This window comes from Bubalus kerabau, chromosome 5, assembly GCF_029407905.1.
Source record: "Bubalus kerabau isolate K-KA32 ecotype Philippines breed swamp buffalo chromosome 5, PCC_UOA_SB_1v2, whole genome shotgun sequence".
Taxonomy (NCBI): Eukaryota; Metazoa; Chordata; class Mammalia; order Artiodactyla; family Bovidae; genus Bubalus; species Bubalus kerabau.
The window spans coordinates 10,720,976-10,861,048 of NC_073628.1; the positions used below are offsets into that span (position 1 = coordinate 10,720,976).

General features: G+C 52.4%; 3 protein-coding genes, 1 long non-coding RNA gene and 1 pseudogene across 14 annotated transcripts; 3 read left to right on the top strand and 2 right to left on the bottom strand.

Moving 5' to 3' along the window:
* Window positions 1-3,278: 3,278 nt before the first annotated feature.
* Window positions 3,279-28,325, top strand: RAB3IL1 (RAB3A interacting protein like 1). Of its 8 annotated transcripts, none has more exons than XM_055581086.1 (12): window positions 3,279-3,451; window positions 18,109-18,361; window positions 18,678-18,773; window positions 18,859-18,936; window positions 19,844-20,062; window positions 20,635-20,781; window positions 21,476-21,604; window positions 21,700-21,812; window positions 22,100-22,123; window positions 23,467-23,566; window positions 26,359-26,425; window positions 27,222-28,320. In XM_055581086.1, exons 1-12 carry the CDS (start codon window positions 3,360-3,362, stop codon window positions 27,302-27,304), a joined length of 1,401 nt encoding a protein of 466 aa, XP_055437061.1. In that variant the 5' UTR covers window positions 3,279-3,359; the 3' UTR covers window positions 27,305-28,320. The 8 variants fall into 8 exon arrangements, with proteins under 8 accessions (XP_055437061.1, XP_055437063.1, XP_055437055.1 ...); XM_055581080.1 differs by lacking the exon at window positions 3,279-3,451 and adding an exon at window positions 9,450-9,859 and having other exon boundaries at window positions 27,222-28,324; XM_055581087.1 differs by lacking the exon at window positions 3,279-3,451 and adding an exon at window positions 9,959-10,097 and having other exon boundaries at window positions 27,222-28,248.
* Window positions 28,326-37,929: 9,604 nt separating this feature from the next.
* On the top strand, window positions 37,930-53,746 carry FADS3 (fatty acid desaturase 3). Of its 4 annotated transcripts, none has more exons than XM_055581089.1 (13): window positions 37,930-38,305; window positions 47,267-47,377; window positions 47,801-47,998; window positions 48,606-48,707; window positions 48,822-48,944; window positions 49,206-49,266; window positions 49,798-49,874; window positions 50,355-50,452; window positions 50,770-50,866; window positions 51,005-51,084; window positions 51,175-51,387; window positions 52,420-52,452; window positions 52,689-53,746. In XM_055581089.1, exons 1-13 carry the CDS (start codon window positions 38,099-38,101, stop codon window positions 52,738-52,740), a joined length of 1,452 nt encoding a protein of 483 aa, XP_055437064.1. In that variant the 5' UTR covers window positions 37,930-38,098; the 3' UTR covers window positions 52,741-53,746. The 4 variants fall into 4 exon arrangements, with proteins under 4 accessions (XP_055437064.1, XP_055437066.1, XP_055437065.1 ...); XM_055581091.1 differs by having other exon boundaries at window positions 51,262-51,387; window positions 52,689-53,007; XM_055581090.1 differs by lacking the exon at window positions 52,420-52,452.
* A 4,579-nt stretch (window positions 53,747-58,325) lies between these two features.
* Window positions 58,326-95,463, bottom strand: FADS2 (fatty acid desaturase 2). Its single transcript, XM_055581093.1, has 12 exons — window positions 95,105-95,463; window positions 83,206-83,316; window positions 81,587-81,784; window positions 81,367-81,468; window positions 75,659-75,784; window positions 67,601-67,661; window positions 67,092-67,168; window positions 61,617-61,714; window positions 61,250-61,346; window positions 60,877-60,956; window positions 60,303-60,428; window positions 58,326-59,972 (listed from the first exon to the last, which is right to left on the bottom strand). The coding sequence occupies exons 1-12, from the start codon at window positions 95,309-95,311 to the stop codon at window positions 59,921-59,923; spliced, it is 1,335 nt and encodes a 444-aa protein (XP_055437068.1). The 5' UTR covers window positions 95,312-95,463; the 3' UTR covers window positions 58,326-59,920.
* Window positions 89,742-93,662, top strand: LOC129652448 (uncharacterized). Its single transcript, XR_008714546.1, has 3 exons — window positions 89,742-89,868; window positions 92,111-92,165; window positions 93,536-93,662. It is a non-coding gene; the product is annotated as an uncharacterized LOC129652448 (long non-coding RNA).
* Window positions 95,464-131,892: 36,429 nt separating the features above from the next.
* LOC129652446 (transmembrane protein 183-like) lies at window positions 131,893-132,994 on the bottom strand (annotated as a pseudogene).
* Between the last annotated feature and the right edge of the window lie 7,079 nt (window positions 132,995-140,073).

Consider the following 140,073-nt stretch of genomic DNA (forward strand, 5'->3'; position numbering starts at 1 on the left):
CCTAGCCTCCTTACTTTAATTTTCTTTTGGGGTCAGTTCAGTTCAGTTCAGTCGGTCAGTTGTGTCCGACTCTTTGCGACCCCATGAATTGCAGCACGCCAGGCCTCCCTGTCAATCACCAACTCCCAGAGTTCACTCAAACTCACGTCCATCGAGTCAGTGATGCCATCCAGCCATCTCATTCTCTGTCATCCCCTTTTCCTCCTGCCCCCAATCCCAGGGAATGGATTTTGGAGATCTTGAAAGACAACAGGGCCTCAAGGAATGATGGCCTCTCTTTGCGGAATATTCTTCTTCTGTAGCAAGAAAGTTTCTCACTGCTCTAAGTCCACCATATGAAAAGAAGCAGAAATCCTCCAATCCATTCCACACACATCCATAGGAGCCATCTTTTGGACTTGTAGATCTGATCACATCACACTCTTGCTTAAACCCTTCGATGACTCCCTTTTTTCCTGAAGTATAAAGCTTGAACTCCTTAGGAATTCCTTGCTGGTCTAGTGATTAGGACTTGGTGCTTTCACTGCCAGGGCCTGGGTTCAACCCTTGGTCAGGGAATTAAAATCCCACAAGCTCCTTGGTGAGGTCAATTAAAAAAAAACAACAACACAAAGTTGAACTCCTTGCCCAGCTTACAAGGCCCTATGTGATCTGGCCTCTGATTCCCTCACCAGATTCATCTCTTTTAATAGCCCTCACTCCCATTTGCAAACTCTTTCCCAAGCCCCAAGTCTAGGACTTCTCCAATGTACTTCCCGTCCTTGTACCTGTCACATAGTGTCTAAAAAACTTAGATATGTGGATCAGTCTACACACCATCCCCAAACTGTATACTCTGCATGAGTGAGAAACTTTATACATCCACTAATATCTCCCCAGTATCCAGCACAAGTGCTTATTAAATATTTGTTGAAGTGAATGAACACATTTACTGGGTTCCCAGTGTTTTTCTTTACTTTTTTTTTTTTTGATGTAGACAGTTTTTAAACTTTTAAAAAATTATTTATTTATTTATTTTTGGCTGCACTGGGTCTTCGTTGCTTTGTGCGAGCTTTCTCAGCTGAAGCAAGTGGGGGCTACTCTTGGCTGCCATGCTGGGGCTTCTCGTTGCGGTGGCTTCTCTTGTTACAGAGCACAGCCTCTAGAGTGCGTGGGTTTCAGGAGTTGTGTCAGACTCAGCAGTTGTGACACATGGGCTTAGTTGCTGTACAGTGTGGACAGTTTTTAAAGTCTTTATGGAATTTGCTACAATGTTGCTTCTGTTTTATGTTTTGTTTTGGTTTGGTTTTTTGGTTGCAAGGCGTATGGGATCTTAGATCCCCGACAATCGAGCCTGTGCCTAATACGTGGGGAGCTCAGAGTCTTAACCATTGGACCACCAGGGAAGTCTCAGATCATGAGCTTTTGGAATCAAATTTGGATGAAAACCCTAGCTCCTTCCCTTGTTCACTTATGGCCAAACCCTTTAACCTTTCTAGATCTCGGTTCCCCATCTTTAAAATGTGAAAGTTGCTCAGTCACATGCAACTCTTTGCAACCCCATAGACTGTAGCCCACCAGGCTCCTCTGTCCATGGGATCTCCAGGCAAGAATACTGGAGTGGGTTGCCATTTCTTTCTCTAGGATCATCTTCTTCCCCACCCAGGGATCAAACCTGGCTCTCCTGCATTGCAGGAAGATTCTTTACTGTCTGAGCCACCAGGGAGTGCTCTTTAAAATGCAGAGAGAATGCAATGAAAGGACCGCATGGGTGGCTGCCAGGATGAGCTAAGTCTGATATCATGAAGTCAAAGATCCGAGCATAGTCCCCATCTTATTTGCAGCCATTTCAGAAGGGAGTCACCAGCTGCCCTGGGGTCATACTCTCTCCCAGTCATACTTGTCCATCAAGTTTGGTGGTAGTGGTGGTGATTTAGTCACTAAGTCGTGTCTGACCCTTGTAACACCCTGGACTGTAGCCCACCAGGCTCCTCTGTCCAAGGGATTTCCCAGGCAAGAATACCGGAATGGGTTGTCATTCCCTTCTCCAGAGGATCTTCCCGACCCAAGGATCAAACCAGCATCACCTGCATGGATTGCATGTGGATTCTTTACCGCTGAGTCAGCAGGGAAGCCCTCAAGGTTTGGCTGGTTTTAATTCCATTAGGTAGCCTGAGCTTTCCTGCTCTGGAGCATGGAGTGGGCAAACAGGTTCCACATAAGTAATCCAGCTCAGGCCTCCAGGCACTTTGGTGGGACTCGTAAATTTCAGTGGTTTTATCCCTGGGAAATGTTTAAGTCTCCAAAGAGACCCCCCCAGTGCACTCTGCCCCTCACCATCAGCACCTGGGATGATGCTGGGTCAAGCAGAGCAAGGGCAATCCTCCCAATTTTAATGTGGGTAAACTGAGGCTCAGACTATCTTCCAGACAGTTGGGCCTAGAACTTGTGTGTCTTCTCAAGGGGCTCTGGGAGGCCTGGGCAGCTGCAGTGGGCGACCTGGGGGGAGCTCTAGCCCCAGAGCAGGAGGTGGCACAGGAACCCTGGCTCTCAAGGCTTCCACCCCTTGTTCACAATGGGTTAGTGCCACTCTCGGCTGGTGGGGAGCTCAGTGTCTGTGTATTCTTCGTGAACCCACAGGACTGTGCTCAAGTCGGTTATTTTGCCTGTGTCGTTTGGGGAGAGCAAGGATGACAATTCACTGGCTGGGGTGTGTGCGTGTGCTGGGGGTTGGCGGTAAGGATGGGGATAATCTGGACAGTGAGAAGAGTGAGCTTAGGGTCAGGAGCCCTGGGTTCCAGCCCAGTTCTATACCCAGCATGCTGAGTCCCTTGGGACGAGCGCCTTCCTCTCTGGCCCCCAACTGCTCTGTTAAGTGGGAGTGGTGGTAGACGGATGGATCGTGGTCATGGGATCAAAACGCTGTCCTGGCCCTGCCACTCCCTGAGCCCAGACTGTCCCCTGGGCCTGACTTCACCCGACTGGCCCCAGCAAACCTCTGACACCATTCTGCTGCCTCCACCCTCTGTCCTGTCCTTCCCCCAGGGGCCTGACTCCAGCTCCCCACCACACAGGGGGCTGGGCTGGTGGCAGTATTGGTCAGGCCTGGGTGGGGGGCCTCCAAGCCCACAAATGACCTCTTGAGCCTCTTTCTGGAGCCAGCATCCTTTCTTTCCCCTCCTCTTGAAATCTGAGCTCAGAGATCCGGGGAAGACTCTCCCTGCCAAATATTCCATCCAGTTGTCCAAACACTCTGCACAGCTGGCGGAGGGAGGGGCCAGAGCCCAGCTCTCAGGGAGCCCTCGGGCTGTTGTTTTCATGGAAATGGCTGCATTCTCACTTGCAGGGCCAGCCCATGGGTTGTTTTAAGGGGGTTCACCATGGCCAAGAGGATCAAGAGCCCCCAACACACCCTCCTGCTACAGTGGAAGGAAGAAGTCAGGCAATGGTCTTCCCCTGGTGGGGAGTACAGGTGCGTGTGGCCGCCTCACCCCGGGAGGTGGCAGCGGGCGCTGGCAGCCTTGTGAGTGCCCCCTCATGACTGGGCTAGGCGCGGTGGCCGGGGGAAGGGCAGGCGGTAACGACACCGAGAGAGCAGCCTGAACGCTGACTTAGGACAACAGCTTTTCCGGTCAAGCAGCCCCAGACCTGGCTGCCTTGTGGGTCTGACCCACCAGTGACCTGGGACGAGTCTCCGAGCCTCAGTTTCCTCACTTGCAACAGGTGAGGCTTTTGGGCTTCTTCTGCCTCTGATTTTCCTAAGTCACGGCCAAGGACAAAGTCCTCATAGCTGCCCCCTGCAGTGCCAGCTGTGCCTAGAAGTCCAGAAAGTGGCAAGACTTTTCTCGACAATCCCCAGAACAGCTCTGACTCAGTTTCCCCTCAGAGAGGATGGCTAGGACTTGGCAGAGCAGGACCATCGCCTGTACACTCCGTCACCAGCCAAGCTCAGCCCCTTCGTCCCCTGCCATGTCAGGGTGATGGAGAGGCAACCCCCTCCCCTTCCTTCACACATCCTGTTTTTCATTAATTGTTTCCAGGTGGGCCCAGAGGTTGCCCTGCAGAGGAAGGTGGAGGCACAGGAGAATTTAGCAGGGGGATCAGTGAGGAGCAAAAACAGGAAGGGGTTGGGAGCAGGCCATGGAAAATTCATTGCCAGGAAAGAAAGGCCAGCATCTGGTTTGCATTAAGCTGAGAGAGCTTCGAAGCCCAGAGCCTGAGTGGGAGATATTGTTATCCATCCACAGGGCAGGCGGGGTGTGACTGCTAGTCAGGAACTGGCAGCTTCTCCCCGCAGGAACTCAGGGGCTAACAGGAAAGAAGAGGGAAAGCAAGGAAGAAGGCAACAGGAAACTCAGTCTCCGCTGTGGCTGACATCTCATGAATGTTATCTTCTTTTTTTTCGGCTGGACTGTACAGCATGCAGTATCTTAGTTCCCCCACCAGGGATTGAACTCACACCCCCTGTAGTGGAAGCTTGATGTCTTAGCCACTGGACCACCAGAGAAGTTATCTGAATGTTATCTTATTTGATATTCACAACTTCACAGGGGAGAATTGTCCCCATTTTATAGCTATGAGAACTGAGTCCCAGAGAGGTTAAGTGACTTGCCCAAGGTCACACAGCCACGGAATGGCAGAACTCCAGATTAGAATTCAGGCCAAATGAGATAAGATGGAACATTCACACCATCACACGGGTGGATTGAGGCTGACTGTGCGCCAGGCAAGAGGCCACTGAGGATTTAGTGATAAGTACAGCCCAGCCTCTGCCCATGGGGTCACTCAGTTTATGTAGGGGCGTCTGATGGTGCTATGGGACACTCATCATGACACAGGGTGGACCATGTGACTGAGGGTTCCAGTCCAGTGCCTGCAGAGGAAAAAGCAATCCAGAGGGGAAGGCTTCCTGGAGGAGGGGATATGAGCAAAAGAAAGAAGTTTATCAGAGAGGGGTGTGATGGAGTGGAGGCTGCAGAGAAGGGGATACTGTGAGGATAGTGGGAAGGGGGGGCATACGGGCCATGTCTAGGCAATAGCAGCTGGCCTGGTGTGCCTTAGAGGGTGATGGTTCATTTCATAGTTGGCAAAACAGAGGCATGGTGAGCCTAAAGTGCCCAAACGTCTGGAAGTGGTTGAATCCAGCCTGTCTGACTCTAGGTCTGTCTTCCTCGTAACTGCTACACTGACTGGTCCCTTTTGTTGGTAGTTAAATCTGCCCACAATGCAGATGATACCACCTTTATGGCAGAAAGTGAAGCAGAACTAAAGAGCCTCTTGACAAAAGTGAAAGATGAGAGTGAAAAAGTTGGCTTAAAACTCAACATTCAAAAAACAAAGAACATGGCATCTGGTCCCATCACTTCATGGCAAATAGATGGGGAAACAATGAAAACAGTGACAGACTTTATTTTGGGGGGCTCCAAAATCACTGCAGATGGTGACTGCAGCCATGAAATGAAGACTCTTGCTCCTTGGATGAAAAGCTATGACCAACCAAGACAGCATATTAAAAAGCAGAGACATTACTTTGCTGACAAAGGTAGTCTAGTCAAAGCTATGGTTTTTCCAAAAAGTCATGTATGGCTGTGAGAGCTGGACTATAAAGAAAGCTGAGTGCCGAAGAATTGATGCTTTTGAACAGTGGTGTTGGAGAAGACTCTTGAGAGTGCCTTGGACTGCAAGGAGATCGAACCAGTCAATCCTAAAGGAAATCATTGGAAGGACCGATGCTGAAGCTGAAACTCCAATACTTGGCCACCTGATGCGAAGAACTGACTCATTGGAAAAGACCCTGATGTGGGGAAAGATTGAAGGCTGGAGGAGAAGGGGATGACAGAGGATGAGATGGTTGGATGGCATCACCGACTTGATGGACATGAGTTTGAGCAAGCTCTGGGAGATAGCGAAGGACAGGGAGGCCTGGCATGCTGCAGTCCATGGGGTGGCAAAGAGTTGGGCACGACTGAACGACTGAACTGAACTTAACTGAATGCAGTAAACCTGGGTTTGATCTCTGGGTTGGGAAGATCCCCTGGAGAGGGGAATGGCAACCCACTCCAGTATTCTCGCCTGGAGTATCCCATGGACTGAGGAGCCTGGCGGGCAACAGTCCATGGGGTCACAACTGAGTGACTAACACACAAAAGTTTTAAGGGGATATTGAGGGCAGGGACCACAGGGAGGCCGGGGTGGTGGTGGTGTTACATGAGGCCACAGAGTCAGCCAGTGACAGGGCCAGGGCTGGACAAGCTCTTTCCAACTTGCCAAGCTGGGCAGGGAGGGGACAGACTGCCCTAACCATGGGCCTTAGAAAAGCCTGGGGCCTTGGGCACGCTAGAGCGAGGCTCCCGCCTCCCTTTGAGGTATCTCACCTTCCCTGGGAGGAGAGCCCGGCGTCGTCTGCTGCCTGCTGAGCCATGGGAGTTAATAATTACTGGGTTTAAGGAGATAGAGGCCTGTCAGAGAGGCGCCTCCCTCACAGGCCGCTGCTCCTCAGAGATAGCAAAGGTTAGTGTGAGCCTCAGCCTGGGGGTGGGGAGAAGGCTCCTGCCACCTCCCTGCCTGGCTGACTCCAGAGGGACCCTGGGTCTGGCCCTCCAGCCATGGACCCCGCAGAGAAGCCTGCTGAGTGCCCGGCCCGAGGAAAATGTCCTGTGTTCCTGGCAGTGAGCTCAGGGGCTGTCCGCTATGCTCCATCAGGTCTGGGCCCTGCACTCGAGGGGAACTTAGGAGAGCAGCCCTGGGACACGGACAGGTGAGCTAGAGACCTGGGGAACGGGGAGTCTCACCACTCAGCAGGGGCCTTGGGGGAGGGGGAGAGCCGGGCTCCAGACCAGGGCTGCTGCCGCTAAGTCGCTTCAGTCGTGTCTGACTCTTTGCGACACTATAGACTGTAGCCCGCCAGGCTCCTCTGTCCATGGGATTCTCCAGGCAAGAATGCCGGAGTGGGTTGCCACGCCCTCCTCCAGGGGATCTTCCCGACCCAGGAACTGAACCCCCGTCTCTTACATTGACAGGTGGGATCTTTTCCACTAGTGCCACGTGGGAAGCGTAGAACTAGGAGGAATTTCAGGAGCCTTCTACAAGGTCAGCCACCAGGGAGGGCCCTGATTTGCCTCCTCTGACTTGGTGGTTGTACAGATGTAGCATCTGAGGCTCAGAGAGAGAGGGCAAGACACTCATCTTCGGTTACACAGTGAACTGAAGTCTAGATCCAGGGCCTAGGTCATCCAGGCTGGCAAGTCTCTCCCGGATGGGGTCTGTGGCCAGGGCTGCCAGGCTGGGGATGGCAGGGGTGAGAGGGGGCATTTGGGGAAGGCGGTGACTTGGGGGGCAGAGGACACACCTTTTATTTTCCTTCTCCACTAGATGCCAGGCATCTAATGGGCTCCCCTCATTGCCCGACAGCATGGAGCTGCTGCTTCCAAGAGAGTCCTCTGGTTTCTGGGCTGTCTTTTCAGAAAATTGGAGTAAGGGGCCACAGCCCTTCCTTCCCTGGCTATGTGACATCCAGAAGGTTCCTTAACTTCTCCGAGCCCATGGTTTTCAACCAAGGAGCATTTGTGGGAGGAGCTAGTGAGGCCTTGGGAGTCATAAGCAGCTGTGTAGATCAGGGGATATTTTTGGCTAGTAATTAGGGAGGTGACAGTGACTCCTCACTTGTCCTTCAAAACCTCGCTCAAGGGTCTCCCCGGCTGAAGACTCTTCCCCTGGGGCTGTACCCCTGGGCTGACACCCCTTCCACCCATTATCTTCCACCAGTCTGAGTTACCACGACTTGGACCAGGTCTTATCTTCTGGTGGGGCTAGTGAAGACTCGGAGGGTAAGCTCCCTGTCCTGAGCTCCTTTTGTGTCATTCTTCCCGCTCCCCCAAAGAGTGAGCAGAGCAAGGTCCAGGAAGACAGCAGTTGCTCAAGACTTATTTGGTGAAGGATTTGTCAACAAACATCATGACAACTGCTTTGGGCGAGACCCTGGGCTGGACTGCGGTGGGTGGAGAAACCCAGACCCAAGGAGGTCGCTGCCCTTGGGAAACCACAGTTGTGGAAACAAATGCCCTACAGAGTGAAGGAGAGCGATCTGGGCAGAATGAAAAGAAAGTCACAGAGGACTGCACAAGTCAGGCTCACTGCACAAGGTGCCAGGGGGCATGAGAGCAAGGCATCAAGTCTGGCTTGCCCTCCACTCACCAAGTCCTGTTCCTGTTCCTTCCTAGTCCTGCCCACCTAGGAAAGGAAGACTGCTCTCTCTCTCTTTTTTTTTTTTTTCATTTTGGCCCAGACAGACAACATGCAGGATCCTAGTTCCCTGACCAGGGATGGAACCCATGACCCCTGCAGTGGAAGTGCAGAGTCTTAACCACTGGATCCATTGTTCCAGCGGTCCATTGTTCTCTATTTTGAATTAAGACACTATCCACTTTGCAAGGTGTGCCCTGGGAGTGGAGGTCCCCACTATCTATCTTGCCACAATACTGGAGCCCCAGGAGGACAGAGCCTGTGTCTATGCAGTTTCCTTTTGGATCCCCCGCCCATGGTTTGTGTTCAGAAGGGGTGGCTGAATGCATTGTTGTTGTTCAGTTGCAAAGTAGTGTCCAACTCTTTGCAACTCTGTGAACTGTAGCACACCAGGCTTCCCTGTCCCTCACTGTCTCCCGGAGTTTACTCAAACTCATGTCCACTGAGTCAGTGATGCCATCCAACCATCTCATCCTCTGTTGCCCCCTCCTCCTCTTGCCCTCAATCTATCCCAGCATCAGGGTCTTTTCCACTGAATCCAATGAGTTGAATGCATGCATGAACAACATGTGTCCCCAGATGAAGACCCAACAAAACTCAAGCCTGGGGCCCCGGCCCCAGCTCCTGGTCTAAGGGTAGTGCCCCAAGTTCTAGCAGTATGAAAGAGAAATAGCTCCTCCCAGTCTCCCAGGCCTCCTCTAGACAAGGAGGGTGGGAGCCACGGTCCCTGGTAGGAGAAGTGGGGTTATGCTCTCACTGAATCAGCCCCAGGCTGGAGTCGAGGCCGATGATCAGGGCTCCAGATAGTGACAGAGGCACAGAGGGGTTGAGGGACAGGACAGACCAGTGTTTAGGGAATTTGCAGATGTGGGTCCTGACAGGTGTGTGTGTTGGGGGAGGGGTGGGTGGGTGCGAGTTCCCCAGAAAGTAGGTGGTGGGCAAAGGCAGGGGTGGGTAGAATCTGTTCAGAACAAGAAGGCAGGGCCCCTAGTTTGTGGTGGGGGGTGGAATGGGGGGGGAAGGTGGTTGGGGACTTGGGCCAAAGGTGAGACCTCCCTCAGAAGAAGCACTCAGGAGGGAGAAAACTGGTTTTGGGGTGAGCCCCCCTTCTCACCAGGAAGGATGTTGCTGCAGAGCAGGAGCCCAGGGAAGGAGTGATGGATGGCCAAAGGGCCGGGTGAGAGGGAGGGGGTGGCAGGGCGTCCTCTAAGAATCCGGGAGCTGAAAGCTTGGAGCCATGGTAGATGCTTGAACAAGGGTGGTCTTGCAAGGGTGCTGCGGGGCGCTGGGCGGAGCGGAGTCAGTTGGGAGCATCAGAGAGCCGCGCCGGCTGCGGGGTGCTGTCAGTCCCGGCGGGCGGCCTGAGCGGGGCTGGGCCGGGAGCGCGCGCGAGTTCTCCGCATCGGCCGCCGGAGGGGCGGGGCCGGGCACGTGTCCTCGGGCCACCCCCTCGGCCACGTGACCGCCGAGGGCAGGGTCCCGGCGGGACCCGGGGCCCGGGCCGCGCAGACCCACAGGCAGCGGGCCGGACTGACAGGCGGCGGGGCAGCCCGGCGGGCCCGGAGCTAGCGGGGAGATCGCCGCGGCGGCGCAGGGAACCGACGCCCGGCGGGCCCCCAGGCGCCGGGATGTGGAGCGGGTAGGTCCCCGCTGGGTTGGGCCGCGGCTGCCTCCGGGGGTGGGACAGTGAGGGGGGGGGGCGTCCCTCCCGTGTGGGCGACCCTGACCGGGAGCTGCTCTGCCCGCGACTGGGGATGGAAGGACACCCGGCCCGGAGAGATCAGGGGGTTTCTCTGCGGGGCAGGGAGTGTGAAGGGTGGGCTGCAGACCGTCCCGAAGTGACAGCACCAACTCCTCAGAGCTTATCGGGAGCGCAAGTGAGATTGGGGGAAGGGAGTGGGCGGCGGAATGCAAGCCGGACTAAGCCTGGGAAAAGACCTAGGAAGGACGGCCCCCCAGGCTGGGTGAACCCTTGAAACAGTGCATTTGGGAAGCGGGGGACTGGGTCTGTGTTAAGTTGGCTTGCAAGCTGGTGAACCTCCGTCTGGGGCTCCTGGAGCGTGCTGGGCTCAGAGGTGTGGGGTGGGACCTGCCTGCAGGCTGGCAGCCGGCAGCACGGACTCTGGGCCCTGGGCAGTGGCTCTGGTACCCATATCTGTTCACTGATGCTCAAGGGTCCCTGGGTGACCTGATGTGGGATCCCTTCCCTGTATGTGCAGAAAGGCTGCGGTCTTCTCACCAAGTGGGGTAAACACGTCTTCTTCCTCATGAGCCTGGAGAGACCAGGTCCTGGCCAAAATGTGGCCAGAGGGGGTTTGGGGGGTGGTGGGTGGTATTCCTGCGTGGAACCAGCCAGATGGGTGGTCCCAGGACTGGGCTCCTCCCAGCTGCAGCTAGGGAGTGAGGAAAGCCCCAGAGGAGAGGCTGGCGGGCTGGGAGTTTGATGCAGGCTGGATCCGCTTTACTCCATGGCACCTAGCAAAGCTGGAGCTGAGATGCTAGGGGAGGAATGGGGGGAGGGGGAGAGTCATTTCCAGCAAGGGGCTCCGAGAGGATGGGCTCCCAGTAGGGATGAGGTGTGGAGAGGCGTGAGAACTCTTAAAGGGAGAGAGTTAGGCAGAGCATGGATTCTTTTGGAATTGTGCCCTGGGGGAAGGAGACTGAGCTTAGGGAGAAGGAGGTTGAGGTGGGCTGGTGACAGCTAGAGAGGTTACAGTGATCCTGCTGGGGTTTAACCATGTTTGAAGAGCTTGGGTGGAGGGAGCTCGTGACCCCTTGGTTTGGTAAACCCAGGCACACACGCAGCCACCGAGTTGTTGTGTGATCCTGAGCATATGGCCTCACTTCTCTGAGCCTCTAGGTTGTGTGGTGGGACTGATCCAGGCCCAGAGTGTGTCCTTTCCCGCAGGCATCCAGGCTGGGCCTGCCGAACAAGTCTGGGACCTCTCAGTAGATGGATGCTCATTTTAAAGACAGAATCAGAGTCCCAGGACCCTCTGGATGGACCAGGCTTTTCCAGCTGATCCTCACTTGATGCTCAGTGTGGCTCACTTGGATTCCCCAGGGCTTAGCTGGGTGCAGAGCACATACTAGGTGCTTCATAGATGCAGACAGAAAGCATAAGACAGAATGAAGCATTTGGAGATCGAGAGGCAGAGTTTGGGGGTCACCGTGAGCACTGTCTTCTCATGGACCCTTCACTCGGGCATTGGAGGCAAGGACTGAAGGATCAGGAGCCAAGCTACCAGCACCCACTGGGGGCCTGCTGTCCTGGGAGATCACAGACCCCAGCAGCAGTGGGGAGGGGTACTGCTCGGGCCATGCTTGCCCAGGTAACTGATTGAGCCGCTGTGAAAATTCTGGGCAAGTACCTACCTGGGATCCTTCCTCCTAGAGTGGTGGGTGGGTGGGGGGGTGGTGCTGAGGAGTCGATGACCCTGGCTAAGCCACTGATGTCTCTGGGGCTTGGTTTCCCCAATCTTGAAGACAACTGAGATGCATGTCTTGGGTGACTGCTCTGTTAATGGCCAGGTCATGGTGCCGGTTCACCTTCTTGGCCCTGGACCCAGGACCGCTCCCCTAGGGTGGGTGGCAGTGACAGGGCTCTACAGGAGCTCGAGTGGACCCTCTTCCTTAGGACTCCTTGAGTGTGGGTCCTGAACTCAGACCTCAGAACTCAGAGGCGGCTCCCCTGAAACAGGTGCTGTCCCCCCTCCCCCAAGAGTCCCATGCCCATAGTCTTGGATGCCTAGCCAGCTCCGAGGTGATGGGGTGAGGATGGTGACTGGGGTACTTCTGCTGCTGACACAGTGCTGGGCACTTGAGACTTGGTCATCAGAGGCCAGAGTTAGGGTTCTGGGCTAGTTTCCTGCCACTAAGTGGCCACGTGGGTGTAGCCCCTCAGTTTCCCCATCTGCCAGATGGGAGTAATCATACCCATCCCTGGGGGAGGACAGGCTCTGATGCACTGCCCAGGAATGAGAGAGACCACCCCAGCCTCCCAGGGTTGGGGGACTGTGTCTTTGCTGCAGGCCTATAGATGGGCTGTGTGATCTTGAGAAAGTCACCTAACTGCTCTGGGGCTTGGCTACCCTAAGGGGATTGGATCTGTGAGGTCCTGCTTTAAGGTGTCACAGGGAGCTCTGGGCTCTGAAATGGCATCAGGAGATCCAGGAGTAAGCCTGGATGGCCTAGGGGATCCAGGGTCGAGAGCAGGTGGAAAGGGTACAACTGTCTCTGTCACCTCCTCCTGGAAGCCCTCCATGATTTACCTACCTCCCCCCTCAACAGGTGGAGATAGCTTTCCTGCCGTTAATCAGCCCACACCAGTCTGTGGGGCTCAGATGCTCAAGAGAGTCCTGCTTGTCTTAGACTGTCCTCACATCTGCACGGGATTTGTGCCCAACAGGTTGGGGGAAGGGAAGCAAAATGAATTCAGCTGTGGTGAGAAGGGGGTGTGGTGATGTTGCTGCCAGAATCTGTGCCGATTGCGTGAGGGTGGGCTGGTGGTGTGCCTGGCGCACAATAGGTGCTCATATATATGCGTCGTGTCTTTGAGGTCTTGGGGTATCTCCGTTTCCTCTAGGACCAGACAGGCAAGTGTTGCAGCACGTGCTGTGTGCCTTGCGCTGCCCCAGTCATCGAGGGAGCCCTCCATCCTCTCAGGCCTTTGCCGGCTCCCAGTGGAGACATCCAGGCTGGGCTGGGCGGGCAGTCCTAGAGCTGTGGCCGGGAGAGGCTTGGCCTGGCCCACCTGCCTCCGGTGTTCAGAGCTCCCTGCTGACCATCCCGAAGCTGCCCCTGCCCTCCTCTTCCTCCCTCCTGCTCCCTACCAAGTACACACCTGCTTCCCCCTTCCCAGAGTGCTCCGGGCCCACCCTCTCCTACCCAAGGGGTCCCGCTTGCCTCAGTTCTCCGCATTCCTCTGTTCCCATCTATGACACTGTGTTCTAGTTTCTTCTGCAGCCCTCCGGTCCTGGCCCTCAGCTCCTCTGCCACTCATCCCCTCATCCAGGCTCAGGGCTGCAGCTGCTTCCTCTGGGCTGGTGCCTCCCCTCAGCCACCACTTCCCAAATGCCTCAGCAACCCCCTTTCCTTCCCTGAAAGACCCCCTCCCAGTTCCTCATTCCTGTCCTGGGCACTACTGTTGCCATTCACCTCGTCCTTGGTGTTTAATTATATTAATTACTGTTAACTTTTGTGGTCCCCCTCTCCAGCCCCTGGGCCGCCACTGATTTCCTCCCCACCCCCCAGAAGTCTTTCGTCTCTCTGTGTCCCCCTCTGCATGTCCCCTCCTAGCCTGCAGCCTGCCTAGCTAGAACAGCAGCCTTGGGTGGAACCCCCCACCACTACCACCATCCCCAGCACCACTCGGGCACTGGCTCCAACTTCCTCAAAACCCCGTCTGCATCCCGCCTCACTTCTCTGAAACCACCATTCATCCCCTTTCCTCCTGTCCTGACTCTTCTGGGTGACAGTTCACATGACGCACTGGTGCCTGGGCTCTGGGTTCAGTTCCCCCGTTGCCACTTCCTTGCTGTGTGTGTTCAGCCAGCTTGCCGTTCCTCTCTGAACCTCAGGTACCTCGTCGTTCACCCGAACTGGGGAGAGCCTCTCGCCGTGGCAGCATCGTAAGTTCACACGTGGAGACATGGAGTAGTGGGCTGGCGTGGACGTGAGCAGGAGCTTGGGAATCTGATCTGGGTCTGGAGCTGAAGACTTGGCCAAAACATGAGACCTTTCCTGGGACCCCCTGGGCCCCTGGGCGGGAGTCACTTGACTGTCAGCCCTAGTGTCCTCAGAGCGTGCTTCCTAACCAGGCCGCTGTTCCCTGGATCGGGATTCCTGCAGACTAGAGATGCTGCAGCCACCCTGGATCCTGGGCTTGGTGGTCCCAGGCAGAAGGCAAGGGTCCCAATTCTCTCCCTCCCCTGGTTTTCAGCGCTTCCCTCGCTGGCTCCTCCCCTGCTTGTTTAAATGAACTCATTGTGCCCTGTTAGTCTTTAACTCACAGAGGTGACCTGGGCACTGGTGGGCAGAGAGGGGGAGGGCAGAAGGACCGCATGGCAGGCTGGCCCGGTGGGGCTTGCTGGGTGACTGGGGACCATAGCCTCTAGGGTTCTCCTCATTTGGCCATTTTTTTTCTGGTTGGGGATGAAAGCCCTGCTGGCCCGCCTAGGGGTGGCCTGGGGGCTGAGGATTGCAGTTACTGGTCCCCACCTTCCCGCCCCCACTGCCTGTATGCTTCCTGGGGAAGTGACCCAGCGGGGCCTTTCCTGTATGAACTCCCCTGGCTCTAGGCTGCGAAGCTGGCTTGAGGATGGGGGATGTTGGCCGCCCCCACCTACCCCTGACTTTGACTCATTATCTCCCTCTCCCCAGAGCAGACCCCTTCCCAGTGGCCCTTGCGGCGTGTCCTGGACACTGAACTCTGTTTCTGCAGGAATGGGGGCTGAGAAGGTTTGAGGAGAAGGCCATGGACCTGGACTGGGGGCAGAGAGGCAGGGCAGAAGGACTTAAATGGTAACCCGTGCTGTCCAAGGAGTGAGCTCCCCACCCCACAGGGGCTCGCACCCGAGTTTTTGGCCTTCCCATGCTGAAGTGTATGAATGATAGCGGATTCTGGCTTGGGTAGACCCAAGAGACTTGGGGTCCCTCCTTCATCTGAACTTTGAATCACAGGACCTGGCCTCCGGTCCCAAGTGTGAGGGGGAGGGTCTGCAGACTCCAGGGCAGGGTGGACCCCCTTCTCCTCCTGCTCCTGCACCCCTGGCCCAGGCACAGGGAAGTTGGTGACCATGGCGTGGTCCTGCTATCCCCATGCTTTCTGCCATGAGGATTTACTCGTGGGCTTTTCCACTGGGGAGAGTGGGGTGGGTATCACAGATGCTCTGTCTCAGGCCTCCCTGAGACACTCTTTCCTCTGGCTGCAAAATAGGGGCCCATCCCCCAGCAGCAGGCCAAGTGAGCCCTTTAGGAAAATGCTGGGGGAGGGGAGCTTCTGGATACACCCCTAGCCCGTGGCCAGAGACCCAGACCACACTGGTGGATGAAGTTCAGGCCTCGTGGGAGAGGCTGGCGGCCTGTGTCCCCTCCATCTCCATTGTCCATTCTCAGTTGTTTCCGACTCTGCGACCCCGTGGGTTATAGCCCACCAAGCTCCTCTGTCCATGGGATTTCCCAGGCAAGAATACTGGAGTGGGTTGCCATTTCCTTCTCTTTGTCCCCTAGGCTGGGGGTATGGCCGTGGCAGGGTGATCCTTGCTGTGGGGTTAGGTGTCTTGAGACCTGAGATCATGCCCTGTGCCCTGTGCTGTCCCTACAAGTCACCCCCTGCCCTTGGCCTATCATTCTTGCTCATTCTATTGTAGTGGGCAGCCCTGAGGTGGGGTCCCCACCAAGCCTGAGTGATTATGGCCATCCTCTCAACCGAGGAAGTGGGGCTGGGCCCCAGGTCTCCAGGCTCCCCCCATGGGTGCATCCTCAAGGTTTGGGGTTTCAGGTGCAGGACACAGCCTGGGCAGGGATGGTGAGGACGGTGGGGTGCACGACTAACGTGGGTGCAGACAGCCCCACTATTTCCCTGGGGACATGGCCAGTGACTTCTTCACTAGATTCTCGGTGAGCCCCCTGCAGGTTTTAGCCCCATCCCACAGGCAAGGAAGCAGGTTGAAAGAATTTCAGTGACTTTCCCAGGGGCTCGTGTGGACCCCCGGTCGGAGCCTGGCGTGGACCCGGCCGTGCCCAACTAGCCTGTGCATTCAGCCACAGCTCCCCCAGTCCTGGACTCCCTTCTGGGAGGCAGTTTGGGTGAAAAATGGGTCAGCTCTCTTTGTCACAGCCAAGGTGGAGTCTCCTGGCTGCCTGGGGGCCCAGTGGCCCTTGATCCCCAAGCAGATGTGTGTTTCTGCCGCCCACTCCCCACCCTCCTGTCCGCTGTGGCTGGACAGCTTTGGGCCTGGGCTGAAGACCTAGCTGTCTGTCCCACCAGTGCCCCCGACTAGCTGTGTGACCCTGGGCAAGTCCCATCACCTCTCTGAGCATCCGTCCCACAACTGTAGAATGGGGACAATATAATGAACGCTATCGAGAGTTTTAAATGAGATAACATGGGCGGAGCACCCCCTGATAAGTCCCCTGGGTGCAGCTCCCGGCCTGGGGCCTCCATAGCACTGCCACAGCCCTTTTAAGCTTCCTGGACCCCCTTGCCAATGAGGACCCCCCCACACACACACACAAGGGTACTAGGAGAGACCCCATCTGGCATAAACACTGTTGATGGAGTGGCGGGTGTGCATTCCCACTTTATTCATCAAAGCCCCCTGTCCCTAAAAGGCAGGACCCAGAGCCAGGAACCTCAGGGCCAGTTCCAGCATATGGCAGGCCAGGCTGGGCAGCTGGAGGAGGCCATGTGGAGGGATGGGAACAGGCTCATTGCTAGGATCCCTGGGTGCCTGGTGTTCCTAAGGGGAAACTGAAGCTCGGGGGCTGCCTAGTGACTGTCCCAGGGTCCAGGGGACAGACCCCAGCCTTGCCTTACTTCTCTGCAGTCCTGAATTTTATGACCCCTGGGCCTTCCTCTCTCCTGTGTGGGCCCCCTCTTGGCCTCCTTCCCCTGCACTTCCCCACTGCTATCAGCAGCCCAGCCCCCCACCCTCAGCCCTGTCAGGGCCACTCAGAAGCTGCTGGCTCAGGCGCTGCCGGCTTGTGCTGAGTGAGCAAGTCCAGAGGTGCTGTCTTGGCACAAACCGCCACTGTCGGGGCCTCTCCTTCCCTCCGTCCTCAGGGTCTGCTGCGAAGGGGCAGCGTGGAAGGGAGGGGAGGGGGGCTGCCGGGGTCAGAGGCCGGTGGCCCCCACCTCCCACTGCCTCTAGTGTCTTCAGCTTCAGGGAGAGGAGGGTCCTGAGGGCGGGGGTGGGGGCGAGCAGAGGGAGGGGGCTGTTTGCCTGAGTTCATGAGGCAGACAAGCGGAGAGCTGGGAGTGCCCTCTACACCGTCCAGAAGGCAGGAAGCAGGGCTGCCGTTCTCAGGCCGTTTGCACAATCTTCCTGTCTTGGCCCTGCCTGCCCTGGCTGGATCCTTCCTCTATGGTCCACCCTAAATGGGACTGAATCTGCATAAAATTTGTATGAGCGCTAGCAACGAAGGCAGTTCCCACTTAAAGGTCTTGTGTGCTGAGGCGGATCCATTCAGAGTGTCCCTTGGAGACTCAAGGAGATCCAGCCAGTCCATCCTGAAGGAAATCAGTCCTGAATATTCATTGGAAGGACTGATGCTGAAACTGAAACTCCAATACTTTGGCCACCTGATGCGAAGAACTGACTCACTGGAAAAGACCCTGATGCTGGGAAAGATTGAAGGCAGGAGGAGAAGGGGACGACAGAGGATGAGGTGGTTGGATGGCATCACCGACTTAATGGCCATGAGTTTGAGCAAGCTCTGAGAGTTGGTGATGGACAGGGAAGCCTGGCGTGCTGTCGTCCATGGGGTCGCAAAGAGTCAGACACGACTGAGCGACTGAACTGAACTGATGTATTCAGTGCACTTGAGGTGGGGCCGTTGGGATTGGCCCAGTTTTGTAGGAGAAACTCAGGCTGTCAGCATGGAGGCATTTATAGTGTCTGCTGGGCAAACAAGTACTTGCTGTGTGCTGAGCATTTATGTGGTCCTGGGCTGGAGGGGTAGTTGATAAAGGTGAATGAGTCCTGTCCTTGTCCCCAGGAGACCCTATGCTTGGTCATTCTGCCCTTGTGACAACCCCAATGATGGCCCATTTTACAGATGGGGAGACTGAGGCCCAGGGTTGCGAGTGCATTGCCCACGGCTGGTCCCTGGGCTCAGTTCTCCAGGCCTCAGGACCCAATCCTGTATCTGCTCTTTGCCTTGCAGCCAGCCTCACTCGGACGAGGGCCACCCGCCACCCCTTGAAGCTGTCCCAGTACCCTGGAAGAGCGTGGGCCCCTGCAAAAGCCACAGGGAGTCCCTGGGAGGCCTACCGGAGACCCCTGCAGGGGAGGAGGCCCAAGGCGAGGAGGGCCCTGCAGCCACCCAGCTGGACGTGTCGCGCCTGCGCAGCTCTTCCATGGAGATCCGAGAGAAGGGCTCGGAGTTCCTGAAGGAGGAGCTGCACAAAGCCCAGAAGGTGGGCACTGAGGGCGGGGCGAGACACGAGGTGGGGGTGGGGTGGGGGAGACAAGGGGCCGACCTGGGAGCCGCGGGCTCTCACCCAACACCCAGAGATGTCACCCTCCTGTCAAGGCCACCTGCATGCCAGGCCTATGCTGAGTGTGAGGGCAGGGCAGTTCCTGTGACTTTTAAATGAGTTTTATAAGTCTTGACCTCCCTGAAAACCAGTCCCAAGCTCTAACGAACCAACAGCTAGGGTTCAAAGAGGAAGCAAGCTCGGGCCTCTAGGCCTGTGTGAGATGCCCCCTGGGCACAGCGCCTCGTTTCCCCAGGAGCTGAAGCTCAAGGATGAGGAGTGTGAGCGGCTGTCCAAGGTGCGGGAACAGCTGGAGCAGGAGCTGGAGGAGCTGACAGCCAGTCTGTTCGAGGTGCGGGCCCAGGGCACAGTGGGGAATGGGTCTGCTGGGCGTCCATCGCGCCCCCCCACTCACACAGAGCCTGCCATCTTCCCAGGAAGCCCACAAGATGGTGCGAGAAGCCAACATGAAGCAGGCAGCATCAGAAAAGCAGCTGAAGGAGGCCCGGGGCAAGGTGAGGCCCTCATCAGCCCGGACCCCCTGCCCACCTCCCAGCCCTGCAAGCGCTGGTCTTTGAGACCTAATCGGACCTTGGCGTAGTCTGGGGGGCCGGCGGGGATGGGCCGACAGAGGCCCAGCAGGGAGGGCAGAGGTCTGAGACAATCCTGCTGAAATGTGCCGACTGGTATGGGAGCTCAGCGATCTGGGCCTCTAGTTGAGCTTCCAGTGGACCACGGAGACCTTGCTGGAGGCTTCTCAGGGGCTGGGAAGATCCTGTTAGCCTGTAATTTCTTTTCCCTCCTCCCATACCCCTTTTTCACAGCAGCAACATCAGCAACATCAGTCTGGCTGTTTGAGCCTGGACAAGTAGCTTTATCCCTTGTAACCTGTTTGCCCATCTGCAAAAGTGTGATGGCCAGGCTTGTTTCTGACTCCTGGGGACCCCTCAGTGGGAGGCCCAGCTGACTCCCAGACCCGTGCACCTCAAGAGTCCTGGTTTCGAGGATGACCTTTGCCAGGCTATATCTCCTCTTTGAACCTCAGTTTCCCCATCTGTGGTGGCTCCGATGGTAAAGAATCTGCCTGCAATGCAGGAGACCTGGGTTCAGTCCCTGGGTCAGGAAGATGCCCTGGAGAAGGAAATGGCAACCCACTCCAGTATTCTTGCCTGGAGAATTTCATGGACAGGGGAGCCTGGCAAGCTACAGTCCATGGAGACGGGAAGAATCAGATACAACTGAGCAACTAACACTTTCACTTTACTTTCCCTATCTGTAAAATGGGTATCTCAGCCCCTACCTCAGAGGCTGTTCCAAGGGTCACTGGTGGGGTTAGGTGCTGGTCACAGTTCTGAGCTGGGGTAGGGCAGCCGGGATGGTGTCAGCCTTGAGCTAACATTACGGCCACCTCATTCTGGCCAGATTGACATGCTGCAGGCAGAGGTGACAGCCTTGAAGACACTGGTCATCACATCAACACCAGCCTCTCCCAACCGCGAGCTCCACCCGCAGCTGCTCAGCCCCACCAAGGCCGGACCCCGCAAAGGCCACTTGCGCCATAAGAGCACCAGCAGCGCCCTCTGCCCCGCAGTGTGCCCTGTTGCGGGGCACATCCTCACCCCGGACAAGGAGGGCAAAGAGGTGAGGGGCGTTGGGCGGGCAGTGTTCACGGTAAAGGGAGCCAGCGCCCCCTGTCAGGCAGACAGCAGTGCCCAGTGGGGACCCGCCTGCCCCCCACTGTGGGACCAGGAGCCTGTCCTGCCCTCTCTGGGCCTCTGTGTCCTCTGGTTGTGAGGGCCAAGTGAGTTCCTTGTGGTATGAGGTGTCTGACCCTCAGGAGGGCAAAGGGGGTCTCTGTCCAGGTGGGACAGCGGCTGTGATGTCCTTGGTTGTGGGTCTTGGGCAAGCAGGGCCCTGTCAGCACCTTAGTCTCCTCGTGTAAATGCTGATTCCTGGGGCCACAGGAGCTCAGCTCAGGGCTGCACCCAGCGAACGCCCTGCATGCCCACGAGGACTGTAGTGGGATTCGGGTTCCTGGGGTCTCTGAGGCCCAGGTGGCCCCAGCTGCATCCTGCCCCAGGCCTCCAGGGAGGAGGCCCAGGCCAAGCCTCTCCACCCACTTCTGAGCTCTCAGCTGCCAACTGGTCTCTAACGTCTCCTTCCTCTGTCTTTCTCTGTGCATCCGTCTGTGTCTGTCTGTCTTGCCGGCCCAGCCAGGGCTGCCTCCCCTCCTCTCCCTGCTCCTCTGCGTGGTCCCCAGCAAGGCGGCTCACCTCACCTACGAGCCGGCCTGGCAGCTCCCGCCTGGGGAGCTGCCCGTGGGCCTCACCTCTGCTACTTCCCTCTCCTTTTCCCGACAGGTAATGGCTCTGGAGAGGGGCCGCCCCCCTCCCCACCCCCTCCCAGCGTCTCACTCTGCATGTGCCCCGGGGCAGCCGGCAAGTTGTACGTGTTCCCTTCTGTGTGCACACACCTGTGTGTGCCATGGGTCCCAGCTGGTCCCCACGTGTACTGGTGGGTACCTTCAGGGTCACTCTTCAACTGTCCCTCCTCAAGGAGGCAGCGAGGGTCTTCGGGTTGAGAGCCCAGAGTGAGTGAAAGTCGCTCAGTCATGTCTGACTTTTTGCTACCCCATGGGCTATACAGTCCATGGAATTCTCCAGGCCAGAATCACTGGAGTGGGTAGCCTTTCCCTTCTCCAGGGGGATCTTCCCAACCCAGGGATCGAACCCAGGTCTCCTGCAGTGTGGGCGGATTCTTTACCAGATGAGCCACAAGGGAAGCCCAAGACCCTGGGCCCACATCTAATTCTCTAGTGCCAGGAAACTAAAGACACACCCGGAAGTGAAACTTGGGAGTTTGAATCTCAATTCTGCAGTGCAAAATGAAGAGAAGAGTTCTCTAGGATTTGGCTCCCCTGCACGGCCTCAGGCCCAGCGGGCCCTGGGCTTCATCCTCCCTGGCTCCCCACCTCCTTGGGCCCTGCCTGTCTCTGCCACGCTGGCCATCCCCTCAGCGCACTGACCCCCCACCCTGCTCTCCCTGCCCCCACAGGTGGACACGACCCTGTTTGCAGAGTTCCAGGCCTGGAGGGAATCGCCCACCCTGGACAAGACCTCCCCGTTCCTGGAAAGGGTGTACCGGGAGGATGTGGGCCCCTGCCTGGACTTCACCATGCAGGAGGTGAGGTGGGCAGAGGGCAGCCTGCTGGAGGGCCCGGCCCCGTGGCCAGAGGCCAGCCCCTCATCTCCTCCTTCCACCTCCCCGCTCCACCGCAGCTCTCGGCCCTGGTCCGGGCCGCCGTGGAGGACAACACGCTCACCATCGAGCCCGTGGCTTCACAAACCCTGCCCGCGGTGAAGGTGGCCGCCGTTGACTGTGGTCACACCAAGTAAGCTTAGCGCCCTGCACCCTTCCTGCCCTCTGGGAAAGGCCCGCATAGCTTTGGGCTGCCATCAAGGGGGTGGCCGGGGAGGGCTGAACCTCAGGGCTGCCTGCTGGGTCCTGCAGGGGGACCCCAGGATGGGCAGGGCCACCCGACCAGAGAGGGACAGTGGCTGCCCCCATGCAGGGCAAGGAGGCATCTGTGGCCGAGATGCCGCCTCTAGTCCTGGAGCTGGGGTCTCCCCCTCCTGGCTGGCCTGACGTGCTTCCCTCTCCACTCCCTCTCTTCCGCAGTGGGTTCCGGGCCCCGATTGACACGTAAGTGATGTCATTTGTTGACACTACCTCCTGACAATGACCTAAGGGCCCTGGGATCTGGTCCTCCTTGCTTCTTAGCTGGCATTGGGCAGGGGCAGCGTCAGAGCTAAGCTGCCAGCGTGGAGCAAGGGCAGGCACTGGAGCCTGTGAGGGAGGCCCACAGTGAGAGCCTTGTGACAGAAGGGAACACTTGAGCTGCGTTTTGAAGGATGAATAAGTTTGCTAAGCAAGGAAGCAAGCTTCCTCTATGACTCAAGGGGGTTAAAGAATCTGCCTGCAATGCAGGAGATGTGGATTCAATCCCTGGGTCAGGAAGATCCCCAGGAGGAGATGGTTACCCACTCCAGTATTCTTGCCTGGAGAATTCTGTGGACTGAGGAGCCTGGCAGGCTACAATCCATGGGTTTGTAAAGAGTCAGATATGACTCAGCGCTAAGCATGTATGCATGCAAGCAGGGAAGGGCCTTTGAGACAGAGATAACAGAATGAGTAAAGGTATGAGAAGCCGGAATATTTATGGAAAACACCATTGGGTGGATAGTCACAGAGTTGGGGCTCAGGCCACAGAGCGCCTATGGGGCTAGTGTGAGGGGCCTCAGTGAGATTTGGGCTTTAACCCACTAAAGTCAGCATTTCACAGATCATCAATTAACATTGCCTGAAAAGAGGATTCCCTGTTCGGATCCTGGAGGCAGCAAAGGTTCTGCTAAGTCCTGCAGCCAAGGAGCCTATTTAACCTCCCTTTACTTGGATTCTCCATAACTATTTCCTGGGCAGTAGGGAATGGTAGGGGGCTAGATGTGGGTTTGGGGAGTAGCCCTTGGCTGTCACATGGAGAAGAAGGGTAGAGATGAGGCAGAGAGCTGTTGGAATGAGTGAAGGCATCCAGGCCAAAGGTCCTACTGGCAGGACCTAGGACTTGGTGACCTAAGTGGAGCAGAGAGAAGAATCCTGCTTAGTTGGAAGAAGGGGCGAATGGGTCTCAGCGTTCCAAGAAAGAAGGGGGGTGCACATTTTTAGGGGCTGCAGAGGATGGAGCTTTGGTATACCTGGCTTGCAGTTGACTAAGCCCTCCTGTCCAACAGGGGTGAGGTGAGGGTGTCAGAGATGGGGTCCAGCTTGGCTTAAAAGTCTCATCCGGGACTTCTGGGACTGCCCCCCCACCGGCTGAGCTCCAGGCTCCTTGCGAAGCTGGGGCTAGGGGAGAGAATGCCAGTCTCCACTCTGATGTCTGTCTGCCCGCCCTCTCCCTATGCCTTCTCTGGCCGCTGCTGCTTCCCTGCGTGGACTGGGGGGGGGACGAGCCCCAGTCATCCCCACTGCCCCCCTCTGCTTTTTCACAGTACATGTGCCCTGAGTGGGCTGGCCTGCGCCTGTCGTCACCGAATCCGGCTTGGGGACTCTGAGAACCACTACTACATCTCACCGTCCTCCCGGGCCAGGGTGAGTCATCCAGTGGGAGAGTGACCGGGTTCCTTAGGGGCTCCCTGGGCTGGGACTCGGAACCCCAGGCTGCACAACCTACAATCTACAGATCAGAGCACAGGCTCAGAGAGGTGCGGAGACTGACTTGGGCCACACAGCCAAGCCAGGTGTGTTTGTTTGCTGCTGCTGTGTAACAAGTTACCATAAACTCAGTGGAGTATCTGTTTATTATCTCACAGACTCCCTGGGTCAGGAGTCCAGGCAAGCTTAGGGTCTTCTGCTCAGGGTCTCATGGATTGCAGACAGAGTGTCAGCTGCAGCTGCATCCTTTCTAGAGATCCAGGCCTCCTTCTGAGTTCATATGCTGTTGGCAAAAGCCAGTTCCTTGTGGTTGAAGGACTGAGGTACCCGTTTTCTTGCCTGTTGAAAAGTAATCATGGGAGTGATACCCATCACCTCTGTCATTCAATGTAACCTAATCAAGGGAGTGTGATTAGTGTGATTAATCACTCTAGTGACACTAGGGTTCAGGTGAAAGTTCCATGCTCCTGACCCCTGGCTCTAGCCCCAGGCTTTGGAGAAAGAAGGTTCTGAGGCTTGTCTGACAGTCAGCCATGGGCACAGAGGGGCCTCCAGGAATCCCAGCTTCTGCCCTCACCTGCCGGGTGACCCAGGATGAGGTCACTGAGCTGGGATGAGGGTGGGATGGGTGGACCCCAGACAGGGAGGAAGACTGGGAAGAACAAAAGTGTGGAAAACTCTGAAGCTTGGTGTAAAGGCGACACAGTGTGGAAGGCCCTCTTGGAGGAGCCATCTCCTCCCTCTGACCTTCTAGAGGGGCCTCATGGGACTCAAGTAGGCTGTTTGCTGTCATCAGGCAGCAGGCTGACCGGCCAGGGCAGCTCACCTGGTCCTGATGCCTCTGCCAGGCAGCCCAGCATGGGTGTCCTGGTGAATCCTCCCAGCAGTGAGCTGAGCTCCCAGTGCAGAGAGGAAGCTTGGACCTTAGAAAGGAAAAGGGGTGCATCCTGGGTCACTCAGCCTGGACCTCGGGTCTCCCCATCCTGGATCCAGTCTCTTTCTGCTGCAGCCTTCACCCTCTGCATCTGTGTCCAGAGTCTTGTTCAGTGGCCATGGGCTCCCTTTGTGCTTTTTTGGCCACACCCCGAGGCTTGCAGGATCTTAGTTCCCCAACCAGGGATGGAACCCATGCCCCCTGCAGTGGATGCACTAAGTCTTAACCACTGGACCATCAGGGAAGTCCTCTCTTTGTTCTTTCTGATCCCAACCGGAAGATCCATACCAGACGCTCCCAGGCCTACAAGATTACGTCTAGAACATTGGTTCTTCCAGGCCTGTGTGTCTGCTGTGTTGGCCAGAGCTGGAGTGGGAGAGGAGACGGGTGTGAAGTTTCAGGATGTGGTCCCCACCCTGAGGAGACCAAGGAGTGTGGAATCCATAGGAAGAAGAGAATTCTGTCCCCAAATCATGGTCCTGGGGAGAGAGGACCACTGCTCTCCTACCCTCCCTACTCAGGGGTCCACTGGTGGGGCCCACTGGCCACAAGGCAACTCCACGGCCTGGGATTCGAGCTCCTCTGGCCCGCCCCACCCCGTCCTGTGCAGCCCTCCCAGGCGGCGCCTTGGCCACCCTGGGTTAAATCCCCTGACCTCGCCTCTCTCCCACCTCCCTGCCTTTGCCAGGGCCACCAACCCAGAGCACCCACTCTGTCGTCTTGGCAAGGGCTCTTGTGTGTTTGAGGGTCCAGCAGGAGCATCACCCCTCCCACAACTTTCTCCACTCCCCAGGCAGTGGGCACCTCCTACCCCGACTTGATGTCCCTTCCCCAAAGCATTGGATATTCAGAAGAGGTGGTTGTGAGCACAACTGCCAGCTGTCTTCCACCCTGTCTTAGGTTGGGTTCCCTAGAAGCAGAGCCCAAGATGGAGAGTGTGTGCAATTCTCAGGAGGTGAGGGAGGGAGGCAGAAGCAGGGACAGGCAAAGGTGAGGCCCCGGCTGGAGTCTGCCTTCATTGCTCTGCAGCCCAGAGTGGGTTCTACTCTGAGGCAAGGGCGTGGCTTTTTATACTCCACACGCCAGCCACTGGCCCAGGTTTGAGAGGGTACTGGGGTGCAGGGGGGTATTAGCAGGCAGCACCCTCAGCTGTGGGGAGGTGGAACCCCAGCCTGGGGGAGGGGGCCTGGGCGAGGCACCAACAGCACTCTCTCCAGGGTTTGAGTCTTTGTGACCAGGATCAGATCTGAGCCAGCCCAGGGTCCCCAGTGCCCCACAGAGGGCCTGGCATGGAGTAGCCTTAGGCAAAGCTGGGGGTCTCAGGCCGGGATCCAGGGCAGCCAGGTGGGCAGCTTCTGATTCCTCATCTTTCCTGGCATCACGCATGGCACCTCCTAAGGACTGGATACCCCGGGGCCTCCAGCATCCAGACTTAGCAAGCCCCTCAAGGGAGCCTGGATTCTTGGCAGCCTGCCGGGGTTTCATCTTCCATTTCAGCCGCTTCTTAGCTCCGTGGCCTCCGCAGTTGTTGTCGGGTCGTTCTCGCAGTCTCCACTCCCCCGACGTGTGGAATGGGAATGGTAGGCACGTCGGCCTCTTCGGATCCACGTACTTGATTAGTTGCCGCCGTCGTTTTTTATTAGGAATAATAGTGTGGCTCCTGTTAACTGTAACGTTAGAGCCCAGCGGTAATCTGACTCTGCCAGGACGTGGGACTTCCCAGTGTGGTCTCCGATCTTTCCTGGCTTTTGTGGCGGGGACCGAGAGGTTCACACCCTGTCCGTTCTGCCCACAGATCACGGCCGTCTGCAACTTCTTCACTTACATCCGCTACATCCAGCAAGGCCTGGTGCGGCAGGACGGTGAGCGCCCCCTAGTGGCCGATCGGGGTGGCGCCCGGGAGCGGCGGCGCGGGGCGGGGCGGGTCACCGGTGGCCGGGGCCAACCCCAGCACTTTGCTGCCTCGGGGGGAGGGCTCCTCGGAGCGTCTGTTGCTACCTCCTGTGGAGAGAGGAAGGAGCCTCCTGGGAGTTGCCTCACCAGGAAAACCAGCCGGAGGCCCCTGCATACCTGGATCCCGCTGCTTTGTCTCGTGCAAAAACCTCTCCCAACCCCCGGGGCCTGAACGAACAGCATCCCTGTTACTGGCCTGGCTTCCGAGACCCTACACGGTGTGCCCTCCCCTGTGAATCAGCTCCCCGCCGCGTGGCCTCCAAGTGGTGGCTGAACAAGGGCTCGCTCACCTCCCTCTGTAGACCCTCCCCTACCCTTGCCTGACAAGTTCTCTGCCCACCCGTTGTGTCCCCTGCCCCCATTCTGCCAGGCCAGGGGATGGGCCCTGCTCAGGGTGGCTGGAGAGCATTCGCAGCCTGTCTGAGTGTGTGACGGCCTGTGCGTGCATGTCTGTGTCAGGCTATGAAAGTGACCGTTGTCACCTTCAAGCCTCCCAGGTGTTCAGCACTCAACAGTTTGCAGGACCTCAGAGAGGAGCCTCTAAGAGGTCCGGCCGCTCACAGAGGTCATCTGTCCTGAAGGACTGGGGAGTCCTAGGGGTGCCTGCCAGCTGCTATACCCAAAACCAGGGGGAAGGGCCAGGCCATCTGCCTGAGGTGACCCTGGGGGATCACTGAGCTGTCCACCTTCTCTCTTTACCTACAGCGGAGCCCATGTTCTGGGAGATCACGAGGCTGCGGAAGGAGATGTCACTGGCCAAGCTCGGCTTCTTCCCCCACGAGGCCTAGGGCATGGCCCAGGCCCAGAGGGCGGCTCTGAGCTGGAGACAACATCCGCCCCAGGACAGACTGACAGAAGGGGTCCTGGAGCCAGCCCTGAGCCAGAAGTTGAATGGAGGAACAAATGGCCAGGCCTCGGAGGCAGCACTGAGCCGGCACCAAATGTCCAACCCTGGACAGGACCTCAGGAGGTGACCTCCTCGCCTCCTCAGTAGTACTACAGCCACCAGGAGACTTTCAAGAAAGCACCAAAGACCAAGTAGCTGGGAGCCATTACAAAGGGGCTCAGCCCTTGGCAGAGGACCCCTGGGGCAGCCAGCACCCCCTTGCTATCCCAGGAGCCGTTCGTTGCCTGCTGGTGCCTTGCTGGTCCCATCTCCAGGGTATCTTCCTCACCCTTCCAGTTCGCAAGCCCTGGGCACCAGCACCCTCTAGTGGCCATGCTTCACCCCATTCCCAGATGGCCTCCCCAACGAAGGCCTAGTGGACCTGCCCTCCCAGGTGCCCACAGGGCAGCAGAGTTAGGAGAGGCGAGCAGGGCCTCCCTGGCTGTCTTCCACTCCATCCTGTACCTACCTGAGATGGATCGGGGCCCTTGTCCCCCTCCCTCCCTGCCAGCTGAGCCCTACGCTGCAGGGAGCCCTGCCTTCACCCCTGCTGGGAGGATGGGGGCACTGTCCTCCCAGAGTCAAACACAGATGGGCCACAGGACGCCCAGGCCTGTTTTCAGCTGTGCCTGGCCATTCAGACAACGGGGGGCTGAGATCACCCAGCCCTGCACGCAGGCCTGGGGTGGGGCGGGCAGGACCTGGGCCCCTCCTCACCCCGCACGGTGCTGGGGAGCCAACCTGGACACATCCCTCACCACGTCCGATTTCCTCCTCTGAATGGAATGTAGCACGATCTATTTAATAAAGGATGGCTTTGTTGGTAGAGGCTGGGCAGCCACGCGCCTTCACTCCTGCGCCCTGGGGCTTGGGCCAAGCCTTGGGCATCTGAAGGAATGAAACAGAATCCTTTCCTTGCCCGCCCTCGTGCTTGGGATTAAACCCAAATCCTGAAGGGATTGCTGAAGGCAGCACCCCCCGAAGTCCTCCCCAGTGTTCCGTGGGCCCGTGGGTTATCGGGGCAGGGGGAGGGTGAGCCCAGCTCCCCCTCCCTGTGAGGAGGGGTCTGCTGTCAGGAGAACAGGGGAATCTGTCCCGGCCTCCCCAGGAATCCTGGGCAGATCCCCTCGAGGTCCCCCTGCCCGGAATCACGTGGAAGCCTGGAACTCAGAGTCAAGGCATCAAGGCCTTCCTGGCGCACGCGGGACGGAGGCAGGATTGATTGGTGATGTCTGCCAGCAGCAGAGCAGGGACTGTGGTCACTCTGGTTTTCCCCGCCCTGGTTAAAGGACAGTAGTAGTCAGAGGTAGAAGAAAGTGGGGGTGGCCGGGCCTCTGAGGCCCCAAGGTGGGCCTTGAGAGGTGTGTTGGTGCCCAGTCCCCTCCCTACTGGTAGAGATATGGGCCAAGGCCAGTGGGTGTCCTTCTTTGGCGGGGGGCATGAAAGCTTCTGGGTCAGTATTTACTGAGGCTGGTGATCCCTCGAGGGGACTTCTCTGAGACCTTGGGGCCACTCAGCTGGTAGGTCAAGGCTCCCCACTTTATCACTCGTTCCAGCCAGTAGCCTTTTCCCTCTTGCTCTCCTGCCTCCCAGATTCTCCCACCGCCACAGACCCTCCTCTCCATTCCACTTGTGATTTGAATACCTTCTGTCTCCCCAGCCCCCCTGGGATGTTCACCAGCTAAGCCTCCTGTCGTAGACGGTCATTTATTCACTCAACAAACACTGGGCGACTCATGCGCAGACACAGTTCCTGGTGCTGGGGGTACCTTGTTGGAGCTGAGACTCTCATGGGGAGGCTGGTAATAAAAATAATGCATGGAGAGCATCCAGCATGGCAGATAGAGGAAGTGACGCAAGGAGGGCGATGGAGGGTGTCAGGGAAGGACATATTACATGGAGTCACCTATGTCCTCTCCTGCCTACAGTCTCTCTGTGTCCTGGGTCAATCCTGGGTCAGCTGGAGGACTAAGGAGGATGGACGTCTGGGCCCTGGAGCCGCCCCATCCCTGCCCCGAGTTTCTGTGCTCCTGGCCCAGCCGTACCCACCACCAAGGAGACACCAGGCAACACTTCAGAGCCCTGGCAGAGAGTCCCCACCCCAGACTCGCTCTGCCTGCACCTGCGATAGCGTTTCCTGGTGTCAGGCCCAGATGAGGCGAGGTCAGCCAGCAGTATGCTAAGCTACCTGGAGGCGCATGTGACTCACACACTGTGGCCTCAGTATCTCAGTATTTATGAGCACTATTATGTCCTGGGGCGGGTTCCGAGGCCTTTACATTGTGAAATGAAAATACCTCTTGCCATATTAATAAACAAGAAATGTCACAGCTACCAGCAATTTCTGACCTCCAGATGTGAACGGGGATGCGATCCAGCGGTTGCTGCCACCCCTCGTGGTGACTGCTGAGGAGCTGGGGGAATACAAAAAGCGAGGTGAACAAGGAAACAGGATTGGCCCCAGAGAGCTGAGTGTGTATGAAAGGAATGAACTCAGTGACCCCCTTCCCCGGTGGCTCAGACGGTAAAGTGGTAAAGCACACGATGCGGGAGACCCGGGTTCAATCCCTGGGTTGGGAAGATCTCCTGAAGAAGGAAATGGCAACCCACTCCAGTATTCTTGCCTGGAAAATCCCATGGACGGAGGAGCCTGTTAGGCTACAGTCCATGGGGTCACAAAGAGTTGGACACGACTGAGCGACTTCACTTTCACTTTCATACATAGAATGCTAAATTCCTTAGCTTGCTGCTGCTGCTGCTGCTAAGTCGCTTCAGTCATGTCCGACTCGGTGCGGCCCCATAGAGGGCAGCCCACCAAGGCTCCTCTGTCCCTGGGATTCTCCAGGCAAGAATATGGAGTGGGTTGCCATTTCCTTTTCCACCTTAACTTGTTACCTGATCTTTAATGTTCAGACTGCTTGTACCCTTTGTTGCAAATTTGAATATAACCCGACTTCCACTCCTGCCTCCTTGGAGGCAGTTTTTTCGGAGCTACTGAGATGCCGTCTCCCTGGCTTGGAGTCCTAAGCATTCCCACCAAATAACTCTCCTTTCAGGTTCTAACTGTATTTTTTAGTCGACTGCTGCTGCTGCTACTAAGTCGCTTCAGTCGTGTCTGACTCTGTGTAACCCCATGGACAGCAGCCCACCAGGCGGGTCCCCTGTCCACAGGATTCCCCAGGCAAGAACATTGGAGTTGGTTGCCATTTCCTTTTCCGTTTAGTCGACAGCATGAACAAATTCACTTAATGCTCAGGGTACCCCTGTGAGATACTATTTCTCCCCATTTTGCAGGTGAGTTGACTGAGGCACCAAGAGGTCACACAGGAAAAAGCGGCCCCAGATTAGGAATAAATGAGCCCTGTCCCAGAGCCGACGGCATCAGTCAGCCTCCTAGGAGCTTTCCTCTCACCACCTGCCGAGTTCCTGATGCTGCCTTAGGCCCTTCTGTTTTTCAGTTGTGCAGAATTAGGGTCAGGTGGCGGCAGATGGGGATTTTAATCTAGGTCTGTTTCTCACATTTGCACCTGCAGGCTTCTGGGGGGGGGACTCGCAGGGCTTCGGGAGTTAGGAGCGGAAGGCTAGCTGACATCAGCCACACAGGAGCTCTTCCTCTCAAGTAAACTTTCTAGATGACCCGCTCAGGTCTTGCTAAGTGCCGCTGGCACAGACAGCCACGTCTTAAAAGCCAGCACCAGCTACAGTCATTGAGCCTGAGCCCAGCCCCACCCTGGCCTCACACTGTGTGTCACATCTTACCATCTTCTGAGCCTCTCCTGTTTGATCTCGCCAGGGCTGAGGACCTGGGCAAGTCACTCCCCTCTGGGCCTCAGTTTTGAGTTGGGAATATCGGACTAAATGACTTTTGCAGCACCACCACCCCCTTTTTAAAAATTTATTGTGGTTTAAAAAACAAACCACAAAATTTACCATCCTAACCATTTCTCATTGGACAGTTCAGGAACGTCAAGTATGTTCACATTGCCATGAAACAGATCTCCAGGACGATTTCATCTCGCATATCTGAAACCGTGAACCCATTAAAGAACTCCCCTCCCTCCACCCCTGGCCACCACCAGGCTATAACTACCGTAGTGATTTTCTCTAAGTGGAAAGTTTAGTCGTTCAGTTGTGTCCGACTTTTTGTGACCCCCATGAATTGTAGCCTACCAGGCTCTTCCGTTGGAGAAGGCAATGGCACCCCACTCCAGAACTCTTGCCTGGAAAATCCCATGGGATGGAGGAGCCTGGTAGGCTGCAGTCCATGGGGTCGCAAAGAGTCGGACACGACTGAGCAACTTCACTTTCACTTTTCACTTTCATGCACTGGAGAAGGAAATGGCAACCCACTACAGTGTTCTTGCCTGGAGAATCCCAGAGACGGGGGAGCCTGGTGGGCTGCCATCTATGGGGTCGCATAGAGTCGGACACGACTGAAGTGACTTAGCAGCAGCAGCAGCAGGCTCTTCTGTCCACGGGATTCTCCAGGCAAGAGTACTAGAGTGGGTTGCCATTTCCTTCTCCAGAGGATATTCCCGACCCAGGGATTGAACCCGGGTCTCCCACACTGTAGGCAGACACTTTACCATCTGAGCCACCAGGGAATCAGGCAGTATTTTGTCTCTTGATGACTGGCTTATTTTACCATAATGTTCTCAAGGTTCACCTGCGTTGCAGCAGCCTGGGGCAGGATTTCCATCCTTTTTAAGGCTGAATAATGCTCCATTAGGGCTTCCCTTGTGGCTCAGATGGTAAAGCATCTGCCTACAATGCAGGAGACCCGGTTCGATCTCTGGGTTGGGAAATTCCCCTGGAGAAGGCAGTGGCAACCCACTCCAGTATTCTTGCCTGGAAAATCCCATGGACGGAGGAGCCTGTTAGGCTACAGTCCATGGGGTCCCAAAGAGTGGGACAGCACTTCACTTCAATGCTCCATTGAATGCAGAGACCACATTTTATCTCTCTGTTTATCTCTGTTGACTGCTGGTTTGAGCTGATCTACCTCTAGGCTAGTGATTAAATAATGGCTGCTATGACCCTGGGGTACAGATATCTCTTTGAGATCCTGCTTTCACTTCTTTTGGATATTTACCCAGAGGTGGGACTGCTCGATGATATAGTAGTCCTATTTTTGTTTTATGTATTTTTAGCTGTGCTGGGTCTTCAATGCTACACTGGCTTTCCTCTAGTTGCAGAGAGAGGGGGCTGCTCTCTAGCTGCAGTGCACAGATTTTGCATGGTTGTGGCTTCACTTGTCGCAGGGTTCTAGAGCGTGTGGGCTCAGTAGTTGTGGGTCCTGGGCATTAGAGCACAGGCTCAGTAACTGGGTCCTGGGCATTAGAGCACAGACTCAGTAACTGTGGGTCCTGGGCATTAGAGCGCAGGCTGAGTAGTTGTGGGTCCTGGGCATTAGAGCACAGGCTCAGTAACTGTGGGTCCTGGGCATTAGAGCGCAGGCTCAGTAGTTGTGGCTCCTGGGCATTAGAGCGCAGGCTCAGTAGTTGTGGGCCCTGGGCATTAGAGCGCAGGCTCAGTAACTGTGGGTCCTGGGCATTAGAGCGCAGGCTCAGTAACTGTGGGTCCTGGGCATTAGAGCGCAGGCTCAGTAACTGTGGGTCCTGGGCATTAGAGCGCAGGCTCAGTAACTGTGGGTCCTGGGCATTAGAGCGCAGGCTCAGTAGTTGTGGGTCCTGGGCATTAGAGCGCAGGCTCAGTAGTTGTGGGTCCTGGGCATTAGAGCGCAGGCTCAGTAGTTGTGGGTCCTGGGCATTAGAGCGCAGGCTCAGTAGTTGTGGGTCCTGGGCATTAGAGCGCAGGCTCAGTAGTTGTGGGTCCTGGGCATTAGAGCGCAGGCTCAGTAGTTATGGTGCATGGGCTTAGTTGCTCCATGACACGTGGGATCTTCCCAAATCAGGGATCAAACCCTTGTCTCCTGCCTCGAATTCCCTGAACCACCAGGGAAGCCCTCTTATTTTTCATTTTTTGAGGAACTTTTGTGCTGTCTTCCATAGCAGAGGCAGCATTTTACAATGTCACCAGCAGGGCACAAGGGTTCCAATAACTCCATATCCTTGCCAACATTTGCTTCATTGGTGTTTTTTGATAATAGCCGTCCTAATGGCTGTGAAGTGTTATATCTCACTGTGATGTTTTCTTTTTTCTTTTTAATTGAAGTATAGTTCAATTCCAGTATTGTGTTAATTACTGCTGTACAGCAAAGTGACTCATTGATACATATATTTTTCATATTCTTTTCCATTATGATGTATCATAGGATATTGAATATAGTTCCCTTGCTGTTTATCCATTCTATACATACCAGTTTGCATCTACTAATCCCCAACTCCCATTCCTCCTCTCTCGCCCCGCATCCCCACCTTGGCAATCACCAGTCTGTTCTCTCTGTTCCTGACTTTGTTTCTGTTTCATAAATAGGTTCATTTGTGTCATATTTTACATTCCACATATAAGTGATGTCTTATTCCTTCTGACTGACTTAGTATGATAATCTCTAGTTGCATTCGTGTTACTGCAAACAGCATTATTTCATTCTTTTCTATGGCTGAGTAATATTCGGACATTCAGATTGTTTCCATGTCTTGGCTATTGTGAACAGTGCTGCTCCCAACATAGGGGTGCATGTATCTTTTTGAATTATAGTTTTGCCTGGACATATGCCCAGGAATGGAATTGCTGGATCATATGGTAAATCTATTTTTATTTTTCCAAGGAACCTCCACCGCTGTTTTCCACAGTGGCTACACATTCCACCAACAGTATAAGAGGGTTCCCTTTTCTCTTCTCTATACCCTCTTTGGCAATTGTTATTTGTAGACTTTTTAATGATGGCCATTCTGACCAGTATGAGGTGGTACCACACTGCAGTTTTGATATGCATTTCTCTGAGATTAGTGATGTTGAGCATCTTTTCATATGCCTATTGGCCATTTGTGTACAGCCTCTTTTTTTTTTTTTTTCCCACTAAGGTGTATTCTAAGGAGCTCTACTGAACCATCATAGTGATGCTTCCGGAGTCTTTCATGCTTGGTAGGGCCACAGCTCTTGAACAACGAATGATAACTCTTCACTGAGAAATTGTGTCTACTGCTGCTAAGTCACTTCAGTCATGCCCGACTCTGTGTGACCCCATAGACGTCAGCCCACCAGGCTCCCCCGTCCCTGGGATTCTCTAGGCAAGAACACTGGAGTGGGTTGCCATTTCCTTCTCCAATGCATGAAAGTGAGAAAATGAAAATGAAGTTGCTCAGTCGTGTCCAACTCTTAGCGACCCCATGGCCTGCAGCCTACCAGGCTCCTCCATCCATGGGATTTTCCAGGCAAGAGTACTGGAGTGGGGTGCCATCGCCTTCTTCGAGAAATTGTGTCTAGGGCCTAATAACCAAGCTCACCTTGGTGAGCTTGTGTGTGTGTTTGTTCAGTCACCAAGTCGTGTCTGACTGCAGCCTTGTGGGCTATAGCCCACCAGGCTCCTCTGTCTATGGAATTTCCCAGGTAAGAATCCTGGAATCCGGTTGGCATTTCCTCCTCCAGGGGATCTTCCTGACCCAGAGATCAAACCTGCCTCTCCTGAGGCACCAGGTGTATTCCTTACCACTGAGCCACACGGGAAGCCTGCTGCTGCTGCTGCTGCTGCTGCTGCTAAGTCGCTTCAGTCGTGTCCGACTCTGTGCGACCCCATGGACTGCAGCCCACCAGGCTCCTCCATCCATGGGATTTTCCAGGCAAGAGTACTGGAGTGGGGTGCCATCACCTTCTCCACAGGAAGCCTGCAGTGAGCTTTAACTCAAAGCCAAATTACAAACCTCTGACTTGGGTCCACTGCAGAACAAATGCCTGGGTTTGTGACTGCTCTTTCTGGGAGGCCCACAGCTTTTCTCAGAAATTTGCCCGACTGGGCCACCGCTGCCCCTCTGTGACTTGCCTGAGTCCCACTGGCCTACACAAGCATCACTCGGCTCCAGGACAGTGACTGGCGGCTCCGCAGGGGGATGGAGACTTCAGTGTGTCCAACAGGCCGTGAAGCAGCTTGTGGAGAAGCCCAGCAGTGGCTCATGTGACATCACCTCCCCCCCCCCAAAAAAAATGCCCCAGCCAGTCAGACCCTCCTTTGCCTTTTGTATACTTCCCCTCCCCCTGCCTCAACCCAAAGCCTTGACAGTAGCCCCATGGCAGCTCAGGAATGTCAAGTGGTACCTCTCTCTTTCCAAGTAGCCTGAAGCCTCACTGCCCTGATGGGGGTTTGGAGACAATGGAATCCCAAGATTCCCCAGGGCCTCTGACTCTAGGAAAGTTGCCAGATTCCCTGGTTTGAAGCCCAAAGAGGCCACGGAAGGTCCAGAGGCCCTCAGAAAAATGAAAGCTGTTGGTGGAGCTCCAGGGAGAAGGCACAGTTCAGGCTTTAGAGCAATCGGCTTCCCCGATGGTTCAGTGGTAAAGAATCTGCCTGCAAAGCAAGAGACACAGGAGACACAGGTTCAATCTCTAGATTAGGAAGATCCCCTGGAGGAGGGCATGGCAACCAACTCCAGTATTCTTGCCTGGAGAATTCCATGGACAGAGGAGCCTGGTGGGCTATAGTCCACAGAGTTGCAGAGAGTCAGACACGACTCAAGTGACTTAGCACTCACTCCAGGTGGTAAGAAGGTTCAGCTGCCCATTTCCCCTTTTTGGGATGAAGTAGCTGGAGGCAGTGGCCCAGGCCTGAGCCCTGTCCTTGCTTTTCCTCCTAGGGGATCCTTTGTGGGCCTTCATCTTCCTCACCTCTCTGGGCGCGGCTGGGGCAAGCAGAGGTTCTAAACCACTCAATCCCCTGCTACCTCACAGGAGCTGAGACCAGGCTAGGGCCCAGGGAGAGGGTCAGGGGTCAGTAGCTGACCACTGATGGCAGCTGAAGATAGGGTGAGGGCCACGTCTCTTCCATCCTGTTGCCCATGTGTGAATATGATAGGGCAGGGGCATCAGCAGTCATCTCCAGCTGCTTAGCTGCCAGCTACGCTCCTCCACCCCCACATGCACTCAGGGAGGGGATTCCAGGACGCCTCAGTAGAGACAGCTCAGGCAGCCCTCCGCCATGGTCTCCACAAGCTCTTACTGGTTGTCCTGGTAACCAAATGCAGGTGCTCTGGGTACCAAGGAGAACTCAGAGGCCTCTTCAAACCCTTCTTTGGACGCTGGCCAATCTGGTCCCACAAATATTACTGAGTGATTTCCTACGAGGTGTTAAATGAAAATAAAATGCTAGCACATCAGAAAACTATAGTTAGAGTTCTCAAAGTGTGTTCCCCAAACCAAGACATTGGCATCAGCATCACCTAAGAACTTGTTAAAATGCAATTCTCTGCCCCCAAAGCAGACCTGCTGAGCCCTCCTGGGGGCTGAGCCCAGCAGTCTGTGCCTTAACACACCCTCTGGTGATATTGATGTGGGCTCAGCTTTGAGCCTGCTGCGGCTGCAGCATAAAGCTTAGCCTGATTTCATGCCTTGTCAGGTGTGAATTCTTAGCTTTTAGAAACAGATATCTTTGTCTCTGGGGCTTGCCAGGTGGCTCAGTGGTAAACAATCTGCCTGCCATGCAAGAGATACAGGTTCGATTCCTGGGTCAGGAAGATGCCCTGGAGAAGGGCATGGTATCCTACTCCAGCATTCTTTCCTGGAAAATCCCACGGACAGAGGAGCCTGGTGGGCTACAGTCCACATGGGATTGAACAACAGTCGGACACGACTCAGCCACTAGACAAAGGACAACAAAATCTTTTGTCTCTGACAAATGACAAAGTGTAGGGGAGCAACCTACACTCTGAAAAGGAATTTATTTTAAGTAAAAAGTAGGGACGGGTACTATAAGGAGCAAGCCAGCCAGCTGAGCAACCACATCCGGTGAATGACAGGACCCCACTCCCCACTCCGGGGCCCCTGCTCTGCCCGGGGGGCCATCCCGCGGCCTCCCCAACTCTGAATCTCCGAAGGCAGAAGACCACTGACCTCCACAGATGGTCCCCCGAGGGGTGGGGGTGGTCAGGCCAGTAACAGCCCCGACCGAGAGACCTCGCGGAGCGGATGCTGGGGACCCCTGGTTCGAGAGCTCTTTACAATCATCTCGAGGTAGTGTCCCTACCTCTAAGAGCTCAGAATTTAACGTTCCAGAGGGCGCAGCGGGAAGCCCATTCTTCGCAGACTCTAGTTCAGGGCCCCACGCGGACCGGGCCCCCGAGGGCGCGGCGGACGCCGGCTGCCGGCTTCACCTCCCTCCGGCCCCGCCCTCCCTGCCCCGCTGGGCAAGAGCAGGGTTGCGCCGGTGCCCCCCACAGGCCGGGGTGTGGTGGCCGCGGAGCCCCGCGGGCGGGCCGCGCCCGCCTCGACACCGCCCTCCCCGCGGGCCCCGCCGGCGAGCGGCGCAGCCAATGGGGGCCGAGCCGCTGCGCGGGGATTGGGGCGGCTGCGGCGGGGGCCGGGGCGCGGGGAGGGGGCGAGGCGAGCGCTGTCAGCACGGTTATAAGGGAGGGAAAAGTTGCCCGCGGACAGCCGGGCCGGCGCACGCTCGTACGGAGGCCGCAGCGGCAGGGCGGGGCCGCGGAGCAGCGGGTGGCGGCGGAGGCAGTCTCCCATCGCTGCCTCGCTCCCCTCGGGGTCTCCGCTCGGCGAGGTCCCGGGTTCGCGAGGACTTTTGCGCGCAGCCATGGGCGGCGTCGGGGAGCCAGACTGGGAACCTGGGCAGCGGGGGGCGCCGCTGCCCACCCTCCGCTGGGAGCAGGTCCGCCGGCACAACCTGCCAGGCGACAAGTGGCTGGTGATTGAGCGTCGCGTCTACGACATCAGCCGCTGGGCACAGCGACACCCGGGGGGCAGCCGCCTCATCGGCCACCACGGCGCCGAGGACGCCACGGTAAGGCCGCCCACCGCCGGCCGGGTGGAGCCCCGGTGCTCGGCTGGGGCCTGGTCGCTGGGCACCGTCCCCTGCTCCACCGCGGGTGGGAGCGGCGCGGCGTGGGAGCCGGGTGGGTGCTTAGCATCCTTCCTACTCGCGCTGACCTTTGACCTCCTGACGGGGGACCCAGAGTTGGGAGGGACTGACGGGGGCCTGATGTGGAGTAAGAAGACCACAGCCCGGCAAAAGGACCCGCACCCCTGGGGCTGAGCTGCAGCAGATGTCTGTGGGAGGAAGGGGAGTCTCAGAGGTGGGTGTGTCCAGGCAGAAAGCGCTGGCCTAGGTGAGGGTGCTCCCTGATGCTCTGGTGTTCCTCCTCGGGGTTCTGGGTACCCCCCCAGACAGGGTCTTCATGCTGGGTGCTTGCTGGATGCCAGAGGTAGGGCGGGTTCCCTAGGGGCTGGCAAGGATGTGCCCTCAGAGGCTGGAGGCAGGGCAGCAGAGCCTGGGCAGGGCCTAGAGGTCTGTGGCTTTCCCAGGAGCTGCTGTGAATGGCTCTGAGGGGCAGTGACTCACCTCTCCTGGGCTAGCAGCTGCGTGTGGGAGAATTTTGCCAGTCAGGCTGGGTGGGCCTCTTCGGAAAGCACAGTCACCCCAGGAACAGGCAGGCCCCTGTGGACCCCAGCTTCCCCTCCGCAGCCATGTTGAGACATTTTGGTCAAGGAGGAATGTGGCCTGTCCAGTGGGACCATTTGGCAGAGGAGCCATCAGGGTGAGACTCCTCACCAGCCCCTTTTCCCAGAGACCGCCCGCCCCCTCCCCCCAGCCAAACAATAGGGCTTGGGGCCATGATGCTCTGTCCTTGACCATTCCAAATTCTAGGTTGGTCACCCTGGGCACCAGGAAGTTCTTCAAGATTCCAGGGGATGCATCGCTAACTGGTGGGGCTTTAAATAACAAAAGAGATTGTGTCCTGTCCCAGCAGGGTCAGTGGCCCTGTTTCCAGAACCACCTTCTCTCTGCCCACTGCCTTCTCTTGTGGGTTGGGTGATCTTCCCGGGACTCTTTTAAGGAAAAAGTCTCTCTTCCTCACTTTCCCCGGAAGCTGAGAGATTAGGGATCAGACATCTCCTGAAACTCTAGAAGGTGACAGTCAAACCCTTGTGCGCGGTGCCAGGGGGCCACGTGGTGGCCAGGGAGTGTGAGCTGACTGAGGGCTGGTGAGTGTGTGACCGTCTCCAGGCCTATATGTGTGTGAACGAGGCCTGTGTTTGTGTGCATGGTTACACACACATGCATTGCTGCCAGGGTGTTGGGGCGGGGGTGGGGGGTGGGTTGGTAAGGAGCTGCAGCTCCTCCCTCATCCCCTGGGCTGAGCGCTGGCCACCCCTCCAGGATCCTGGAGGTGGCCGCTCTGGCCTTTTTTCAACCTCTGACCTGGCGGACAGGATGGAAGCTGGTGAGAGGAAGATGATGAAGAATGTTTGTGAGTCACTTTTTCCTGCTTGGTGCCCAGGCCTATGCTGGGGACCCTCCTGTGCAGGAACCCCATCATCCATTTAGCTCTATACCCTGAGACCCCACGTGACTGCTTTCTCACTGATTCCTCACCAACAGGGTCTGTTTTCCCATTTCCATTAAAAAACATGCTGTCTGTTCCCTGGGGCCATGGACTGGCTCTGCCATTGGAGGCTCTGAGTGACCTTGAACCAGGCATGTCACTCCTGTGAGCCTCAGTTTCCCCATCTGTAAAGTGGGGGCAGCGGGGACAGACAGTGAGCCAGCTGAGGGCAGGACTGTGCCTTTGCAACTCTGCGGCCCCATAGCTGCCACGCAGTTGTTCCCAGTCAGCGTGAGTTGCCGGCTGATAAGTGTGAGTGTGCCCTGCAGACCATAGAGTGCAGTGGACAGCCATGACATAGCCACCTCTTTGGTTCATTCATGTCTGTAACAGGGCGTGATGTTAGGCCATCTCTTAGCTTTTCCGAGGCCCAGACACTGGGCTTAAGTTGCCACCAATACCTGGTCTGTTCAGCCCAAAGGGGTTATGAGGAGATTGGGGGTGGAGGACCCGAGGTTTTGTCTGTGGTGAGCCCACAGGGCAGAGCAGGGCTCAGACCACCCAGGGCCTGGTGTGGTCCAGCTCAGACCCCCAGGCACCCCAGCCCCTGCCCTGGAGCACTGGTGGGGGTGGGGTAGCCATGTCACAGGGGCTGTGTTCCCGCAGCCACCTCTTACCAGCCCCTGCCGCCCATCAGCTGTTCTCCTGTTCAGGCCACAGAAGCCTTCCTGCCAGGAAATTCCCAGAGTTCCTGTGCCGTGAAGTCAGCTTGTGGCCATCCTGGGATACAAAGCCGGGTACCCTGGGGAGAGTGCTCTGGGCCCTGAGCCAGGTTTTTCTAAGAGTCATAGGCAGTCTGAGACTAGAGGGGCCAGCCAGGGAGGGGCAAGGCCCAGCCACTGCTGGTCATAAGTTGACCAGGGCTGAGCGCTGAGCACCTACTATGTGCCAGGCTCCAAATTCAGTGCTTGATTTATAGACAGTCCCTCTTTGAATCCTCATGATACCTCTATGGGACAGGTACTGTTATTATTTCCATTTTACAGATGAGAAAACTGAGACTCAGAGAGGCAAAATGACTTGAAATTAAGTGATGGGTCTCGGATTTGAATTCACAGCCCATGCTCTTGACCACCTGCTCCACTGCCACTTTGCTGTTTATTTCATTCATTCTTCAATTATTAACTCACTAGATTCAACAGCAGATACCAGCAAGCATATCCCATATGCCAAACCTTGACCTAACCTCTGAAGATACAGCTATGAACAGAAAATCTGCTGGGAGGGACTTCCCTGACAGTCCAGTGGTTAAGGCTCCACACTTCCACTGCAGGGGGCATGGGTTTGATCCCTGGTTGGGGAACTCTCATCCCTCATGCTGCATGAGGCAGCAGAAAAAAAATCTGCTAGGAGGATGTTCCTTGGCGGAGGGACCAGCTAAGGCGAAGGCTCAGAGGTGGGGCCATACTCTGTGCATTCAGGGAATAGCAAGACCATCGGTGTGGCTGGAGCCAAGCAGTGAGGAGAAGGGCCAGCAATGAGGACCGGCAGTAGCAGGGGAATCAGGACTTTGGTTTTATTCTAAGGGGAGAATGCAGGGCAGAACAGAGAAGACAGGGGAATCTGACATATCGATACATTTTAAAAGGATCCCTAGTGAGGAAGGGGAAGGCAGAGCCTCCCAGGAGAAGAGGGAGGCGTTAACAGATGATAGGACCTCCCCCCCAGCCCTGCCAGGGGAAGCCACTTGGAAGAGGTGGCCATTCACCTGGGCCCTGAGGTGCAGGTGTGTCCAGGGGAGAGGGCAGGCGATGCTGGGCTCAGGGGCACCAATGGGAACCATTAGGATCTAACTCCGGGTGGTATCCAGACAACAAACTTCAGAGGTGATCCCAGTGTTGGCCCATTTTGCAGATGAGGAGACTGAGGCTGAATATGGGTGATTTAAACGGACCTTTTTGGAACCCTCAAAGGGCAGGACCTTTGTCCTTGGGCTTGGAAGGTGGGGTTTGTGTCTGGGAGTTGGGTAGGGGCAGGTCTGGGCAGATCTGAGGCTATCTGAGTGAGAGTGGGGCCAGAGAGAGGGGCTGGCCGGGGACTCAGATGACCTGGTCCCGGGGCCCATGCTCTGCTTCCACTACCACGCTGGCTGCCTTGAAAGCTGCCTAATGGCCACTCCTGTGAAGCTTGCCCTCTCTGGGCTCTGTAGGTGTTTTCTGCAGTGTCCCCACCCACCCAGGCCCCTGGAGGAGCTGGGCGGTGGGGGGATAGGGGTGTTGCAGTGCCTTGGGGAGGTGTCAGGATTGTGCGGTGCTGGGCAGGAATGTGGGGATGCTAGCGGCCTAAGCACCCTGGGAGCCCATCTACATTTCCTCGTAAGGATGCCCAAGTGGCAGCCATGGGTTTCTCAGGAAACAGCAGCGGGAGAGAACCAGAACTCAGTGGTGGAGAGAGGACCCAGGGGTCCACTTCATGTCACAGCTGGGTCAGTGGCACCTGTGAGGCCAAGGGTGCTGGGTGGAGGAGACCGCCCTCTCCCAGGCCACCACACTCATCACCAGGGACACCAGGGATGCTGGGGGGGATAGGGGCAACTTCCTGGGGCATCTGCCATTGAGCAAGACTCTGCTGCTTGGGCAGGAGTTGGATACTCATGTCCAGACCTGTGTGCCCTTTGGCCTCAGTTTCCTCTTCTATAAAATGGGGATACTGATAGTGCCTCCCCACTGGCTGGAAGGAGCATTTGGCCACTGGGAGTGAGATCCGGATCTCCTTTCGAATCTTCCCAATCGAAAGGGAGGGAGGGAGAGAGAGACGAATTCCTGAGTGTGCCCACCCCCATCCTCACAACCCACTGAGCCGAGGTTAAGAGGAGCAGACCCAGGCCACCTGAGCCCCCAGCTGCTCCACCCCTTTCCTGATCTGGAACATTCCAAATTCTTTGAAGAAGTGATCAGAAATGCTCCCCACCTCCACCTTATCTTTGGGGTGGAAGGTGTCCTGCCTCCTCGCCTCAGGCTGCCCAGAACATGACCAGCAGGGCATACCTCCACCCTCCCGCCTCCCGCCTGCGGGCCTGGATCTCTGGGTGGACCACGGTGAAGGGCAGCTGAGGCCACGGGGACTGGACGCCAGGCCCCTTCTCCGTGCTCTACCTGCACTGACTCAGTCCTCCGGCAGCCCCACGAGATGGGCACGAGTGATGCCTGATTTACTGATGACAAAGTACAGGTAGGAGAAGGGGTGTGATCTTGTCTGCGGCTCCACGGCTTGGCGTGGCTCATGAATGACTCGGCTCCTACCCTCTGCAGGCTGCCTCCTGAGTCTCCCCACGCCTGCCCTTAACCAGCTGCTCCCTGGAGTTCAAGGCGGGGCTGGGGGCCTGAGCAGGGGCCTCTCTGAGGCTTCCGGGGACTGAGGCAGGGCTGGGTGGGAGCTGTGCCCTGGGAGGACGTGGACCTCACAGGAGATCCCTGGGTTTGAATCCCTGCTCTGCCACTGCAGACTCTGGGGTGGGTGGGCCCACCACTCAGAGCCTCTGTTCCCCGCCCCCGGCAAAATGGTTCAGACCCCCTGTCTGGTGGGCTGTGGAGGGTCAGCTCTTGTCCACATATTCACACCTGCCATCCTGCGCCTGCTCTGTGCGGGGCTCCGAGGCCACCGCCGTGAACAGGGCCTGTCCCTGCCACCTGCAGTCTATGTTTAGAGACACCATTTTAATTCTAGAAGTTTCACCCAAGTCTGTTCCAAGAACTAGTGAGAGGCCTCAGTTGCCACCTCCTTGGGGGAAAGTCACAGGGTTTGCACCCGTGCCCCTGAGAAGATGTTTCCAGATGCACTGGGGGCTGGGGTTGGGGGAGGCGCAGTGTAGGGCTGGGACCTCCTGCAGTGCCAAGACCCCCCCACACCCTGGCCTCTGAGCAGCCAGATCGTTGGTTACTCAGGATGGTGACCAGCCTCATGATGAGGACCCCCTGCCCCCACCTAGAAGACACACTGCCTCCCCTCTGACCAGGGAGTGGCCACCCTGAGGCTACTGCCAAGGGGCCACAAGCACCATTTTACAGGCAGACCAAGTTCTGGCCCAGCCTTCATCAGATGGAGCTGTGTGACCTTGGGTAACTGGCTCAACCTCTCTAAGTCTTCTGCCCATTGAGATTCCTGAATGTTTAAACAGAGGCCAAAGAGGACTGGGTCACATGGCCCCAGCCACTAGTCCAGGAAAAAAAAAAAAAACTTTGCTGAGGTTTGGGTCTGAAGCCAGGGACCTACTGTGTTGATACTCAGACCGCAAGAAGTGTAGGCTCTGGAGTGCTCAACCCAGCCCCAGGAACCTGGGCTGCTTTCCCAGTATCTACCCACCCATCAGGTGGAGACTTGTCCGTGAGCTCCGGGATGGTCCCACCTGGACCTGAGGGGGCTCACCCCTTCCCTACTCACTGTAAGGGACACACCTGGCTGGAGGTCTCCTGGGTGGGCCTGGCTGTGGCCTCTCCTTCGGGGCATCTCCAGGCCTGGCTTGGGTACATCCGGGCGAGGGGAAAGGAGTCGGGGAGGTGACCTGCTGCCCCAGCTGCTCAGCTCAAGAGCATGGCCCTGGAGCATCTGGGGTCTGCCGGGTGCTGGGGTGGCCCCAGAACAGACTCAGAGGTCAGGAGAGAGGAGGGCTGGGAGGGTAGACATCCTGGGGCCGTAGCCACAGGACACGCGTCAGCTGTGTGTGTGTGTGTGTGTGTGTGTGTGTGTGTGTGTGCGCGCGCGCGCGCGCGCGCGCCGGGCTGTGTCTCTCTGGGTACCCGAGTGACTGCCCGTGCGCGTTGTTCCCGAGCGTGGCTGTGAGCCTTCGTGGGTTGGTGGTCATGTCTGCTTGTGTAGAGGCACACGCTTATGGTACTGAATTTCTGTGACACCTGTGAGCCTTGGTTGTTACACCATTTGTGAGCGTGCCGTGTGCCTGTTTGTATGTGGGCTCTGTACACCACCAGGGGGGTTTCAGAGGAAATGAGAATCAGAGTCAACGCTCATTCAGGCTTAAAACAGAAGGAAGTTCTGACATGCTACACATGGATGAACCTTGAAGACATTATGCTAAGTGACAAGTCAGTGACACAGACTATATGATTCCTCTACTAAGTGTCAATGCTTTGTTTTTTTCTGGCCGAGCTGCATGACTCGCAGGACTTTAGTTTCCTGACCAGGGATTGAACCTGTGCCCTGTGCAGTGGAAACATAAAGTCCTAACCACTGAACCACCAGGGAATTTCCTTCAAGTCAATTCACAGAGAGCAGTACCTATGGTTTTCGGAGGCTGTGAAGTGAGAGTCGCTCAGTTGTGTCTGACTCTTTGTGACCCAATGGACTATACAGTCCATGGAAATTCTCCAGGCCAGGATACTGGAGTGGGTAGCTTTTCCTTTCTCCAGGGGATCTTCCCAACCCAGGGATCAAACCCAGGTCTCCCACATTGCAGGCAGATTCTTTACAGCTGAGCCACAAGGGAAGCCCAAGAAAACTGGAGTGGGTAGCTTATCCCTTCTCCAGGAGGTCTTCCCGACCCATGAGTCTAACTGGGGTCTCCTGCACTGCAGGCAGATTCTTTATCAACTGAGCTCTGAGGGCTGGGAGAGGTAGAAATGGGGACAGTGTTTCATGGAGACAGAGTTCCAGTTGAGGTAGATGAAGTTTTGGAGATGGATGGCAGGGATGGTTGCCCAAAAAGTGAATACATTTAATGCCACTGAACTGTACACTTCGAAATAGTGAAAATGGTCAATTTTATGTATGTTTGACTGTAATTAAAAAGAAAAAAAAAAAAAGTTAATGCTCTTGGCTCTAGAGCCAGAAAGGTCTGGAGTCTCATCCCTTGGGTTTGCCCCCTGGATTTGCCTAGTTCCAGGCAGGAGAACAGACTTGTTCGGGGTCACGGTGAGCGGGGTCAGCCAAGCACAGCAATTTTCCTTTTAGCTCCCCAGCCAACACTCCCCAGGTAGCCAGGGCCATGGCAGCTTCCTGGGGGGCCAGCTTCCCCTCAACCCCCTGTCTCCCCGGGGTGCTCCCCCCTCCATCAGAGCTCTTCCCTGGAGACAGATCTATACCAATACAGCCCTGTCCCCTACTGTGAGCTCCAGGGAGGGGCCCCAAGTCAGCCTTCCCAAGGACCTAGGTTATTCCAGAAGCTACACCCTTGGAGCCCCCAGGTCCTCAGGCTGCTCTAGGCCAGGAGGGGAGAGCAGCTAACAAGGAAAGGGGAACCCCTTGGGTGAATCCTGCAGGTGCAGCCTCTAGGTGGGGGCTGGAGAGGCCTGAGGTTCTTCTGAGCCCGGCACAGGATGGTGTGGGGGATGTGTGCAGTAATGCCCACCAGGTGCTGCTAGTCTCATTAGTGAGAGGACAATAGCAGCCAGCAGTCACCTTCCTGGGGACATCCCCATCCCAACTGGCCCCAGACACTGCTTCCACAGTCCAGGCTTCTGGTCAGCTGGGGCTGGCTCACTCAGAAAGTCCAAGGATAAAAACCCATTTGCGAACGACAGTGAGCCAGATCAGGAAGACTAGATCAGGCTAGATCAGGAAGACTGAGCCCTAGGTGTGATGTTCAAGTTTACTCACAGTTCAGCGCTGTCAAGCATGAGCGATGGGGGTCACTTCCTGACCAGTCCCTCTCCTCTTTATCTTTATCCCTCGGCCCTTTATCTTGCTTGAGGTCGCTCTCTTCCTCTAACCCCTTTTGCTTTGCACCCTGCCCCCACCCCCCGCCACCATTACAGAGAATAACAGGAATGTTAGATTGTTTATTAAACTTATTTTTTTTTAAAAAAAAAAAAAACTTATTTTGTCCTCCTGCTTTTCAAATTAGAGAAGTTTAACTGTTCGAGCATCTTCAGGCTGTGTGGTCTTCGGTGGATTTTTTTTTTTTTCTCCTGGTGGCCCAGTGGTCATCAATTGCCAATTTCCTCATTCACACGTTACTCACTGCTTATGTTTGTAAAAGCTGGTAGATCTGACATTTGTGACCCAGTAGAAAAGCATATGATTTTGAGAAAGCATTCCCGCAATCTTTTTTGGAAAAGTCAAACCCCTTCATGAACAGAAGCAGAGTGTTCCAGGGAAAACTTTCTGTAAATCCAGATTTTAAAACACCCAACCAAGTTTGAGGAAAGGCCCCATGACAGGGTGAAGCAGCTGGAGTCCAGGAGGCGAGGGGTACCCAAGCAGGGCACCCAGGGCCTGGGAAGGACCAGGGAGGACTCATGGGCAAGGCTGACCGTCATTCAGTTGTGACTAATGAACAACTAGCTGCCTGCCTGCCTGTTCTGCCCTTCCATCAGCAGCCCTTCTGCTTTGTCTCTGCCTGCTGCCTCTGGGTGCTGCCCCAGCTGTCTGTCTGTCTGTCCACCTGACTCTCTGCTCTCCTTCAGGATGCCTTCCACGCCTTCCACCAGGACCTCAGTTTTGTGCGCAAGTTCCTGCAGCCTCTCCTGATTGGAGAGCTGGCCCCAGAGGAGCCCAGCCAGGATGGACCCCAGAATGTGAGCAGGGCCCCGGTGGAGGCTAAGCCCCTCGTGTGGGGCTGGAAGAATGGGGGCATTGCTGGTAACAGCTTCATGGTTTGCCAGCCCTCCCGAGCAGACAGTTGCTGGCAGAGCTGTAGGGACGCCTACATGCACCAGCATTTCCTGGGGGACTCCAGGAAGACCCCCTTCCTTGCTCTGGGCCCTGCATCCCCATCTATGATGAGGATTTAGATGAACTGAGCTCTAAGGGTTTTCCCTGCTTCTCAGGCTCCCCACACCTTTTGTGGGGATGGGGGAACCCCAAGCTGGGCACTCCGTCCCCTTTGGCCACACCCCTTGGACCCTAGGAGGAGTGGCTGTGGAGGGTGGTGGGGATGGAGGGTGGGAGTGGGGGGCCTCCCTCACCTCCTCGGCTAACCAGCTGTTCCGCCCCTGCAGACCCAGCTGATCGAGGACTTCCGAGCCCTGCGCCAGGCGGTGGAGGACATGAAGCTGTTTGAAGCCAAGCCCGCCTTCTTCGGTCTCCTGCTGGGCCACATCCTGGCCATGGAGGTGCTCGCCTGGCTCATGATCTACATGCTCGGCCCCGGCTGGGTGCCCAGCACCCTGGCCGCCCTCATCCTGGCCGTCTCCCAGGTGACCCAGCACTGTCTTGCAGACACCTAGACTGACAACAGCCATGGCCTGGCACACGCGGGCACTTGGGAAATGTTTGCTGAAAACAAACATTGACCAGCAAACAAAGAAAACATTTGTTTCTTTCTTTGTCTGCAGACAAAGAATGACCAGCCAGAGGCCCCATAAGTCCAGCTTCATTTTAAATGAACTAAGGAAGCGCTTTACTTAGTACCCCGCAGGGAGCCCAGGGTCCAGAGCTGGAAGGCTGCTGCCTGCAGCTCCACGCCAGTCTTGCAGCCCCTGGACCTCCCCAGCTCAGCTGTCCTTGTCTCTTAAAAGATGAATCTGGGGACTTCCCTGGCAGTCCAGTGGTTAAGACTCGGCACTTCCATTGCAGGGGGTGCAGGTTCAATCCCTGGCAGGGGAACTAAGATTCCACATGCCGTGCTGGGCGGCCAGAAAATAAAAACTAAATTAAAAAAAAAGAGGAAGCTGGTCCACTAGGGTCTAGAGTGGAACGCGAGCTGTGGGGGTGCCCTACGAGCTGGGAGGGCTGGCTGGCCAGGGCTCCGGGCTGGACCCCCGGCAGCTCCCTGCCACAGCCCCGGACCCTGCATCTCCCCAGGCCCAGAGTTGGTGTCTGCAGCACGACCTGGGCCACACGTCCATCTTCAGGAATTCCCGGTGGAACCACTTGGCCCAGCAGTTTGTGATGGGGCAGCTGAAGGTGAGGGTGGGGGCGGAAGGCGGGCTGCCGGGGCGGGGGGGCCAAGTGGGGACGGGGCTGCATGGGGAGGTGGGCATGACCCGGCCCCACACCTGAGAGCCCGCTCCCCTGCAGGGCTTCTCTGCACACTGGTGGAACTTCCGCCACTTCCAGCACCACGCCAAGCCCAACATCTTCCACAAGGACCCAGACGTGACTGTGGCGCCTGTCTTCCTTTTGGGGGAGTCGTCCGTTGAGGTGCGTGGGGGGACACGCTCAGGCCAGGCCTGCAGCGGAAACCTGGTGGCCCCAGAGCCCCCCAGCCCTGTGCTGGCCCCGCCCCCTACTCTATCTAGTTCTAGGCAGAGCCCCTGTTCCCAGGGTGCCCCCGCCCCACCTCCCAGTGGCTAGAATCCAGAGTTGCCTTGGCCTCTTGGCCCAGTCAGCCCCCTGGCCCTGCCCAGGGCAAGGAGGGCCTGGAGAGCCGCCCTCCCCAACGGGCCGCCTGTATCCTCACAGTATGGCAAGAAGAAGCGCAGATACTTGCCCTACAACCACCAGCACCTGTACTTCTTCCTGAGTGAGTATCCCTTGTCCTCCTGGGGGCGGGGGCACAGGTGGGGTGGGGGCCACGCCGGGGCCTGCCTTGTCCACTGCACGTCTCTGGTCACCCCAGCCTGCAGTCCATGCAGCTTTCCGTGGCCAGCCTCTGCCCTAGCCCTTCCCTCCACTGGGGTGCCTTCTGGTCAGCGGCGGTCACAGCCCTGGCTGCAGCTTTCAGAGTTCCTTCTTGCCCTCAGTCAGGGCATCCCGAGCCCTAGGGCAGTTGTGGGGGCCACAAGGTGAGGATTAAAGGGTGGGGATATATCAGGCTGGTGCCAACCTGCAGAAGGGGCATGGGGGAGGCGGTGGGGCAAGGACCAGCCTGGAAAGGCTCAGACACCGAGGGCCTGAGCGAGGACCAGTCCTTGTGGGTGATGCGGGCTCATCCCTGCTGGGTGGGACCAGCCTCCAGCCCCGCTGGAGGAACAGAGCCCCCTCCCCATCCCTCTGGCCGGCTCACTCTGCACCCCACCCTGCTCCTGAGCCCCCCTCATGCCCCTCCTTGCAGTCGGCCCGCCGCTACTCACGCTGGTGAACTTCGAAGTGGAAAATCTGGCCTACATGCTGGTGTGCATGCAGTGGACGGTGAGCGGGGGCCCTGCCAGCTCCCCCGGGCATACAGCTGTGGTGGAGGAAGGTGGGGTGTCAGGGACAGCCCAGTCCACCATTGCAAACAGGTGTGCGTGTAGTGATGTGGAACACGTGTGCTCGAGAGCAGGGGGCATGAGTGTGTGCGTGTGTGGTTGCCAGGTCAGCGTGTGCACAGGGTGTGGTGTGCATCTCTCACAGTGAGAGATGAGGGTGGGGACCCCCTGGGCCCCCTCTGCCAGGTATTTGTCTTCTGGGCAAGGCTTCCTTCATCCCACACCCTTGCACAGCATCCATGGGCAGCCCTGTAAGGCTGGCAGGCGAGGACTTGTCCCTTTACCTGGCTGAGAAACCCGGGCCCAGAGAAGGGGTGGTGATATGCCCGTCCGAGGCACATCGAGCCGAAAGGATGGGCATGACCTCAGCTCCCCCTCCGGGCTGCCTTGCGGCCTCCCCCTCCTCCTCCCTCCTCTACAGGACTTGCTCTGGGCTGCCAGCTTCTACGCCCGTTTCCTCTTGTCCTACATCCCCTTCTATGGCGTTCCTGGGGCGCTGCTCCTCTTTGTGGCTGTCAGGTATGGCCAGGTTTGGCATGACAAGCAGAAGAGCACCCTGACCACGGCCCTCAGTGTTTCCATCTGCAGAATGGGGACAGCAGTACTGTCTCCCTGGGCTGTTGAGTGGCAGCATCCAGGGGGTGCCGGGTCTCAGGGAAGCGATCTGGGGTGTCCACCCTCTTGAGTAGGGCTGTTCTGGGCTCAGCCTGGCAGTGGCCTCCATGCCACTTGGCTGCTTGAAACACCAGTGGGGAGGAGTTGCGATCCCATAGTACAGATGGGGAAGCTGAGTGGTCAGCAGGATGTGGGGCAGCACCTTGAACCTCCTCTTACAGGGTCCTGGAGAGCCACTGGTTCGTGTGGATCACACAGATGAACCATATCCCCAGGGAGATTGGCCATGAGAAGCACCGGGACTGGGCCAGCTCTCAGGTGGGCAGCCGGGGTAGGGCCCATCCTGGGGGTAGGGGTGGGGTCCCCAGCTGGGAGGAATGGGGGCGCTGATGGGACTGCCGTGGGGTTGGCGCTCTGTGCCAGCCCCCTCACCCGTGCCCTGCCCGCTCCTGGCAGCTGGCAGCCACCTGCAATGTGGAGCCTTCGCTCTTCATCGACTGGTTCAGCGGACACCTCAACTTCCAGATCGAGCACCAGTGAGCGCAGACCCGGGGGCGGGGTTGGGGGGGGTGCCATGGGGGTGGGAGTGAGGCCTGAGTCCCCGTGTCCCATCTACTCCGGGAGAGGCCAAGACATCTGCCCTGGACTTCCTGGAAGGCCCAGGAGAGGTGGTGCCCAGGTCCGGGGGTGCCAAGGCACCGTCTCCCCCACAGTCTCTTCCCCACGATGCCGAGGCACAACTATCGCAGGGTGGCCCCGCTGGTCAAGGCCCTGTGCGCCAAGCACGGCCTCAGCTACGAGGTGAAGCCCTTCCTCACCGCCCTGGTGGACATCATCAGGTAAGGGCCCTCCACTCACGGTGGCTCCCCGGGGCCCCCGCCCACCCCTGGGGCCCATCAGCCACTCCCTGAGCACCCACCTGGCTCTCTCGAGTTCTCGCAGGTTCCTCTCTGGGAGCTGGCATTCAGGGCCTTTCCCATCAGCCTCTCTGCCCTTGGCCTGTGACCCCACCCCCATCCTTCCCAGTGTCCACTCACACACAGGCCCAGGCTCAGTCCCTGTCAGTGAGCAGAACTTCCCGACATCCCTGCCTTCCTGGAGCTGACATCTGAGCAGGGGGAAACGGAGAACAAGCAGTTAATTACAGAAAATAAGTAAATGACAAAATGCAAGAAAGGGAGAAGTGCTTCAGCAAAAAACAAAGCAAAACCACAAAACCTTCGGGTGGGTACAGGAGAGGAAATGGGGGGTACCAGGCAGAGATGTAATTTTTAGTTGGGTGGCAGGGTGGGTGGTAAGAAGGCAACGTGTGAGCAGAGACAAGGAGGAAGGGAGAGGGCTGGCCGTAGAGACATCTGGGGGCAGCATGTCTGGGGCCAGGGAATAACCGTGCAAAGGCCCTGAGACAGGAGTATGCTAGATGTGTGGGAGAGCCACTGAGCAGAGGAGGGGCACACAGGACTTGGATTTTGGAAGGGTGCTCTGACTGCAGGAATGTACTGATGGGGCAGGAAGAGCAGAGTGGGGTTCCTGTAGCTGTTCAGGGGTGACCGGGCTCGGCCCTGGTGGTAGCCTCGACAGGGGAACAGAGGCCAGAGTCTCAGCCAGAGCTCTTCCACCTACGTGCCTTAGCACAGGCTGTTCCCTTTACTTCGAGGCCTTTCCTTCTCTACTGGTGTTTGAATTCCTCCTTCATCACCCTTCCCAGCCCGATCCTCGAAGCCCCTGCCACTTGGCCTGGCCCCTTTCAAACACCTGGCACAGGGTTTTCTTTGCAAGTTATTGATGCTTCTGGTCCGCCCCCCCGCCCCCCGCCTGATATCAGGCTGGTGGTGGGCACATTGCATGCCTCACAAATCTCTGGGTTGCAGGGCTCAGCAGGAGGAAGCGACAGAGAGAGCCGGGTGAGGAGGGACAGACCCACCCTGACTCCTGGCTGGACGTGGCCTGGGCCCTTTCCCCTCCCACCCAAGGCCTATGTTTCACTGCAGTTAATGAGACTGTAGCCACCTCTCCCAGTCCTCCCCTCCGGCCCCACCCCAGCTGCCTGCCCATCACCCCTCACACTCATCATCGTGGGGGGAAGAGGTTAATATCTTGCAGTTGAGTCCCTCATATCTTCCCTACCCCCACCACCCAGGTCCCTGAAGAAGTCTGGCAATGTGTGGCTGGAAGCCTACCTCCACCAGTGATGACCGCAGCGCCCGGGGCCCCAGCAGCCACCAAGCCACCCAGACAGGCTTCTTCACCTGCCCCACCTCGCCCTGCCTCAGGCTGGAGGCCCTGTCTGTCCTCTTGGGTCCCCTCCCCGTCTGCTCCACAGCCCTACGACCATGGCTCTAGACCCACTAGGACCAGGGCTAGGGGCATGGTGTATAAAGACAGTGAGCGTGACATGTTTTCCTAGAGCAAAAATTTAGGTGAAAAATGTTATTTTTATATAAAAACAAACCCATGTATGTTATGGAGTAGATATTTGCATGGATTTTGGAACTGGAGTTCAGGTCCTTGGGCCATCAGGGTGTTAGGAGGTGAGAGGGCGGTGGTGGATGGTGGCTTTCTGAGTTGACCTCTGCTCTGGGTCAGGGAGCTGAGCCCTGGGCTCAGATGCCCTGAGGGCCTGGTCCCTTCCTGTTCTTCACCCAGTCACCAGCAACCTTGGTAGTTCACTCCAGGCTCACCCCACTTCACTCCTTTGCATAGTTGGACAGGGAGGACAGGGAGGCGTCCCTGGTGGCTCAGTGGTGAATAATCCGCCAGCCAGTGCAGGAGACACAGGTTCAATCCCTGGGTCTAGATTTCTTGGAGAAAGAAATGGCAAGGCACTCCAGTATTCTTGCTTGGGAAATCCCCTGGACAGAGAAGCCTGGTAGGATAGGGTTGCAGAAAGAGTCAGACTAGACTTATCGATTAAACAACACAGAGAGAGACAGAAACTGGCGGCAGACAGGGGCCGAGGGCCATGTATGCGGGCACCCCCAGATCACAGGAGGCACCCCTGTCCGGCATCTGCACTGGCCTGATGGCCAAGGGGCCTTAGAGGGCCACTGGTGGGGGTCTGCTGCTGAGCTCAGAAGTATACCTGGCATCACACCAATGAGCGGGTCCACAGGAGGTGATCGGGATCTCCCCCTGCCCCATGCCTGTCCGGGACCAGGTGCTGGTTTCCAGCTGCTGCAGTGAACCATTCAAGCAGGACCCCTGTGTGTGTGTGTAATTAATTTCACTTCAGTTGTATCTGTCTCTTTGTGACCCTATGGACTATAGCCCGCCAGGCTCCTCTGTCCATGGGATCCTCCAGGCAAGTATACTGGAATGGGTAGCCATTCCCTTCCCCAGGGTTTCTTTCCAGCCCAGGGATTGAACCCAGGTTTCCTGCATTGCAGGCAGATTCTTTACCGTCTGGGACACCTGGAAGCCCAAGGAGCCCTGGAACGGGGCTCTTTCTGTCCCGAGAGTCTGAGAACAAGGCGTGGTCCTTCACTGAGCCTTGGGCTCCTCATCTGGAAAATGGGTGTTGGCCTGGGCCTCTGGTGTTTGGACACTTTTGGGGGGCTTCCTGAAGGTGGGAAGGAGAGAGAGCCGGGCTTCTGGACCCCTCTGCTCAGCAGCTCCAAACTGAGTGGAAGGTTTCACTAAAAGAAGTGTCAGCAGATTGAGAAAAAAAAGGAAACGCTGAGCTAGGATTTCTCTGAGGGGCTTTCTGGCCCAGGGGCTGGAGTCTCCCCACCAGCTATAGGATTGCCCCCCACTGTTTGTCCCCAGGGCCCCAGACTGGGTTCCCTACAGGAAGTGGAAGGGGGCAGGTTCTTGTCCAGTCTTTCCCTGGACCTCCAGTCTCACCCTGACCCACTCCACACCATGTCCAGCTTTTCTCTGGAGTGGGCAGCCAGGAGGGAAAGTCCTGGACTCCAGGCTGTGACCTTGGGGAAGTTATGCAATCTCTTGGGAGTGATAGTGTGACCTCCTAGGGTGACAGAAGAGATACCTGTGGAAGGCTTTTTGCTGAGAGCCTGCAGCAACAGGGCTGAGCCATTTCTTAAAAATGTGTACAATCCATGGCCCTGGGGCCATTGCAAGCTCTCACCTGGGACAAGCCCGTGGCTGCCTCCCAGCCTGTTTTGTCCTTGAAAGGTACTTCCTACCTTCAAAGTAAGTCCCACTTTCAGGGCCCCTGCCCAGGCTGCTTGTTCTCATTGTGGGTGTCCCCTTCCTGTGGTCACTTGCTGACTCCTGGTGCCCTGTGGGCCCTGGGATGGCAGTCCCCCAGGGCAGACGGTCAGTGCCTTTCCTATAGCGACCCTGATGCCCTTATCAGGGAAATACTAGGACATGGACGGAGGAGCCTGGTGGGCTGCAGTCCATGGGGTCGCACAGAGTCGGACATGACTGAAGCGACTTAGCAGCAGCAGCAGCAGACTCAGGGTGAGCACGCGCCCTTGCACGCGCCCCGCCCCGCCCCCAGAAGGAACGCTGAGCCTGCAGCGCCACCTAGGGGCACCTGGAATAGCTGCACCAATGTGGAGCAGGTAGTGCTCTGTGCTGCCCCTGGTGGTGGCCGAGGGCATTGTGCCCTCAACGTCTGCAAACGGGTAGTTGCCTAGGAATAACTTGTTTAAAGGACCAAGTGATTTTGGGTTCCAGAATCACTGCGGACAGTGACTGCAGCCACGAAATTTAAAGATGCTTGCTCTTTGGAACAAAAGCTATGACAAACCTAGATGTGTTAAAAAGCATAGACATCACCTTGCTGAAAAAGGTCCATAGTCAAAGCTATGGTTTTTCCAGTAGTCATGTATGCATGTGAGAGTTGGAACATAAAGAAAGCTGAGTGCCAAAGAAATGATGCTTTCGAACTGTGGTGCTGGAGAAGACTCTTGAGAGTCCCTTGGACTGCAAGGAGGTCAAACCTGTAGATCCTGAAGGAAATCAGTCCTGAATATTCATTGGAAGGACTGATGCTGAAGCTGAAGCTCCAGTACTTTGGTCACCTGATTCGAAGAGCCGACTCATTGGAAAAGACCCTGATGCTGGGAAAGATTAAGGGCAGGAGGTGATGGGGCGATAGAGGATGAGATGGTTGGATGGCATCATCGACTGAATGGATGTGAATTGGGAAACCTGATGTGTTCATGGGGTTGCCAAGAGTCGGACACAACTTGGTGACTGAGCAAACAACAAAATGACCACTGGGGAGCCCCCTGGCCTGTTAGCCATCCCACTGCCTGCCACCTGGAATCCTTCACTGGTGGGTCATCTCTGCCCTTGTTCCTCCCTGTCCCTTATGCTAGAATCCCTGGGGCCAAGTCATCCACCCTTCTCCCTAGCTGAGTCCCCCCTTCTGTCTATAGGTTTCTTCTGTAGTCTCAGGGCCTGGGCCTGGTCTGTGCAAAGAAAGAGGGAAGGGCCTTGGTAGAGCCACTAAGAAAAGCAGTGTCCCTGCTTTATGATCTGCACAGTCTTGGGCCCAGAAGAAAAGCAAAAGTCTTTAGGGAAGCCTTGTTCATTTGCCCCTTCAATCGGCCAGCGTTTATTTACTTGGAGTCTTCCATGAGATGGCCTGGGCAGATTGGGGAAATGGCAATTCACAAGAACCAGCCCATGCCTATAATGTGGGAGTGGCTGGTAGGTCACATGCCTGAGCAGAGGGCAATAGAGACATGATCTTTTAAGTCCTGGTATGCTAGGCGTTCGCTTGTTCTGTTTATGATGGGCTAGTTCCGGTCCTGGGGCCCGCCTCCACCCTCCAGGCCCTGGTTCCTTCACAGATGGGTGTAGGTACCCCACTGGATCCATAGCTAATCTTTTCCACTTCAGACTCGGACCAGGGGGCTCCTTGAGAAGTTGCGTCCAGCGGGGCACACCTCTCCAGGGATGGTACAGCTGGGACAATTGAGTTTTGATTGCCCCAAGGCTCTGTATCATGAGCAGTGGCCTGTCACTCCCAGGGCAGTCCATGCCCAGTCCAGGTGGCTGCCACCTCCGCCCTGCCCCGCCTGGCTCACCAAAGGCCTCCTCTTGGCTCCCAGTGGGCCAAGAGGGTCTGAGTGTCCCTTCCCATTGGAAGCCTGGGAACTTGCCAGGCCAGTGACCACTGCTGGGGCTCTAGGTCCACAACCAGCCTGAACTGCCCTGCCAGGCCCTCCTCTGGGCCTGGTGCCCATACCACCCACAAAGCTGATACACTTTTATCAGGGTGGACACCTTGCCATGGTGAGCTCTTATCCCCTCCGCAGGGACTAACTCCCCTCGTCTCCACCCACTCCACCCAGCCCCTCGCTCCTCTGGGGAGCCGTCTGACACTGATGTGGGGCAGGAAGAGCCCAGGCTCCGGGAAATGGCACTTCCCTTGTGGGGCGCCCCGTGGGGAAGCGGAGGGCCAGGCAGGGTGAGGGCCTGGAATTCAGCTGCCCAGTCCTTTCCTCTGGCTTCAGCCTCCTCCCCTGTGAGTCGAGGTTTGCTTCTGTAACACTGGGGGGGCTACGAGTTTGGCAAAGGGTGGGGATCAGAAGCCCATGATTCCATACTGGGCAAGAGCCTCAGCAGAGTATGGGGAAGGAGGGGCAGTTAGGCAGAGAGCAGGAATGAGTCTTCCCAGTCCCTGGCCCCAAGGGTGGACAAGGTTGGGAGTGTGGGGGAGAAAGTCACAGAAGGTCCACCTGGGCCAGGATTTACCCGATGCTCTCAGAGTGGCGGCAGAATCCTTCCCACCACTCTCCCCCTGCTGGGATCCTGGTTGTCACTGGTGATGGATGCTGCACTTACAGCTGGCCGGGTGTGTGTGTGTCTATTACTGTACCATCCTGAGAGTCAGAGTGCTGGGCCTAGCCCAGGTAGGAGAGAGAAGACAGGCACAGGTAAGGGGGACGGAAGGTATGTTCCCCAAGCCCTCCCAGACTCCAGGGCCTCTAATGGGTGTCAGGGCAGGGCAAGGCCAAAGGCTCACAGGTTGTTGAGAGATGACCTGTGCCCACTGGGGAATCACACACATGCTAGCCGGACCAGCTGGGTGTCCCTGCCAGCTACACTGAGGTCACAAGTGAAGCGGCGGAGAGGACAGGGGTCTACTCTCGAGCCTTCCCCCACCCTGCTGGGAGCAGATGCAAGGCCAGGTGGGAGCTCCTGAGGTCCTGGCTCCCCAAAACCTCTTGGCACTTCTCTGGCACTCCCAGCTTGACCTGCCAAGTGGACCCAGCCCAGAGGGGAGGGCATAGAGAGCAGTGCAGGGGCCACTAGGAGGCTCACTGCCCTGGCACGTTCCTTGGGGCTCTTTCCAGGCTTGGGGAACCCAGTGAGCCCCTGCATGGGCACAGGGGCCACAAGACACCTGGTCTCCAGGGCTCCCCTCAGCCCCTTCTGAGACTGCCCCTAGGGCTCGGTACACTGACCAGAAAGGGGTAGGGCCGAGGTTGGCAGAAGCGAGTGACCCGGGGCCTGCGGGTGGCCCCTCAGGAGGGGGATGGCGAATGAGGATGTCAGGAAGGTGGCCTGTGCCTCCCAGAGACCTTTGGAAAGCCTCATTCCACAGAGTCCCCAGGAAGAGGAAGGAGGGCTCACTAATCTGAGCCATTTGCCCAAAACTCCTAGCCTGATGTGCACTTTAGGGAAGGAGAAAGGAAGTTCTCTTTGAGCAAAGGTGTGGGGGAGGGGTGGGGGGATGGACAGAGGAAAGTGCTCCCAGCGCAAAGCATACCCCTTCTCCATACTCCATTGACACCCCACCCAGCATCAGCAAACAGGAAGTGGAGGAGAATCAGGCCAGCGCTGAACAAGGAAGTGAGAATAAAATCATTTATTTCCAAAAGTGTAGAGGTGGGGAAGCAACATGATAAAAATTAAGGTCAGTTCCCTATGGATCCAGTCTGCCTCAGGGGAGGGACAGTGGCTCTTTGGGTAGCCAGTTCTCAGTAGGAGGGCTTCAGGCAGGCGATCCCTCGTTGCCATGGCAACCCTCAGGTCCATCACCAGTCAAAGCTGGTCCCTCCTGCCCCGCCCTCCCCTGGAGCTATCTACGGGTTAGTGGGTTAATTTCCAGATGCAGCAGCTCTGGATCCTCCCAGTGGCCGCCAGGTTCCCTACCCTCTCACTTTCCTGTCCCCTCAGCTGTCTGGCCTTCGGCCCCAACCCCTCTTTGTCCCATTGGGTACCCCCACCCCCACCAAGTCCCCGGCTTCTCTGGGTCACCCTCCTCTGGGACTCTTTCCCTCTGTCTCCTGACAGTCAGGGCCATGGAGGCCTCAGTGAGTGAGCCCAGCTCAGCCCACTGTGGGGCCTGGGGAGGCTGCAGAGGGCCTGGGGGTGGGAACAAGCAGATTGTCCCAAGGCCCAGTCCCACCGCCACCCCCCGGCAGAACGCATCTTGTAGCAAAAGGTTAAAAAACAAGTAAAAGACACAAGAGCATGATAGACCGGGAAAGAGCGTGTCCACACGGGCAGCCCCAGCGTGGGGAGGGGCTGTGATGAGCTGCTGGGCTCCAGTGCCCACTCACAGCCTGGAGGGCCTAAGTCCGCACCAGCCAGGTGGCCAGGGACTCGCTGGCACTGCCTGGCAGTAACGGAGCATTCTGGGGGGGCAGTCCGACTACTCCAGAATCTTGGGTCTCCCAACCAGAACAAACATCTGAGCCTACAGGCCGGCTCACCCCTGACCTGGCCATTGCTTCTGCTGCGCTCTTCTGTGGCCCTGTCCCCCTGGACCAGAGGTCACAGGCTCTAGACTTGGGAGGCGGCGGGATGGAACTGCTCAAGCCCTGGGTCAGAGGGCTCCGGTGGGGCCAGGACATTTCCCTGGGCCCGGAGGCCTGAGCTGGCTGCAACAGAGGTGAAGGGAGCCTGGCGTCAGGGCCAGGGCCCTGGACATCTGAAGAGAAAGTGGGGCCTGCAAGGGCGCCCCCAGTACCGACCCGGCGGTGGGAGGGAGACCCAGGGAATCCAGCACATCATCACCCCACAGAAGGGCAGAGGATGGGCGTCCGTCTGAGGCGGTGGGGCCAGCCTGCAGGCTCAGGGAGCCATCCCACCTGCTGGCTGGGACCCAGCCCTGCGGTGCGGACCTCAAGAGCAGGGAGAAAAGAGGGTGGTGTGAAGCCTGGAGGCCAGGCTGCAGGGGCTCCCAAGCCGCACCTGTGTGCGTCTGGTCTGGCTTCAGGACAGAGGGTGGAGGCGGGGCGGTACCCAGGAGGGAGGGTGTCGGAGGGAGGCGTGAACGCCTCGAAACCAGACAGTAAGAGAGGAAAGACCGAGCCTCAAGTCTGTGGGCCGCGCACCACAGCCTCCTGACGCCCCTGTGAGCAGAACCCCACCCTCCCCTTCGGCCGCCACCCCCACCTGCTCCCCACCACCTTCCCCGTGGGTGCCCCAAGGGCTGCAGCTTCATTTGTGGAGGTAGGCGTCCAGCCACAGCTGCCCAGACTTCCTCAGGGACCTGGGAAGAGGAGGAAATGGGTGGTCAGGAAGTAGGTTGACGGGGCTGAGGGGCCAGGGAGCTGCAGAGAGTCGGGGTCTGCGGGCCTGGGGGCCTCCTCTCAGCTCTCCATCAGGGGCCCAGGGCCCCCTGGGGAGGGACCTCGTCCAACCCAGACAGAGGCCAGGCAATCCCTAGCGACAGAGGGGCTAGGTGGGGGCACCCGTGCCAGCAGGGCCCCTCTGGTCTCCACCTCGGGCGGTCCCATGACCACGTGCCTCCCAATCCCCTCCCTCCCTGTCCTCCAGGGACCTGGGGGGGTCCCCGACCCCCATGCCCACCCCTCCTTACCCGATGATGTCTTGCAGGGCCTGGAGCAGCGGCTTCTCCTGGTACTCAATGCCGTGCTTGGCGCACAGGGACCTCACCAGGGGGGCGATCTTGTGCAGGTTGTGCCGGGGCATGGTGGGGAAAAGGCTGGGGAGTGCACGGGGGCGGGCGTGAGGGCTGGCCCACTGCCTCCACTGCCCAATTGGAGGCTGGCAGGGCCCAGGAGACCCTGTCCGCCTCTCCCTGCGTGCCCGCGGGGCAGCTGGCCTGCAGCGGTAAAGGGCTGGGCCTCAGGCTCCCTATCAATAAAGGGACCAGTTGCCCGCCCTGCCAGGCTCACGGGATCCAGGAGGATGCCAGGCCCCATGTGCAGGGGTGGGCGCCTCTGTGATCACGTGGCCTGGGGAACAAGAACCCAGGCCTCAAGGGGGCTGGCGGGCAGTGGCGGGGGTGGGAAATATAGTCTAGGGTCTTTGGGGGAAAGACAGAGAGAAGGAGCCCCCACCTGCTGCCCTCTGCCAGGTGAGGCTGGTGGCAACTTGCCTCCACTGTATGCCCTTCACCCACCCCCCCTCATGCCCACGCCTGTGCTCACTGGTGCTCGATCTGGAAGTTGAGGTGCCCACTGAACCAGTCATTGAAGAAGGACTGCTCCACATTGCAGGTGGCTGCTAGCTGTTGGAGAGAAGGGGGGTGAGTGGCCGGGAGCAGAAGCACAAAGGGACCCCTCTCCCTTCTGTAAGGCCCAGCCTTCCCTGGGTCTCACTGCCCTGCCCTGATTTCCCACTGGTCCCTCCAGAAGCTCCCAGCCACCCTTCTCCTACCCGGCCCTGGCCCTCCCAGTGGAAGGACACCGGCAGCCCCAGGGAAGGGCAGGACAGCGCAGGGCCTACTGGGCAGCCACACTCCTAGGGATGTGGACCTGGGCTCCGTGGGGCCCCCCAGCAGCCAGCGCTGGCCACCCTCACCTGGCTGCTGAACCAGTCGCGGTAGGGCTCTCGGTCAATCTCCATGACGATGTGATTCATCTGTGTGACCCACACAAACCAGTGGCTCTCCAGGAACCTGGAAGGGAGCTCGGCTCAGCGTGCAGCCTGGCGGCTCAGTCTCCACGGGGTCCGGGGAATCGGTAGGAATGGAGTGTCTCTCCCAACCGCAAACGGGGCAAGGCGGGTACAAGTGGAGAGGGTTGAGTGAAGCCCCTTGATGAGGGGCCCGGGCAGAAAGTGGGACCTCTGAGGCTTTCCTTGGTGGGGGGGGGGGGCCTCACATCAAACCCCCATCAGCACCAGTGCTTGGGGGCCGAGGGGCTAGTAGCCAGTAAAACTCAGGCACCTGATGAAGTTGAGGAAAAGGATGGATCCCAGAACACCATAGAAAGGGATGTAGGTGATGAAGAAACGGGTGTAGTAGCTGATGGCCCAGGCCAAGTCCTGTGGAGAGAAACACAGTTAGACGTGGGAGTGTCTTGCCCTCCTGGGCACGTGGTCCCAACTGCAGGTGTGTACACAGCAAGCCCAGCTCACTGCTGAGTGAAGAAACCCTACGGGCCTCCAGGAAGCTGCACACTGGGTCCAGCTAAGGATCCGAGGCCTGCCAGAGGAGGGTAAGTATACGACAGTCTTTGTGTCTAGGAGAAGGCTGAGCGGTTTTAGCAACATGGAGGGGCTACAAGCTCTGCATCTAGGGAAATCCGCAGGGATGGGGACTAGCATCCTGGTCCTGGGGATTCTGGAGGTGTACTACAATGTGCACACACCCCCGACACCCACAGGCTCACAAACTGCTCGTCGGCACCTGGGGGTCCTCATTCCAGTACAACAAAGGCCAGGGACGCCGTCCAGCACCCACCTGAGAACCCTCCCAGAGCCTGACAGTGCTGGCCCTCTTCCCACACCCGCGTCTCCTCCCAGCCCCTCTTCCGTTCTGCTCTCTCTTCCTGGGCAAGCACCCTGCCTCCCCCAGCAGCCTCCACGGCTCTGCAACCATGGCAACCGGAGTGAACTGTCTTAGCTCCAAGCCCACTCTGTCTGCCCCTGCTAAGCCCTCCCATTCCACCCAGAGTAGCCACAGGGACTGGCGACCACTCTGCCCAGCCACCCTGCCCCAGCTTGTTTCCACCTCAAGGCCTTTGCACTGACTATTTCCACCCTCATCACTTCTCCCCACTCGGCAGGGTAGCGATGAGAGCACAGGCTCCTCCCTGTTCTCTGTACGTGCTAAGTCTCCAGTTGTGTCCAGCTCTTTGCAACCCTATAGATTGAATAGCCCACCAGGCTCCTCTGTCCATAGGATTCTCCAGGCAAGAATACTGGCATGGGTTGCCACGCCCTCCTCCAGGGGATCTTCAGGACCCCGGGATTGAACCCATGTCTGTCTCCTGCATTCTTTACCACTAGTGCCCCTTGTGGCTATTCTGTGTAGCTTGTAAGTAACTTTCTGAGCTGTGCCTCTGATCCTCCGTCTTCAGTATGGGAAAAGAATATCCCCCGAGGTTTTACAGGCCTGAAGGTGTGGCAACAATAAGCAGAGCTTGCAAGTCTGAGCTCTAACAACTCCACTCTGGTCTCGGCACCAGTTTGCTGCCATGGAGACCTTCCGACATGCAAGCTGGATCACGCCACTGCCACCTGCAAAGCCATCACGAGCCTCCTGCCCCGTCGGGGGATTAAAGACAAAATCCAGCCTCCCAGTAGGATGCACAGGTCCCTCACATGCCTGTCCACCATCCTGGCCTTGCCTGCAGCCTGTCACGTCTCCCATGGCCCAGGCGTGCCATGCTGTCTGTGTCTAGCTGGATCTGCCCAGAGGCTCCTTCTCCCCTTATCTGCTCAGCAAACTTATCCTTCATAGGAGCTCTGTTTGGTTAATCTCCACAAGCATTCAGTGAACACCTTCCCTGTGTCAGGGGCTGAGTTAGGTGCTGGAGGCAAAATGAAGTGCTTGAGAACCCCTTGTCTGGAAGGACAGACTTCAGACGGAGATCCCTTCCATAGCATACGGAAGGGGACATACAGTTACAGGGGTGATGGCAGCGTGGCATAAGGTCCCAACCCCGTCCTGATTTAGAAAGACCCCCATCAGGAGGTGGTGCCCGAGCCGGGCTGAGATACAGTGAAGGTTGGCCAAGCAAAGAACAGTAGGATGGATGTTTGCAGAAATGACAATGCGAAGAGAAGTCCGGAGAGGTGAGCAGGGAGGGGCTGTGTTTACATGTAGATTATATGCTCCATGTACTCCAGCCCAAGCGCTCCAGGTGGGGGCAAGAGACGATGGCCAGGTCACATCCGCCTGGGGGAGACTGGCCTGTATTTTGGCGGCAAGGAAGAAGACCCACTGTGCTTTAAATGACAAGAATGGGGTTCCATTTGAATCATAAAAATAGGTCCCTGCCGACTGAAGGTGAGGAGATTCGGTTATTCCAGGAGCTCAGGGATGAAATGAGGGAGGCCCAAACCAGGACCCCCAGGCCTGCCAAGGGGGCAACAGTCTCTAGGACTCTAGGAGGCAGGGGCAGTTCTGTGCAGAGACTGCTTGGTCATGGTGAACCCAGGCTGGTCCCCGGTGTTGGTGTCATCAGCTGGGGAGGAAAGGAGTGGGAAGAGTGGCTGGGGAGGGGTCTGAAGGGCCAGCAGTGGGCGGAGGGCAAGACCTCAGGACAGAGGTGGTCTTTAAGGGTACATGTGAGACTAACAAGTCGCTCAGTCATGTCCAACTCTTTTCGACTCCATGGACTATAGCCCGCCAAGCTCCTCTGTCCATGGGATTCTCCAGGCAAGAATATTGGAGTGGGTTGCCATTCCCTTCTCCAGGGGATCGTCCCGACTCAGGGATCGAACCTGAGTTTCCCATATGGCAAGCAGATCCTTTACCATCTGAGCCACCAAGGGAGCCCTTAAGGGGGTGGGGAAAGCAATATTTTGTTCTGTTTCTACTTTTCATCACATTCATTTTATTTCCTTTTTTGCGTGTACGAGTGCAGTGGTATGTACACATATATTAATGGAGGTGTGTGCTTATTAACTGTGGTGCGAAATGATACATGGCCACGGGCCACTGGGGTCAGGGGTGAAGGGATAAAAGAGGTGCAGGGAGACAGAGGTGGAGGAGAACCAGTAGAGGCTGGACTTGGAAGCTGACAGGGAGAATTTCAAGGAGTGGATAGTGGGATCAGATGCAACAGACCTCCAGGAAGTTGAGGCCTGGGGGCAGCCCCAGGATGTAGCCACTGGCACTGCTCGTTGGCCTTTGGAGCTGGACAGTTCTCAGCAGTGCGGGGGGTGGGGGTTGGGGGAGCTGTCCCGGGCATGGCATGGTGCCCACTAGGGGCCAGGTACCCTCCATCCCCCCTGAACTGTGACGATCAAAAATGTCTCCCTGGACTTCCCTGGCGGCTTAAGGGGTTAAGACTCTGTGCTTCCAATGGCAGCCGGCCCGGGGTTCGATCCCTAATCAGGGAACTAAGATCCTGCATGCTGTGAGGTGCGGCCAAAAAAATCCCCAAATTCTCCCCAACGCTGCCAGTGGCTCAACAGAACTGCTCCCACTGAGGACCACCACCCCAGCTCACAGCTGCCCTTGGCGCCTAAGCTCACAGTTTCCGTGAATCAGAAACCACAGCACGGGGCAGGCCTCTGCCACGCGGGCCTCTGAGGGGTGCACTTTCGCCTGGCGCTAAGCCTGGTTACAGTCAGCTACCGCCGTGCACTAGAAGCCCAAGCTTGAACCCTACTCCCTGGCAAGAGAGCCCTGCCCCAGGGGCCTGATCAAATGTCCCTGGCTGGGCCACGTGAGCCGGTTCAGGTATAAAGTCTGATTCCCTTTCCCACTGTGCCTATTTCATGCTTTGTCCTTCAGGGAACACACACAGTGAAAATTTTAAAAAAGGGGATTAAATATTCATGTCAGGCGTCTGCCATGAAAGCAGATTAGAGTGTCCTGAGCAGCAGCAGCGCTGTTCTCTTCCACTATGACTCCTCCCAGGGCTCAACAGTCACCACAGGGGCAGGAGAGCTAGAGCTGGGCTCCAAGTCCCACCTCACTGACCAGAAACTCCTTCGCTCCGGCCCGGATGCGCCTTAATGGCAAGACACGGCTTCCCTGATTGCTACGCTGGTAAAGAATCTACCTGCAATGCAGGAAACCCCAGGTCGATTTCTGGGTCAGGAAGATCTGCTGGAGAAGGTATAGGCTACCCACTCCAGTATTCTTGGGCTTCCCTTGTGGCTCAGCTGGTAAAGAATCCGCCTGCAATGCGGGAGACCTGGGTTCGATCCCTGGGTTGGAAAGATCCCTTGGAGAAGGGAAAGGCTACCCACTCCAGTATTCTGGCCTGGAGAATTCCATGGACTGTATAGTCCATGGGGCTGCAAAAAGTTGGACACGACTGAATGACTTTCACCGTGGGTGGCAGGGCCTAACTGTCCCTGGAGCACAGCGGGTACTGATAAAAAGCATGCCCTACGAGCGTGTAGTACAGGTTTTACCAGCACAGGGCTGGCAGGGACTTTCAAATCCCTCCTCTTCCCCAAACAACCCCAACCTGCTCCCGAGTTCCAGGCTGGCCCTCTTTGCAGAATCAACAGGCACCTCTACCAATAACACCAAGGGAAGCGTGTAAGACAAAGTACTTTGAAGTCCTTCAATTGCTATACAAACACGAGGGTCTGTTACTGAGAGAGCAGTGTCTAGGGTGTGGGAGTGGGGTGAGTCCAGGCAGTGGCACTGGGAAGTTTTCGTGCCTGATCCACCCCTTGGTGTCACCTTGGGCAAGCCCCAAACTCTCAGAGTTTCACTATCTTCACTTATGAAACTAGGTTTTATAAAACAGAAAAAGACCAGCGATACCGACTAAGTGTCCACTTGGTCTGGAAGGCACGGGTCTTGTCCCTGTCCCTGTCCCACTCCCAGTCCCAGTAAATCCTATTCTGCCAAAAGCAGATTCTACCCAAGGCGACCACCTCCCCCAGGGCCTCCCATCATGGGCATATTGTCCTCTTCTGAGAACCACACCTGCATGTCTACATCAAGCCAAGGACCGTCCCTCTCTAGGGTCCCCTTCTCTCTCTGGAGTGATGGGCGGGATCGTGTCCCCTAAAATGACTCTTCATCCCCGGGACCTCACAGTGGGACCTTATTTGGAGACAGTGTGCTTGCAGATGTCATTAGTGAAGATGCGGTCGTTAGGGAGGGCCCTGGTCCATGACTGGTGTCCTAAGACAGAGGGGAAACCCGGAGGCAGAAACACCCATGGAGAAGATGTTGGCCATCCATGAGTCACAGACAGAGGCCAGACCAAACCATTTCTCACAGCCCCCAGAAGGGCCAACCCTGCAGACTCCTTGATCTTGGACTCTAGTCTCCAGAGCTGTGAGACTATACGATCCTGTCGTTTAACAGAAGTGCCTGCGGCACGTTCTCACGCAGATTTAGCAAACTAAGCGCCAGGCTGCTCTCCATTTACCAACCGGAGAGCAGTGTGACCTGGTCCACTGGGTCTTAGGGGCCTCACGGGGACTCAGGAGGGTGATGGCTGGAGCCTTGGATGGGTGGACTGCGTGTGACTCATCATTCGGCCTTCAGGAACTTTCTGAAGGGCTCTGCCAAGGCAGGGGCTCTCCCAGTGGACGCCCTGCATGGCGGGATCTTTCGGGCTGGGGTGCTATGGCCTCGCTGGCTCCTGCTGGCCTCAGAGCAAGTCCCTTCCTGAGAGTGACAAGGTAGTCACCCTGGGAGGAGATGCCTGGGGATGTGGGCCACCCCAGGGTCTAGTCGCCCTCCTCCCCACACTCCTGGGTCCCCTGGACTCACCACCCAGTCCTTTCGAACGATCATGGTCATGATGATCTGGTACTGGAAATACAAAGGGATGAGCAGCGGCGGCCCAACTGCAAGAGAGAGAGAGGGGAGGGGCTTGGAGCGGCCTGTCCCATCCGGCAGGGCTGGAAGATGGGGAGGAACCAGGGGGCAGAAGCCAGGATGTGGTGCCAGCTCTGTAGCTTCCGGGCAGAGGAGACCAGAACCCTGGCGCCCTGAGAAGGGGGCTGGGAGTACCCGCTGGCACCCTGCCCAGGAAGCCCGAGTGTGGCATCTGGGTGTCTGGGCCGGTGTCCCTTCTGTGTATCACGGGCCAGGATGGGTTTGTGGCTGTTGCTGCTCTGGCCTCTGTCTGTGACTCATGGATGGTCAACATCTTCTCCATGGGTGTTTCTGCCTCCGTGTCACTTTCTGGGTCTGGAAGGGTGTCAGGTGGGAGCGGGGATGGATGGCCACACTGGGGTGGGAAGGAGGTCGGGGTTGTGGGGCGCCCCGGCACTCACTCAGGAAGAAGTACTCATGCTGGTGGTTGTAAGGCAGGTATTTCAGCTTCTTCTTGCCGTACTGAGGAGAGAAGCAGAGACTGTGAACCCCAGCACCCCTCGGACCCCTGCCTCTCATGCTCTCCTCCACCTGCTCTGCAGTCCCTGTTCCTTCCTCCTGCCCAGGAAGGCTTTCTGTCCCTCTGCACCCTGGGCCCCTCTCGGGTCCCGGTTGCTCCAGCCAATACTTCCTCAGCCCTCGCTGGGCGCACCAATCCCAAGCCGGCCTCTCAGCTCAGGCGTTCCTCTACGAGCTGGTGCTTCCAAAGCTGAAGCTCGGAGTCAAGTCACTGCCCACGGCCACACAAGAAGCGGGCTGGCCGTGATCTGAACCCAAGAAAGCGGACGCAGAGCCCATGAGACAGGCAGCAAATCAATGTTTGTTGAATGAATGCACCACGGAACAAGGAACTGGGGTGGGGGGTGGTGTGCAGAGGCACTCGGAGCTCCTTGGCCAGCTTGTACCCCTTTGGAGAGAGAAAAGCCCCTGGGGTCCCCTGAGGAGCTCCCTGGAGCCCTCAGTGGCTAGGAGAACCCAGGTATGGGCTTGGGAAATTGTTACCAGTCACCAGGTCAAGCATCTAGTCCCTCAAGCCGCCTGCAGTTTCCAGGCTGAGACTTGACACTTGAGGTTCCAGGCCGGGGGAGTCACCACGTGGACTCTTCAGGACACACCTGGTCACCTGGTCTTACCCTGGGCACTGCCCAGGTATGCCAGTCAGGAGGGCTGAGAGGTCTGGCTGGGGTGTGGACATCCTCACTGTACAAAGCGAGTGTGAGCCAGGGTGGGGGTTGGGGTGGGGAGACCTACGGCCCCACAGGGTCCTCACAAGCCCCTTAATTCCAAAGGACCAGCCCACCCTGCTCCTTGCGGAATGAGACCAAAATATGCCGCTCACAGGGGGGGATCTGCTCTTGCCTGCAATGCTGGGGGACTGCTCTGCCTCTCACCAGCTGAGACCCTGCACAGGTCACTTAGCCTGCCTGAGCCCTGCTTGGCATCCAAATCACTGATAGCTAAGAGGAGTCAAGGAGAACACAGGCATGAATGCCAGGGGCTGACCCCTGGGACATGGCTCTTCACCTGCCCCCACCTCTTCCCCCCAGTTCCAAAGGTCGGTGCCACCCTCATCGCATGATGTCCACTCCTGCTTATTGCAGCCAGGAGATCAAAGCACGTTACAGAGGGAGAAACCCTGGATGTCCTCTGGGCCAATGCTCCCGTTCTCCAGGTGAGAACACAGAGATGGAGTGAGCACCAGCATCACAGGGAGGGCCCATGGGTGAGAAGCCCTGGGTGAGAGCAGAGCCAAGTCTGTCCCCAGGGCATTCATCTTGGCACCAGTGACCATGGGGCTGGCATGCCGCCAAAGCACCATCAGAATCTATCTGTTTGGTCCATGTGGCCTGTGCCTTGGCAGGGGTCTCACCCAATCCCCAGAATGCACAAATCCTTTGCATGAAGGCTGTCATTAAGACTGAGGCTGGTGGTCCAGTGGTTATGAATCCACCTGCCAATGCAGGGGATGTGGGTTCAATCCCTGGTCGGGGAACTAAGATCCCACATGCGTCAGGGCAACTAAGCCCGTGTGCCATAACTACTGAAGCCCATGTGCTTAGAGTCCTCGAGCAGCAACAAGAGAAGTCACCGGAATGAGAAGCCCTTGCACCCCAAACAGAGAGTAGCCCCTGCTCACCACAACTAGAGAAAGCCCGTGCACAGCAACAAAGACCCAGCCCTGCCAAATAGAAATAAACAAAATTTAAAAGCTCCAGCCTACTGATTGTCATTCAGGAGGAGTCAGCCTTTGAACAGGAGTCTGCCCTCTGCACCCCACCCCCTAGGCTGCCAGCCTCTGAAATAAAGGGAACTTTTCTTTCTACCAATCTTGCCTCTCATATATATTAAAAAAAAAAAAAAAAAAAAGATTGAGGCAGGGCTTGGCGAGATCCCAGTCAGGGCACCCCAGACACAGTCCTGGACAACGTTGCAGGGGAGGGAGGGATTAGAGGCACCCCCCTAAGTGATTGGTCTGGTGGTCTGGGTTCTGGGGAGCGTGTGCCTCACAGAACAGTCCCCCCACTCCCCCTGGGGTCCTGCTCTCCCTCCCAGAAGCCAGGAAACAGGCCCAGACTTTGCAGACTTCTCCGGCCCTGACAGGTGCCCTCCTCACCACCCCTCTGCCCCACAGCTTGTCCCGAGGGACAGCCCCAGGCCCAAAGGAACCTCAGGCTGGCTCAGCTCTATTCTGGGAGCGAGCACTAGGGGCAGGATAGGCTGGCAGAGGGTCACAGAGGGACTTGGCAGGGGATACACCTGGGGAGCTGGTTTGAAGCTGCGTTCACACAGAAAGCACCCCGTCTGCACTGATCCATGGAGCCCTGTAGGGGGTGACAGGAGATTACTGGGCTAATGCTCCCTGGCCAGACAGCACTGCCGGCTCCTGCGTGCGTCCCTTCAAGGCCCTAGACTGCCCTGTGGGAGCTGCCAGGTCCCTGCCCCAGGCAGCGGCTGGCCCCTCTGCCCACCCCTGAGGGCGCCAGCTTTGGGGTGGGGGGCTCCAGATTTGGAAGCAATTTGTTATTTGAGCAAATTGCTTTGCAGCCCCCCTCCCCTGCCATGAGATTTGGGTTCGTTATGGGTACTCCTTAGAGTTGTTGAGGGCCAGTGGATGACGGGGCAACAAAAGCCCTTTAGAAGGCAGGTCACGGACACACAGGCGCCTGTGTGCCGCGACACACGCACCGTCACAGGGCGTCTGATCCCATCCTGATGACCTCAGTTAGGGGGACGGCAAGATTGCCTGTCAGCGTGAGGCCAAGTGAGGCGTGGGCCAACCTGGTTTCTTGACTTTCCCACGCTCAGCTCTCTGCAGCCCTCGGTTGTCTGCCATGGGCGTAGGGAAGGGAGGGGAGAGGTGTCTTAGGATAAGAAGCCCTCGAAGGATAATACATTAGGAAGCTGGAAGGATCCAAGAAACACAGGCCCCTAGTGTCCAGCAGGTGGTGGCCCCAGGCAGGGCCCTGCAGGACCTGGAAGCCCTGGCTGGGAGTCATTCAGCCAGGGTTTGGATGGTGGCACTGCCTCTTCTAGCTGTAGACTTGAGCCAGTTATTTCACGTCTCTCAGCCTTGGCTGTCCCATCTATAAAATGGGCTTGATGAGAGCTCCTGCCTCATGGTTAAGCAAGGATTAAGTGATGCCCCACACATGGTGCTCAGCACGGTGTTGGGCCCAGGGACTAAGCAAGAGTCAGCCTTCCTCCCCAAGGGGGCCTGCAGGCTCGGGGTGGGAGGGGGGCTGCACTCCTTTCCCCTGCAGTAGAGTCCTCATCACGATACACAGGAAGAAAGCCTGGGCTCTGGGGTGGTCACAGGAGAGATGCAGACTCGAGCTGCGGGCGAGGCTCTGGGTGGTTTGTCGTGTCCAGACCCCGAGGTGTGGCAGCACATGCAGGACCCACTTTGACGTGTTGTCAAGCTGAGGCTGCGGAGAAGGCAATGGCACCCACTCCAGTACTCTTGCCTGGAAAAATCCCATGGACGGAGGTAGGCTGCAGTCCACCAGGTGGCTAGGAGTCAGACATGACTGAGCTACTTCATTTTCACTTTTCACTTTCATACACTGGAGAAGGAAATGGCAACCCACTCCAGTGTTCTTGCCTGGAGAATCCCAGGGACAGAGGAGCCTGGTGGGCTGCCGTCTATGGGGTTGCACAGAGTTGGACACGGCTGAAGCGACTTAGCAGCAGTAGCAGCAGCAGCAAGCTGAGGCTGAAAGGGACGCAGGTCACAGGCAGAGGCGTGGGGAGCCCTGGTGGCCTGGCTTCCCTGAGGCCTACGACCCTGGGGCCCTGGCCAGCTGACACCCTGGTGTTCCGCCTCCCCCGGACCACGAGGCCCGGCTTGGATTACGGGCTGAGGGGGTGCCAGGGGCATGTACAGGAGACTTTTCAGCCTTGGAACAAAATGTCTGAGCAACGACAAGGGCCTGCCTTGTCCATTCAGGGCTGGGGGAGGGGGACAGCTGGAGAGCCCTGCCTGCCTCTGGGAAAGTGCAGATTCACAGGCAGAGAAATGAGGAGCCGGCCACGGCAGGCATGCGAGGAATGGCAAGACTCCAGCCCGAGGGCCCCGGCTGCTCCAAGGGAATACTTGGCCTGTTTGCAAAGGTAGTCTGGAGGGTCAGCTGCTGACAGGCCATGAGGCAGGGAGAGCCTCCCATGGGGTCAGAAAAGCAGGTTCTCAGGCCCAGAGGCAGGCGAAAACACTCCTGGCTTCTGAGAATCCATTTACAGAGCTCCAGGGCTGATGGCCTCATGGCTCTCCTCCACAATACAGCAAAAAAAAAAAAAAGTGGGTGGAGGGAAGCAAAAACACGACTACTCCCGACATCACCACTATTCAATTCTGTTCTGAAGTTCTGGTAACGTCATAAAGCCTGAACCAGAAATAAAGAGTGGAGAGCTATTAGAAAGTGTCTAAATTTTCACTATTTTCCAAAAATATGATTGTCTACCCAGGAAATTCAAAAGAATCAGCTGAAAAACAACTAGAACCACAAGCAGACATCGGTGGAACCTAGTTGGACATAAGATAATTCACCAAATGGCAACAGTTTTCCTGAATACCACAGAACCCATATCGTCATGACGAAATTCAGACGTTATCTAGGATTCAGTTGAAAGAAATATGGCCACAAGACATACAAAGAAGAGGAAAACCTTTCTAAGAGGTATAAAAAAGACTCAAGTGTAAATGGAAAAAGATGTCATATTTCTGGATGGAAAGACTGAATGTAAAGATGTAAATTTTTTTCTGGAAGGGGCAAGTCACTCCACGACAAGCTCTCAGTGAGCTATAAGGAGCCATGGATGCCCAAGTCACCCAGACAGTGTCCCGCACCGACATTCAGTCCAGACCAGGCGCTGGGCTTCAGGAGAGGACACCTCACCCCTCATCAGGGGCAACATGAGCCGGGAAGGGGAAACCAGAAAAACGGGCTGACTCCTGCAAGTTATGGAGGTAGACCATCATCTTAGCCAAGCCTCATGTGGCCAAAGTCAAGCATTCAAAAGAGAACCTAAGGACTTTCCTGGTGGTCCATCCCACCTGCCACAGGGCCCCCCAAAAAGTGAAACCATAAAGCACTGAAAATATATGAAGAACTTTCTAAGCATAAAAGAAAAGTTTGGGGACTTGCCTGGTGGTCCAGTGGCTAACACTTCGACTTTTAATACAGGGGGTGTGGGCTTGATTCCTGGTCAGGGAACTAAGATCCCACAGGCCTCATGGCCAAAAAAACATAAAACAGAAGCAATATTGTAATAAATTCAATAAAGACTTCAAAAAATGGTCCATATTCTTAAAAAAAAAAAGAAATTTTTAAAAAGAAAAGTGAAATCATAAAACACTAAAAACCTGTTGAAACACTTTCTAAGCATAAAATAAAGATTCCTTCCAAGCAGCATGGTCCTGGCAACACTAGGAATCCAGGAACAACTGGCCTCTTCCCGAGTATGTGAGAGAGGGTTTCATGGAGCGCTATGGTCATGGCCTTACGTCAATGGCAACGGGGTGGCCAGATCCCCCAAACTTCCACCGCACCTCCCAAAAGTCAGCACGTGAGAGGCGTCCAGGGAGAGATGTTGGAAGGAGTTTCACAGCAACCACATAGAAAGAGATGCGTTGGCAGCATCGCTGGTGAGACTAGGTTTTATTGTCAGGAACACAGAGAGCACTTGTCAAGCCAGTCAACAGCTCTACAACACAGCCTCCCCAACTAGAAAGGGAAGCCTTTGCCTTTTTATCACTTAATGATAAATATATAAGTGGACTGACTCCACTTAATCAGTCCTACTATCTGGACACCTCAAAGCGAGCAAACAATTGCAAGAAGGAAAATGCAAGCATGTATTTTGGCAAAGAAAATCCTCGCACTTGAGAAAACTCGTGAGAGTCCCTTGGACTGCAAGATCAAATCAGTCAATCCTAAAGGAAATCAACCCTGAATATTCATCGGAAGGACCGATGCTGAAGCTGAAGCTCCAATCCTGATGTGAAGCCACCTGATATGAAGGGCTGACTCATTGGAAAAGACTCTGATACTGAGAAAGATTGAAGACAAAAGGAGAAGGGGGATAGCAGAGGATGAGATGGTTAGATAGCATCACTGACTCGGACATGAGTCCGAGCCGACTCCAGGGGATAGTGAAGGACAGGGAAGCCTGGTGCGCTGCACTCCATGCGGTGCAAAGAGCTGGACACGACTTAGCAACTGAAGAACAGCAACAAAGTCCTTGGCCAGCCAGAGAGGCTCCACACGATCAAAGAACCAAAGTTTGGCTGATTTCCTCTGAACTGACAATGTCACAGAAAACTTATGTTTCTGCTCAAATATTCTGTTGGGCAGATATGAGACAGGAGGAGTGGGGTACCAACCAGAGTTGAGGGAAAAGTCTCCCTCCCTCCTCTTCCTCTTTGAAGTCTTGGATGCCAACACTGCTGGGATTACAACCAGTTCAAGACACTGCTCCTCATGGAGGGTAAACGTGCCTCTCTCGGCAAATGCTTACCGGGCCCCTGCTCTGTGCACAGTTTGGTCACGCTTCAGATCTACATAAAAGCAACAGGGATCTTCTAAACTCTGGTTTACATCATCAATGTATTTCAGAAAAGTAAAGCTTCTGTAACATTTTTTTTTTTCACCTAGAAGCACTACTTAAAAAAAAAAAAATGAGAAGAGTCTTTAAATTCTTTAAATGCATTGGGCATGGCTTTATTCAAAGACTCAGCAACACCAAATTTTCCTGTCTTAGAAACACAGCAGAGGACTGGACAGCCCCAGATGAGGCCAATGCACTTGGACTCCAGCAAAGAGGCCCACATTGGGTGAAGAAGCCAGTTGCCGGAAAACTATCTAAGTTTGGATTTTTGGTTTTAAAAAAGATATGTGTGTCTATGTTTCTTCACACACCTGGAAGGATTAGAGACTGTTGTCAACAGTGGTCACCAATGCTGACACCAACACTGGCCACCAGTCAGGGGCGTGACAACTGGAGGCACAGCGGGGATGGGAGAGATAACAGGCGGCTCGCTTCTCAGTCTGGTCAATTACTGTTATTATTTAAACGCTTACAACAGGTATGTCTATACTTATAATAATAAAATCAACTAATATTAAAAACAAGGCAGGGACTTTCCTGGTGTCCAGGGATTGGGAACCCACTTGCCAGTGCAAGGGACATGGGTTTGATCCCTGGTCTGGGAAGGGACCCACACGCCATGGAGCGACTGAGCCCACGCTGTAACTACTGAAGCCGTGCTCTACAGCCCATGCCCGCGACAAAAGAAGCCACCGTGTTGAGAAGCCCTTGCACCACGACTAGAGAGAGAGTAAGCCCTTGCACCGGAACCAGAGAAAGCCAGTATGCACCAACAAAGACCCAACACAACCAAAAATTTTAAAAAAAAGACTTTGCCTTCCAGTGTAGGGGGTGAAGTTTTGATTCCTGGTTCAGGAGCTAAGATTCCAGATGCTTTGTGGCCAAAAAACCAAAACATAAAAAACAGAAATGATATTCTAACAAATAAAGACTTTAAAAATGGCCCACATTAAAAAATATATATATTAAATTAGTTAATTAAATAAATAAAATAAAGACAAGGCAGTGTGATGGAATGGAAGGAAATGGCTCAGTTGTCAGATCCAGAGCCTCATCCTAGAACAGTCACTGAACGATGTAACCCTGACCACATGCCCTCCTCCTGCTGAGCCTCACTTCGCATCTGTGGTGAAGCAGGTGGAACCAGACCTAAACTCTGATAAGGAGCTGCCTTCATTATTTAACCGGGAGGCCATTCCATAGAAATTCCAGCTGGAATTACTCAGGGTGTCCAGGAAAGGTTTCTGTGTAAATGTCAGACACAGATGTGTGTGTCTGACTCTGCACCCTACGGTCCCTCCCGATTACTGCACAAGCCAAACGCTCCCGTGCCCACCCCGTCCCCTTCATTGTACCTCAATGGGCTGCCACTCGCCCAGGACAAACACGTGCAGCATGTTCACATCTGGATCCTTGTGGAAGATGTTGGGTTTGGCGTGGTGCTGGAAGTGGCGATGGTTCCACCAGTTGGCAGAGGCACCCTGTCAGGGGAGGAACAGGAATGAGCAGGGCAATCCTGGCAGTGGGGGCGGAGTGGGGGGGGGGGGGGGTTGCCCATGACCCGCACGTCTTGGGACCAGTTCCTAGCAGGTCCAATACTCAGGTCCCAAAAGTCAGAAATTGACTCTGCCAATGCTGAGTCCAGAGTGCTGGGCAGCCCCTTGGCCAGGACTTCTGCGTGGAGCCAGCTTACTCCACCCTTCCAGGCCTGTCTCCCTAATCATAAGATAGTGCTGGTGATGGATGGAGAGGCAAGTGCTTCAGCACACGTGGGGGGCCTCAGGTGTCTGCCAGTCCCAGGGGTGAGGCTAACACCCCTCATCCTCCGCTTGTCTCTCATCTGCGCCTGTTGTGCAGAGGGGAACACTTCCATTTGGGGAACAGTAAGAAGTGGTCCTTACCATACGGACCCAGCACTGCACCTTTAGGTATGTGTACCCAAAAGAAACGAAAACATGGCCACACAAAAACCTGTACACAAACATTCCCAGAAGCATTATTTAAAATAACCAAAAAGCGCAAACAACCCAAAGGTCCATGCACTGAAGAGTGGATACACACTGCGGCAGATCCAAGTGGGATCTTGTTTGGCCATGCCATAAAAAGGTGTGATGCACTGACACACTGCAACATGGATGGACCTGGATGATGCTAAGCGAAAGAAACCAGCCTCAAAGGAGTCTATTTCCAATGTCCTGCAATTCCATTTATACGAAATGTCCAGCATTGGGGAAATCCATGGACAGAAAGATGAGTGGTTACCCAGTTCCAGGGTTGGGATGAGGGGTTTGGAAGTGATGGCTAAGTGGTGTGGGGTTTCTTTTGGGGGTGATGAAGATGTTCCGAAACTGATTGTGATGGAGGGTGCACAAATCTGTGAATATACTACAAGTCACTGATTTGCACACGTAAATGGGCAAACTGTAGAGCTTGTGAATTAGATCAAGAAAGCTTAAAAAAAAAAAAAAAAAAAAAATTAAGACCACAAATGGCTCCTGCTCTCAGAGGGCCCAGAGAGTAGCTGGCAAGAGACAGCCCCACAGCCAGACGTGCCACTGCACTGAGAGGTGACCGCTGAGCCATGTGGGTGAGTCACACCATATCCAAAATGCTTGGGGGAGCTTAATAAACAATCACCAACACAAGCAGGTAAGCGCTTTCTGGTTCTAACAGGCAAATGATAATCCCGGGGAATTCACTGGCAGTCCAGGGTTTAGAGTTCCAAGCTTTCACCGCCGAGGGCCTAGCTTCAGTCCCTGGTCAGGGAACTAAGATCCCACAAGCCACACAATGTGGCCAAAAATAACAAAAAATTGTAATAAAAGTCATAATAAAATTATGACTCTAGGAGACAAGAAGCATTACATGAGTATTTCTTTCAAGGCCATGAATTTCTGTCTCACCAGCTCCAACTCCAGACGTATTTTGAGGGCATGTCCCTCCATGGAGTCACCCAGGCATACAAAGAAGGAAACAAAACTCTGACTCGTCAGCATGAGGGTTTCACGGGTGAACAGCTGCTGGATCAATCAATGCTTTGGCCTAGGGTCTGGCCATCTACAAAAAGGCCTAATTGCAAAAACAAACATTTTACTTGGAAGATGTTTGGGTACAAACACAGTTTCCGGACCCTAAGGGCCATGGGTGGGAACAGCTCTGAGCAGCTGTGGCCTTTGCAATGACCTCAGGTCCCTGGGCCTCCAAACCCAACAGAGCAAAAATAAAAAATAACAGCAAATGAGAGTTTAGAGGATTGGAAAATGAGATGATACATTGGTCTTTCTAGCCAAAAGGAGCCAAGTTCCTAGGAAAAGCACAATGGAGTCCCTGGCACAAAAGAATTAAGGAGCAAGGTATATGAAACATGAGGTTTAGAATACACCACCCAAGAGATGTTTGTTGAATGAATAACTGGAGGAAAGAAAGACGGGCTGTGAGCACCATGAGGATGCGATGTGGCAAGGTGGGGCCACCCCCGAACTTGGTATGGGGTGTAATGATGAAATAGTTTTTGATGGTGCTCTTCTCTGCTGATTCTCTTCCATTCTTCTTCACTAGGCCCAACTTTACATACCATTCCTGGGACAGGGCAGCCCTGCCTGCCTTGGAGCCATGATTCAAAGATGCCTGTCCTGGGGATGGAGCAGGGAAGGAGGCCAGCCATTGTCTACCAAGGGAGAGTAGGGCCTCCCTCCACACTGGGGTAGGGGGGCCTCACTCCACATGGGTAGGGGGCCTCACTCCACACTGAGGGGGGCTTCACCCCACAATGGAGTTGGGGGGGTCTCCACTCCACACTGGGGTTGGGGGGTCTCACTCCACACTGGGAGACGCTGACGGAGCTGTAAAAGTTTTGGGAGGCCACTCAGAAAGTCTGCCCTTGAGCAGCATACTGGGTAGGAGGGGGCAGACAGAGCAAGGGTCCCTTTTCTGACAAAGGCCGGGTGACGGCCTTGGGGGAAGGGGAGAGTGGGCTGTCACAGAAGCGGGTGACGGCCTTGGGGGAAGGGGAGAGTGGGCTGTCACAGAAGCGGGGAGAACGCCTCCTTGGTGCCAGCAGTGCTGGGCACAGCCATAGTAGAGCCTCATTCGCAGTATTTTCAAAGATCTATCACCCTTGTGCTCATCTTGTTTTGAAATGAGAGAACTGCCGAGTTTGACAATCTCTCTCAACCAAATGACAGTCACGTAATTTTTAATTAAACTGAAGTAAAATAATAATAAATTTGGTTTCAGTATAAATAATAAATTTAAACTTCATCTTGGGACTTTTTATATACCACTTTTCCAAATTTTAAGTAGCTTTCAACTACTTTAATGCTCTGGTGAACGAAATTCAACCAGTTAAAAAAAAAAGAGAGAGCGAACACATAAAAACATGGACGTAAGATACAAGTTGTCCTTCGGTTTCATATTCCAATATGTCTCAAAGTCCTAATCTTTATTTAAAAAGTTGGTATTTTGTTGCTTGTGGATTTTTTTTTTTGCGTTAATTTTACTTAAAAAAAAAATGGCATGGCAGCCTGGATAGGAGGGGAACTTTGGGGAAGAATGGATACATGTGTATGTATGGCTGAGTCCCTTTGCTGTCCACCTGAAACTATCACAACATTGTTAATCAGCTTATACCCCAAAATAAAATTTAAAAGCTTTTAAAATATTGCATTAAAATGCTACTTATTTCACTCCTGATTCTTTTTGTCATCACTTAAATTTTGTGTTCCTGGCACACACTTGTGTGCTCACTTGCCTCACCCTAGTCCCAGCCCTGGTGGCCCCAGATAAGGCTGAAGAAAGACCCTGGGTTCCAAATATTTCCATCTCCAGATGCAGTCTAGATGGTGCCAGGCCTAGCGGTTTGCATTTCACCCTGAGTGCAATGCCAAACAGAGGCTCACCCTCACAGAACCATGTCTGTACAAGGTTAACCCCGGGAAGAAATGGCCACTGGAAGTGACATGGGAAGAAATGGCCACCAGAAGTGATGGGGACCAAAGGAAAAGGCATAGTCGGGAGGGTGGAGGGCTCACCGGGGAATCCCACGGGCAGCATGGGCTGGCATTAAGAAGCGGGTCCCAGCATCCTGAAGCTCCCAGCACCCCGTTCAGTGCCCTCAGTGGGCTGAGCTAGGACATCTGAGTTGGTGGGGTCCTTGAAGACCTTCCCCAGCCAGTTCCTTTCTATGCCAGCAAAGGGACCAGAGGAACAGCTGGACCTACAGGCTTGTCTGCAGCCATGTGCCCACCACGTGCCAGAGTGATGCTGTGAAAGCTGGGATGCTCCTCGCTCTGGGGCAGCCCGGACTGAGCTGCCCAGTTGTGCCACTGGCTTGGACACAGCATGGGCACAGCTAGCAGGAAGCCGGAAGCCATCAACAGAACCCAGGGCCCTGACCTCCTAGAGCCTCCCAGCCCGAGTACCCGGTCACTCCAGATTTCACAAATCAACGTTCTAAAAGAAGGCCAGTCCCCTGTCCCGACCTCATCTTCTGACACAAGCGCTGTGTCCCAGAGCCCTTCAAGGACACACGGACATCAGGAGGGACAGGCCCTCCCGGCTCCCACTCAGAATCTGGAAACAGGACAAAGGCCATCTTTGTTAAGTGTGTAGGGATAACCTGGGTCTGGAGTGAAACGTTACTTTCAACACCGAGGAGGGTTTTCTCCAACAGAAAAGGGCACAAAATGAAACAAAGCGCTCTACTATGTGCATCCTTCACCCCTGAAATTCTGGAAAGAAACCAGGTTCTCAGACAGCTCCAGGTTCAGAGCCAGGCAAACTGCTTGCTAAGGAACTGGTTACCAGTTCAGTGGTAATTCACTCCCAACCAGATCCAGAGCCGACAAGTGGAAGACTGGATATTGTCGGGTTGCAGGGGTTGACATTTTAACCCAGACACATAGCTCTTCCCAAGCCAAGGTAGGGAGGGATGGGAGTCTTTGCAGCTAGATGCTGCTGGGATAGGGCTGGGCAGGAGGATGAGAATCTGTTTCGAAGGGAGACTTGGCAAGGACTTATTTCCAAAACCAAAGAGATAACGCCTATCACATAAGCACGAGGTCGCTGGCAAGTCCAGTTCGTCTTTGTACAAACTTGCCAAGCTACAAGGCTGTTGCAGGTGGGCCTCCTGATCTGTAGGGTGATGAGACAGCTACCTGCCCTTCAGGGTTTTACACAACTCTTGCCCTTTGGCTCAGTACACTGTTTGAAGTCCCTTATCTAAAGACTTAAGAGAAACATGATGTCTCAGATATAAAACATCATCTGATGGAGGAAGCATACCGATGTATTAAGAGAAATTGTTTCTTTAGGCGCAAGCTATTATATATGGAATAAATAAACAGCAAGGACCTACTGTGTAGCACAGGGAACTGTATTCATTATCCATAATGGAAAAGGATATGAAAAAGGAATGAAGGAATGTATATATGCTTGCATGCTAAGTTGCTTCAGTCATGCCTGACTCTTTGCGACTCTATAGACTGTAGCCTGCCAGGCTTCTCCCTCTGTCCATGAGATTCTCCACGCAAGAATGCTGGAGTGGGTTGCCTTTTCCTTCTTCAGGGGATCTTTCTGAACCAGGGATCGAACCCTCCTCTCTTACACCTCTTGCATTGGCAGGCGGATTCTTTACCACTAGTGCCACCAGGGAAGCCCACCAAGGAAGCCCACATATAACTAAATCACTTTGCTGTACAGCAGAGATTAACAGAACATTGTAAACCAACTCTGCTTTAATTACAAAAAAAAAAAAAAAAAAGAGCGAGAGAGACTGCTTCTTTACTGGCCCAAAATTGAAAGGAATTTATCTGTAAGTCCTTAGGTAAGGAACAAATGTAGTCAACTAAGAAGCACGTGCCTGTTTTCACAACCACTACCCTGGTTTTGTGTGTCTAGTGTGGTTAAGAGACAGGCCTTGGAAGCTCAGAGAAGCAGAGGGTTAGCAGGTCCTACAGCTCAGCCAGGACACTGACCGGAGAGGTGACCTGCTTCGAGGGAAGCGAGATGGCACTGTGCCCACCACTAACTGATGGAATGGATGCCCAGGGTGGCCGACATTTACCTTTAAGTGACCGATGATGAACTTGTGGACGATGTGGTTCCACATGGACTTCTTGTAAACAGAGAGGTGGCCGTAATCATGTTGCAGCCATCCAGCCTGGGCCTGGGGAGAGAGGGCCACGGAGGCTTTCAGAGCATTGGCACCTAGGCACCAGGCCTCTGCCAGCTGGGGGAGGCAGGGGCAGGGGCTTCAAGTGACAGGTGAGGGTGTCACGCCTCACCTGAGAGGTAGCAAGGACGAAGGCCGTAATGATGGTTGGAATCCAGCCGTTGCCAAAGTAGAAGAGAATGAACCAGGCGATGCTCTCCATGGCGATGATGTGGGCCAGGTGGAGAAGGAAGAAGAGCTGGTTACTCTTGAACAGGTTCATGTCCTCAGCGGTCTTCCTCAGGGCCCGGAAGTCCTCGGTGATCTGGGACTGTTGAGCCAGAGTACGAGGAAGGAGTCAACCGCCCAGCTGCTCCAGGGGGGACCAATCCACACACCCAAGCTCCGGAGAAGCCCAGCTGCTATGCGCTAAAACAGCTGCCGTTGCTATGTACCTACCTGGACCTGGCACAGCCTTGGAACTGTGTGTTTGTCCACAGCCAGTTCAGTGCAAAGAAAGGATTTCACTCAAAATGCTGTCCATTCTGTGTAGCAGCATTATTCAAAATAGGCCAAAGACAGAAACAACCCAAATTCTATTAATGGGCTGAATAAAATGTGGTGCTTACATACAATGGAATATTACACAGCCTTCAAAAGGGAGGGAAATGATGACACATGCTGCTAATGAGCAAACCCTGAAGTCATTAAGCCAAGTGAAACTGAGCCAGACATGAAGAGACAAATACTTATGAGTCCCCTTCTATGAGGAACCTAGAAGAGATTCTTCAATAGAAAGAATAGTGTTTACCAGGAGCTGTTGGGAGGGACAGATGGGTAGTTAATGTTTAATACAGATGGTGGTGATGGTTGCACAATGTGAATGTACTCAAAGCCACTGAACTGTGTATTTCCAGATAGTTAAAATGGGGAATTCCCTGGTTGCCTAGTGGTTGGGATTCCACCCTTTCACTGCTAAGGGCCCTGATTCAATCTCTGGTAAAGGAAGTGAGATCCTTGCAAGCTGCCCAGCACAGCCAAAATAAAATAAATATTTTATTTAAGAAAGGTTAACATGGTAAATTTTGTTATGTCTAACTTATACCATTTTTTTTTTTTAAGCTTAGGGACTTCCCTGGCGGTCCACTGGTTAAGACCATGCTTCTACTGCTGGGGACGTGGGTTCGATCCCTGGTAAGAGAACCTAAGATCCCACATGTGGTGTGGCCAAATACATGAGCTAAATTAAATGATTAAATGGCTTATGTTTTCCACTACCTGACATGCACCCTTTGTTCTGAACACTCTATCAGACAGGAGAGGGCTCAGTGCGCTGGGCACGCGGGAGGCAGAGTCAAGGGCGGGTCTGGGAAAGAGGATATCACTGGGAGAAAGAGGGAAGCTAGGAGGCAGGGGCAGGGCATGAGGGGGAAGAAAGTCCAGATATAAGGGCAAGCGACTGGGCAAGAGGGAAACCCTCTGTGCCCAGCCTGGCACCACTGAGGCCCCACAGGTGGAGAGGCTAGGAATGAATTACTCCAAGGGCAGGGGTGGGGGGCAAGCCCAAGCTGGCACAGGAGGAGGCGGGCTCATCAGGGCCAGGGGTGTCCTCCCTGACCTCAGGTGATGAGCAATGGTTCTCCCTGGACGGGCACAAAGGCTCCTACCCGGCACCCTACACTCACCATTTTGGGGTGATCCCCCCCTCCACCACCCCAGCCTTCCCCTCCTTCCTCATCCGGTCAGACTCACATTCTTGCCGCGGTCCTGGCTGGGCTCCTCGGGGGCCAGCTCGCCAATTAACAGGGGCTTCATGAACTTGCGCACAAAATCAAGGTTGCGGTGGAAGGCCAGGAAGGCGTCCTGGAGAGCAGGGGGCAGGTGGTGAGTACAAAGACCTCTACTGCGGCTCCGGCCAGCGCCTCCTCCCCAGGGAGGGCAGGGCTTGCCAGCAGAAGCTCTGTGCCACTAGGACCCCAGGACACCAAACGGGGCATCCGTGATCCGACCCCAAGTGTTCTCTGAGCCTCCTCCTGGAAGGTCCCTCGGCGTCGGATTCCCATGGAGATGCCACTTGGAGCTGCACCCTGATAAGGGGCCGCTGAGCTCGCCAAGGATGTTTACCAAAAAACGTGCCCCTCCAGGGATGCGGGCTGGGCAGGGCTGGGAACCAAATTCTCCGAGGGCTACTCTGCCAGCTGCCTGGTTCCCGGCAAACTACGCCACCCACCACGCAGTACACACAGCTGTCAATAAAGAACAAGCCTGGAGCCTACCACAGGCATGCAAAATGTGCTCAGATGATGCTATACCCAAAACAAATACATGATTACATAAACGCGCTGGTGGGAGGAGGTCTTTCATATTTCGAAAAGGTATGAAAATAATTATGAAGATTATTAAAGCTTTTTTATGCAGATCTCTAAACTGTTATGGAGAAGGCAATGGCAACCCACTCCAGTAGTCTTGCCTGGAAAATCCCATGGACGGAGGAGCCTGGTGGGCTGCAGTCCATGGGGTCTCGAAGAGTCGGACACGACTGAGCGACTTCACTTTCACTTTTCACTTTCATACAGTGGTGAAGGAAATGGAAACCCACTCCAGTGTTCTTGCCTGGACAATCCCAGGGACGGGGGAGCCTGGTGGGCTGTCATCTATGGGGTCGCACAGAGTCGGACACGACTGAAGCGACCTAGCAGCAGCAGCTAAACTGTTATGTGTTAAGCCTGTGGCATCAGGCCTTGCTTTATCTGCAAACTTTCCAAACTCTCATATTGCTGCATTGCTTTTAAAATTAAAAGAATGAATGCTGTGCCTTTTAATCTTTTTTTCCAATTATTAAGCAATGTGGATAATTTTGGCAAATTCACAAAATGTACAGAAGAATAAAGAGGAAAATAATACCATTCAGAGAATGACCACCACTGCTAATATATCAGGATATTTTTTTCCCCAGTTTTTTTCCTATACATGTTATGTATGTTACATAAGACAAATATAGCATTCCTTTTAGAGATGAGCTGACAATGGAGTCCCCCACCCCCATGGTGGGCATAGTGATAAACCATGTCCACCTTGCATCAAACTAAGCTTCAAGGTGCACCTGAAATTAACAAAATACCGTGTGTGCCTGCATAGTCGATAAGTCACATCTGACTCTGTGCGACCCCAGGGACTATAGCCCCGCCAGGCTCCTCTGTCCGTGGGATTCTCCAGGCAAGAATGCTGGAGTGAGTTGCCATGCCTTCCTCCACGGGATCTTCCTGACCCAGGGATCAAACCCATGTCTCCTTCATCTCATGCATCTCCTGCAGTGGCAGGCAGATTATTTACCACTGAGCCACCTGGGAAGCCAACATAATACTGGACATCAACTATACTTCAACTTAAAATTTAAAAAAATCAAGTCTTGAGACTTCGCTTGGAGAGAAGAACAGATCAAATGACACCATGAGAAACAATTGGAAAAATCAATGTCATTGTAGAAAAGTGAGGATGTCTCTGTGTGTGTAGGAGGTGTCGGGGAGGAGGGGCCCTAGATTAGAAGAGACAGAAAAAGAGATAACAAAAGACTATAAAAACTGCAGTATTTGATTTGAAAGGCTCTTGTTTGGGGTGGGGGGAACCCAGCAGTTCTCCAAGGCATTCTGGGGTGGAATGAGAAATTTTGAATATGGACAAGATATCTGGTCATGTTAAAAGAATCACTATTGAATTTCCCTGAAGGTCCAGAGGTTAAGAATACGCCTGCCAGTACAGGGGATACGGGTTTGATCCCTGGCCTGGGACGATTCCATATGTTGCCAGGCAACTAAGCCCACAGGCCCTAGAGTTTGCTCTGCAACAAAAGAAACCACTGTAATGAGAAGCCCACACCTCGAAACTAGAGAAAAGCTGGCAAGCAGCAAAAAAGACCCAGCACAGTCATAAATAAATAATATTAAAAATTAATAAAGAATCAGTATTAATTTTCTTAAATGTAACCAAAGTATTGCGATTATGTTAGAGAATGTCCCTGTTCTTAGAGGATGCTGAAATGGCATAATAATGATGCAGTTTATTTTCATATTATTTTCATATAATTCAGCAAAAAACATGCATATATGCATAAAGAGGAATACGAATATGGCAAAATGTTGAGATTAGTGAATCTCGGTTAAGGATACACAAGTGTTCAATTCTTTCAAATTTTCTGTATATTTGGAAATTTTCAAAACTTAAGAAAAAACAAGGAAGAAATGAGGAAGATGTTGACAACTCATAAAAGTGTGTTCAGCCCCCCTGCCCAAATATCTCACAAGGGTGATTGCCAATATTCGTCCGTTTCCTGGCATCAAGCCCTTTTGCCTGGTCTTTATTCTATTTGTGTCTAGAACAGACTGACAAAGCAACACTTTGTGCAGAGGAAAACTGGGCCCGGAGTCTTTTAAAAATGTCTGCACCCTGACCTTGCTCAATCAAAAGGGATGGCAGCAGAGGATCAGAGCAAGTACCTCTTCAGAGAAGAGATGGATTGCTATTGCAGGGGCCCAGATCAGGCAGCGAGGAGCCTGGGGTCTGCTCTGGGCCAGCAGCCACCTCCGCCCCACCCCCGCCTCCACCTCCTCTGCATGTGAGGACCCTCCCGCCCCACGGTTCCGAGGACCTGAGAAAGGGCTCATCAGGAGCCCCCAGAGGCCTTGGTGGTAAGGCAGTGAGTGTGGAGTGCTAAGTCGCTTCAGTTGCGTCCGACTCTTTGCGATCCCATGGACTGCAGCCCACCAGGCTCCTCTGTCCATGGAATTCTCCAGGCAAGAATACTGGAGTGGGTTGCCATGCCCTCCTCCAGGGATCTTCCCAACCCTGGGATCGAACCTGCATCCCGGGCAGCTCCTGCACTGCAGGCAGATGCTTTACCACTGAGACACCGGGAAGCCGTCCTGCAGCGAGCACAGCCTTCCAAAGTCAGAGCTGACAAAGACCCTGTCACTGCTTCACCTCAAATGACACCACAGCTTTTGAGAAACAAAGGGGAAGTTCTCGGTATGGCAGTTTCCTGACGAACAACGGCTGATAATAATGAAACAATCTCTACTCTGCCAAGCCATCGCCTCTCACCCAGCGCCCACTGCCTCCCCCGACCAGGTCCAGGTCACATCTCCCAGCCTCGGCTGAGGAACCTGGTGGAACAGATAAGACTCCTGTCCTGACCGAGGCCACCCCTGGGCCATCTCCAGAGGCCAAGGGAGAGGAAGGGCCACAACGTGCCAGGTGGGGAGAAAGAAAAGTGGTCTCCATTACCTCCCTGAAGCCTCAAGTCCCACTTTACAGATCAAGGCACTGGAGCCTGGGAAGGTGACATTCAAGTGGCAGTTGTTGTTTAGTCGCTCAGTCGTGTCTGATCCTTTTGCGACCCCATAGACTGCAGCCTGACAGGCTCCTCTGTCCATGGGATTCCATAGGCAAGGATACTGGAGTGGGTTGCCATTTCCTCCTCCAGGCAGTCTTCCTGACCCAAGGACAGAACCTGGATCTCCTGCATTGCAGGCAGATTCTTAACCATCTGAGCCACCAGGGAAGCCCTGTTCATACAAAGGCCTCGATCAGCATGAGCTTCTTCCTCCTGAAAGTTGCCTTTTTGTGTGTCCCCTTTGCAAGTGTCATAGGTGCGCCTTACAAGGTTGCAGGGGGCTCCCAGCAGCTGCTCGGTTAAAGCATCTGGCTCACACGAGGTAGACCAAGGGGCAAGGTAGTACAGGCCAATCCACATGTTGACTTTGGAAGAAGAACTGAAGGCAGGCTTTATCCTCATCTGACAGGGAGATTGGAACCAAAGACTTTCCAGGAAGGCCAGGGACGCAGGTGAAGGGGAGGGAGTGGCCAGCGGTTGGGCGGCAGACTCACCCCCAGGAGGGTAGATGTGTGTATTAGATGCTAGGGAGGTTATGCTGTCGATAAAGGAGCAAAACACCCCGATTCCCAGATGAAAGACCTTCACCAGCTCCTGCTTCCACCATCTCCCGGTTCCCATGCCAGCCCTTTCTGCATGAAGAGATCCTCCCTGTCCAGCCGCCATGTGCTAAGCAGAACTCACAGCTCCTCCTGCACTGACCACCAGGTGTCACGTCTATTTCTGGCTGTGTCCACCTCTGCGGCGTGCTGTGTGTGTGTGCTCAGTGGTGTCCAGCTCTTTGCAAGACTATAGATTGTAGCCCGCCAGGCTCTTCTTCTGTCCATGGGATTTTTCCAGGTAAGAATACTGGAATGCGTTGCCATTTCCTACTCCATGGGATCTTCCAGACTCAGATCTCGAACCTGCATCTCTTACGTCTCCTGCACTGGCTGGCGAATTCTCGGAAGCCTCCCACCTCTGCAGAGCAAGGTGAATCTCTAATCCAGTTCCCCACTTCTGGGCACATGGCCAGGGACTGGGGAAGCTCAGGAGAAGCAAACTCAGGGCAGACAACAGTGGCCCTAGGCACAAGGATTCTGCAGAGCAAGGGATTACAGAGGGAGATGCAGAGGAGGGACCCTTTGTTCTCAGCTGGATCCAAGGATGCTGACTTCCTTTCCACAGTGGGGAGATTTAAGCAGGATGAGGGCAGGGTGGGAAGCCCCTGTACCATGTCCCCTCCAAGGGAAAGAAGCAATGGAGGCTGGGGTGGGGGGCCCCACCCCGCAGTATTCTGTGGCCAGAGGGCTCCTGACGAGAGGGTCCCCGCTGATGCCAGGCACAAGCAACCCAGGCATGAAGGGATTACAGCAAGGGAACACATCTCAGTAAAATGCTGAACACATCAGCAATGCTGGGGCTGGGTACAAGACCTCCCAGAGGCTGCAGCCAGCAGGAAGTGGACTGCTCCCACAAAGATCTAGCTGAGGGGGTGGAGCTGCCTTCAAGAGGCACAGACACCAGAGGGATTTCATGTAAATATCTTTTACCTTTGGCAACAAAGAGGTCACCAAGTTTCCTCTGCTTCCTGCTTGTTCTTTTCTGGTTTACTGAACACCCTACTATGCAGACTGGTTCCAAATTGGGAAAGGAGTATGTAAAGGCTGTATGTTGTCACCTTGCTTATTCAACTTATATGCAGAGTACATCATACGAAATGCCGGGCTGGATGAAGCACAAGCTAGAATCAAGACTTGCTGGGAGAAATATCAATAACCTCAGATATGCAGATGACACCACTCTTATTCAAAAAGCAAAGAGGAACTAAAGAGCCTCTTGATAAAAATGAAACAATGGAAAGAGTGACAGACTTCATTTTCTTGGGGCTCCAAAATCACTGCAGATGGTGACTGCAGCCATGGAATGAAAAGACACTTGCTCCTTGGAAGGAAAGCTATGGCAAACCTAGAAGTAGTAGTAGTGTAGCGAAAGTCGCTCAGTCGTGTCCGACTCTTTGCGATCCTATGGACTATACAGTATGGAATTCTCTAGGCCAGAATACTGGAGTGGGTAGCCTTTCCCTTCTCTAGGGGATCTTCCCAACCCAGGGATTGAACCCAGGTCTCCCACATTGCAGGCGGATTCTTTTTACCAACTGAGCCACGAGAGAAGCCCATGACAAACCTAGACAGCATATTAAAAAGCAGATACATTATTTTACCGACAAAGGTCCATATAGTCAAAGCTATGGTTTTTCCAGTAATTGTGTATGGATGTGAGAGTTGGACCATAAGGAAAACTGAGAGCCGAAGAATTGATGCTTTTGAACTGTGGTGTTGGAGAAGACTCTTGAGAGTCCCTCGGACAGCAAGGAGATCACACCAGTCAATCCTAAAGAAAATCAGTTCTGAATATTCATTCCAATGAATATTCATTGGAAGGACTGATGCTGAAGCTGAAACTCCAATACTTTGGCTACCTGATGCAAAGAACCGACTCATTGGAAAAGACCCTGATGCTGGGAAAGATTAAAGGGAGGAGGAGACAGGACGACAGAAGATAAGATGGTTGTGTAACAGGAGGGAAAGGGGCAGGGCACAACTTTTAAAAGAATGACACAGCCCAAGGACACAACATAAACCAATTAGAATCAAATGGGACCAAAGTGGCAGACAAGACTAGATCTTAATCCTCAATTAACAAGTGAAATCACACACCCAGAGGTGCCATGACAGTTCCACAGCACTTTTAAAAGACCAAGGAGTGGGCGGTGGCCCAAATCCTGGAAATCTCCAGCCCTTCCCCCAAAATAGCTGGAATAATCCTCCCACTCATTAGCATATGAAATTACCCAGCCTATAAAAACTAACCACATCAAATTTTGCAGCTGCATTCGCCCTCTGTGATGGCCCACACTCTGTCTGTGGAGTGTGCTTCTCTCTATATCTGAATAAATCCACTTCTTACCTATCACTTTCTCTCTCACTGAATTCTTTCTGTGATGAGACATCAAGAACCTAAGCTTCATTATGTCCTGAAACCAGGTACCATGGGTTTTGGCTGTTTCAAGTCCCAAGCAGGGTTTTGGCCGGTTTCGAGTTCCAGCCACATGGGTTCAAGTTCCAAACTGGGTTTTGGCCAAGTTTGAGTCCCAGCCATGTGGGCTGAAGTCCCCAGCTGGGTTTTGGCTGGTTTTGAGTCCCAGCCATGTGGGTTCAAGTCCCAATCTGAGGTAAACGGTTTCAGTTGGATGGTATCACCAACTTGTTGGACATGAGTTTGAGCAAGCTCTGGGAGTTGGTGATGGACAGGGAAGCCTGGTGTGCTGCAGTCCATGGGTTGCAAAGAGTTGGACACAACTGAGTGACTGAACTGAACTATTATGCATGCTGGGAACCTATATACCCATGTGCAGGAGGCTAAGGGTCCCACAGTAATGACCCTGCACACCAGTAGAGTGTTCTGAAATTTAAAGAGTGACTCATCCACAGCCAGTGTAAGCCTGATAATAAATAACCTTCCCATTTCATAGACCTGGAAAGTGAAGTTCAGGGTTAAGTGCCTTGCCTAGGATTCCTAAAGCTAGGACTCAAACCCAGGTCCTCTGCCTTTCAAACCTGCAGCCTCCTGACTTGAGGAGGCCAGAGATTCATTCCATTTTCAAGCTGTCGCCTTTTCCCAAGAACAGCCTAGGAGAAATGAAAAGAGGAATGAATCTTGACCTCTTCTCACCTTCCCTGGGTTCCCAGAGGCAACAGATGCAGACAGGGCAGGAAGTCAATGTGACAATGCACAGAGGTGGGGCAGCTGGGGTCTAGAGGTAAAAGTTCCAGATTCAAGTCTCCATTTGAAAGGAGAGAAGCAAATCCAGCAGGTGCATTCACTACCTTTTAGATATTCACCTTTGTGCCCAGGACCAACTTGGGGCTACAGAGATGCTGGGGAAAATGGGTGATGAGTAACTGTAAGAGCATGCTTAGTTGTGTCTGATTCTTTACCCCAAGGACTGCAGCCCACCAGGTTCCTCTGTCCATGGGATTTTCCAAGCAAGAATACTGGAGTGGGTTGCATTTCCTCCTCCAGGGGAATCTTCCTGACCTGGGGACTGAACTCGCATCTCCTGCATTGCAGGCAGATTCTTCACCTGCTGAGCCATCAGGGAAGCCCGAAAATGTATGATGAGTCTTTGTTAAACATGAAAAGTTCTGGATGGAAAGTGGGAAGGAGGTTTGAGATGAATTAAGAGTTTGGGATTAACACATACACACTACTATATATAAAAAAGATAAACAATGAGGGCATTATTGTATAGCACAGGGAGCTATATGCGATGTCTTGTAATAGAATCTGAAAAACAGTCTGAAATCTGTATGTATGTATATAACTGAATCACTTTGCTGTACATTTGAAACTGACACAACACTGTAAATTAACTATACTTCAATAGGAAAAAAAAAAAAAGTTCTGCAGCGGTAGGACTCTGCCTCTGAAAGAGGAAAGACGCCCTGGGACACAGGCAAGGGCACCCTTTGCCCACAGCAAGGCAAAGACCGGAGAAGAGCCAGAGGACTAGAGGGGAAGAAACCCAAGGTGAAAACAGGAGGGAGTAGAGGAGGCGGGAAGGGAAGATGGGCTAGGAGGTCTCCCTGATGGTAGATCCTGATAGTGGTCTGAGTGCTGCCAAGAGGCGCTTCCCTGGTGGCTCAGATGGTAAAGCGACTGTCTGCAATGCGGGAGACCTGGGTTTGATCCCTGGGTTGGGAAGATCCCCTGGAGAAGGAAATGGGAGCCCACTCCAGTACTCTTGTCTGGAAAATCCCATGGGCAGAGGAGCCTGGTAGGCTGCAGTCCATGGGGTGTCAAAGAGTCGGACGTGACTGAGCGACTTTACTTTGCCAAGAGGGGCTTCCCAGGTGATGCTAGTGGTAAAGAACTCGCCTCTCAGTGCAGGAGATGTTAAGAGATATGGGTTTGATCCCCAGGTTGGAAAGATCTCCTAGAGAAGGGCATGGCAACCCACTCCAGTATCCTTGCCTGGAGAATTCCATGGACATAGGAATCTGAAAAGCTCCATAGGGTCACAAAGAGTCAGACACGACTGAAGCGACTTAGCAGGTACGCTGCCAAGATAGCAAGGTTTTTAAATCCAGGATCAATGAGAGCTACTCACTACAGGCCTGATCTGTACAATTGTGCCTTGTGAGCTGTAAAAATTTAGTTTCATTTTTTACGCTTGAAAGCAGAAGGACCAAATGACAACTGCTTGTTCTTGCTCTTCGGTAACAGGAAAATCCCCTGTTGAGGCCCCAGATTATCTGGCTTCCTTGACTGCCAGCCTCCGGTGAGGATTCTACTGCATCTAGATTGGCTCAGAACAGTGCATTCGAGTGCTCCCAGGAAGCTGACCTCTATCTACCCATCAACCCTTCCCAAACTTTACAAGACTGTAAATACTCTCACTGCCCCGACTCTGAGGAAGTCCACGCCCAAGAGCAAAGCCACTTGTTCAACAGCAAGAAAGTAGTCTCTCCATTCCCAGCCTGTTCCCGTGTCCCTGGAGTCCCCTCTCCAGAGACACCAGACTTCCTGTGTGGTCTTTTTCAATTGTGGTCCCAAGCGAAAGAGAGATGGGGAGGGAGAGAGAGAGATGGGGAGAGAGAGGGAGAGAGAAAATCCAGTTGCTCACTCCACCATTATTCAACAAGATTAATGCATTTCATGCCCCAAAAGTTTTATCTCACAAGGTAGTAAGCTCTGGGCATAGCGATTCTTTCTGTGTCTTGCTACACCAAATAGACCTGGCATAGATTTTAAAAAGTTTCCTCCAAATTCCTCTTTGTTTACTTTACATTCCAGCTGTTACATAATCCTCACTCTTACACTCACTTCTCTGATAACGTAATATGTTAGAACCTTGTCTGTAGTCTATTACAAGTTAATCACTAAAGGGATGTTTGCCTATAAACTTTAATTATACATAATGGCTCATTTCTGGGAACCTGCTTCCCAGGTAATGAACATTGAGCTAAAATATTAATACCTTTGTTTAGCTCCCAGAAAACCTCCTGACCAAACCTGTGAATGACTGCAGGGAGGAAGACACTAACACATCCCCTCACGAGGCTAATGGAAACCAGAAGTGTTCGACTTGTCTCCTTCCCCTTTAAGTATAAAAGGATCCTGAATTCTAACTCAGGCACGATGGGGCTTTGGGGCAGGAGCCCACTCTCCTCTCAGTTCGGCGGCCTTAGGTATAAAGTCCTTATTCCTTGCCACAACAACTGGATCTTGACTACTGGCCTGTCATCAGTGAGCAGTACAAGCTTAGACTTAGTATGTTGCAGTAAATAATACTCCATTGCATTTATCTAATGCTTGCAGTTTATGAAATGCCTTGCCACCTAAGAAAATATATTTATTTAACACTACGGAATAAATGGGCTTCCCTCTCCCTGGTGGCTCAGACAGTAAAGAATCTGCCTGTGATGCGGGAGACCCAGGTTTGATCCCTGGGTGGCGAAGATTCCCTGGAGAAGGAAATGGCAACCCACTCCAGTATTCTTGCCTGGAGAATTCCATGGACAGAGGAGCCTGGCAGGCTACAGTCCATGGGGTTGCAGAAGAGTTGGACACAACTGAGAAACTAAAGAACAACAATGGAATAAACAGACCAATCCACCATACCAATCCACGGGCTTTTGACTTTTCTAGGAAACTTTTCAATGAAGGCTCAACCATGGGCAGGAACCTTCAGAACTTATTAATGAAGTCATGGCAAGACTCCAACCAAGAGTCAAGTCTTTACTTGGGAACTCCTCTTATGCCACCTCCTCACAGGGTTGTATAAAGGTCCCAATGAAATAATAAACTGATGGTGCTTAAAAATCTTATACCAACTTAAGTCACGATCACTTTCACGGCCCCAAGGGCTTAAGCCAAGTTCACAAGCAGGTAAAAGGGTATGGGGCCAAAAGCTATCACTGACCCTCTGCTGGTCAAAGCAAGGGGCCAAGTAACAGCTTAGATTATAGCTGTCTGACCTGCCCCATCCTTTGACTCTGCCTGTCCCAAAGAGATAGAAGAGGTAGGGAGATGTAGAACCCCACCCACTGACAGGCCCATAGAGCTTGAACAGCAAAAGCCCAAACAGGTCAGCATGCCAGACCTCCAGGTGGGATGAGCTATGTCAAGTTGATCCCTCCCTAGTCACCTCTCCCAAGTTCTCCTTGCTGTCACACTTCTCTGCTTCCAGCTCACTGCCACCAAGGGTGGTCCCTTTCTTTCCTCCCTGCCTCTCTGAGTTCAGGAGGAGGTGGGGGTGCTGTGCAGTCACAAAGCTGCAGGTTTGGTGCCTAAAGTTGAGGGTGAGATGGGCAGCCCTTGCTCCGGGAAGATCCTAGGGCGCCCCTACCTCTGCCAGGGCAGGATGAAGTAAGGGCATTCTTGGCAGGATTTGGGAACAGAGGACCATTGAGCTGAAGTCCCAGAGTAACCTCGGGTGCAGCCGGACCTGTTGCCCAAGCCAGCCTAGTGCTGCTATATCGTCCCGTCCCAAGGCACCTCTCCACCTGGGCTTTGCAAACTCCAGCCCTTTTTCTTTCTACCAGTTTCCATCAGCACAGCCTCCTCCCACCCCCTCAAGAACGCCGATCTCTGCGGGGGGTGGGGGCGGGGAGGTGGGGGGTCTCAGTAGTCTCTGAAAGCGTGGGAACAGCAGCTACCAGGCGGGGTCTCCGAGGCAGCCATTGCGGACCGTCTGAGACTGGAATTCCAGCAGGAGCGAGACCTGGCCGAGGACTAGCTTTCCTTCCCCGCCCCCTTGTCTGGCCGGAGAGTGGGGAACGCGCGCCGAGTCCTACACCTGGCTCCTCTCCCGCTCCTCTCCGCGGGGCCCAGGGGCGGCCATCTTCCATGCTGGGGGCGCCAAAGTCCCAGGGTCCCGGCGCCCCGCTTTGGGGGAGTCTCGGGCTCCGGATGAACTCGGAGGAAGGAACGGACGCAAGGGTCCAAGCGCGCGCGATAGATCCTGCACGGATCTCCACCGCTCGGATCTGCCTCCCGGGCTCCAAAATCCGACCCCCACGGCACGCTGACCCAACTGCGCCACGGGACGAGGATTCGGAGCGGGAGGTGAGCGCCGTAGACACTTTTCCTTCCCTCCGGGACGGCCCCCCAAGCTCCATTCGGCGCTGGAGGTCTTGTCTGACGCCCTGTGGACCCACGGCTCCTGCCTCCCTCCTGCAGCGGAGAAGGGTGGCGGGAGAGGCCCCAGGCCCTTACCGTAGCATCTTCCCCGGCGTAGTGCCCGATGACCCGCTGCCCCCCGGGGTGCCGGCTGGACCATTTGGTGATGTTGTAGACCTTGCGATCGATGACCAGCCACTTGTCGGTGCGCAGGTTGTGCTTCTGAATCTCCTCCCAGCGGAAGGTAGGCATCGGCGCCTCAAGCTCGGTGGCCCCCTCGTCCTGGTTTCCCCCCTTCCCCATGCTGCCTGCTGACCGGGTGGCCCAGTGCACTGCGGTGAGTGCGGTCCGGGCCCTTCTCCTTTCGGCTTTTGTCTTCTCCTCCTCCTCCCACGACGTCCCCTCCCCCAGCCTCCTCGCCTCGGCTCCGGAGTATCCCTGCCTTTCCTCTCCGCTTCTAAGTGCCCCCAAGCGGTCCCCTCCCTCCAGCCCTCCCTCCGCCCCCCTCCCCACCCCCCACCCCCAGCTCGCAGTGGACTTTTGCCTCCAGAGAAAACTCCTGGGTAGCTCAGGGCCTCGAAACCTCCTCTGCCCGCCCCTCTGGCTCCCCCCGCCAGGGGCTCCGCATCCTCCCGCGTTCCCCTCCGCCTGGGTTTCCACAGTGATCAGCAGAGCGCCTGCACCAATCCGGGCGCGTCGCCCCTCCTGCCATTGGCCCAGGAGGATCTTTCGAAGGCCAGCGGGCTGGGGCAGCGGTTCCCGGCTCCCCCGCCTGCCCGGCCACGCGGAGTCCAGAGGGGCCGGGAGGCCGGTTACGTGTCCGAACTCCTCCCTCCCGCCACTCCAGCCCGGGGCGCCTGAGGAGATCCCAGGGGAGCCTTGCGGGCAAGAGGGGGCGGCGGTGGGGGTTCCGGACGCTTACGCGCACGCCGGCGACCTTCGCTCCCGGGTGTGCACCTGATGCCCGCACAAAGAGGGCCGCGCGGCTCCGCGCGCTTTGCGGTGGGGACCGGCCAGAGGCCGGGCTGGCGGGCGCGCAGGCGCGGCCAAGCCGCCGGGCTGGCTATTTCCACTGGGACCAGCCTGGTTAGGTGACGCCCTCCCCTAACCCGCTGGAATCGGGACTCCAGTATCTCCACATTGTGCTCGCTGTCCACACTGGCGCCCTCCTGCAGCCTCCCTGGGGGAACGCCAGCCTGCGGCTGCTCAGGGCTCCAAAGCCTGTAATCAGTGGATCTTAGAAAAGAATTGTGGAACCTCTGATGTGCTTCCTTGTGTTCGGCGCCGTGGTGGGGATAGGACGGAGGGGGACGCAGTGGCGGGAAGAGTGGGGACGCGAGGACTTGGTTCTGGCCCTGAACTCAGAAATCTCGCAATTGGGAAGAAATACTATGGAAACAATACAGGACCTCATACGATGAACTGTTCAGTGTTGTTATACAGACTCCGGGAGATAAAGATGCGGATATCAAAAGAATAGACCTATGCAGGCCCCCAGCGCTAATGGACCGAGCTGCTTGGGATTATTGCCCTAGGGAAAGGATTGCCTGGCTTAGAAAGCTGAATTCCTCTACCCTCCCAGGTTTTTTCCTAGTCTAATAACTAAAATGATATAAGATATTGTCAGGAGAAAAACAAACATTTAATAATATGTATACCTCCTGTAGGGCTTCCCTGAAGGCTCAGATGATAAAGAATCTGCCTGCAATGCAGGAGACCCAGTTCTGATCCCTGGGTCCGGGGAGATCCCCAGGAGAAAGAAATGGCAACCCACTCCAGTATTATTGCCTAGAGAATTCCATGGACTGAGGAGTCTGGTGGGCTACAGTCCATGGGGTCACAAAGAGTCAGACAGGACTGAAGGACTAACACTTCCACTTTTTCATACCTCCTGTATATATGTGAGATACTCAGAAAAACTGAGTATCTCCCTGAAAATGGCATGGTGGAAGCTCTTCACCCTAAATATCATCTTCAGTTAAAAAAAAAACAAAAGATGTGGGACTTCTCTGGTGGTCCAGTGGTTAAGAATCCACCTGCCAATGCAGGGAACACTGGTTTGATTCCTGGTTGGGGAAGATCCCACAGGCCTCAGAGCAACTAAGCCTGTGTGCCGCAAGTATTGAAGCCCTGGTGCCCAGGGCAGGTGCTCTGCAACAAGAAAAGGCACTGCAGTGAGAAGCTGGCACACTAGAAGGAGGGGTGGCCCCCACTTGCCACAACTAGAGGAAGCTCATGAGTAACAACCAAAGAGCCAATGCAGCCAGAAGTAAATACATATATATTTAAAGCAGAAGATGTAGGATTTCCCTGGTGGTCCAGTGGCTAAGACTCCGCTCTTCCATGAAGGGGGCCAGATTCCATCCCTGGTCTGGATCCACATGCCAAAGCGAAGAGTTCACATGCCACAGCTAAGTTCCTGCCCAGCCAAATAAATAAATAAAAATAAATATTTAAAACAACGAACAAAAGATGCTGGGGATGGAGACCTATGGAAGGTCACCAGGGAAAGCACAGTAAAGAAGGTTAGGTTTTGTGTGGATTTGAGGTTTTCTCTTCTGCACTGGACATGAGTTTGCGTAAACTTCGGGAGTTGTTGATGAACAGGGAGGCCTGGTGTGCTGTGGTCCATGGAGCTGCAAAGAGTCAGACATGACTGAGTGACTGAACTTAAGTGAACTCTGCACTGGTAAATGTGTCTAGAAATAAGGTCATCTTCCTCTTCCTGGTACACTGAGGGAGATATCCTTACAGATGGAGATTTCCCCTGTACAAAAGGGTAACTTCTACTCAGTTTTCAGAGTTTCTCATGGTCTGCAGTTTCTTAAAAGTAATCAGCCTGAAATAGCCCTATGCCAAAGAGTTAAATTCTGTGGTGGCAAATTTTGTTCCCGTATAGCAGAAAATTCTTTTGAAAATTTTCCAAGATGTCTCACAGCCCAGAAACTAAGTTGATAGATTGGTCCGTACCACGTTGAACCAGTTTCCCAATGGTGAGAATAGGTCAGTTCAGTTAGAGTTATATATCTCATTTCAGGAGGTAAGTGATGCAACTGGGTCCCCAAAGTTAGCTCTATATTGTACAGGAAATCAGGTATTTAATAAGAGGAATTTCTTTTTCTTTTTTAACTTTTAATTTTGTGTTGGGGTATAGACAATTAACAATGTTGTGAATAGTTTCAAGTGAGGGACTCAGCCATACACATATATGTATCCATTCTCCCCAAACTCCTCTCCCATCTAGGCTGCCACATAACACTGAGTAGAGTCCATGTGCTATACAGGAGGTCCTTGCTGGTTATCCATTTTAAATCCAGCATCGTGTACAAGCAACCATATGTTCGTTCTCCAAGTATGTGAGTCTTAAGAGGAATTTCTAAGGAAACAAAGTGAATGATTGGAGCAAGTTATAACCCAATGTCTGAGTCCTGAGAGCATCCAGTGAGAGCTGATATCAGTTTTAGATGTCAGGCTCAAAGCATCTTCAGATGGAGGGCAAGTGGTGGCAATCAGATTCTCCTGATTCGCAGTTTGAATATCTGATGATATCATCAGGCATACTGGTGGACCATCAAATTTTTCTGAATGGCCCAGACAACAAACACAAAGAAGATTGTCTAAATATGAGCTATTGTGGCAATTTCTCTGAAGTTTATATCAAGTCATTCAGTCTGTAGGGCTTCGAGGAAAAGAGCAGCTTTTGTTCTTAGTGATTCCAAGTCAGAAGGGTGGGAGAAAATTGGAAAATTTAGTTTGGAACATCATAACCAGATATTGAAGGAAACTAGTAGAATTCAGGATCCAGTTCAGTTCACAAGTAAATAACAACATCTCAAAGACAATGAACAGCACTAGAGTCTGATATCTACAAAGGTGTGCTATTGAAGCAATTTTTCTCTTTAAAATCACCCTGTTCAGTCACTAAGCTGTGTCTGACTCTTTGCAACCCCTTGGACTGTAGCACGCCAGGCTTCCCTGTCCTTCACCATCTCCTGGAGTTTGTTCAAACCCATATCCATTGAGTTGGTGATGCCATCCAGTTATCTCATCCTCTGTTGCCCCTCTTCTGTCCTCAATCTTTCCCAGCATCAGGGTCTTTTCCAATGAGTCGGCCCCTCGCATCAGGTGGCCAAAGTATTGGAGCTTCAGTATCAGTCTTTCCAATGAATATTCAAGGTTGATTTCCTTTAGGATTGACTGGTGTGATCTCTTTGCTGTCCAAGGGACTCTCAAGAGTCTTCTCTAGCACCACAGTTCAAAAGCATCAATTCTTCGGCACTCAGCCTTTTTTATGGTCCAACTCTTACATCCATACAAGACTGTTGGAAAAACCATAGTTATACGGACCTTTGTCAGCAAAGTAATGTCTCTCCTTTTTAAGATGATGTCTAGGTTTGACATTGCTTTTCTTCCAAGGAGCAATTGTCTTTTAATTTCATGGCTGCAGTCACCATCCACAGTGATTTTGCAGCCCCCCAAAATAAAAGCTGTCACTGTTATTGCTTTTTCCTCATTTATCTTTCATGAAGTGATGGGACTGGATGCCATGATCTTAGTTTTTGGAATGTTGCATTTTAAGCCATCTTAAAATCACCTTAATTTCTACCAAAGATAGACAAATTAAGACCAATTTGTTTGCAAAGGAAGTATAGCCTCATCAGACTTGGCCAGATTATCTACATAAGTGCAGCAAGAATAGTGATTGATCATGTAGGCTGTCTAAAATCTGGTTTGAGGGAACTTTACATAAGGAATCTTCAGAGTGAAATTTTCACAGCTTCTTGAGGTCAAGAAGCCAAGTCAAGGACCAGCCAATTGTGAAAATTAATTAACAGAAACCTCATTTAAGATGGAGTTGGGAGGTTAGAAGAGGGAACTCGCATGCCCCACCATTCAATGTCAATTGCAAACCCGATACAAAGTACTTTGTATAGTCCATGGGGTTGCCAGTCAGACAGGACTGAGCGACTTGCACTTTGCATCTCCAGCAGAAGAAGGTTACTACTTAAGGCCCAGGAGGAGGAAGGAAGAACTTCTCCTTGCCCTGCAACAGCCCAGGCAACGAGAGACAGTCACAACTCGGCCAATGAAAAGCTACTACATTTCAAACTTCCTGTTTCTTCCAATGGACTCTTTGTTTATACCAGCCCCTCCCACCTTCCCTTTCTTTTCTATCAAAGAATGATTTTGAAACTGCTAGGTGGCATTCAGCAAGAGGCAAAGTGATAGCTAAGAAGTGATTTATCAGATTAGGACACTTGTGGTGCTTACAAGTGGGTAGGAGAGAGGATGCTGTGCCCCGAGAACTCAGTGTGCTACAGTTTTATAATCAAAGGAAAAGTGTGTGGGGGGGGAGGGGGTGGGGGGTGGAAGACCACTTCATTCTTCATTCTTGAGTAGACGTCACGATTCCATCATGAGTTCCTCCTCCAGGTTGGACAGTGGAGTTTTCATATCCCTACATGGTCCAGCCGGGACTGTCATGGCACAATGGAAAAATAATTTCAGGTCTCAGTACAATGAGGAGCTTTCACTTTGAAGTGTCACCTTTCCAGAAATTATTGTTTCTTATGTGTGCAGAGAGCATGTCGTAGAGGTCATTAACTTACTGAGCTCACTGGGTAGAATGTGGGTCTTATGCCACCATTGTTTTATTGTTTTGAGGCATGTCTCATGCCTCTGTTTCATGGTTTTATGATTAAGCAAACCTGTTTTCTTGAGTGATCATTAACTTACTGAGGTCTCCCAAAGCCCCCTAAAGTTCCCTCTATAATTGCCTAATGAGATTTCTGAGCTAACTATTTGATTATCCTACTCTGTCCCTATCAGTTCTCCCCTTTGTTCTTCAGATTTGCTTGTGATTTGCCATAGGTTGTATGTACCAAATTGCAGTTCTTTGTTGTTCCCATATACACCTATTTTGCTGGTAAAATAACTGACTGTTTTGTTTTAGGTCAACACCATCAGACTCTCTTGCAAATCCTATAGATTTGAGTGAGTCCTCTATTTTTGAGGTTCCCCCAAATATCATGAGATTCCTGCCCCTGCCAGGAAGTGGCTGATGAAGGCCTTATTCATCTTGCTGGTAAGCTTGCTGGTAATCTTGTAAGCAAGGTGCCAGGCCAGCTTTGTGAAGGGGCTTTATTGGCTCCATAAAGTCAACCTGAGTTCTTTGTCAAATCTGAGTCTCTGCACATCTCTCAAATATGGCATTCCATCCTTATTACTAGGATAAGCACATTGGTAATATAACCAATGTTTCTCGTTGTGTCCTATTATAAGGAGAACAGATTCTTAGAAACTAAGAGTTTCTGAATTCTGGAGGAATCTGGTAGAGAGAAGACATAAATGTTTCACCTTTGTTCACAAGATATATTTTACTAAATTACTGTAAGTCATTGATAGCTTAAGAGAAAGAAGTTTCCTTAAGTGTGGAGAGCGTGAATGTGTGCATCCATGCTCATTTGTGCCCAAATTTTTGCAAAACCCCAGGCAGGCAGATTCTTTACCACTGCGCGACCTGGGAGGACTAAGTGTGAAAACACAAAACCTTTAAGGGCCTTAAAGCAATAAAACAAAGTCACATAAATTATAATCATTCTTATCAGTTTATTCAAGTCCATAGTATTAATTCTTGATCTTTTGTTAGCAATTTTATGAATCCAGTTTTTCCTTAGGGTTCTGTTAATTCTTACCCAGTTCAGTTTTATGGTCTTAAGGTTATCAGAAATGTGTATTTGTCAGAATTCCTTTTCTTGAATCTCCTTGATTCTGCATACATTGGAGTGTTTTCCTTTTCCTCTGGCTCCATTTAACCTAGGAAAAATTCCTGCTGGATCTGAATATCAGCTGTCATGAGTTCAGCCAGACTGGTGGCCTCTCACCTTATTTTCTTTCTGTCTGTTATCGAACTGTTAATCTCAGGAGGTAATCCACAAAAACTTTTGAGAATCCTTCGTGCATTTAAGGCATTCTTTAACTATGGCCCTTAGCTTGGCCTTTGACCGAGAAGTGACAGGTATCTAAGAAAGACTGTCTGCAATCTCAAGTGGTTTTATTTTCAAAATTAATTGTCTAATAGTCTCTTCAGAGTGGAAAGGGAATTCAGGCAAAGGATTACTAGGATAAGCACTCAAAGGAGGACAGAGAAAGTAGGAATTAAGTTAATCTCATGGTTGGTTTTGTTTTTTTTTCTTCTGTAAATTATCTTTTAGTTTAAATTTCTTACGTTTGTTTGTTTTTTTAATTTATTTAGTTATTTTAGTTTTGGTTGTTCTGGGTCTTCATTGTTGCACTTGGGTTTTCTCTAGCTGTGGCGAGCAGGGGCTACCCTTCATTGTAGTCTGCGAGCTTCTCACTGCGGTGGCTTCTCTTGTTGCAGAGCATGGGCTTCAGCAGCTGCAGCACACAGGCTCAGTCTCTCTGCAGCACGTGGAATTGTCCTGGACCTGGAATCAAACCCATGTCCCCTGCATTGGCAGGCAGATTCCAATCCACTGTACCACCGGGGAAGTCCTAATCTTTTGTTGTGATACCTCTTGTATCTTTATTTTTCATTAGCCTTTTACAACAAATCTTTCAAGAGACAATTTTGGAACCTTTGGGAGGCTTCCACATAAAATTCCAGTTAAAATAGGTATCCCTCTAACTGTTTGATTTCAGAAGCCCTTGCTTGTAAGTATACTTCCTAAATGGTCTTATCTAATCAGAATATTCCTCACTTTGGTCATGGTAGTTCTAGGCTATAATTTCTCTGAGGGCTGGCAGCAACTGGGTCGGAACCTAGCCACAAATGAAATGTAACCCACATATTCTGTCTAGCCAGGTGTGCTAAGTCACTTCAGTCATGTTGGACTTTGTGACCCCATAGACTGTAGCCCGCCATGCTCCTCTGTCCATGGGGTTTTCCAGGCAAGAATATGGGAGTGGGTTACCATGCCCTCCCCCAGGGGATCATCCTAGGGATAGAACCCACACGTCTTATGTCTCCTGCATTGGCAGGCGGGTTCTTTACCACTAGCGCCACCTGGGAAGCCCTAATTGGCTTTACCTCAATACAAAAAAAAAAGAGAAATGATTAAATATACAAACTAAAAAAAAAAAAAAAAAAAGGGCTGTGGCTCAATTCTTGGAAATCCCCAACCCTTCCCCCACATAGTTGAAATAATCCTCCCATCCTTTAGCTTATGAAATTACCCATCCTTATAAAAAGTGACAAAGCTGTGCCCTGATGCCTCTCTCGCCTTCTGAGATGGCCCTCACTCTGTCTACAGAGTGTGTATCTCCCTCAACGAACCTTCCTTCGCTTTACCATGACTCGCTTTTGAGTTCTTTCTTGTGCAAAGCCAAGAACCCACACTTGGCAGCCATCCCAGGGACTTGCCTGAGATATGACCATCTTCTCGAGCCTTCCTTTCTTTCCTGCAAGAGGCGTCCCCAAGACAGTGAAAAACATGCAGCCACCACACGATCCAGAAAGTTCACTCTCAAAGACAGCCTAAGAAGTAAAACCCTTTGTTGCTACAGGCGATAAGAATGATGTTGTGAAAATGTATCTCCAGTTTCCCAGTAGAGAGCCACGTGCCTTCGGTTATGGAACTGTTAATCTTTGACACCTGGCAGGTGCTCCCAGCATGGATTTTTTTTTTTTTTTAGCACTAACAAAGCAACAGAAGTTGACAAGACAAAAGCCTCTTATGGACAAGGACACCTTAGGACAAAGTCGCATAAGAGCTGGCAAGGTTGAACAGAGAGATTGCGGAGAGCCCAGTTGCAAGGCCAGGTCATTACCTGAGCATCTGACTCACTGGCTGATTAGATCCACAGCTCATATGGTGTCCATGAGATACACATTGGTACGTGCACCTCCCTGCTAGCACGAGACTTGACAGAACATTCTCGCTGGGCATAAAGTCAAGCGCTCAGGACATGGATGACAGAGACAAAAGAAAACAGTAACCCTCCCTGGAAAGAAAGGGGTCAATAGAAAACTCATAACATTCTTAGCAAAATCCGGGAGCGCCAAGGAACTAATTCCACAGATATTTTCTCCTGCTAATCTAAATTTACACAAAGGAAAAGACTCTCACCTCTCTTATTTCCGTCAGATCCTTCAGGCAGAGATCCAGGAGACTGATGTGATAAGAATTCTTAATTTCTGCCAGCTTTTGCCTGAGGCCCCAGGTTCTCTCAGCTGCAGCAGTCAATTACACAGATTAAACTACGGGGGAGGCATTTTTTTCTTTTATCCTTCTAGGGTCTTTGACTAGTCTAATAATTTAACTGATGTAGGACAGATTACCCGATTACCCTGGTGGGTCAGATAGTAAAGAATCTGCCTGCCAATTGAACCCAGGAGACCTGGGTTCAATTCCTGGGTCAGGAAGATTCCCTGGAGAAGGAAATGGCAACCCACTCCAGTATACTTGGTTGGAGAATTCGATGGACAGAGGAACCTGGCAGGCTACAGTTCATTGGGTCACAAACAGCTGGACACAACTGAGTGACGAACACACACACAGGACAGATTAATGGGCTTCCCAGGTGGTGCTAGTGGCAAAGAACTCACCTGCCAATGCAGGAGACATAAAAGAAGTGGATTTGATTCCTGGGTTGGGAAGATCCCCTAGAGGAGGGCACGGCAACCCATTCCAGTGTTCTTGCCTGGAGAATCCATGCACAGAGGAGCCGGGCAGGCTACAGTTCATAAGGTTGCAAAGAGTCGCACATGACTGAAGCGACTTAGCATGCAAGCACGCAAGACAGATTAACAGGAGAAAAGCAAACAAAAAAATCTTAAGAACATGTATACCTCCTGTGTGGGGCTTCCCTGGCCGCTCACTGGTAAAGAATCAGCCTGTCAATGCAGGAGATGTGGATTCAGTTCCTGGGTTGGGAAGATCCCCTGGAGAAGGAAATGGTGACTTACACCAGTATTTTTGTCTGGGAAATCCCATGGACAGGGGAACCTGGCAGGCTACAGTCCCCGGGGTCACAAAGAGTCGGACATGACTTAGTAACTAAAAAACAGCAACACCTTTTGTATATGTGGAAGATCCCCAGGAAAAATAAGTAACTCCCCAAAATGGCAGAAACCCTCACCTTAAACACCATCTTCAGCTGAGGACAAAAGGAGTTGGGAGAAAAGAATTTAAAAAAGATAATTCCCAGGTGATCCAGTGGTTAAGACTTTGTGCTTCCACTGCAAGGGGAATGTTCGATCCCTGGTCTGGGAACTAAGATCCTTCTTGCCCTGGGTGGCAGCTAAAAAATAAATAAATAAATAATAGCGGTGGTGGTGGTGGTGGAGAACCAGTTTGGGAGGTCACCAGGAAAAGCACAGTGAACAAAGGTTAGATTTTTCAGCAGATTGAATTCTCAGTCTTCTGCACTGATAAGACTTTCTAGAGGTAAGGTCATTGTCCTCTTCCCAGAACACAGAGGGAGATACCCTTATAAATGGAGATTTCCCTTATACACATGAATGTCTCTTATCAAAGGGTAACTTCTACTCAGTTTTCAGAGCTTCTCCCGTGTCTGCAATTTCTTAAAATAATCAGCCAAAGAGACATATTTTGGGGTGGCAACTTTTGCTCCCCCATAGTAGTAAGAATGGGGAAGAAAGGAAGACAGCTTAGGGACTGAGTTAGGAGTGAACAAGTGGTCCTCATATTTCAATGGGGTGATTTCCAAGTCCCTGAGTTGTGGTACCCTCAGATGGTAAAGAATCTGCCTGCCAATGCAGGAGACCTGGGTTCAATCCCTGCGTCAGGAATGTTCCCTGGAGAAGGAAATGGCAACCCACTCCAGTATTCTTGCCTGGAGAATTCGATGGACAGAGGAACCTGGCAGGCTACAGTCCACGGGGTCGCAAAGAGTCAGACATGACTGACTGACTAACACATACACACACTCATTAGCATCTCATCCCAACCCTGTAAGGTGGTCAGGATCCACACTGTTATAGCTACTTAAACATGGAGGGACTGCAGTTTAAGAAAGATGAAACAGCCAAATATGCACGGTTACAAGTGGCATGGACATCACACTGCCTCTCTCCTAATGGACTGTGGGAGGAACCATTGTAGAAACTGCTGGGTGCAGCTTGATGCAGTGAGAGGCTACGAAGATGACTCTGGACAACAGGTGGGAGGGCGGGGCAACGGGGGAGCCACAATGGGTCCTTTGCATGCCATCCCTGCAGTGGTCAGCCGCCTCTAGCAATGTCAAGTCATGCTGGTCTCAGTTCCAGATGGCGAGAATGAGACTTCTCTGGCATTGGAGACTGGGCATAGACATTCACACCTAAAGCCTTGGTCACAAGGTAAGAGAGGATGAGGCAAACACTTGGGAAGAGTACACTGACTTTTATGCCTGTTAAAGGTTTGCTGGGACTTCCTTGGTGGTCCAGTGGTTAAGAATCCACCTGCCAATGCAGGGGATGCAGATTCAATCCCTGGTTGGGAAGATCCTACATGCCACGGAGCAACTAAACCCAAGCACCCTAGAGTCCATATACAGCAATGAAAGATCCCAAGTGCTGCAAATCAGTCAAACAAGCAGATTAATTTTAAAATATATTTTTTAAAAAGTTTACTGAAACAGTAACCAATATTGTTGATTTTTGAAAGGGGGATTAACACAATACATGGAGAAGATGAATGAAAAATGTTAAAAAGGTCTTGGAGCTCAGAGGAAGGAATGCTAAATGAAAGGAAGACCCAGGGTGATCTCATGGGGGAGCTTCACAGGCTGAGAAAGGGGCATATGAGAAGGTGCTGAAGCCCTAAAAGGCAGCCAGCATGTTTGCGGTGAGCAAGAAGGATGGATCGGCCACGGGGTGTGGCTCCCAGCAGATCCTTGGGAACCACTACCCAGAGTAGACCCTGAAAATCATCTGATGAAGACACAAATGAATGAGTGAATATAAGAAGAATCAGGAATGGCTCCAGGAGGGTTCTGGTAAGAATTGCTCTGCTGCTGCTGCTGCTGCTAAGTCGCTTCAGTCGTGTCTGACTCTGTGCGACCCCATAGACGGCAGCCACCAGGCTCCCCCGTCCCTGGGATTCTCCAGGCAAGAACACTGGAGTGGGTTGCCATCTCCTTCTCCAATGCATGAAAGTGAAAAGTGAAAGGGAAGTCACTCAGTCGTGTCTGACTCTTCACGACCCCATGGACTGCAGCCTACCAGGCTCCTCCGTCCATGGGATTTTCCAGGCAAGAGTACTGGAGTGGGGTGCCATCGCCTTCTCCGAGAACTGCTCTGGGTAGGATTCAAACTGGGAAAAGCCTGGCATGCTGCTGGAAGGATGGCAAGACTGTATCGTGGAGGAAGCAGGGGAACTCCTAAAGCAGGAGTGTGCTAAGAGGACAAGATCTATGATGTAGAAATAGACTTTGGGGGACAAGTTGGAGCTGGGGTGGAATATTGGGGAGACATCCTACAAGAAGTAAGATCCGTTCAGAGGCACTGCAGCATCCCAGCAGAGAGAAGGGGAGGGAGTCTGCACTAAGGGAGAACTCTATTTTATTTTATTATTTTTGCCCCATCACGCAGCTTGTGGGATCTTAGTTCTGTGACCAGGGACTGAACCCAGGGCCATGACAACGAAAGTGAAACACAAGGGAACGGGGCAGACACAACCTTTAAAAGAATGACATAGGCATTGTTGTTTAGTCAATCAGTAGTGTCTGACTCTTTGCAACCCCATGGGCTGTAGCCCACCAGGCTCCTCTGTCCATGGGATTTTCCAAGCAAGAACACTAGAGTGGGTTGCCATATCCTTCTGTGGGGGATTTTGCTGACCCAAAGACTGAACTCATGTCTCCTGCATTGGCAAGTGGATTCTTTATCACTGAAGCATGTGGGAAACCCAAGGTAATGTAGCCATATGACATGACAGAAACTGGTTAGAACCAACCAGGTTCAAGATAGCAGAGGAGTTGACTTCCAGTAGACCTGAGCCTCATTAAACTCTCATTGTAATATATTAGCATATGCTGAATGACACGCCCACCAGTGTCATGGTGTTCTGTGGCCAACCATAAGCGGTCAGAAAGGGAGAGGTGGCCCAATTCCTGGAAATCTCCATCCCATACTCAAAACAGTTGGAAATAGCCATTCCCTTCTGGAGGGGATTTTCCCAACCCAGGGATAGAACTCAGGTCTCCTGCATTGCAGGCAATTCTTTACCAGCTGAGCTACCAGCAAAGCTTCCCAGTCATTAGGTTATGAAATTACCCACCCCTATAAAAATGGACAACCCATACACCTTCTGAGATGACCCTCACTCTGTCTGTGGTGTGTGTTTCTCTCTATGCTCTCTGAATAAATCCACATCTTACCTATCACTTTTTCACTGAATTCTTTCTGTGATGAGACATCGCGAGTCTGAGCTTCACTAAGTCCTGAAATGAAGTGTGATCGCAATTAAAAGACTGTGGGTTGAAGTCCCAACTGGAGTTGCACAGTTTCAAAAGCGCTGAGTCCTAACCTTGGGGCCACTAGGGAACTCCCCTAAGGGGGAATTTTAGAAGGCTGAAGTCTGCAGCATCACTTCCTTGCCCCTACCTTCCTCCTCCCACTCTATTATTCATTACTCTCACTACTTGGATGGACTGGTGAGACTGTCCCCTTAGAGAAAATCCCCAGTTTTCCAACTGACTACAGGGTCCTTCAGGAATTAGGGTGATTTTGGAGAGGGATGAGCTTGCCATGGCTCCTGCCCCACAGAACCCTACCCTGGCATGCAGCAGTACCAAGGACCACAGTTCCTGGGGATCTTGTCAGGAACTCTTTGTGACCTTTGCACTTTATCAGGGACGAACAGACCAGCATGGGTGGCTTGGAGCTGAGGTCGTCTCAGCCAGCCAAGTGGGTGAAAGGGTGGGCAGGGTGGGGTGGTTACCCAGGAAGACAGAGCCTTGGAAGGATGGAGCCCATGACACCAGTCCCCACAGAACTGGTGAGTGAGGTTTTCTGTCTTGTCCTCACCAGGAGTCCCTGAAGTCTGCGGCAGACTGGCGGAGTCCAGGTAGCAAAGAGACTGGTTAATCAGAGGGAGGGTGAAAGTCAAAGACAGCCAAAGGGGTCAGGCACTGGGGCAGTGACAGGGAATGTGATGTGACATGGAGCACCTCACAGGCAGAGGACCAGCTGGCCCAAGCCAAAAGCTCTTTCTGGCTACTTTTGTCTCTTCCCTCCTTTGGTTAATAAATATGGCCAAGTCACCTCGCTCTTTAAAAAGTCTTCACTGTCATCTTTTTTTCAAGCCACCACTGCTCCTTCACAGGCCATTAATTGTTGAATTTGGTGAACCACAGACCCTTTCTGGGTCTACTTTCTGTCTCCTATTCATTTCTCAGATTGCTATAATCTTCTCCAATTCTGAGAGTGGTGGTAACCATCCCTCCTATCCGTCTAGAATGTTCAGTTCAGTTCAGTCGCTCAGTCATGTCCAGCTCTTTGTGACCCCATGGATGGCAGCATGCCAGGCTTCCCTGTCCAGCACCAACTCCTGAAGCTTACTCAAACTCATGTCCATTGAGTCGGTGATGCCATCCAACCACCTCATCCTCTGTCCTCCCCTTCTCCTCCTGCCTTCAATCTTGCCCAGCATCAGGGTCTTTTCAAATGAGTCAGTTCTTCACATCAGGTGGCCAAAGTATTGTGCTTCAGCTTCAGCATCAGTCCTTCCAATGAATATTCAGGACTGATTTCCTTTAGGATGTACTGGTTGGATCTCCTTGCAGTCCAAGGGACTCTCAAGAGTCTTCTCCAACACCACAGTTCAAAAGCATCAATGACCAGATTAGGGCATGCAAAGGGCTCTCGAGTGCACAAAAGCCCTTAGTCCAGTGCCTTCCTCCTCCTTCTCCTCCTCCTCCTCACTCCTAAGGTAGCTACTGTGACTACATCTTTGCACAAGAGGACTCCAATGCTCAGGAAGATGACAGACCCTCAACCAGCAGATACTAAACAGAGTCTGCCCCCACCAAGGCTTCTGGAATCTGATCTGAAAAGTCACCAGTGAGTGCGGTCACCCCTTCTCGACCCTCTGAGAGGCATCTGGCAGGCTGACATCCCCTCCCTCCCGCCAGGCCATGTCCCTTGGCTCTTGGACAAGACGCGGTCCTGATTCTACTACTGAGCCACCCCTTCTTTTATCTCTTCCGTTTATTTCTCTTGCTCTTCCTCCCTACTAAATGTTCTTGGCCCTTGACTCACTCCGTATTTTCACCTTCGAGCACCACATCTAGGGTGACTCCGCTTCTCAAATCTATATCCATGTAACTCCTGAGGCATGCAAAACTAACCATCCCACTACCCCAGGTAATCTCCCTGAGTCCAGAGACAGGCCTGCCCAGGTGTGTTCCCTGGGCATACTCAGGTCTAACCTTCAGTGTTTCTGGTAAAAAGCTGATTTGTCCTCTTCCGTTCCCAAAGCCCTTCCTTTGAACACATCTGTTTCTATTAATGGTACCACTCCTCTTCCTGTCATTCCATCAGAATTCTAGAGTGACTTTCACTTCTCTTGCTTCCCACTCTTGCAAAAAAGTTGTTATTGGGGATCTCCCTGGCGGTTCAGTAGTTAAGACTCCCTGGTGCCAATGCAAGGGGTTCAGGTTGGATCCCTAGTCAAGGAACTAAGATCCCACATACCCTAAGGCACAGCCAAAAGACTAAAAACAAAAAAGTTGTGTTCGACAGATTCTACCTCCATCAGTGTTTCCCATCAGCCCCTCTTGTTCTGATGCCGCTGCTGCTACTCTCATTGAAGGTCCTCCAAAACCCCCAGCTACTGATGCACTGCTGCAGTGCCCTTTGGCTCAGCCTGGCTCTTACTGGAACTTCTGCCCAAACACTTTCCATGGTTTCACAATTCCCTGCCCAGTGAATCAGCCAGGGATGAGGCAAGGAAGGAAAGGACATAAATGGCAGTAATGTTTCCTGAAGATGTTGGTCTTGCCCAGACCTCCAGCTCAAAAGGCTAAAAAAATATAGGATGTCATCAGTGATGAGGGGAAATGACCTATCTCTGTGCCAAATCATAGTAGAAACATCCTCTGTCGTTCTGATCATGAGGCCAACTAATGACTAAGGAGGTGGGTGTCTTACTGCAAAAAAGATGCTCCTCGTTAGCCTGCAGATTGAAAGAGAAGGAAAAAAAAATAATAAAGTTTGGGCTAAGGGGAAGAACTAAGTCCTGGAATAAGAACCAAAATAGGAGGAGCCTCCTGGAGACCTAAAGAGGAGATCGAACACAATATATATATATATATATAAACAAGGGTGACTCTACCTGGTGGGGAATCAGGGTAAGAACTAAGGGGTGATGCTCAGTCTAGAACACCTGGGAATCTAGTATCCTTACTGCTCATTCTAACATCAGATATAAACATGCATTTTTGCAGAGCATCGGAGTTAGGGAAGGACAGTGACATGAGCCATGGATCAGACCCCAGAGAATACCCATACTACAAAGCCCAGATTCTAGTGCAAGCTCTGGCCCCTGTTGGCTGTGTGACCCTCCTTGACCAGGTCACTTTATCTCTCTAAGCCTGTCTCTTCATCTGTTAAATGTAGGTAAAACCTACCTCACAGGATCATGAAGATATAATCAGACAAATACAATAAAAACTAAAAACACTTGACCATCTATGAAGTAATACACACGATATAAGGGACTTATGATTCTTGTTCTTTCTACTGTTTCATCTCAGTGGCGCTGGAGCTTGCCTGCTCTTGCCATTGTTTGTTTCTTTGACTGTCAGGACCAATAAGGAACATTTCTTGAACATTTCCTATGCACAAAGCTCTGCTAAATTATTTAAACCCAGGATTTGTTTTACTCTTCATAGCAGTCCTACAAGGACCACTAAGGACACTAAGGCTCAGAGAGGTTAAGTAGCTTGCCGAAGGTCCCACAAGCAGGGATGGAAAATATATCTGATTCTGTAGCCCATGCCCTTCCCATCAACGTGCACTCCTTGGTGAGTGTCTAAACGCTAAAGGGTAAAACCTAAAACCATTCAGTCATTCATTCATGCAACAGCTGTTGATCGAGTGCCCACTCACACCAGGCTCAACAGAAACAAGGTGGCCAAAGTCAGTGGATAGAGCAGTCCTCAGGGGAGGAAGAGCTGCTCTGGGAACCTTGGGCTTGTGGCCAAGTTTGCTAACTTCAAGTACATTTGGTCATTTCTTTATTTTCCAGGAAAGAACCATTATTTCCCCAATATTTATTTGGATGTGCGAGATCTTAGTTATGGCACGTGAGATTTTTAGTTTTGGCAAGTGAACTCTTTTTTGCAGCATGTAGGATCCAGTTCCCTGACCAGGAATCCCACTTGGGTCCCCTGGATCAGGAGAGTAGAGTCTTCCAGGGAAGTTCCTACATTTGGTCATTTCAGAATGTCACAGTTTTTAGAGCTGGGAGAGCCTCATTAGATCACCAAGACGGCTAAGGCCCAGCAAGCCTGAAGGCCTTGAACCAAGGCTGTGTGGCAAACCAGTGGAAAAAAGAAAGACTGGAAGCTCAGGTTTTCTGAAAGATCAAAGCTCTTTCATCAGCGATCTAGTTATGGACAGCAAACAAGACAGATTCACATGGCAAGACTTCATCCAACACAACAAAACATGTATGTGTATTTGAGCAGGAGGCTGATGGGGTCTCAGAGCTCCAAAGGGTCTCAGAGCCTGGATCCTGAAGGTTCCTCCTGCCTCGCCCTTGGTCACATCTCTGTCCTCTCTTCTCACCTTGTAGAGACCCAGGGTTCATAGGCTCCAATCTGCTGGGACTTACAGGCCCTGGCAGGCTAGTCTCCAGCCACCATCCTCACTCATAGTCTTTGGTTTGCTAGACAGCTGACTCGCATGCTTGTGCCCGAACATGGGGTGACCTTTGGAGGGAACATCCTGACAACTGAACATACCCTTACTGTCCCCATTTTACAGTTGGGGGAATCAGAACTCAATGAAGTTAAGTAATTCATGTAAGTGGGATTTGACCTTTAGGTCTAATTATAAAGTACAAGCTCTTTCCAAACTAACAATTGATTAACCCTTTGGACGCTCTGTTAAAAGAGAGGAAAAGGAAAAGATAGATACCATTAGATATCACTTATATGTAGAATCTAAAATATGGCACAAATAAACTTACCTACAAAACAGGAACAGACTCATAGACATAGAGAACAGACTTGCGGTTACCAAGGGGGCACAGGGTGTGGGGGAGGGTTGGGTTGGGAGTTTGGGATCAGCAGACACAAACTATTGTATATCGAATGGATAAACAACAAGGTCCTACTGTGTACCACAGGGAACTCTGCTCAATGCCATGTGGCAGCCTGGATGGGAGGGGAGTTTGGGGGAGAAGGATACATGTGTATGTATGGCTGGATCAGTTTGCTGTGCGCCTGAAACTATCACAATATTGTCAATCAGCTATATTACAATATAAAATGAAAAGATTTTTTAGAAATTCTAGAATATCAAAATAGGAGGAGCTTCCTGGAGATGTGAAGAGGAGACCGAACATAATGTATATAAAAACAAGGCTGGACTACCCTGGTGGTCCAGCGGACAAGAATCCACCTGCCAAGGCAGAGAACATGGGTTCGATCCAGGCCAGGAAAATATCACTGCTGCAGGGCAACTAAGCCTGTGCGCCACAAGTACTGAGCATGTGCTCTAGAGCCTGTGCTCCGAGACAAGGGAAGCCACCGCAGTGAAAAGCCCAAGCACCGCAACTAGAGAGTAGCCCCTGCTCGCCGGAACTACAGAAAGCCCACTTGCAGCAACAAAGAAGACCCAGAGCAGCTAAAAAGAAAATAAATATATTTTTTAAAAAACCAAACAAGGGTGACTATCTGGTGGGGAACTGGTGTAAGAATGAATGGGTGATGCTCAGTCTAGAATACTTGGGAATCCAGTATTCTTATTTCTCATTCTAACGTCAGATGTGATTATCATGCATTTTCACAGAGCATCCAGGTCAGGGAAGGACACTGACGTGGACCATGGGCCAGACCCCAGAGAATACAGGTATTACAAGGCCCAGAGTCTAGTCCAAGCTCTGATCCCCACTGTCTGTGTGACCCTCCTTGACCAGGTAGGTCACTTTATTCCTCTGAGCCTGTCTCTTCTGAAAAATGAAGGTAAACCCTACCTTACAGGATTCTGAAGATACAATCAGACAAATACAGCAAAACTAACACTTGACCATCTATGATGTAATACACACAGTGTAAGGGACATAGCATTATTGCTGTTTCTACCGTTTCATCTCAGTCGTTCTGGGGCTTGTGTGCTCTTGCCACTGTTTGTTTCTTTGACTGTCAGGACTGATAAGGAACGTTTCCTGAGCATTTCCTATGCACCAAACACTATGTTAAATTCTTTAAATCCATTACCCATATGAAGCCTCATAACAATCCTACAAGGACTAATAAGAACACTAAGGCTCAGAGAGGTTAAGTAGCTTGCCCAGGGTCCACAGCTTACAAGCTTACAAGCAGAGTTGGAATATGGCTGCTTCTGTAGCCCAAGTACTTTCCACCAAATTGTCCTCCTCAGTAAGAGTAGTGTCTAAATGCTAAATGGTAAAAACAAAAACCATTCGTTCATTCATGCCACAGCTGTTGACCAAGGGCCCACTCATACCAGGCTCAACAGGAACAAGGTGGCCAAAGTCAGTGGATGGAGCAGCCCTCCTGGGAAGAAGAACTGCTCTGGGGACCTTGGGTTCACTGCCAAGTTTACTAAGTTCAAGTGCATTTGCTCATTCCAGAATGTCATAGATTTTAGAACTGGGACAACCTCATTAGATCACCAAGATGGCTAAGGCCCAGCAAGCCTGAAGGCTTTGAACCAAGGCTGTGTGGCAAACTAGTGGAAAGAAGAAAGACCGGAAGCTCAAGTTCTGACTCAAAGATCATAGCTCTTTCATCGGTGATCTAGTTATGGACAGCAAACATGACAGATTGACATGGCAAGACCTCATCCAACATGACAAAACATAAATGTGTGTTTGAACAGGAGGCTGATGGGGTCTCAGAGCTCCAAAGTGTCTCAGAGCCTGGATCCTGAAGGTTCCTCCTGCCTTGCCCTTGGCCACATCTCTGTCCTCTCTTCTCACCTTGTAGAGACCCAGGGTTCATAGGCTTCAATCTGCTGGGACTTACAGGTCCAGGCAGGCTAGTCTCCAGCCAACACCAGTACTCGCTGTGCCCAAACATGGAGTGACCTAAGGAAGGGAAAGTCCTGAGAACTGAACACACCCTTACTGGCCCCATTTTACAGTTGCAGAAATTGGAGCTCCGTGAAGTTGTAATTCACGTAACTGGGATTTGAACATTAGGTCTAATTGCAAAGTATAAATTCTTTCCAAACTAGCAATTGATTAACCTTGTGGATGCTTGGCTTTCCCATTTGCAAAAACAGAGATTTGACAAACCTAGATAGCCTACTAAGAAGCAGCAGACAAAGGTCTGTATAGTCAAAGCTATGGTTTTTCCAGTAGTCATGTATGGATGTGAAAGTTGGATGCTTTCGAACTGTGGTGTTGGAGAAGGTTCTTGAGAGTCCCTTGGACAGCAAGGAGATCAAACCAGACAATCCTAAAAGGAAATCAACCTGACTACTCATTGGAATGACTGATGCTGAAACTGGAACACCAATACTTTGGCCACCTGATATAAAGATCCAATTCATTGGAAAAGACCCTGATGCTGGGAAAGACTGAAGACCAAAGGGTAAGGGGGTGTCAGAAGATGACATGGTTAGACAGCATCAACGACTTCAATGGACAGGAATCTGGGCAAACTCTGGGAGATAGTGAAGGACAGAGGAGACTGGTGTGAGCAGTCCTTGGGTGCGGGGAGCCGGTGAGAGACATTCCACTCGTGACAAAGGTCATGAGGAAGGAGGCTCGGCATACGCAAAGGCGGGATCGAGCCTCAGGAGTGCCCCCGGATATTCTCGAGCATCTACCCCCAAAAAACCAGAGTCTGCCTACTTTATTGCTTTGTGCTCTCACCCCTGACTTTACTGGAAGCTGTCCCCCACCACTATCTCACTCTCTCTGTCAAAGAGTTAACTTACTGACTCAAGGTCAGATCAACCTGCGAGCCCCAAAGCTCCTGGAGGTAGATTAAGTGACAGCATTTCAGGTTTCCTACCTGTCCCTTATGTCTCAGACTTCTTGTATATTTTATTTCAAATGAGCTGTAAACTAGTTGTCTTCAAAGTAATATGTAAATTTCAATATTCCACCTGGAAACTATGAAGTATTTATAAAGATAAAAAAAAAAGTTAACTTACAGCTTCAATTAATAAAGTTCCTGGGCAATTAGGAGTGTTTAAATCCAAACCCCTCAGATGGCTCTCTAACTCGCCTGACAAGTTTACCCGGACACCTACAGCTATGCATACGATTGTTTACAGTCTCCCAGCCTCAAGAGGCACAGGAAGCTTAAGATATTCAAATAGCTTAGAGCCTCTCAGAGAGTTAGAAACTGTCAGAATAAAACTAGTAAAAGATTTCATTGATGAGCCAATGTTTGTTGCCAAGTTTCCACATCCCCTGAATTGTGTCCTTGAATATGTATTAATTAATAGTTGGTATGTAGAAAAAATAAGTAGTGGCCTTGGTGTTAGTAACTTTAGACTCTTAAGGTAATAAATTCTTTCCTTTGTAAACCCATTACACATCCGCCCTATAGGAATGCAATTTTATCTTCGAAAGATGGCGCCAAACCTTAAAATAATTACTCTTAGAGAGAATAAGTCTTTGTTGATAAGTCCTTGTCAAGAAATGTTAATAGGCCTTCTGGCCAGAAGATGATGTAAATCACCTAAACCATTTGTATACGATAAATTTGCAGGAAAGAAACCCTGGTTTTTGATAAGCATCAAAGACTGCTGACTTTGCATCCCCTATTATCCTCTATGTGTAACTTAGGGTATATAAGCCCCTGTTGAAAATAAAGCTATGGGCCTTGCTCACCAACGCTTGGTCTCCCCATATCATTCTTCCCTTTAACTTCCAGCTGAGTCTCCATCTGGAGCGCAGAACCCACCATGCTTACTAATTATGCCTGGGCTTCTAAGATCCGACCGGGGAGGCCTCAGTGTCTCCTCTCCTTTGGGAGAACGGAAGGACGCCTGCGGCCTACGTAAGTGGTGCAAACTTCTTGTCTTGAAGTTTTATTGGTCTCCCGCATAAACCAAGCTACTCAGCTTCTTTTCTCCACTGAAATTTCCTACTGAGCTATCCTCATTCTATTATTCTTTATATCTCTGAATAAATAAATAAATAGGTCACCTACTCCGTCTCCCCTTCGAATACCCTGGATCAGCCGGGGCTGGACCTCGGCACATGGGGTCATAAAAAGGCAGACACAACTTGGTGACTAAAGAGCAGCAAACAAAAAACAAAGATACATACACACAGTGCTCGCTTCCGAGGGCTGCAATCAATGAATAGAAAAGCACTTTGAATTGTTATAGATGCTAATGAAATGATACTGAAGCATATCTATGTATGTGAAGTGAAGTGAAAGTCACTCACTAGTCTCTGACTCTATGAGACCCCATGGACTTAGACCATGGAATCCTCCAGGCCAGAATACCGGAGTGGGTAGCTTTTCCCTTCTCCAGGGGATCTTCCCAACTCAGGGATCGAACCCAAGTCTCCCACCTTGCTCAGCTGGATTCTTTACCAGCTGAGTAACAAGGTATAGATAGGATGTTTATACCTATCTGTAAGGTTGGAGCCCATCTTTGCATGAAATGTTCCCTTGGTATCTCTAATTTTCTTGAAGAGATCTCTAGTCTTTCCCGTTCTGTTGTTTTCCTCTATTTCTTTGCATTGATCGCTGAAGAAGGCTTTCTTATCTCTTCTTGCTATTCTTTGGAACTCTGCATTTAGATGCTTATATCTTTCCTTTTCTCCTTTGCTTTTCACTTCTCTTCTTTCCACAGCTATTTGTAAGGCCTCCCCAGACAGCCATTTTGCTTTTTTGCATTTCTTTTCCATGGGGATGGTCTTGATCCCTGTCTCCTGTACAATGTCACGAACCCCATTCCATAGTTCATCAGGCACTCTATCTATCAGATCTAGGCCCTTAAATCTATTTCTCACTTCCACTGTATAATCATAAGGGATTTGATTTAGGTCATACCTGAATGGTCTAGTGGTTTTCCCTACTTTCTTCAATTTAAGTCTGAATTTGGTAATAAGGAGTTCATGATCCGAGCCACAGTCAGCTCCTGGTCTTGATTTTGCTGACTGTATAGAGCTTCTCCATCTTTGGCTGCAAAGAATATAATCAATCTGATTTTGGTGTTGACCATCTGGGGATGTCCATGTATAGAGTCTTCTCTTGTGTTGTTGGAAGAGGGTGTTTGCTATGACCAGTGCATTTTCTTGGCAAAACTCTATTAGTCTTTGCCCTGCTTCATTCCGTATTCCAAGGCCAAATTTGCCTGTTACTCCAGGTGTTTCTTGACTTCCTACTTTTGCATTCCAGTCCCCTATAATGAAAAGGACATCTTTTTTGGGTGTTAGTTTTATAAGGTCTTGTAGGTGTTTATAGAACCGTTCAACTTCAGCTTCTTCAGCGTTACTGGTTGGGGCATAAACTTGGATTACTGTGATATTGAATGGTTTGCCTTGGCAACAAACAGAGATCATTTTGTCATTTTTGAGATTGCATCCAAATACTGCATTTTGGACTCTTTTGTTGACCATGATGGCTACTCCATTTCTTCTGAGGGATTCCTGCCCGCAGTAGTAGATATAATGGTCTTCTGAGTTAAATTCACCCATTCCAGTCCATTTTAGTTCGCTGATTCCTAGAATGTCGACATTCACTCATGCCATCTCTTGTTTGACCACTTCCAATTTGCCTTGATTCATGGACCCGACATTCCAGTTTCCTATGCAATATTGCTCTTTACAGCATTGGACCTTGCTTCTATCACCAGTCACATCTACAGTTGGGTATTGTTTTTGCTTTGGCTCCATCCCTTCATTCTTTCTGGAGTTATTTCTCCATTGATCTCCAGTAGCATATTGGGCACCTACTGACCTGGGTAGTTCCTCTTTCAGTATCCTATCATTTTGCTTTTTCATACTGTTCATGGGGTTCTCAAGGCAAGAATACTGAAGTGGTTTGCCATTCCCTTCTCCAGTGGACCACATTCTGTCAGATCTCTCCACCATGACCCGCCCGTCTTGGGTTGCCCCACGGGCATGGCTTAGTTTCATTGAGTTAGACAAGGCTGTGGTCCTAGTGTGATTAATTGACTAGTTTTGAGTATGGTTTCAGTGTGTCTGCCCTCTGATGCCCTCTTGCAACACCTACCGTCTTACTTGGGTTTCTCTTACCTTGGGCGTGGGGTATCTCTTCATGGCTGCTCCAACAAAGCGCAGCGGTTGCTCCTTACCTTGGACAAGGGGTATCTCCTCAGCACTGCCCTTCCTGATCTTCAACATGGGATAGCTCCGCTAGGCCCTTCTGCGCCCACGCAGCCACCACTCATTGGACGTGGGGTTGGTCCTCCCGGCCGCCACCCCTGGCCTCGGGTGTGGAGGCGTGGGGTAGCTCCTCCCAGCCGCCGCCCCTGACCTTGGTCTTGGGTAGCACCTCTCGGCCACCACCCCTGACCTCGGACTTGGGTAGCTCCTCTTGGCCACCGCCCCTGACCTCGGACTTGGGTAGCTCTTCTCGGCCGTTCCCACGCCGTCGCAGCCTGGCACTCTCGGCCACTGCCCCTGACCTCGGATGTGGGGTAACTCCTCTTGGCTGCCACCCTTCGGGCATGGGGTCCTCCCGGCTTCTGCCCCTGACCTCGGACATGGGGTAGCTCTTCTCGGAGGCACTTTAGTGCCCCAGTCGCAGCCACCCACACTTCAGTGCGCCAGCTTTTCATGCAAAGATGGGCTCGATAAGGGACAGAAATGGTATGGACCTAACAGAAGCAGAGGATATCAAGAAGAGGTGGCAAGAATACACAGAAGAACTATACAAGAAAGATCTTCATGACCCAGATAATCACGATGGTGTGATCACTGACCTAGAGCCGACATCCTGGAATGTGAAGTCAAGTGGGCCTTAGAAAGCATCACTACAAACAAAGCTAGGGAGGTGATGGAATTCCAGTTGAGCTATTTCAAATCCTGAAAGATGATGCTGTGAAAATGCTGCACTCAATATGCCAGCAAATTTGGAAAACTCAGCAGTGGCCACAGGACTGGAAATGGTCAGTTTTCATTCCAATCCCAAAGAAAGGCAATGCTAAAGAATGCTCAAAGTACCACACAATTGCACTCACCTCACACGCTAGTAAAGTAATGCTCAAAATTCTCCAAGTTCAGGCTTCAGCAATACATGAACCGTGAACTTCTTGATGTTCAAGCTGGTTTTAGAAAAGGCAGAGGAACCAGAGATCAAATTGCCAACATCTGCTGGATCATAGAAAAAACAAGAGAGTTCCAGAAAAACATCTATTTCTGCTTTACTGACTATGCCAAAGCCTTTGACTGTGTGGATCACAATAAACTGTGGAAAATTCTGAAAGAGGTGGGAATACCAGAACACCTGACCTGCCTCTTGAGAAACCTGTATGCAGGTCAGGAAGCAACAGTTAGAACTGGACATGGCACAACAGACTGGTTCCAAATAGGAAAGGGACTACGTCAAGGCTGTATATTGTCACCCTGCTTATTTAACTTATATGCAGAGTACATCATGAGAAACGCTGGACTGGAAGAAACACAAGCTGGAATCAAGATTGCTGGGAGAAATATCAATAACCTCAGATATGCAGATGACACCACCCTTATGGCAGAAAGTGAAGAGGAACTAAAAAGCCTCTTGATTGAAAGTGAAAGTGGAGAGTGAAAAAGTTGGCTTAAAGCTCAACATTCAGAAAACGAAGATCATGGCATCCGGTCCCATCACTTCATGGCAAATAGATGGGGAAACGGTGGAAACAGTGTCAGACTTTATTTTTTGGGGCTCCAAAATCACTGCAGATGGTGACTGCAGCCATGAAATTAAAAGATGCTTACTCCTTGGAAGAAAAGTTATGACCAACCTAGACAGCATATTGAAAAGCAGAGCCATTACTTTGCCAACAAAGGTCCGTCTAGTCAAGGCTATTGTTTTCTCTGTGGTCATGTATGGATGTGAGAGTTGGACTGTGAAGAAGACCGAGCACCAAAGAATTGATGCTTTTGAACTGTGATGTTGGAGAAGACTCTTGAGAGTCCCTTGGACTGCAAGGAGATCCAACCAGTCCATTCTGAAGGAGATCAGTCCTGGGTGTTCTTTGGAAGGAATGATGCTAAAGCTGAAACTCCAGTACTTTGGCCACCTCATGCGAAGAGTTGACTCATTGGAGAAGACTCTGATGCTGGGAGGGATTGGGGGCAGGAGGAGAAGGGGACGTCAGAGGATGAGATGGCTGGATGGCATCACTGACTCGATGGACGTGAGTCTGAGTGAACTCCGGGAGTTGGTGATGGACAGGGAGGCCTGGTGTGCTGTGATTCATGGGGTCGCAAAGAGTCGGAAACGACTGAGCAACTGAACTGAACTGATAAGGTTCGAGGCAATTCGGCATCATTAATAATATAATTGGGAGATTGTTGAATCAGTACTACAATTTAGATATTTGGCTTCTAATCCAAGGGCTCCTTGCCAAAGAGGCCAGCAGAACTGGGCAGAAATGTAGCTAGTGTTCTCCAGGGCTCTCTTCCCACGACTGCTGTCAGGCTTGATAGATGGCCTCACAGTTCAGCTTCTGAGTGACCTACTCTGAGAGGCTTCAGTTCAGTTCAGTCACTCAGTAGTGTCCGACTCTTTGCAACCCCATGAATCACAGCACGGCAGGCCTCCCTGTCCATCACCATCTCCAGGAGTTCACCCAAACCCAAGTCCATCGAGTCAGTGATGCCATCCATCCATCTCATCCTCTGTCGTCCCCTTCTCCTCCTGCCTCCAATCCCTCCCAGCATCAGAGTCTTTTCCAATGAGTCAACTCTTCGCATGAGGTGGCCAAAATACTGGAGTTTCAGCTTTAGCATCATTCCTTCCAAAGAACACCCAGGACTGATCTCCTTCAGAATGGACTGGTTGGATCTCCTTGCAGTCCAAGGAGTCTCAAGAGTCTTCTCCAACACCACAGTTCAAAAGCATCAATTCTTTGGTGCTCAGCCTTCTTCACAGTCCAACTCTCACATCCTGGTGCCAAAGAAGCACTGGAGGAAAGCGAGCTGCAGGCACTGCAGGAACGGAGCTGAAACACAGGAGGTATGTGGGCCTGGGCTCTGGGATGAGATTCTCACTGGGGTATCAGGCCAGGGTGTAGGCCAGGATGCAACAGGGTGGCAGCAACACTGTAACTTGGGCTGGAAGGGAGCCTTTTCTCACCTTATGAGAGAGGAAACAGGCCCAGCGATTGACTTCTCCAAGATCAGCCAGCAATTAGGAAATCTGAAAGGTTCCTGTTCCTGATAGTAGTCTAAGCATCTGGATCTACCCTGAATGAAATTAAAAATCTTGGATGAAATATATAAAGTATCACTAAAATGCAGCCACCAGCAATTGCCTCAGCTGTGCAGAGGCTTGTTAGACCTCAGGTGCCCCTTCCTTGTGTTAATGGACCACATCCCTCATTCTGGGTCCTGTCCCTGGGGGAGTCGACACCCAGCCCTGGCAGCACCACGTGCTGCCTTTGGCCACCTCTGTCTGAAGGCTACGCGAAGCAGGGGACAAGCAGCCAACTGGGCTTCTGTAAGGGAGATACGACACCAGTGGGGGCAGAACAGGCACAAGTTCATTGGCCTCCCTGTACGCCTCCTGGCTCTCTCCTTTCTTATAAAGGAATAGATTGTCTCTAAGTTCTCTCCTAACCTCCAATTCTGATTTAGAGACACATGATGCTTCCTGGTGAAGGCACCACTTGCGCTGCCTCAAGGGGGCTGAGCCGAAGAGGCAATCGGGCAATGTGAGCTGGGGCCAGCCGAGTCCCCGTGCTGGCTGCTGAGAGGAGTCACCCACCAGCTTGACTCACCTGGGAGTCCTGTTTGAACTGGCAGTGATAAGGGAGAACACGCCAGGAGAAGAGGTCCATCCCGAAGCAAAGGAGGCAGCCAGCCTGTCTCTCCTCACCTCCCACCCTAGCTCCTGATGCTGGATGTGGCTCAGGGGAGGCATCCTCCGTAGAGGCCACTTTTATGAGCCCTACATGCAAACCTGCACCTTCTTACGCCCTCAAAGTGATCCCGAGTTCACCAAGCTCCACCTCTAATTATCTCCAAAGTGTATTTCCCCGCCAAGCCCCCAAGGCACTACCTATGTCCAGGCATTCTCATCTTCTGGCCAGGGTTCTGAAGTCAGCATGGAAGACCCCCCCTCACTTTTCTGGCTCGTTTCCCTTCATCCTGCCCTGCAGCCCAGGGAAGCACTCTGTGTTCCCCTAGCAGGGCCATGCGTGACCTTCAGTCTTCCTGGTCCCTGCTCCTCTCCTGGACAGACTGCCACCACCCACCCCCGGCCTTGCGGGTGGGTTAGTCGCTCAGTCGTGTCAGCCTCTGGCCCCAGTGCTGGGCTGGGCAGCCAGGGCCCCCTTCAAAAGTGAGTGTGGTAGAGGGGAGAGCCCTGCCCTCTGCTAGGACACATTCCTGCATGGCCTTTGAGTTGCCTGCTATGTGCCCCTGGACAAGTCACTTCTTTCTTTCATTTGGCATTTCTAGGTGTGGTGGGACTTTGAAGTGTTCACCTTAGCTAAGGCAAACTCCCTTTCCTGGAATTCCCCTCCCTGTGGGGCGGCCAGGAGAGACAGGTGTGCAGGACTTGAGGGCGCAGGGGAAGCACAGCCCTTTTGTGTTTTGAGGATGGAGCAGGGAGGACAGAGGCGGGGCGGCTCAGGCACACTTGTCAGTGGTGGGGCAGCCCCTGAGCCCACAGCCCCTGCACCCTGGGCTGGGAGTGTGTGCTTCTGGGGTGTGGGGCCCCAGCTGGTCCCAAGGGTCACCACAACATGGAGATCACAGGTGGTGAGAGCTCTTCCAGTCTGTCCTTCATCCTCCCCACTCTGTGTCCATCTTCCCTCCTGAGCTGGCCCCGCTGAGATGCAGGGAGGACACCTTACCCAGACAGCAGAACCAGGCCACCAGTGTGGGAACTTGGACCCCAGATCAGACCCCGACTCTGGCTCTTAGCGTATTCTGTGACAGGTATCCTTCCAGACAATGGAAATAAGAAAACAAATGTCAGACCCATTTACAGTCTGGATCCCCCATTGGTACGATGAGAGGAGAGGTTAAATGATCTTTAAGATCTCAGCTGGAGAAGGAAATGGCACCTCACTCCAGTATTCTTGTCTGGAGAATCTCATGGACAGAGGAGCCTGGCGGGCTACATGGGGGCTACATGGGGTCGCAAAGATTCGAACACGACTGAAGCAACTGAGAATGCAAGATCCCAACTGCTCCACCAACTCTCTGATCAGAAGAGCCCCCAGTGAAGGTACTTGCAGCCACTCACTGTACATCCCATGGACTTATGGAGCCATTCCCCTGGGACAGGGCTCGGTAGATGGAGAAGCACCTGGGAGTCAAGCTTTATGTTGCTAAGGTTGTGTCTGCCTAGGGCTGAAAGAAAGACCTTTGAGCTCTGTCCACTGTTAGCTCAGCCAATCAACCACGTATTGATTTTTCTTTAATCCTGAGGTCAAACACCTTCCGCGCTGTGTGTGGGAGGTGGGAAGCACACATCCAGCTATTGATGGTGAAGGACCAGCGTTCCAAAACTAATTTCTAATCCATCCATCACAGATCTATGCTTTCATAAAATACAATAAAAATGAATCATTGAGTAATGAAAGCCAAGACACCCAGTATCCAGGAGGAGAATGCTTTAGAATTAGACAGGAGTGAGTGAAGTCACTCAGTCGTGTCTGACTCTTTGCGACCCCATGGACTGTGGCCTACCAGGCTCCTCCATCCATGGAATTTTCCAGGCAAGAGTAGTGGAGTGGGTTGCCATTTCCTTCTCCAGGGTATCTTCCCAACCCAGGGATTGAACCCAGGCCCCTTGCATTGCAGGCAGACGCTTTACCGTCTGAGCCACCAGGGAAGTTCCTGAATTAGAGATAGTAGGCACAAAATTCTTCCATCAAATTGCTATAAACATCTACAAATTGTTGCTGTTCTTGTTTAGTTGCTAAGTTGTTTCTGCCTCTTTTGCAACTCCGTGGACTGTAGCCCACCATGTACCTTCATCCATGGGATTTCCCAAGCAAGAATACTGGAGCAGTTTGCCATTTCCTTCTCAGGGGATTGTCCTGACCCAGAGATCGGACCCAAGTCTCCTGCATTTCCTACACTGGCAGGCAGGTTCTTTACCACAGAGCCACCAGGGAAGCCCAAGCATTTTTAAATGCCAGGGCATGGACAGGCAGCAAACCAAATCATGGCTGGTGAGGCTCCGGAGAGACTCGGGGAACATGACCGGTTCCCCAGTTCTCCTGGGTAGAGGCTCTTAGGGGAGGCTTCCTGCTCGTCCGGTGCAGAACAAGGAAAGGAAGCCTTGCAGTCATCACTCTATGACCTTGCTTCCAGCAGGACCTGTCTGGTCTCTGGTTTCTTACCTGTAAGACAGAACACTGTCAGAACCATAAGGGCTGACTGCAGACCAGCTGAGCCTGACTGGGACTTGGCTGCGGCTGGTACTGTACTGCTGCTTTTACTGATGAGTCAGTGGAAGGGCTCTGGGGAGGCTTGAGGGCAGACACATAACTGGGTGTGTCTTGCTCAACCTGGGCTCACTTGGTTGAACAATATTTTTTGGCTGCATCAAGTGGCATATGGGACCCTGTTTCCCAACCAGGGATTGAACGGGTGCCCCCCGCATTGCGAGCACAAAATCTTAATCACTGGACTACCAGGGAATTCTCTGAAGGATGTTTTCATGGGATCTCTCTGGGATTTAAGGTGGCCATGCAGCCACCGGCCGGGGGATACAGAGGGATGAAAAGCAGTGAAGCATGCATCTCCTTTCCGTGAGACGTCAGCACCCTTTGGGGCCATCAGGTCCAGCTACTTTGGGAGCGTGGGAAGGTGACCTTGGGAAGCACAAGGTCTTCTGCAACACTGGGTGGTGACCAGGCAAGTTCTTTCAAGAAGCCAAAGTGGGCGGGTCGGAGAGTCACAGGAGCTACTCTCTCTGGTCCTGTAATAAGTGAAGAGGCTTTGATTTCAGCGGGGCAGGATCACTGCCAAGGAGACCAAATTTGCCTTCTTGGGGGCTGAAAAAAAATCTTACTCTTTCTATATATAAACACAGATAGACAAGCACAGGGAACTCTGCTCAATACTCTATGGCAGGCTGGATGGGAGGGGAGTCTGTGGGAGAATGGCTACCTGTATATATTTGGTTAGGTCCCTTTCCTGTTCGCCTGAAACCATCACAACATTGTTAATCAGTTATTCTCCAACCTAAAAAAGTTAAAAGACAAACAAAAATAAACATAGATATACAAACAATAAGTGGACAGTCATCTATGGTATTAAACTTTCTAGATGGGATATGATTTGGGGATAACTGTCTAAAATGGATCCTTAGGGGCATGAGAATTAAAAAAGGTTTGCACATGCTAACCTGGAGGGTCCAAAGTCCTGCCGTCATGTAGACAGATGCAGTGAGCCGTGGACTCCACTCAGATCTACTCACACCCAGGTCCCACTGTTCGTAACAAGAAACCCCAGACTCTTGAGCACGCTGCAAACAGGGCCATCCCAGGAGCCTTCCCAAGCTGTTCCCATGTCCCCCACCCTTGAGCAAAGCCTTTGCAAAGGCCTCATGCAAAGCTCTGATTCATCTACCAGCCACTCTGGCCCACAGAGGCCTTGAGATTTCTTGCATTGTAAGAAGCTGCCAGCTCACCCCCAGGGCACTGCAGGAGAAGATTTACGAAGTCTGGCGCAAGCTGTTTGTCTTTCACAAGCGAAGTCCCTGCTCTAATGCCAGCTTCCAGCAGGACGTTCCAGACGCATTAGCTGAATGGGGAACTCTTCCCTGCTCCCATGCTCTCCCCAGAATCCTGCCCCATGGAGAGCCTGTCTGTAGCTGCGGCATCTCCAGACTCCCTCTTGCTCCCCAGCAGAGCCTCCTGACCCCTCCCTGCTCCACTCAACTTCAACCACCTTAAAATACACCCCAGGTCCTTTCACCCGCCTTCTTAAGACCTTTCCCATTGCACTTAGAGTTGTCCAAATGCCCCACTTCAAGCCTGCTTGCTGGTTTTGAAAAGTCAAGTTCTTTCCCCAAGTGTTCCTCCTCTCTCCCCGCCCATGTCTGGCCCAAGTTGTAGCTCAGCGGGATTCTCACCCACCTCCCCCGCACACCATCACCACCCCCCATCGTCCCTCAGCCTCCACCGCCCTGTTTCTTCCATAGCAGCTGTCACACTTCATGGACTGGGTTATTGCTTTTCTTCCCACTAGACTGGAAGCTTCCTGAGAGCAGGGACCAGGTCCTTTGGCCCCCCCCTACTGTGTGTGTCCCCCCTCTCAGAGTGCCTGGCGTATCATAGGCTTCAGTGATTATTGAGCGAGTGAACGCATGGAACAGGCGACCACCGGGCTGTAAGAAGCAGGCTGGTGTGAACACACACTGGAAGACTGTCTCCCTCTGGGCCACCCGCCCACACTCAAGCCCAGCACTGCTATTAAGGATTCACGTGGGCAGGTGACTGAAGAAGAGGCTAAAGCAATATTATCTGGGGGATAGGGCTTCAGTTGAAACAGGAGGGAGGAGAGCAGGACACACCCTTTGAAAGAAGGACATAACCAAGGACACGACATAAACGGATTAGAATCAAATGGGTCCAAGATGGCAGACAAGTCAACTTGGACTAGACCTTGATCCTCAGTGCACACTCACTGTAACACATCAGCAAGGTAAATGGCACACTCACAGGCACCATGACAGTTCCAAGGCTGACCATCAAAGGCCAAAAAGTGAGAGGTGGCCCAGTTCCTGGAAATCTCCACCCCTTCCCTAAAATAGTTGGAATTATTCTCCCACTCTTTAGTTTATGAAAGTCCCAGTCCATTAAAACGAACATCACCATATTTCAGAGCTCTATCACCTTCTGAGATGGCCCACACTCTGTCTGTGGAATGTGTTTCTATCTAAATATATCCACTTCTTACCCACCATTTTGTCTCTCTCTGAATTCTTTCTGCAATGAGACATCAAGAACCAGAGCTTCATTAAGTCCTGAAACCAGGTGTGTGATTTCATTTGGAAGACCATGGATTTGGGCTAGATTCAAGTCCTGGCTGCATAGGTTCAAGTCTCAGTCAGCATTTTGGCTGAGTTCAAGTCCCAATTTGAAGTACATGGTTTTAGAATGACCCTGGGAGAGATCACTCTTCTGGTCAATCACAAAGCCTATTGATAATTAACCTAAGAGATAAATTACAAATTCTTACCTCCTCCCCAGGAGACCTGGTTGATAAGCTGGTAGGAAAGTGATACCTCTTCTGTCTGTTCCAGTGAAAGTGTCCCCAGAACTGGACAGGGAAGGAAGAGGAGGCTGGGTCACCATGCTTTTTCCAGCACCAGCAATGTTATGTCAGCAATACCCACACCCTGCAATGTCCTCTTTCAAGACGTTGTCCTACCTTTCACGACATTGTCACAACTTTTGCCCCATATCCATGGACAATATCCCCCCAACCTGACTGCGTGCATGCATGCTCAGTCATGTCTGACACTTTGTGACCCTGCTAAACTCCTATGTCCATGGAATTTTCCAGACAGGAATACTGGAGCAGGTTGTCATTTCCTATTCCAGGGGAGCTTCCTGACCCAGGGATCGAACCGGAGTCTCCTGCATCTCCTGCATTGGCAGGTGAGTTCTTTACCACAGCACTACCTGGGGAGTCCCACAGCCTGATTCCGTCATGCTAATTCATTGTGCTCTTAGCAATACCAGTGGGTTTCTATTTTCAAGGAATTATCATGTCTTTTATCTCCCTGATTCAGCCAACCTAATGCTGTGATGAGCCAAACTGATCACCTCTGCAGCGCTCTGGGGAAGGAACTAGATGAACAGCCAAGAGTTAGTATACACTAGAACTATGCTTGAGTGCCTTCCATGTATTATTTCACAAATGAGTCACTACCTGTGAAGTGGGTTTTTTAATTTATGCTTTATAGAGGAGGAAATGTAGACTCGGAGGCAATAAATAATGTACTCCAAACCACAAAAGCACTAACTGAAAACCCATTAAGAGGTCTTCATCAGACTGTGTTGTTCAATCCTAAGGATATGTGATAAGGATCTGTATAAATTTAGACTTCCTCTAATCCATGTTCTGCTTTATTGACTATGCCAAAGCCTTTGACTGCGTGAATCACAATAAACTGTGGAAAATTCTGAAAGAGATGGGAATACCAGAACACCTGATTTGCCTCTTGAGAAATTTGTATGCAGATCAGGAAGCAACAGTTAGAAACTGGACATGGAACAACAGACTGGTTCCAAATAGGAAAAGGAGTTTGTCAAGGCTGTATATTTTCACCCTGTTTATTTAACTTATATGCAGAGTACATCATGAGAAACACTGGACTGGAAGAAACACAAGCTGGAATCAAGATTGCTGGGAGAAATATCAATAACCTCAGATATGCAGATGACACTACCCTTATGGCAGAAAGTGAAGAGGAACTAAAAAGCCTCTTGATTGAAAGTAAAAGTGGAGAGTGGAAAAAGTTGGCTTAAAGCTCAACATTCAGAAAACGAAGATCATGGCATCCAGTCCCATCACTTCATGGCAAATAGATGGGGAAACAGTGGAAACAGTGTCAGACTTTATCTTTTGGGGCTCCAAAATCACTGCAGATGGTGACTGCAGCCATGAAATTAAAAGACGCTTACTCCTTGGAAGAAAAGTTATGACCAACCTAGACAGCATATTGAAAAGCAGAGCCATTACTTTGCCAACAAAGGTCCGTCTAGTCAAGGCTATTGTTTTCTCTGTGGTCATGTATGGATGTGAGAGTTGGACTGTGAAGAAGACTGAGCACCGAAGAATTGATGCTTTTGAACTGTGATGTTGGAGAAGACTCTTGAGAGTCCCTTGGACTGCAAGGAGATCCAACCAGTCCATTCTGAAGGAGATCAGTCCTGGGTGTTCTTTGGAAGGAATGATGCTAAAGCTGAAACTCCAGTACTTTGGCCACCTCATGCGAAGAGTTGACTCATTGGAGAAGACTCTGATGCTGGGAGGGATTGGGGGCAGGAGGAGAAGGGGACGTCAGAGGATGAGATGGCTGGATGGCATCACTGACTCGATGGACGTGAGTCTGAGTGAACTCTGGGAGTTGGTGATGGACAGGGAGGCCTGGTGTGCTGTGATTCATGGGGTTGCAAAGAGTCGGACACGACTGAGCGACTGAACTGAACTGAATCTAAATTTAAGTAACTGATGGGACTGGGGGCTACTGTATTGGGCAGTGCAGGTCTAGACATTTAAGGGCAAGGAAGGCATCAAAAGTAAATTGATTTTTCAAAAACTTGAACATAATAGATAAGCAATAAGGACCTACTATATAGCATGGGGAGCTATGCTCAATATCTCATCAGTCAGTTCAGTCGATCAGTCGTGTCCAGCTCTTTGTGACCCCATGGACTGCAGCACGCCAGGCCTCCCTGTCCATCACTAACTCCCAGAGCTTGCTCAAACTCATGTCCATTGAGTCGGTGATGCCATCCAACCATCTCATCCTCTGTCATCCCCTTCTCCTCCTGCCTTCAACCTTTCCCAGCATCAGGGTCTTTTTCATTGAGTCAGTTCTTCACATCAGGTGGCCAAAGTATTGAATCTTCAGCTTCAGCATCTGTCCTTCCAGTGAATATTTAGGACTGATTTCCTTTAGGATTGACTGGTTTAACTAGTTTAGGATTGATCTCCTTACAATCCAAGGGACTCTCAAGAGTCTGGTCCAACACCACAGTTCAAAAGCATTAGTTCTTTGGTACTCAGCTTTCTTTACAGTCCAACTCTCATATCCATACATGACCACTGGAAAAACCATAGCTTTGACTAGATGGACTGTTGTCAGCAAAATAATGTCTCTGCTTTTTAATACGCTGTCTAGGGTGGTCATAGCTTTTCTTCCAAGGAGCAAGCATCTTTTAATTTCATGGCTGCAGTCACCATCTGCAGTGATTTTGGAGCCCAAGAAAATAAAATCTGTCAGTCTTTCCATTGTTGCCCCATCTATTTGCCATGAAGTGATGGGACTGGATGCCATGATCTTAGTTTTCTGAATTTTTTTTTTTAAGGTTCTGAAAACCCTGTCACCTGCTTTATTTCTAGATAAAGGTAAAGGGAAACAAGGAAATATTCACTTGAATTTGAGGGACAGCTAAACTGAAAGCAAGAGTAGCAACAATTTTAGGCCTCTAAGGTTACTCTGATCCATAAAGGAATGTTTAAATTTCCTTGTTTGGAGATTTAAAAGTTTAATTTTCCCGTAAAGCAAGATCATCCACTTTGGCTGGGATCAAAGAACAAAGAACAACTAACTCAGTGGCACCAAATGGGGTTAACACAGAAAATAGGGCCAGGTTTCTCCTTTCAAATGCAAAAGTTTACATTAAAATACATTTATAAATATTAGTTGTTTTTCCTCCTGATTCAGTCCTTCTCCTTCTTCTACCAGGAGCCCCAGAAACCTAAACAGTATGTGCATTACTGACTAGATATACAATCCAGCTGCCCCTTCCAAACTGGAATCTGATTACAAATGGACTGGCCTAGCTCAGGGCTGCCCTCAGTGACAGGAAGCACTATCTATGCTCTCAGGGAAAATGGATACTGAAGATGCCATCAGTCAAAAAGTTGAACGCTGTGCACTGGGTCCAGGATGACTTGCACACCCTATTCACTGTGCAGTTTCTGACCACCATGGACAGGATAATCTTGGAACACCAGTCTCACTCAATGATGCTGCATGTCCGTGCTCACATTGATAGTAAACAGGGCAAATATCATTCCCTTGACAATTAGAATAAAGATGAAATTGAGGGTGCTGATCTGCAGCAGGCAGCAGTCCTGGTCTGGGTTGTTATGAACATCTTCGTACTGAATGGGAGGCTACAGTCCTCCCATACACTTGCTCTTTAATCTTGGGGGCTATTTTTTGAACTTGAATTCCCACATTGGTTCCTGTCTGTTTCCAACAATCTTTCTGCACCAGAAAAGTAAGCATTTGGAATTCTTTAATGTGCTAGAAGTGCTTTCTGGAATGGCTGGATTCTTGGAGATTCGCGCAGCAGATGGCTCATATATATTGTACAGAGATCGGATCACACATGCCTGAAGACAGTGCAGCTTCTCTGTTGACTCAGGTCGCAGGTGCAAAGGCAGAGAGGCCTCCAGTGTGTAGTGTCTTCCGTACAACCTCGTCCAAAAGGTAGCAGTGCAAGTGACAGTCCAGGCATTCTTACAAATCAGGGAAAAATTCACAATGTTCTCAGGACAGATACAGGAGGCCAGCAGTAGCCAAATATCCATGGGATACTCTTCTCCTCCAGTCCCATCCAGGTCTTCTCTTGTGCCTCTTCTTCTTCTTTTTTCTGGAGATAGTTCTCTCATGGATGCTTTCCTCCTGGGCATCAGTCTCACCACTGCAATTTATGATGTCACAGGGCCCACCAGCTCCAGAAAGAGATTCCACTCCAAGAACCTGGGAGGCTTCCTGCTGAACAGCATTGGCAACAGTTTTCTTGACCCTTCCAGATCTCACAACGGCCGGATCCGAGTTGGCATAGTTTACCACAGTCACTCTGCCTGAGCAGGCATCTTGGGCCCAGAACTTGAGTCACTTCCCTCTCTTGGGCATGGTGACAGTGTTGGGGCGAGACTGGGTTAGAGGGCCAGGACCCCAGGCCATGTTTCAGGCCAGAGAGCGGGATCTGTCAGCCTAGGGCCAACTCTGGCCGGTTCTGCTGCCATCCCACTCCCGAATGTTGAGTTTTAAGCCAATTTTTCCACTCTTCTCTTTCATCTTCATCAAGAGGCTCTTTAGTTCTTCTTTACTTTCTGCCATAAGGGTGGTGTCATCTGCCTATCTGAGGTTATTGATATTTCTCCTGGCAATCTTCATTTCAGCTTATGCGTCATCCAGCCTGGCATTTTACATGATATACTCTGCATAGAAGTTAAATAAACAGAGTGATGATATACAGCTTTGATATACTCCTTTCCCAATTTGGAACCAGTACATTGTTGCATATCCAGTTCTAACTATTGCTTCTTGTCCTACATTCTGGTTTCACAGGAGGCAGGTATGGTGGTCTGGTATTTCCATCTCTTGAAGAACTTTCCACACTTTGCTGTGATCCACACAAAGGCTTTAGTGTAGTCAGTGAAGCAGATTTTTTTTTACCAGCTGAGCCACAAGGGAAGCCCCGAAGTAGATATTTTTCTGGAATTTTCTTGCTTTTTCTATGATCCAAAGGATGTTAGCAATTTGATCTCTGGTTCTTCTGCCTTTTCTAAATCCAGCTGGAATATTTGGAAGTTCTCAGTTCACATACTGTTGAAGCCTTGCTTAGAGAATTTTGAGCATTACTTTGCTAGAGTGTGAGATGAGTGCGATTATGCAGTAGTTTGAACATTCTTTGGCATTGCCTTTCTTTGGGATTGGAATGAAAACTGACCTTTTCCAGTTCCCTGACCAGCGACCTTGGGAGTACCTATTTGCTTGCTCTGCCTGCAGCTTTGCATTTCAAGCCACAGGAAACAGTCCATATCTCCATAGCTGCTTCAGCAGAATCAAGCACCACTGGCCTTGTTGAGACCATCAGCAGGCACCTTGGAAGCAGCAACATGTGAGGTGGGGCCAGAGGCAGCCCAGCCAAGCCCTGGTTGTTGGCTCTGAAAGGTCAATTCAGGAAGTATCTGTGCCTAGAGGGTTTTGACATCTAATCTTTCCAAGATCAAGGACATCCTGTTCATTTAAGAAACTCCGACAACCGAAGATAGTCATTCTTCCTGCCCCTTCCGCACCACTCTAGGATGAGTGTGAGAGGGTAACAGGCAGGAAGGCCAGGGGTCTCCAAATGGAGGAAATAGCCTGCAAGTGTCAGACATTTTTATCTTTCTTAAGCGGCAGGAGGAAACAAACTAGCAATATTTTTTTCCTTCTCTATACAAATTTAAAGAGAGGTTTCTCTTAAAATACTGTGTTGCCATAATGACACCTGGTTTCGCCTGAAGTTAGCTATTCTTGAGCCTAGAGATAACCAATGCCTTTTTCTTATGGAAATGTTTGTCTTAAGCTATGCTAATGTACCACACCTTTACCCCAAACTCGGTCTCCAAGTCGGTTCCGCCTCTGGGCCCAAAACCTACTTGACAAACCAGTATGTTATACTCAGATATTGTTCCCCTAATCTATGTAAATGAAACTATTTGTATGGTGGTCTGCCCTTCTTTAAGATTCAAGTTAATTATTTTATGGCCCAAGATTATCCCAAAATGCATCTTATGGGCGAGGGGCCTGGTGCTATTCTGAATTATAAGACATTCCTTTCTTTCATTAACAGACTGCTAGTGACTATATAACATCCAGCTGAAGACTAGCAAGGGGGTACTCTTTCTGCCCCCTTCTGATGCCTATGTCAGAAGCTTTCTCTATCTCCTTTATACTTTAATAAAACTTTATTACACAAAAGCTCTGAGCGATCAAGCCTCGTCTCTGGCCCCGGATTGAATTCTTCTCCTCCGGGGGCCAAGAATCCCGGTGTATTCGTGTGATTCAACAACAACCTTTCAAGTGGAAAATGCTTTCTGAGAGAGGAAGTCTTTTCTTTTTGGGTGAGTTGGAGTGGTCTCCAGGAGGTGTTGGAGAAGAAGCAATAGAAAGATCTTGGAGTAGGGGAGTTTGGCAGCCTGGGTCCTGACCCTCACTGGATGACCCTGAAGCAAGTCAATTCCTGGGGCTTATCTTTTATATATATATATATGATATATATATATATCTTATATATATATATATATAATAATTCATTTATTTATTTAGGTTGTGCTGGGTCTTAGTTGTGGCTCGAAGGATCTTATTGAATGCAGGATATAGTTCCCCGACCAGGGTTAGACACCAGGCCTCCTGCATTGGGAGTGTGGAGTCTTACCCACTGGACCACCTGAAGTCCTTCTGGAGTTTATCTTGTAAAGTGAGGAGGAGGCCTGTTGGCCTGGCTGACCCACATGTGATTGTAAAAATCAGGTGGGAATCAGAGGAAGAGTGTTGCACAGTGTGAAGCCTGATCCAGATGGCTGGGAACACAATGCCCTCCACGCTGGCTTGTTGACAGTCACCTTCTATCCACCCCTGCCTGGCTCCTCTGCCAGTCCTCCTGGGCCTTAGCTCCTGCTGGCCCACCACCCAGAGCATTGGGCACACTGGGGAAATAGGGAAGGGGTGGAGCAGGACCCCCAAACCTAATATGTACAACAGAGCTTGAGCTTTCTTCTAGCTCCGCTGTTTCTTTTAAAAATGTATTTATTTTATTTTTCGGTTGTGGGGGGTCTTCTTCCTGCACGTAGGCTTTCTCTAATTGGGGCAAGCAGGGGCTGCTCGTCCTTGTGGTGTGTGGGCTTCTCATTGTGGTGTGTTGCAGAGCACAGGCTCTAGGTGCACGGGCTTCAGCAGTTGCCATTTGTGGACCCTAGAGCACAGGCTCAATATTTGTGGAGCACAGCTTAGTTGCTCCTCAGCATGTGGGATCTTCCCAGACCAGGGATGGAACCCGTGTCCCTTGCATTGCAAGGCTGATTCTTAACTCCTGGACCACTAGGGAAGCCCCAGGTCTGCTGTTTCTGTGCCTTGTCTAATTCCATTGGGGAGCCACAAGAACCAGGACATTGTGCTAGTAGATTCTGAGGTCGTAGCTCACTTTTCCCTCCATGGGAGCAGCAGGAAGTGAGCTGAGCAGAGAGTCATAGATTTTCAGATGACTCCCCAAGATGAAGAGTTCTCAAGGAAGGAACCCTGCAAGATGTGGCTTCAAGCCCTGGGTCGGGAAGATCCCTTAGAGAAGGAAATGACAACCCACTCCAGTATTCTTGCCTGGGAAATCCCATGGACAGAGGAGTCTGGCGGGTTACAGTCCATGGGGTCTTAAAAAGTCAAACAGGACTTAGCAACAAAGCAACAACAACACAATATGTAAAATCTTGTGCAGTCGTCACCTCCATCTAATTCCAAAACATTTTCATCATCTCAAAAGGAAACCCCATACCCATCAAGCAGTCACTCCCTGGTCCCCTTCGTCTCAGTGCCTGGCAACCGCCAGCCTGCTTTCTGTCTCTGTGAATTTTCCTTTCTGGCCATTTCATATAAACGGAATCACACAATATGTGCCCTTCTGGGTCTGGCTTCTTTTACTCAGCATGATGCTATTGAGGTTCATCAGTCTGGCAGCGTGTGTCAGTGCTCTACTCCTTTATATGGCTGAACACTAGCTCATCATGTGGATATCCTATATCCTGTCCTCCATTCATGGACATTTGAGCTGTTTCCACCTTTTGCTGCTCTGAACATTCATGGACAAGTATTTGCTTGAATACCTATTTTCAGTTTTGGGGTACATATACCTAGGACTGAATTACTAGGTCACATGGGAATTCTGTGGAGAAGGCAATGGCACCCCACTCCAGTACTCTTGCCTGGAAACTCCCATGGACAGAGGAGCCTGGTAGGCTGTAGTCCATGGGGTCGCTAAAAGTCACACACGACTGAGCAGCTTCACTTTCACTTTTCACTTTCATGCATTGGAGAAGGAAATGGCAACCCACTCCAGTGTTCTTGCCTGGAGAATCCCAGGGACGGGGGAGCCTGGTGGGCTGCCGTCTGTGGGGTCGCACAGAGTCAGACACGACTGAAGCGACTTAGCAGCAGCAGCGTGGGAATTCTGGGCTTCCCTGGTGGCTCAGACAATAAAGAGTCTTCCTGCAATGCACGAGACCTGGGTTTGATCCCTGGGTCGGGAAGATCACTTGGAAAAGGGAATGGCAACCCACTCCAGTATTATTGCTTGGAGGATTCCATGGACAGAGGAGGCTGGTGGGCTACAGTCCACCGGGTCAGAAAGAGTTGGACATGATTGAGCAACTAACACTATACTATAACCCTATGGGAATTCTATGTTTAACTTTTTTTTTTTTTCATTTTATTTAAGTATAGTTTATTTACAATGTTGTGTTAGTTTCAGGTGTATAGCAAAGTGATTCAGTTACACACACACATATTCTTTTTCAGATTCTTTTCCTTTATAAGTTATTAAATAAGAGAAGTGAAAGGCAAAGAACAAAAGGAAAGATATGTCCATCTGAATGCAGAGTTCCAAAGAATATTAAGGAGAGATAAGAAAGCCTTCCTCAGTGATCAATGCAAAGAAATAGAGGAAAACAATAGGATGGGAAAGACTAGAGATCCCTTCAAGAAAATTAGAGATACCAAGGGAACATTTCAGGCAAAGATGGGCTCAATAAAGGACAGAAATGGTATGGACCTGACAGAAGCAGAAGATATTAAGAAAAGGTGGCAAGAATACACAGAAAAACTATAAAAAAAAAGATCTTAATGACCTAGATAACCATGATGGTGTGATCACTCACCTAGAGCCAGACATCCTGGAGTGCAAAGTCAAGTGGGCCTTAGGAAGCATCACTACTAACAAAGCTAGCGGAGGTGATGGAATTCCAGCTGAGCTATTTCAAATCTTAAAAGATGATGCTGTTAAAGTGCTACACTCACTCAACATGCCAGCAAATTTGGAAAACTCAGTAGTGGCCACAGGACTGGAAAAGGTCAGTTTTCATTCCAATCCCAAAGAAAGGCAATGCCAAAGTTTAAACTACCTCACAATTGCACCCATTTCACCCACTAACAAAGTAATGCTCAAAATTCTCCAAGCTAAGCTTCAACAATACGTGAACCAAGAACTTCCAGATGTTCCAGCTGGATTTAGAAAAGGCAGAGGAACCAGAGATCATATTGCCAACATCAAAGGTCAACAAAGGTCACTGGGGTCCAGCAGAGCAACACAGAGGGCAGCAAAATAATGCCAGAGAAATAGACAGTCTTTGACCTGAGATACCCCAGGCTTATCTTAGATCCCTTCAATGAACCCTGCAGCTGAGCCTTTGGCCCTGCCCTCAGCTGGCACAGAAAGTGCCAGCCTGGAAAAAGCACCACAGGTCCCCACTGTTTGCTTGTCTGAATGTTACCGAAGTCTACCTTATAGCACAAAAGGGATCAGAGGAGAGGTCAGGGATTCATTTGGTCAGAGGCTCCAGGTCTCACAGATACAGGGCCTACCTCCCTTCAGCTGTGGGGCACAGAGCCTCTGGGGAAGAATGTTCACCCTCCCCCAACCCTGTCTTGTGCTGGCCCTCAGTCAGACTTGAGTTCAGTGAGGGGGTCTCTGACAACCACACCCGGGCACTCATTTGCTATGTGACCTCAAGCAAGCCTTTTCTTTTCGAACCTCTAGGTCCTTATCTGAGCAATGAGTTCTCCAAGATTTCTGTCATCCTCCTGGTCAACATTTCAGGGCAGCAAGCCCTGGGCCATCCGCCAGACTTGGACACCTGGGAAGTAGGTCAGCATCCCACATCCTGGGGAAGTGTGGTACCCATGCCCGGGCACTCACAACTCTGCCTTTTCCTGCAGGACCACCATGGTAGCAGAGCAGACATATTACCGATGGCCCAGAGGACCCAAACCAGGTAGATTTGACCAGTGTTGTCTGGGCATCTGGCCTCAAGGCCTGGGCTACCACCCCAATACACAGAGGTCTCCTCCAGAGGCTTTATGATTAGCACAGGCAGGGGGTCTATAGCCCCTGGGTCCACATGCAGGGGCAGCCAGCCAACAAACACCTTCACAACATTGTCCCATCAAAATTCTATGAGAGGTTTTACTGTATCTATTTTGATCACGTGGAGAAATAGCGATGAAAAGTATGAACTAAGCAGCGTGAGATCACACAGCTAGTGCTTGGTAGCCCTACATCTAAGGCTTAGCTCTTCATCTCCCGTCAGTGCTCCTGATCTAGCTGGTGACCGACAACACCTGTACTTCCACCCCTGCCAGACGCTGCACTGAGAATCAAGAGCTTGCTTCTGGAGATGCTGATTCAAGCGCACAGGAGTCTGGGGGCCTGGGTTTAATCTCTGGTTGAGGAGCTAAGATCCCACAGGTGGCGTGGTGCAGCCAAAAAAAAAAAGAGGTGAAACTTGGAGAAAAGGGGACTGCAGTGGGGTCCTGGCGCCAGCATTCCACGTTCCTGAGTACATTTCTTAACCTCTGAGTGTCTGAGTTTTCATCTACAAATAAAGATAATAATAAACACTTGTGGAATTGGTGACTGAAAGGGGACATGCTTGCCTGCACTAATTCCTAACCTCTCTGATCCCACTTGGACTCTGGGCTGCCCCAGGCCTCCTGGGCTTAGGCTGTGCTGCAGCCATCTGCTCTCTGCCTGAGAAGGGGGTAACAATGAGGCCCCAAAGGGAGGGACTTTCCTGGCTGGGCAGCCCTCAGCCAGCGCCACTGGACTGATCATCCCTTCACTCTGACCGTACACAACTGCTGAGGCCTAATACAATATTTTTTGTTTACAGAGCCAGGTTTACGCTTTCTGACGAGCAAAGATTAGGTGATTCTCTGTCACTCCGGGTAGTACACCAGAGCGAGTCCCGTTAACCCACTGTACTCAGCAGCAAACCGTGGTTCCAGGGGGAAGTGTCACCAAGAAGCCACTGGCAGGTCTGGGGCTTATTGATTTCCACCCTCTCCAGCTGCTTTTGTTTGCGTAGAGGGGTTGTGCTTCTGCTGGGAGACTGTGTTGCTCTGGGAGCCATCAAGCCGATGACTGTAAGAAAAACGGTCTCTAAACCATTTCCAGTCTGATTCCAGTGATGCTATGGTGGGTCTGTTGCATAAAGTGCTCCTTAGGCTTC

What these genes read in the sequence shown, in the direction of transcription:
- FADS2 (XM_055581093.1), bottom strand. Translation starts at nt 95,311, where the DNA reads ATGGGGAAGGGGGGAAACCAGGACGAGGGGGCCACCGAGCTTGAGGCG. An exon ending in CTTTTCCTCAACTTCATCAG is followed by an intron (nt 61,347 to 61,616) that starts GTGCCTGAGTTT and finishes GCTCCCTTCCAG; the next exon opens with GTTCCTGGAGAGCCACTGGT. An exon ending in GCGACTGGTTCAGCAGCCAG is followed by an intron (nt 60,957 to 61,249) that starts GTGAGGGTGGCC and finishes TCTCTCCAACAG; the next exon opens with CTAGCAGCCACCTGCAATGT.
- RAB3IL1 (XM_055581080.1), top strand. Translation starts at nt 9,465, where the DNA reads ATGCTTGAACAAGGGTGGTCTTGCAAGGGTGCTGCGGGGCGCTGGGCG. An exon ending in TGAAGGAGGCCCGGGGCAAG is followed by an intron (nt 18,937 to 19,843) that starts GTGAGGCCCTCA and finishes CATTCTGGCCAG; the next exon opens with ATTGACATGCTGCAGGCAGA. An exon ending in CGGACAAGGAGGGCAAAGAG is followed by an intron (nt 20,063 to 20,634) that starts GTGAGGGGCGTT and finishes TTGCCGGCCCAG; the next exon opens with CCAGGGCTGCCTCCCCTCCT.
- FADS3 (XM_055581089.1), top strand. Translation starts at nt 38,099, where the DNA reads ATGGGCGGCGTCGGGGAGCCAGACTGGGAACCTGGGCAGCGGGGGGCG. An exon ending in GCACCTGTACTTCTTCCTGA is followed by an intron (nt 49,267 to 49,797) that starts GTGAGTATCCCT and finishes CCCTCCTTGCAG; the next exon opens with TCGGCCCGCCGCTACTCACG. An exon ending in TGGTGTGCATGCAGTGGACG is followed by an intron (nt 49,875 to 50,354) that starts GTGAGCGGGGGC and finishes CCTCCTCTACAG; the next exon opens with GACTTGCTCTGGGCTGCCAG.